Here is a 144179-nt window from a genome sequence, read left to right on the forward strand (position 1 = left end):
TAGAGATGGGTTTTTACTGCTTTCTTGGCAAAGGTTCAAGGTTGACTATTAATCTATAAATCAAAGTGCACAAACAGTTCCAAGAGCCTTGGCCATGAATGAAAGCTAAATTTTTCCACATGTGGTGAGGTAAGGATTGTCTATCACAGACAGTCTAGTGTAACCGGTGGCTTGGCTGCTCAGGTTCCGAACTTACACAGACCAAATCTAGTCTTGGATCTCAAAATCATAACTGGGAGCAGGGGGCGGGGTTTGTCCCCAACATCATCTGTGGGAAATCACTGGATATAGTTCATGTCTCATCCTCCACAAAGGGTCCTTAGATCCTATACAAACACTCCAGATAACAATACAAATTAGGTACAGGACAAACTTTATTCCACCCCAAAGAAAAATTCAAAAATCACACAAGGTCTTGGTATCTTGTAAAAAGTCCATAGATTCCTCTTCCTTCTTCAGTGAGCCTTCCCTTCCCACCAGCAACTTGTGAAGTCTTCTAGAATTTTAGTGTTACCTTGTGGTTTAGACTTTTGCCAGAAGGCAAATGGTGGGAATTTCAGCCCCTTTATTTTATATTGAGATCTATCCAGATAATACAATATTGTGTATGATCTTGAGGGCTTGGGCTACCTAGAAAGGAAATCATACTTGGAGTTCCTAGAGTGGCAATCCCCTCCCAACTCCATCTTGCCTGTAAGGTTCAAATAAGTCATAGAAACAGTGGGAAACAAATTCCAGGTTGTTTTCCTCTTCATGTTATGATTTTAGTTTTGTTACTCCTCCATTCAAAGAGGGTCATATGTGTGATCCTTCTTTCCAAGAAGCTGGTGCTACCTGGAAACTCCTTCTTCTCTCATGAGGCTGAATTCTAGATTCAAACTTGGGATTTTACATCATAAATCACAAAGCTGGCATAGTTCAGGAACTCTCTTTCCTACAAAAGGCTGGGATTATGGGACTGCCACTACTGTACCATGTTGTTCTTTCTTTCCTAAACCAATTCATCCTGTCAATCCATCTCCAAATAATGACATGTAATCAAAGCCTCCCCACTCTGTAAACTCATTAAGTTGACCAGGGAAGTTTCCTCATTCCCTGACCCACTTCCCCAATGGCTTTGAGTACCTTCTAATATAAGGGACAGCAATACATAACATTAAGAGAGCGTCATATTGCGAGGCAGAATCTGGCCTCAGATCCTGGGCCTGCCATTTTCCACGTAAGTATAGATAAATCCCTTAAACCCTATGTACTTCAGTTTCCTCTTCTATAAAATGAGGAGATTGAATTCATTTCTAAGGTTCCCTCCAAATCTAAACTGTGGTACAGCAGAAGGAACCTTGGCTTCAGAAGCAGAGGACCTTGGTTCAAATTCCAACTCCACCACTAACTGCATGACCTTGGGAAAGTTAACCTCACCTCTCTGGGCCTCACTTCCCCCATTTGTAAAATGAGGGGATTAGACTAAATGGTCAGTGCCTTCTAACTCTAAACCTGTAGCCCAGCCCTGAGTCTATGATCCCAACAAGTTATTACCAAGGGCTGGAATCTAGCTGAACTTCATACAGGTGGTATTGGGGAGATAAGCTGCCTTGCCTTCACTTATCCTCATACTGGGGGGCTAGGTGGTACTGAGGAGAGAGCAACGGGCCTCAAGTCAGGAAGACTCATCTTCCTGATTTCAAGTCTGGCCTCAGACACCCACTAGCTGCATGACCCCAGGAAAGTCAGTTAAGCTTGTGTGTCTCAGTTTCCTCATCTATAAAGAACATGACAAACCCCTCCAGTAGCATTGCCATGAAAATCCCAAATGGGGTCACGAAGAGTTGGGATGTGACTGAAAAATGACTGAACTGAAATCATTCGGGTGATGTTGGGGAAATAAGCTGCCTCGCCTGCACTTAACCTTCCTTTGAGAAAGAAGAGAGGAAGGAGGGAGAAAGAGGGAGGAGAGAGGCGAAAAGAGGGGAAAAATTTGTACAAGAGACAGTCTTTTCCCTAACAGAGCTCACAGTCTTATAGAAGAATACAACTACAGATAACTCTAATAAACAACGTTGTGTAAGTACACCGGAGTTAGGAGACAGCTTTCAGGAACGCACCAATCTTCAGGAACGCCACCCTTCTGTTTGGGCTGATCTTCTTCGAGGTCCCCAACCTTGCCGTGTTTATTCCCTGGTGAAATGGAGCAGCCACTGGCCTTGGAGTAGGAGGACCAAGGATGAAGACCAGGCTCCTTGCATGCCACAGGTCACTTCATGTCACAGGTGGTTGTGCTCAGCAAACCATACAACTCCATCTAATAGTAATTCACATTTATGTGCCCTGAAACTTGTTTGTATTTGTTCCTTCCTCACTCTTTCCATAATTCTTAAGTCTGTTCCACTTACTCAAGCCCAACCCCTCCTTCAAGGCTTGGCCCAAGACTGACCTCTTCTGCTGTGCTTGTCCATATCAATCTTCTCACATTCTTAGGACCCCTCTAGAACTGACACAACATGGGAGAATCAGATTCATTTTGATTCACATACACACTGTGCCTCCCTCCAAAAGATTTAAGCCTCAGATAATTCTCTTGAAAAGTAGCATGAGGTAAGGTAGTGACTCAGAGTAAACCTGGCTTCAAACACCACCTCTGGTGGCAGTGGTGTGACACAGGCAAGGCTCTTGACTTCTCAGCCTTGGTTTCCTCATCCGTAAAATGGAGGGTACAGTAATAGCTGTAGTGCCTATTTTACAGGGTCATTTACAGAGACAATGTAAATAACTCAAAACACTATGTAAATGTCCACTATTACTCTCTTTTGTTCCCCATATAGAGCAGTAGCTGTGGTGCAGCCTTTGAATCAGGATGACCTGGGTTCAAGTCGTGCTTTGGACACAAGCTGTCAATAAGATGCTCAGTAAGTCAATCAACTTCTCAGTGCCTCGGGCTTATTATAACTCTACTGATGTGGACCCCAAAAAACCCCTATATAGAAAGTTCCTCATTAATACTTACTTTTATACCCAGCTGGACAGTCTTTGATCCTTCCTCCAGGAGTGCACAGTGAAAACCCCCTTTTCATCCTGCTCTCATGGAGCTCACAATCTACAGGCGGGTGAGCTGCCATGACAAAGAATGCCATATGCAAGCCCAATGGGGGAAGATGGACAATTCAGGGCAAAATATTACAAAGTGGGGGAAATGGCCTTTGTACATGTGTTTATTTGCTATGTCTTTGCATACATTCTCCTGGCAGGTACCCCAAACTCATCAAAAGCTTCCCTCTGGTTCTTTTAACATTTTGTAGATCCCAGGGCTGTCTATCATTCCTGACTCTCACATAAGGAACTAATCAACTTTTCAAGACACATAGTTATTTTTATTTATTGACAAGTCATTTAAAGCTGGCTCCAGAATCTTCGGTAAACACTTCTTCTGTCCTACCTACTGCTTTTGTTATTGTTCAGCTGTTTCAGTCATGTCCAACTCTTCATGACCCCATTTGGGGTTTTCCTGGCAGAGAAAATGGGGTGGTTCGACATTTCCTTCTCCAGCTCATTTTTTCAGATGAGGAAACTGAGGCAAACAGGGTTAAGTGGCTTGACCACAGTCACACAGCTAGTGGGTGTCTGAAGCCAGATTTGAATTCAGGTCTTCCTGACTCTAGGCCCAGCACTCTATTCACTGGGCCACCTAGCTGTCCCATGATACTGCGTGAGCTGACTCTATAGTAGCCACTCAATGCTCTTACCATGTTCCACACAGACACAACCTGCTCAATAAAGTCTCATCACGAAGGAGCTGAAATCCAGCCTTTCCAATGGGGATCCCATCTTGCTGCTGAAAGGCTTGTGGAGGGTCAGGGACATTGAGGTGTAGTGGAAAGAGAATTGGAACCAAAGTCAGAAGGCTTACTTCATCACGTAAAGAGCTGCAACACCAGGGAGAAGTGACTTTGCTTTTCTGACCTTCATCTGTAAAGTCGGGGTAAGAATTGAGGTGTTATGTCACAGTGGCCAGGGTGCCGGATTTACAATCCGGCTACAAACACTCAGTGACTGGGTGACCCCAAGAAAGTTCCAGAATCCCTCTAAGCCTTGGCTCCTGATCTGGACTAGCTGACTTCTAGCCCCTTGAACTCTTATCCAAGAGACAATCTATAAACTGATGAAAAGCTTATTGAGTTGAATTAAATTTAATAACATCTGTGCTAACTACCTGCTCCATCAGGTTGTTGTGATGGGAATGTATACTTTGTCAAGGTCTATTCACTCATGAAAACAACAATATATGATGCATAAATTCAACACAAAACAGTCCAACTCGTGCTGGAAGAATATAGAAGTCATGAAGATAATTCTTGCCCTTGTGGAGTTTACAATCTATGGAAATGTGAGCTTTCATTAGAAAGAATGGCATAATACAAGTACGGAAAAAATCTAAGCAGAATTATACAAAATCAAACCTCTCCCCTCAAGAACTACAGTACATTTACATGGTCATGAGACTCCCAAAAGGTCATAATGAATTATTGATAAACCATTTGCATAAGTTGATTTTCATTTTAAACCTGATTAAATAAAAATAGCTAGGTGGCACAGAAGATAGAGTGCCATGACCAGAGTTAGGAAGAGGTGAGTTCAAATCTGGCCTCAGACACTTACAAGCTGTGTGACATTTTACCCTGCTTGCCTCAGTTTCCCTCATCTGTAAAATGAGCTGAAAAAGGAAATGGCAAACCACTCCAGTATCTTTGCCAAGAAAACTCCAAATGCAGTCATTAAGAGTTGGCCACAACTAAAACAAATGAACAACAAATACAAAATCAGCAAGTCAAAAATTTGGGAAGGTTCAGAGTTAACACCAATAGAATATTAATTCTCTAAGGCTATTGCTAGACCTCCAAATGAAGAAAGTAACTTCACAGTGTGGTTGTGATTTGCTTTCGAACCAAGAATGATCTTAAACCAAAGCATAGGGAAGATTTAGGTTAGATGGAACAACTCCTGAACAGGGTGAGGTGCTGGGCAAAGAGCCCAAGGCAGGTTGTCACTCTTATAAAAGGCATGAAGCAGTGGCAAGAAGGCTGTGCTTGGATTCAAAAGATCCAAGTACAAATGCTAGCTTTACCACTTGTGACACTGGGCAAATCACTTACCCTGGCTAGCTTTCAGTGACTTCATCCATAAAATAAGGGAGTTGGATTAGATATCAAAGATCCCCTACTAGCTCTAGCTCTATGATCCTACGGATCCTGTGGATCATCTGTAAAAGGCTTCCGAGGAGGAGAGCAATAGTAATACATGTGAGCAGTTATTCATATACTCACACATCAGAGAACACATATGCACTCATACATCAAATGACACATTTGCCAAGTACTAACACATAGCAGGTGCTGTAGAAATGCTGATTACTTATGCATCATATACAGCATATCATTAATAATAATGACACTTGCATAGTCCTTTATGATTTACAGAGTGCTTTATATATTTGCGGAAGGGATGTTGGTCAGGAGGGATCTTGACTGAGTCCTTTCAGTCTTTGCCAGACTTTGAGTGGCATATTTACATATGCCCAGTCAAAAACGCCCATGGAGAAGAAATGCTGATACACCTGGAGAGGGGCCCTGAAATGTCAGAAATGCAAGGTAGCCATCCACACATGTTCCTTGCATGCAGCCTCTTCATTTGAGATCTCTATACTTGCTCCCTCATCCTTCTGGTGGTACATATGTCCCCTAAGGGCCCTGGTCTGTCACCACAGGGCTGCTGATACACAAAGCTTCAGGCTGGGCATCAGTGAGGAAGCTAAAGCTTCTCACCAAGGCTATTCAATTTTCTGAGCCTGTTTAGAAACAGAAGGTTCAGTTCCTCAAGTTCTCTTCCTCTCTTCTACTTTTCCCAAACTCCTACAGTCTTACCTTCATTTCCTCACCTGCCACTCACTTCAATTCCTTACAATCTAGCATCCAACCTTACTGCTCTGTCTCCAATGGTGAATAATTTCTTAACTGCTAATGGTTTTCTTAGTTCTCATTCTACTTATTAAAAATAATAATCGTACCCACCTCCCAGGACAGCCATAAGAATAAAACGAGATAACATTTGTAAAGCACTTTGCAAACTTTAAGGCATTTTAATGCACTCTCTAAATCTGGCTGTTAACTATTACTTGACCTCTCTGTAGCCTTTGGTATAGTCAACTACTCAGCCCTCCTAGGTCCCCTTCTCTGTAGTCCCCTCACCCTTTCTTGGCAATTAGCTCCTGTGGGCTCAAAAATCGTATGTAACAAACTCCTAAATCTAAATACCCAGCCCTAATCTCTCTCCTAAATGCCATCCCCCATTACTGCCTGCTTTGTGATTCCCACCTGGAAGTCCTAAAGGCATCTAAAAATCAACACGTGGGGGGCGGGGGAGAACCTCACCATATTTCTCCCCCCTAATCCATCCAACCTCCAAACTTGCCATTTGTACAGATGACACCACCAGGATTCCTTCCACTCACCAGGGTTTATAATCTTAGAGGCTTTCCTTTCCCTGGTCACTCTACCCCATTCAATTATTTACCAAATTTTATCCTTTCTACTTCTACAATAATTCTGGCATCTGCCCCTTTCTCTCCACTTCTACAGCCTCTGACCAAGTTCAAGTTCTCATCACTTCTTGTCTGGATTACTGTGGTAGCCTCTTAATTAGGGTCCCCATATGCAGTTTCTCCCCCCTCCAAGCCATCCTCAACACAGCAGCCAAACTGACATTCCTAAAACTCACAAGTGAAGCCTTACTGGAAGAATCCCTTGCCTTCTTCAAGGCTCAAGTTCAGCTGCTATTTCCTAGAGAAAACCTTTCCAGCTACTTCTAGTTATGAGCACCCTCTCCCTCTTGAGATTACTTTGTATTTACCTGTATATATGTTGTATCCTCCTGGTAGAACGAAATCCAACGAATGCACGGTGAAAAGGAAGCCCTCTTAAGGGAAGGGGCACATATTTTTTTTTCCAGTTTTTACGTTGTCCCCCCCAACACCTTGAACATGGTAGAAACTTAAAATTGGCTGAAGGTAATTAAAATCACTTTTGGAAAAGCTTTCCTGGCCCCCACCTGGGACTGGGGTCCTCCTTATATTCACCAGCTACTGGAGGCAAGTTTTTATAAAATCAACAATGATTTTTAGCTCCCTCTACCTGATGAGATCATGATTTAGGATGTTTCAGCACAAGGAGGCTTCACTGGCTGGACTAGACTTAGGTCTATATGAGAAGAGAATTTACAAGAGAAAGAAGTTAGGAGTGAACAGGATTCCGGCAAGTTCCTAGGGCTTGCCCTGGCCCAAAAGAAATAAGACTTGGAGCTTGAAACTCACAGTCCAAGCAATTAATGACTTAAGCCAATTAGATTGGAAGATGTGGTCTTAAAACAAAAGGGATTTTAGTTCAAAGAAAAAGATTTCCCTGAGTGTAAGAATTATTACACTTCAGTCAGGCATCCAGAAAGCAGTTTGCAGAAATGGTTTCATGTTTCCCATCAGCAGCTTATGGATGCAGGGAGACATGGAAATAGAGGTCTAGAGAAGCCTTGCTCTAAACTTTTTGTCCCTGGAGATTTTTCTGAGCTAGAAAATCCTTACCTGTCCATGATGAATCATACACTACACTTCCTTGATGTATGAGAATGATGAAATGCCCTACAAGTGTCCAAACCTCCTCTTCCCAGTTAGGATAGAAGGCACCTAATTTCATCCTGTATAGCAGTATTCAACCAGGGAGGGAAATCTTATTTTTGATTCTCTGCTGCCCTCTACTGTTGCCTCAAAGAAGACATAAGCCATTGTTCTGTATGCCTGACCAACATCGCACACCAACATTCCCCTCTCAATATTGTGGGGATAGGAAAGGCGTTAAGGATTTGGGCAAGTTGCATCAGTGGTTATGATTCTCATGAGATCAAGGGACTGCCATCTGATTAGCCCAACCTGGGCACCCCTCTCATGGAAATGGAATTGAAAAAGACTGCAAAGGTCAACTAGTCTAACCTGTACTTGACCAATAACCCTCTCTACAAAATCTCTGACAGTGTCTCTGCCTGAAGGCATCTAATTACTATTTGCCAAGGCAGCACATTCCACTTTTGGATAGGAAATTTTTCTCTAAAACATATGAAAAATCTACCTCTCTGTGACTGTCACACCCATCTGCTGCCTGGGTTCAAACAGAACAAGTCTAATGCAAAACATTGTTATTGCATCTCCCCTAAGCTGCTGTAGGCCTTATGCAGGATCACAGCTCTAGGGCTGGAAGGTAATTCAGAGCCATCTTGTATTACAGATGAATAACTGAGGCTCAGCAAGGTCGAGTGGCTTGCCCACCAGCACACAAATAGCATCAGTGGGAATTTAAGTCACATCTTCTGTGCCTTTTTCTTCCATCCTCCTTCAGCAGTTTCTAATTGGCATAATTTCCAGGCCCCTCTACCCAGACAGAAATGCTTTGGTTTACCAAGGTCCCTCATGATGCAGCACCAAGACTTTTGGACACAATATTCCAGGTCCTCCGAGTAGGAGCAGGGTGCTACGCAACTCATAGGCACCCTCACCCTGGATACCTCTCTTAATGAAGCCCCTGTTGGATTAGCTTTTTTTTTTTTAAGGTCCAACCACAGTATTGGTTTATCTTAAGACTGTGGCAAAAAAAAAAAATGTCCCAAGGTCTTTTTCATGTAAACTGCTATTAAGCCACCACCTTGTAGTTATGCAATTCATTTTCTGTACCTAAATTCAGGACTTTCCCTTTATCTTGTTAAATTTCATCTTTTTGGTTTCAGTCCTTTCTTTTGGATTTCAAGTCTGTCCTCCACAAATTTGCTATAGTGTGGCACATAGAAGACATAGACCTTCACATATATGTCACTGAAAAAGATACTAACTACAGCAGGCCTTAGTACAGGGCTTAGAAAACACCCACCTCCCCTGCCTCTCACACCCTGACACATTTTTATAGTGGAGGTGCTGGACTTGGAGTACGAGGACCTATTTTTGACTTAATTCTGCTACCCACCATCCTCATAATGGGCAAATTCTGACATTCTATGATCATACACTCTGGTGTGGCTACAGCTAAGAATTTCCATTTTTTCCTCAAGTTTATCATGAATCTTGTGTCTTTAGTACTGATATGACCTATAAGTCTTAGCAGCCCAATCAACAAAGGAAATGGCGAGTTTGGAAATGGAATATTCTTAGCCAGCTTGAGCTTCTAAAGTTTTCAAGAGTCCCTTAACTCAAATGTATGCAACCTTTGAGGGAATAATACCTTAAATTTCAGCAAACACCATGGCCCCTTCTGATAGGCTTTGCAAGCCTGGAGAATCTGTCTGCTCTTGCATGCTCTAAATTACCTACAGAAGCCACCTTGCCTGTTCAGGCTAATACATTAGGGGCAACTGGGGTGGTGGGAGGGGGGGAGGTAGTGTGGAGAAGGGGAAAGAGGATCAGCCTGGCAGTCGGGTATCTACAATTAGCTATTTACCCGACCTTGGTCTTAGCCTCACTTTCCTGTAAAATGAAGGACATTAACATGCTAGAACCCAGGAAGGCATGGACTGGAAATCATGGCATAAGAATAAGTCGGAACAAATGGGGTTCACAGGGAATCACAGAATTCATGAATTAAAGGACCCTCAGCGGTCATCTAATCCAACCCATACACAAAAGGAATCCCCACTAACATACCTTTTAAATGGTCATCCAGCTTCTTTGAAGCCCTCCAAAGAGTTAACGCCCCTCTTGAAGCCACACATTATCCTTTAGGACAGCTCTCATTCTTCCTGTCATCAAGCCTAAATCTGCCCCTTGGCTACCTCTGCCTACTACTCTTCCATCTGCCCAGTGGAGCTGAACAGAATCAAATTCACCCCAACCAGAAACCCAACACCCACAGACATCATGCCTCAGTTTTCTTTTCCCCAGGCTAGACTAGAGGTCCTTTGTCATTCTAATGGCCCTCCTCAGCACATTCAGTGTTCTTAAACCATGGGGCCCAAAACTGAACATGATGCTGCAGATGAAATCTGAATAAAATAAAGCAGTACAATGGGACCATCACCTTCCAGTTCTTGGAAACTAGATCTCTCTTAATGCAGCTCAAAATTACATTAGCTTTTTTGGTTGCCACATCACACTGCTGACTCATAGTAAGACTGAAGTTCACTAAAACTCCCAGATCTTTTTCATGAGCACTGTCTCATCATGCTTCCCCCCAATCTTTCGAAATTGGTTTCTTGTATCCAAGTGTAAAACTTTATTGACATTCATCCCATTCAGCCTCTTGGCTGAACAAAAAGATTCCTTTTGAGATCCTCCCAGTTCAGTGTGTTAGCTATCCCTCCCAGTTTTTGTCATTTGCGAATCTGATGGGCTTTTATCTATACCTTTTTCTATGTTACTAATAAAAACGTTAAACAGCACAGGGCCAAGCACCCCTCTCTAGAGCACTCCCCTGGAGGCTTGTTGCCATGTTGCCAGTGAACCACAAACAAGCACTCTAAGCGTGGCCATCTGTCCAGTTCTAAGTCCTTTTGACCACACCATCTACACCATCTCTCTCCATCTTTACAAGATTATGACATACTTTATCAAACACTTTGCTAAAATCTAAGTGAACTATAGCCACACCATTTAATCAGATAAATTGGATGTTTAGCTCAGAAAAGAGAAAATCATAGGAGAGGGGTAATATGATACGCCTCCAAGCATCTGAAGTGTTGTTAAGTAAAAAGGATTTAGATTTTTTTTGCATATCAATCCCTGGAGGATAATATGACTTTAGGCAAATAGGATCAGTGAGTGGAAATTTCAGGCAGGAAACTTAAAAGCATAATATAAGGTGGGGAAAGGTTCTTAATTAAAGCTATCCAAAAGGGGAAAGGGAGGTGGTGGTACCCATCACTGCAGATCTTTAAGTAGATGATTCAACCCCTAGAAACTTTATGTGTGTGACTATCAAATCTATATATCCAGATTCATTTATCTTTTGAACCCCAGTACTGGGCCCAACCCTTCCCAAGTCCCACATTCCCAGCTTGCTGCTGTTTGGGACCTATCTATATACTGCAGAGATCTCTCCAGCTCAACACAGCCAAACTAAATTTTTTCCTCTAAAAAAAAAAACAAAACATGGCACCACCCTCCTTCTAAGTCACTCAGATATACAATACTGAAGTCAGTCTCAACCACCAGTAAGTGGTGCCAAGTATTGTCAAGTCTACCCCCAAACCTCTCCATTCACACAGCTATAACCTCCCCTAAAGGACACCTCAGGGCCTCCCTCCTGGTTGACTGCAATCAACAACTTCCTATTTTTAAAAGCACTGTTCTGACCATATCACTCCCTGGCTCAAGAAGTTCCAGTGACTCCCTCAAATTTAATCCCTTGAGTCTGGCTCCATTTCACGTAACTTCCGCCATGCTCCAGACAAATGGGACAATTTTCTGTTTGCTATACTATCTCCTGTCTTCATGATTTCACATAAGCGATATGTCCCCGTGGCTGTAACGCTCTCTCCTCACCTCCATCTCTTCTTGGAACTCCTGGCTGCGGTCGAGACTCAGCTCAAGAACGACATCCTACAGGATTCCTTTCCTGATCCCCCCTAGCATGTCCCGCTCCACTGCACATACTTTGCACATACTTTGTATTTACTTATCTGGGCACACATCTCCTCCCCCTTCTTGCAGGCAGAGGCCATTTTCATTTTTGTCTTTGTGTATATCCAGAACCTATCTATTACCTGGCAACACAGGAGAAGGGCTGGAATTTAAAAATACCTTAAAAGACCAAGCTACATCATTTAATGTATCTGGTCCTTCCACATAAAACAGGATGTTTTATTTCTTTCATTACTTGAAAATTCTTTAGGATGCTAAGAACACTGATAACAAAGATAAAAAATCTTAAGTATGTCGTATGTAACTCATATGATGTAGTATGAAGTCTAAGAAAAAAAATCCTAGGCCTTAGCAATTTTCAAATATCTAAAGATTTGATACACCTAACCTTTCTCAGGGAAAATGCTTGCTGAATTGGATTGAGAGAGGGGCTGCCAGAAACTGGGAGGTAGGGAAGGGAAGACCAGAAGTCTTTAATGAGGAGGTGATACTAGAACTGATCTTTAAAGCAAGGAAAGGCAGACAAAGAGTATATTCCAGATGGCAGGAGGGCATGGAGGGATGTGGCTGAAACTACAGTGAGACTCTAGACTGGTAGGAATGTAGACCCCACATGTGAACTTAGGCTGAAAAGGCCATTGAGAGCCAGCTTGCGGAAGGCCTTAAAATAACAGACTAAGAGGTTTGTATTTCAAACAGTAAGATGGAATAAGATGCCACAGAAAGCTTCTGAGCCAGAGTGATATGGTTTAGATGTATGCTTTGGGAAGATTTTTTTTTTGGCAGATTGGAGAGAAAAGAGACAGGAAGCAAGGTCAATTAGGAGGCCATTTTCAATAGTGTGAGCAGAAGGAGATGAAGGCCTAAACTAGGGTGATATATCTCCATGAGTGGCAAGAGGATAGGCAAGAGCAATACCATGGAAGTTGGACTGACAAGAACTGTCAACAAGCCTGGCTGTAGTTGAAGGAGATCAGTGAGTCAAGGGTGACTCCCTCAACTGAAAGAAAATTGTTAGTGGAAGAGACTATGAACCGTTTTGGTCATGTTTAATTTAAGGTGTCAATGGAAACTCCTGGTAAAGATGGGTGTCACCCTGGGGCTTGAGTTTAGAAAAGATTTATACAGATTCGGGAGTCATCTGTGCAGAGATGATAATTAAATTCACGGGCGTAGAGAGGAGGGGAGCCCGCAATGCAATCTTGAATGACGCTAACTGTTGGGATACAGAAAATGGCTTTCTCCTGTGAATCCCTAGTGTGAATGGAGGTGCTCTGGCCCATACTGCTCCAGTATGCACTTACTAATAGCTCGTAAGAGTTTACATGGTATTTACCACGTGGCAGGCACTGTGTTAACTGCTTTAATATTATCATCTCATTTAATCTTCACAATAACCCTGGAAGCAGGTGCTATTATTCCTAGTTTACAGATGAGGAAGTTGAAGCAAACAGAGGTTAAAAGACTTCTGCCCAGGATCAAAAAACCCTCATCTATAAGCAGTGCTAAGGACAATAAAAAGGCATTCCCCCTCCCCCTGCTCTGTTGGGGAAAAGAGAATCAAAAAATGGATAGAGCCACTATTCGGGTAGATGAAGGAAAGAAGGCAAAACTCTTTATTTTGTCTTGTTTTCATTTCCAAGAATATTCTTTGGACTGGAACAAAAATGTCAAGCATCGAGTTGCAACCCAATGTAGAGAGGGCTGTGTTTGAGAGGTGGAAGTCACCAAGTCCAGAGATGATCCACATCTTCAAGTACTGAAAAAACTGGCAGATATAATGTCTGGACCACTGAAGTGTAGCAAGATTGGGTGAATTTCTCCACTTTGAAAAATAAAAACAGGAGAATGAAGTTTGCAAATTTTCAGCCATAATATTGATTTCGATTCCTGGAAAAATCCTAGAATATATTTGAAAAGAATGGAGTCAGGAAAACTCATCTTCATGAGTTCAAATCTGGCCTCAGACCCTTACCATCGGTGTGACCCAGGGCAAGTCACTTCACCCTGTTTCCCTCAGTTCCTCATCTGTAAAATGAGCTGGAGAAGACTGGATGGAATTACTGGATGGAATGTGGGCTGAACATACTATGAAGAAACTGAATAGGGATAAATGTACAATCTTTAACTTTATGAGTACAAGGTGGGCTACATGAGACTAGACAGCAGTTTTTCTGTCTTTCAAGTTTTTGGTCTTCAATATAATCTCAACATGTCGAATTTGACATGGAACCTCAAACAAAGGCATGGTACTGCCCTAACCAGAACCATGGAGTTCAGTATCTGTTGTCCCTTCAACCTCAACCCCTGCCCTCAAATACCCTGGCCAGTCTCAAAATTCCCATGACCTAGAACTTCACTTTAGTCACTCATAGAGATCGTCACACCTTAAATTTTACCAACACCTAAATTTCCCACCTCCATTGCTTCTCCGATCATAACTGATCCTTCCACTTCTTGAGTTCCATCTGTGCCTCACTCCTCTCAAATTTTTTCGTATTTTCCAAAATCTCTAGTCTATCCCCCTCTACTGTGGGCTTACTTTCCTCTTCAGTCTTGGGCCTGTAACTAGTAAAGCTATACTCAACTCCCCTGTTCCCTTATTCTATTACTACCCATCATCTTACTTCTGTCCTCCCTAAACCCCTGCTGCTGAACACCCTTGGAAGTCGACCACTTCACCCACTGGGTCCACTACAAAATGTTATCCCAACTAGGTCCTCGTTGCTGCTTTCACTGTATCCCACTCCCCTCATTGGCTGTTCCAAAATTCTCCTCAGGTCATCAGTGGCTAGCTTAGTTATGTTCTCTCAACAGACTTGACTACTACTTTACTTTCTAAAAAAGAGGCTATCCATTTCGAGCTCTCTACCTTATTCCACACTTCAAAACCTCTCAATATCTTCACCTAACCCCCTCTTCTTCATCCATTGTCTCTTAGGAGCTAACTCTTGTTTTCGGTAATGCCAATCCTACTCCTTCCCATCACTTCCAGAGAGCTCAACCTATTTATCATTTCAAGTGCTTAGGGATAAGATATAAACACCCTCCAGCCGACACTGCCACCCCACTCTCTACCAAAAACAGTCTGAAAATTCCAACTGATATGGAGCAAAAGTAAATTGTACAGTGACTTACCTAGAATGTGCAATATTGGCATTTCTGCCAGAGCAAAATGACTATTTTCTGTGTTCCAAGGATAGGCTGACCTTGGAGCCAAGCAGGGAAGGGATCAAAGAATATATCCCCCTACTCCAGGTTGTTGGGGACAGCGTTCTTCAAAGAAACAAATGCAGTGGAAGAGAACTGGAAATTGCAGGGGTGTGCATCAATTGGTGAATTGTTTAACAAGTTGTGGTATATGATTGTGATGGGACACTACTATATTATAAGAAATAATGACCTCCATGACCTTAGAAGAACATGGATAGGGTTGTATAAAATAATGAAGAGCAAAATGAAGAGAACCAAGAGATTGTTGTATACAGTAAAAACAATATTGTTTTAAGAACAATTTTGAGTGACTAGTCATTTTGACTATTATACCCAAATCAACTACAAAGGAAGACACTATCTACGTCCAGAGAAGATATGATAAATAGATGTATAAAATGATTTTACATACATATACATATTTGTGTCTAGTGGTAGCCTTTCTAGGGTGGGAGGAAAGAAAAAAGAAATTTACATGATAATTTTATTATACATTTAAAAGGAATGGCAAGTTGTACACGATAGATTTTCACTTTCAGTGTGCAATCATCCTTTTTTTTATTATGCAATGTTATGGAAATGCTTGTTTTATTCTATAAATTAAAAATAATTATTTCTAAAATGCGGCAAAAGAAAAAACCCCAAAGAAACAGAAATGAAGCTTCAGTGGGCAAAGAGAAATAAGAGATGGAGGGGAACTTGAAAAGCATAACACAAAAAAGGGAAATGACAGCTGTACTATTAGAACTTGAAACAGATTTGCTGCTGTTCTTCTGAAGAGCTTTTAGAAGCTGCTTTTCTCCACCCTCCCCCCAAAAGACAACAAAATAGAATCACAGAAAGTAGCAGGGTTGGCAATTACCTGCTCAGAAGTACTAATATATCTATTTGTTAATTTAACAGCAATGACAGAGAAGTTGGTTGTCTTCAAGGGCAGGACATAACAGAGAACCTCTCAAGACTTATCAAAACGAATGACAATTTCTATACTTCTGATGATCCACTTGGGCACAAATAATGCTGGAAGAAACCTGTACTATCAATGAAGTATTGACACTGTGAGCTGAAGGCTGTGAGGGAAGGCTATGTTCTTCTCACTGGTATCTGGAAAGTAGTGTCTGAAAACGGGCTTTGGACTTCTGGCCCGTGGCTTAACAAATTCCTGGCCAAAGACACTTCACAAATGCGGACAGGGATACATGTTGAGGGTCTCATAAGTAATCAGAATTACTTTTACCTGAAAAGGATCAAGAAGAGAGCCTTCCCATGCTGCAAGTCAGGTACAAAGAATAGCAGAGACGTCCAATTCACAGAAGACAAAAGTCCAAAAATTCACTAGGCACTAGTAAAACCTTCGGATTCACATTTCTATACACAAATGCCCAAAGCATAAGGAACTAGCAAGAGTTTTAAATGAGGTAATTTGGCTCTTGCAAGTACCACTGAGAAATTAAAGAGCATTGAAGTGGAATGGGGTAGTGTATATGAAGAATTTAAGAAACAGATTAAAAGTCTGGCATAGAGATGTGATATAATAGGGATATGAAACTTCTATTATCCATCCCTCTCTCTTGGGAACTGTCTCTGCTAAAAGCTTTTTTGCCCTGCCTTGGTGGTCACTTTATCCTTCAAAGGAACAGCAATCAACAAGGGGGCGTTTTATTCTGGATTTTTAACTAACTGGTTGCTAGGGTGGGAATAATGGAAAGCCTCAGGCAAATGACCATTCTACTTCCTAGAGTTTGTGAAATTGGAGAGGAAATATGGATGCAGTGTGAAGCACTTCCTAGAATTTGAAAAAGTTTATTTCAAAAGGCTCCAAGAAGATCTAGGTCAGCTCCAATGGATTAAATAAAGGGAAAAAGTCAGCCCCAAATGCACAAGAATAAAATTCTTCAGACATAAAGAAAAGTATTCCAGTAATGAAAAATGGCAGATATGTCTATAGAAATAGATATAGATGCACAGGGAATTCATCAACCAACTCAGGATTTTAAGAATCACACAAAAAATGGAAGCAATGGCAGATGAGATGGTCAAAAAGACCATTGCACTAGTCCTACAGAAATATTTCAGGAATGCTAACATGCAAAAGAAGTTGTGAGAAAACTAAGGGCAACAAAAAGGATCATATTTCACTATACTAAGAGAAAATAAGGATCAAAGAAAGGATAGGACCCTTGCTTGGGGTAAGTGGTGACAATGGTCACTGACAGAGAAGGTAAAACTGCTTCTTAATTCGCTGTTACTTTTTCTGCCAAAGACAATGACACTTGCATTGGAAATGACCAAAATGCCACAACAGGGAGCTGATAAAATAAGGAAATGAGCTGCCATTGGTTAATTCAAACTCTGAAAAGAACAGGTAAGTGTGATTGAGCCTCTGATCTTTCATGTTTGAAAAATCATGGAAAACAGGAAAAGTTCCGTAAGACTGGAGAAGAACAAATATCTCAATTTTCAAAAAAGAAAAGTCTTCAAACATGACTTCACTTCATGGGAAAATTCTAAGACAGTTCATTAAAGGGAAGTTGGCAAAAATTTAGAAAGGGGATCAAAGAATCATCAAAAACAGATCTTGTCAGACTAACTTCATTTCCTAAACTAGTAGATGAGTGCTATGACTATAGTTTACCTAGACTTTTGCAAAGCTTTCCCCTCCCAATTTTAAAACATTTTTAAAGTTTTGAGCTCCAAATTCTAACCCTCCCTCCTCTCCTCCTTCCCTAAGACCGTAAGCAATCAGATGTTATACATGTTTAGCAAAGCTTTTGTTATTTCATACTGTTCTTGCTAAGATGGGAAAATGTAGACTAGATGGCACAACTAGATAGATAAAGATTGGTTATACAGTCATAAAGACTAGTTATTAAAATGTTTCCAAGTCAATGTGGCAGGTTATCTTCAGTAGAGTGCCCAGGGATCAGGACACCCTAATTTACAGACGACCCATCTAGAAAGGGCTTCAATTATTGGGCTAAATCTTGTAAGATGAAATTCAAGAGGGATGAAATGTTATCTTGTACTCGAGTACAAAAAACAAAAATCAACTTCATACATAAAAGCTGGGGAAGGCGCAGTTAGACAGTTGTTTTGAAAAATCTGGAGGTTTGTAGCGGACTGCACCTCACTGAGTCAGCAGTATAAGGCAACCAAGAAAACTAATGCACTCGGGCTGAATTAAGCAAGGTCTGACTTTCAGGAACAGAGTGATGGTCCCACTGTACTCTTTTTATCAAACCTCTGGAGTACTATATTCTATTCTGAATGCTAGTTTAAACAGAGAATTGAGTGTCCCAGGGAAAACCCAGGATATATAAGGATTAACTGAAGAAACTGAACAAGTTTTTATCCTTAAGATTTTGTCGGGGGGCAACTAGGTGGCAGAGTGAGCAGAGCACCAGTCCTGGAGTCAGGAGGACCCTTCAAATCCAACCAGACATTTGACACACTCACTGTGTGACTTTGGGCAAGTCACTTAACCCCAATTGCAATACCTACCCCCCCTCCAAAAAAAAATTGCTGGGTTGGAATGGGGAGGGTTGGAGTGGTCATGAAAGGATAGATCTTCAATTATTTGTGGGAAGGGTAACTTGTTCTATTAGTCCTGGAAGGCAGAACTATGAGATATGTTTTAGTTCTAAAAAGTAAACTCAAAGTTAGATGCCAAGAAAAACTTCCAACTAATTAGAGCTGTCCCAGAGTGGAACATGTTGCTGGGAAGGAGCTCATCCCTCTTGTTAGTATTCAAGCATATGCTGCATAACCACTTGTAGACTGTATTAAAATGCAGAATGTAAAGGTTCTTTTATGGGCATGGGTTGGACCAGATAGCCACCAAGGTATCTTTCAGCTATAAAATTCGAATTCTATGATATCAACTGTTAGATGTCCTAGTCCCTTGAAACTCAGTTTTGTGCTTCTTTCATCTCTTACTCTTCCCAAACTTCAGTCAGCCAAACCGGGTAACTTGCTGCCCTTTGGCCTCTGGCTGGATTTATTTCCCAGTACCTTTTCCTTTGCTGAAATATTACCCGAGCATTAAATACAAGCTCAATTGCCACTGCCCAGAAACCAAATGCTCCACATCACCCTAATTCATACTACTTGGTTTTCATATCTAACACACTTAATACAAAAAAAAATGTTCTCCTCCTATAGACTGTATTTTCCATGATGGAATGAGGCTGTAATCTAATCTTTTTTTCATATGCCTCAGGAACTGACAGGGAGAGAAGAGAACATATGAAATACACTTGTGGAGAAGTGAAATGGAGTTGCTCTTTTCTCAAGCATACCTATTAAAGTTCTTATGTCAGGCTCTTTGTCCTCTCCTGATTGGTAATATGCTAAATTGGTGTAGTGAAAAAAAAAAAAACAACCTTGTTTTGGAACTTAAATCTAACTTTTGTTGCTATAAAAACATGGCCAAGTCTATTTCCTCAGCTGTAAAATGAGGGTATTGGCCTTACTTACATGATGCCAACTTTTTCAAATCAGACAATAAACATTAAGCACCTATGTGTCATGCTAAGCACAGAAGTTCCAAAGAGAGTCCCCGCTCTCAAGTAAACTCAGTCTAAACGGGGAGACAACTATGTACAAAAAGTTATGTACAGGAAAAACTAGAAATAATCAACAGAAGGAAAACACTAGAATTACGGACTGAAAAAGGCATTGCTATAGGTGGATTTTAGAAGGGTAAAATTGACAAGCTTTGGCAACAAATTGGCTATGGAAAGTGAGGAGTTGAGCATGACAAGTTCTGAGCCCTGGTCAAATTCGGAGGATTTGGGGTGAAAGGATGATTGATTTTGAACATGTCGAGTTTAAAATGACTAAAGAAATCCAGTTTGAGATGACAATTATTAATAAGCAGTTGGAGATGTAAGATTGAAGGTCAGTGGACAGGCTAGGACTGGGTAAGCAGATCTGAGAATCAGCAGCAGAGAAGTGATTGAAACCATGGGTACTTACGAGATCAAGTGAATAAATACAGAGGGAGAGGACCACCCAAAGCAGACCTCTGGGGAACACCATGAGTTAGTGAACCTGAAGATCCAGCAAAGAAGACAGGAGCAGTTTCACAGAACCAGGAGATAAGGTTGTTTCAAAAAACCTAGAGATTATCAAAGAAAAGGGATCCATAGTGTCCAAAACTTCACAGAAATCAAGGAAGCCTACTAGGCCACTGATTTCCTTTGCTTTATGAGGCTAGAAGACATACTGTAGAGTGAAGAGGACAGGCCGTAAAGGCACCTAGAATAGGCCTTCTCAGAGTTTAGCCACTAAAGAAAGAGAGATCAAGAACTAGTTAGTAGGGATGAAGTGAAGGTTTTCTGAGTATTGGGGAACTGGGGGGAGAGAAGAAACAACAGGCATGTTTATAGATATTAGGCATGTTTATAAACAGTGAGGAAGGAGCCAGTAGACAGGAGGGACTGAAGCTAAGTGAGAGCAGGGATGACAACAGAGGCAATCTTAGAGAAAACAAGACTGGGAAGGAATGAGATCACATGCACACATGAGTTTAGCCTCGACAAGAAAGGTCACCCTTAATGTCAGATGAGTGGAGGAGATAAGTGGCAGAAGGCATCTGAGTGAAGCCATGGACGGTGTGAAGCACAAGGAAGCACAGCATTGAGTGGGATAGCAAGTAAAAGGATTGGCTGGCAATGGGGAGGGCCTAGAGAAGCTTATGCAACAGAGGCTAAGTCGGGATGGTTTCTAGCTCCATTCAGTCAAAGCAGTGGATGGTAAGATTGATCCAAGGCTTAGGCTACACTTAGCCAGGCAAGAACAGATTCAATAAAGAAGGAAATCTAAAAACCAGTGTAGCACTGAAATGGTTCAGGAGGGTGAGGAAAATTAGAGAAGCTAGTATAAGGGTGATACCTTTTTATTCATGTGCCTTTCTATGCTCCATTCCACAGGAATCTCGCCCTGCAGTCCTCAATTACTCTTTTAGCTTATTAGAATTTACTCCCATGGTCTTCTTATGTCTTGGTACAGCCAATTTGTATGAATCATTAATGCTCCAACGTGTTGATTCCTTAAATCAAACATTTTTTTATTCCCTCTATACTTCCCCTGTTTTAAAATGATTCTCCCCATGGCCTCCCCATGCCTCAGAGCTTCTAAAACCCTCCGTTACATACATTAAGCACCTACTATGTGCAAAAGCACTATGCTAGACACTATGGGAATTAAAAATTAAGAACCCCTACCCTCAAAGGGCTGACAATCTATTGGAAAGAAATACACAACTAAGTGCCTAAAATTATACACAAGTAAATTTGAAGGCAAGAGGCACCAGTAACTCAGAGAATCAAAATGGGCCTAGTACGGGAAGTGCAACTTGAGCTGAGGCCTTGAAACATGTTGGAATTCTGAAAGGGAGGACATTCCAGGTTTTGGAAATGGCAAAGGGAAAAAAAAATCAGAAAATGGCATAGTTCATTCAAGAAAGAGCAAATAGGCTTATTTGGCTAAATATGGAGTGTGGAGAGTAACATGTAATTAGCCTAGAAAGGGAGGCTAGATAATGAAGAGATTTAAATGCCCAACACTTGCAAGAGGGACTTACAAGAGAGTATCTACAATAAAGTGAATGACATGGTCAGACTTACAATTCAACAATATCACTTTAACAGTCACATCAATGATGGTAGGCAGAAACCAATTAGGAGCAGGACCAGTTACAGAAGAACAGATGAGGAGGGATGAGGGTCTGAACTAGTGTGGCGGCTATAAGGGGTCAAATTGCCAAGTGATTAGATATGGGGGAGGGGGGGGGGTGAGAAGGTGCACATTTTTGAGAAGAAAGGTTATAAACATGGGTGACCAGCAATGCGGAAATTATTAAGAGGGGACTGTTAGTTTGGTTATTAGATACCAGTCTGTTTGGATCCAGAACAGCTCTGGCTTTTCCTATACCTCACTCATTATCTACACTTTCTCATGAGGCATAAAAGAATGCAGTTTCTACCTTACTGTCCACTTTCATGTTGATTTAAATTCTCCTCATTAGTATATCCTATGAAAATCCAGGCAAACCAGTACTTTAGCCAGGGGACTCTCTCTTTATGCTACAGGCACCATTAGAGCTCTAGAGAAAAGAGAAGCCATCAAAAATCTGGATGTGTCCCCAGGAGTCTTGGCTGCTGCTGCTTCTTCCTTTCCAGAGCAGCTCTGCCGAGAAATTCATGTCGTCCCCCCCAGTCCCCCAACCCAACTCGTGAGTGCTGCTCAAGACAATTCTGAACATGAACGATGAGGTAGACAGGAAGCACTCCTACCAGATACAACTCAACCCCTTTCACTATGACACTGCCTCTCATTCTGTTCTGACTGCTGCTCCAGTGGCATGGGGACAAGTTTTGGTTTAGGAAGCCTATGGGCCTGCCTATGGAAGACAGGCTCTTACCTTCCAGGTTTTAAGGCAAGAGAAAAAAAAGGAAGGATGTGATAAAATTATGGGGTTATCATTACAGAATATGACTTGAGGAATTTGCCTAAGAAAAGTCAGTCATTTTGTCACTACGTTCCTCAAAGCCTCAACTCAGGTGGTACCTGCTAAAGGAAGAAAAGCCTTTCTGATGCCTTTAAGTTATTGAGGCTGTGAGAACACAGTACTCCTCCTCCTTAAGTATAAATATTGTTTGCTCTGTAATTTCATCCCCAGAGCAGAGGCTGGCACAGTGACAGGAAATCAATCAATAAGCACTTCCTACAATATGCTAATCACCTCACTAAATGCTAGGGATACAAAGAATAAAGTTATAAATAGTGGACCAACCTCAGGTAGAGTATAGAATTGAATTTGCATCCATCCTGAAAATTCTAACCCTATGTTCCAGAGCCTAACAGGAAATGGAATCTTCCTTACTTCCCAAATAATTCTGTGCATAAAGGTTCAAGCAAAAAAAATCAACTTAACTGCAAAAAAAAAAAAAGTTCCATCAAATACGAAAATGGACTCCCTTGATTCACTGACAATCATGGTGATTAGTCACTGGCAGGCTGTGAAGCTATCTGCCCCTGGAGACCCTGAACAGTATGAGTAACACCATTTTAAAATCTTTGCCAATTTTGTCTGGAGGCCAAGGGCTGAATCAACTAACAAGGACTCTTCTGGCTATTCAGAATCTTTCCACAAAAAAATCAGAGGATGAAAAAATTATGATCATGCTTAGTATGTAGAAGTCTCTTCTCTCTCAAACTTCTGCGCGGATCAGCTGTTTGTAGTTTATTCTTTATAATGAGACCCAAGTATGTAACACAAATAAAAAGTAACAATTTAGCAGCTTTTCCACTTCCCAGTGCTTGTTTCCCCCACCAAAAGAATGCAGTCCTTTTGCCTCCACTGATAAGGTAACCTTGCCATAGTCTTAACCACTTCAGTCACAAGTGCAACTTATCTAGGCAATAGGACCACTAAGATAGGCACAATGCCAGAATTCCTTGCCCCATGTGATTAATCCAAAACAAATAATTGGGAAACCAAAATCTGCTCCTCTCTTGGCCTCGAGGACTCCATCCTATGTCTAAGAACATTAAGGTGCACCCTAGTTAAGCAAACACAATACGTGGGGATCTGAATACAGAAATCATCATATAGATGCTTTAGATTGCTTTACATTTACATTTTGCATTTGCATTTTTTCAAAAGGTAGGCCCCCCAATTTAGAACCATTTTATTTAGACAACGTGTCAGGAAAACCTAGGGTCCACATGACTCCCTCAGGAGGTAAATGGATTTCGCCAATGGGAGCAAGAACCATATTGGAGAAGGATCCAGGTCATAAATTAATCCAGGCTGCTAGAGCCTCAACATTGCCCCTGCTCTTCTCCAAAAGCGCATGTGGGGCAGATAGCTAGTCTTGGATTCCAAAAGGTGGAATATCAGTAAATATCAGTATTTTATTCTACATTGTGCTCCTAGTAGTAGGGCAGAGACCTTGAGCACCTGGTGATTCACCTGCTCTGGAACTGTGTACAGAAGAGTGATTGTCATCATTGTGGCCTTAGGTGATAAATTCTCACTAAACATCTGAGTACGATAGGTGTACTAGGCCCCACCCAACTGTAATCACATTAAAATGTTTCTGTTTGTCAATGATGTCAATGATAACCAGAGGTCCAGGGCATAATGATGCTAAGGGGAGGGCCTTACCATATCCTGGTAGAAGTGACACTGTCACTGCCCACATGCACTTGAATAGCCTAGCATAGGGATGGGCACCTGAAAGCTTAGGGCTCTAAAATTGGAATCTCCAGGAGAACAAGTGGGCAGACCTCTGACAAATGCCATGTATTGGCATCAGGAGTGAATACAAATCACTTACCAGTCAGTTCAGCCTCCCCAAAGACTGGAGATTCAGGAATGCCGCGTGAAACCAGTCTTGTTTCCAAAGAAGTCTCCCAGCTTAATGACCGTACTCCAAGTCCCAATGAGTGCTAGGGGGGCACACAATATCCCATACAAGTACTGAGGAGTCAGGAGACCTAGGTATTAGCCCTGGCTGTGCCACCATCACTGATTAGCTGGGACAATGTACAAGAAAACCACCTTAAGTTCCTGATTCTTCATCTGTTAAAGAAACTGGACCAGGTTCATAGAACTGAAGCTAGAAGAGACTCCGAAGATCATTTAATTCAATGCTATTATTTTACAGATGAAGAATCTAGAGCCCTGAAAGAGAAAAGGATTGGCCCAGCATTTGAATGCAGGTCCAGTCAGCTGTCCTTTCTTGGGGCCCTTCTATGATCTAAGGTCCCTTCTACCTTTAAATTCTACGGGCAGAATTCTATTCTATAATGGTACCCTGTAAAGAGCAGCACCAACCCTATAGGCAGAGGACCTATTTCTGCTTCTGATGCTATGAGTGTGTTCTCGGTTAAGTCACCAAAAGGCCTTACTTTCCTCAACTGTAAAATGAGAGGGGGGGAGGGGGATGGTGGTTTGTCCAAGGTCCCCTTCAGCTCCAACACTGTGACCCTATGATTTTCTAAGGTGGTTTTTTGGATAGACTAACCTTAGCACTCCTGTGCACACTATCTAAAATAGATCCCAGATGGCTCCCAGCCCCAGTCTTCAAAAGCTTTCTTCTAAACACCCCTAGAAATTTCAGAGCTTCTGAAAGACAAAGTAAAACCCATGATTCTGGTTGCAGAATCCTATTGGTCCTGGTAGTAGGTGAATTCATTGGTGGCTGACACAATGACCAGAAGAGACATTTTCAGACCCTGGGAATGAGGGCCAAACCACATACTATTTTAGGTAGTGCTCTGTTGACCCGGTTCCTTCTACACCCAGGACCCCCACACAAGGAGAGACATCACAGGAACTGCATCAAAACTGCAGACAACTAAGAGTTGTTTATAACGAGATTTAATTATTTAAATTGCATAAGGGGGCTAGTACATTTAATCTCACTACATCACAAACTGCTAGGGTGTTTTTGTTTTTGTTTTTTAAAATCCCACTAGTTCTAACCCTCCCTTAGGTTGATGGCTGCAAAATGAGAAAAATGTTACCAAATGGACACAGAAAGGGAAGTAAGCAAGAGAGCTTTTCTGTTGGTCAGTGATCTCCACTGTAAAACAGAGCTCTTTAACAGGGGTGGGGGGGGGGGGGGGAGGGAAATGGTGATGAGAGGTACAGGAGCCTCCCTCCCCCCACCCACCCCCATCCCACCCCAGTAGTCAGAAATGAGAGTGGGGAGGAAAAAGAAATGGGAAGGCAGCTGCTCCCACCTTCTAAGTGCATAGCCCCATGGAAACTAAATTCTCCTTCAATGTTCACTTCTAGAGGCCCATCCGTGGGGCAGAAATCCCTTTGGAGTTCTTCCTGACCTCTTGTCCTTAAGATTTCAGTCACCTTCTTAGTTTTAGTAAATGCAAAGAAAGCATTTCATCAGATGGGACCAAGCTTGAGATCAGGCCCGATTGTCAACATTATGAGAAAGCCTATAAACAGAATGGCTTTCAAGGACAGATCCTCTTCCCTGTAGAGTAGGAGCCACCAAGGGAAGTGGGAGGGGTGGGGGGTGCAGCAATAGAGCAGAAGGAACGGCACAACACACTAGAAGAAACCCATCTCCAGCCCCTGCAGGTTGGGGCTTAATCTACAGCAGTCTAACTGGGCAGAAGCAAGGCAAGCTGAAGGAAGAAAAGGTTAAGAGAAGCTGCATTCTAAGGGCTCTGAATAACCAAGATTTACTATTATATCATAACCAAGGATTTATTCCACAATATAAACTGCAACATTTGATACAAGCTACCCCCTCCCCGAGGGAAAAAAAAGAGAAAGCAAAAATACAGCTGTGGCAATTACTTACAGAGCTGTCTCCCTTCTATATCGCTAGTCCATCAGTGACACTAGAACCTAAACGTCTGCATCCCATACATTAACCCAATGCTAAAGCACCACCACACTGTTCAGAACGTTTTTAATTCCAGCCACGGAAACCAGACATAGAAGTTATTGCTCAGATAAATAAACCTAATCTATGGGGAGGAGAAGGAAGGGGAAAGGCAGGAGGAGAGCAGAGCAAAACAAAAACAAAAACCCCAAAGTGGAAAACCAAAAGTTCCCCCAAAATGGTAACAGAGTAAACAGGAGAGATTCCTCAAAAGAGGATTTACTGGAATTTCTAGTGCCGCTCTGGGCACTGAAGCCAAGCTGGACTCTTAAGCCGGTAAATCCCAGAGAGAGGTATGACTTTAATGCTGTCCATGAAAAGGTGCCAGCTTCACTCCCTTCTAAAATGGTGGAAACCCCTGCAAAAAACAGTCAGCATTTCAGACCTCAACAACCACAAACAGCTCTTAAGGGAAAAATATAAAAAGTGTCAAAAAAAATTTTTTTGTTAGTTTTTTTCTTTTTTCTTTTTTTTTTTTCAAACAGTTCTGGAAAAATGATCCCATGAAGAATAGAAATAGCACCGTTTACAGGCTGGCTCTAATACCAGTCCTGCAGCTTTGCTGAGAAATCGCAGAAATCTTCTCGGAGTCCTGAATTACATAAGTGGGGGGGTTTGTTTTTGTATTGTTTTGTTTTTTACTTTCGGTTCGGTGCGTCCTTCACAGTACAGCGCACACAGATGTAGTCTTCTTTCTCTGCCATCTCTGGAGAAACACCAACACAGACCTGATGAAACCACTGATTGCAGCTGCCATCACACTGGACCCAGTCCACCTAGTTACAAAGAGCAGGGAGATGGGATTTTCAGAGGGGAAAATGAGTTTCAAAAATGGGCGGGCCAGCGGGCCAGGTTCAGTAGATCTAGACTGTTTCTAACTAACCCGCCAATATCCCACCACTGGGATCTCTGGCACAACAGTTAAGCCATATGTACCGTAGCTGGACCACTAGCCAGAACCAAGTCAAAGCCATTCTTCAAGTTGTGATTGCTTTGGGGTTAAAACAGTGCTTCCCTGTGGTGGGTAAGCATTAAAAGCAATACGACAGCATCCCTCCCACCTTCTGAGCACCTGGATGGTGAAAGCTGGAAGAGGAGGCAAGAAAAGGAAAAAGGGAAGAGCAAGAGTTCCTTGAGAAAAGGGAGGAGACCCAGTTACGATGGTTAAGAGCAGAGAAATCAGTAGGGGTAGGGAGGAGCCATCGACTTCGATCAGCTCCAAGCAGATAAGCAGAAGAGAGAGAGACCCAGCGAGGTCTAGCTTACAGGGTGTCTGAGTTAGGGGGTAGGTAGCACGTCCTCTATGGCCCAAACCTCACTGACCTCATCTCCTTCTGGCTGTAGGCAGCTCACGGCCGGGCAGATGGCATCTTCATCCTCAGAGTCCTCTTGTTCCGAGTATGATGTATCTGAGGGCAGGGACTGAGTTTCAGTGGGACGGGCCAATTCATAGCTCCGTTCTTTCTCTTGCTTGAGACTGTTCATGTCCTTGGAGTGGCTCAGTTTGATTTTCTTCTTTTTAGGGGTCCGCGTTTTTTTAACTCGCTCCCGTCGCTCAACAGACAAACCCTCTCTGTCCAGTCGCCTCTTCAGTTTTCTCTCGAGATTTCCAATTCCATCTCGCTTCCCCCGGCAGCAGTCATTCTGGAAAAATGTGAATTCAAGACTAGCTTTATGATTTCCTAAAATAAAGCTAACTATTATGGCTAGAAAGAACTGTATACTGGAACCCCACAAGTAAAAACCAAACATTTGGACCTCCTCCCTAATAAATCAGGGCAGTTTGAGTTACCTTCTCCTATCCCTAATTTTCTAATACCGCTAATCAACCTTACAGTAAAATCGAAGGAAAAAGAAGGTGTCAAAACAACGAACAGCTGGTTAAATAGTCTCTGAATAATCAAGAAATTGCTGTAAAAAATAATATAAAATGTAAAACACTAAAAAAACTGTAAATGCAAAACGTAAATGTAAAAAAATATAAAAAAAAGTCTTAAAATTACTTTATGTTTAAATATGCACCTATCTCATCTTGAGAATACAAATTTCTTACAACAAAAGTCTTTACTTCCTCCTAATTTAATGAACATAGAATTCATGGATAAACATTCTACCAAAACAGCTTGGCATCTTCAACTTATCATCTTAGAGAATTGCCTAAAGCCATAAGAGGTTAAGTAGTTGCAATCCAAAATTAAATCCCTTTGAAAAGATAAATATAACTATGTATGTAACCTCAATTACAACAGGTATTATTTTTAAAACAGATTTTAGGGAGAAATCTATATAATTAAACCAACATGGTAGATGCTACTTTTTAATACACACAGGCTCCTTTATGCTAGGTACAATCAGTAAATACTTGTTAATTTTTGCCTGGATCCCCAACCTACCTCCCCCCTAAAAAAAACACTCAGCTCCATCCCTATGGATCTCTTGAAATTGCCATACTAGTGTGCCCATTCCAACAGCATTCATTTTCTTGGAAGCTTCTTAAGGAACATTACTGACTACCAGAGTACTAGTAAAAGAAATAATAGAAAAATATTCTCTACAAAAGAACTGAAAGGAATGTCTCTTCTACAAAGCTATAGAGGGTACAATAGGCCAGCTCAATGGAATCAGCCCACTAGAACAAAGCCCAGGGGTTCTTAACCTGAGGCTAGATTTCACGGGGTCTGTGAACTTGGACCGGGAAAAAAAAAATCTTAATTTTCACTAAGCTCTAACTGAATTAAAGCATTTTCCTCAACTGCTTAAAATACTGCTCTGGGAAGGAGTCCCTGGGTGGTCACCAGATTTCCAAAAGAACCCCTAGTCTAACCTCAATTACAGATTCCAGATAAACTAGCAGAAAGAAAAACAAGTTTACACAACTATATCCAGCCACACACACCCCTTCTCCAAGTTGCATGACTTTGTGCCAAAGGCCCTTTTTAAGCTATACACATAAAAAAGGGGGGAGGGAAAGAGAGAAAGAGACAGAGACAAGCCAGGTCCAAAGATGTTAGAAGATGTATCCCAAGTCACAGGGTGAGTCAATGGTAGAAGCAGGGACTGAACCCCATAACTGATGCTGTATTCCTGGGTTGGCTTGAAATGCCATTCCTGGTCTTCACTTATGGCCCAACTCCCCATTCAGTGAAGTCCTTCTCCTGGTACTCGAGTATGATAGACCTGCTAGTTACAGAAAATGTGAATGACACAGAGCTTATCCCCCTCAAGCCTGATTCTTGCCTTCTCACTGGTGAGTCCAACAGGTGAACCTCGGTCAGGGTGCTGGGTCGGGCTTGGCTTGGTGAGTAAAGTCTGGTAGATTTCTTGAATCTCAGGCAGAGACACCTGGAGCAATTGGGCTTCTGTTAGCAGCTCATCCACATCAGGACTGATACCTATAAAAGATCAGAGAAAATAAATCTCATCTCGCCTATTCTTGACTTTTCCTCCAAAACTGACTGCTCCTTCCAAAAAGACTAGATTCTGTAACCTCACATTATTTCTTAATACATTGAGGCTGGCAGACCCAGATCTGCACAACCAGAACTAGTAAAGAATCCAAGCTATCACAAAATACCATAAAAGCCCAGTTTGTGGGTAAGGAACAGGATTCCACAAAGTGCTCCAGACATTTGGAAAATTAACGTATCATTTTGGAAAACGGAGATCATGAAGTTGTGAATCACCACTACAACATTCCAAAATGGAATTAATAAAAAGCTTTTTTACCCCAGAACTCCTTTGCATTTTAAGGGAACAATAAACTTCAGTTATGACTCTAAAATGAAACAAGTCAAAGCCTTTTAATTAGGCAACTGGTTAACAGCAGTAGAAACGTACGACAGGATTGCCTGTAATATCTCTAACCCGAAACCCCAAAATGAATGGGAGTATACAAACCATGGAGGGGGATGCAACTTCGTCCAGTTGAAAAGGGAGAGTGTAAGTAGGAGGTTCTGTTGTCCCAGTCATGGGGCAGAGAAAAGGACATTGCACCAATTGTCTGTGAAACCTAATAGGAGGAAAACATTTTGTAACAAGACTTTCCTAGCATGGAAATAATTTTTTACAGGCCCAGAGATGGAGCTGGATCAGGCTGTCAGACTGACAAGAGGGAAACACAATGACTTGGTTGCCCCAAACTGACTGTCTTTGGCACTTACGTCACTAAAGGGATTAGGCCTTTAATATTCCTGGCTTTAATGAAACCAGTTTCATATAACTACCCTGACAGTAGTTACACTGTCAAAACAAAGACTAACTTTTCTTTATGAGACAGATCCAAAGTAATCAACTCTTACAGTATACAAACTAAAGATGTCAATTAAAAATGCCAATTTACCACAGGAGTAGTTATATTTACTGATAAAAGATAATGTGCACATACTTTGACAAGACATTTTAAAAATTATTTAAGAGCCTTTATCCTAAAGTAGTCAAGCCAAGGGAGTGGGACAAAGGTTTGGCCACAAATAATTAAAACTTGAAGCCACCCCAGCTGCAATATTCGTTAATTGTAAAAAGCACAAATTCTTAGTATATTCCCAGGGAATTGATGAGAAATCCAGGGAACTAAGTGGTCAAGGGAAATCATCCTTGGGCAAAGGCACAAACTCAGCTACTATCAAAATGAACTTGGGGACAATCTGAAAGAGACTGAGGAAGTACAGTTTGGGGTTTCTTTTTATATCCATCGTCTATATAAAAGAAAAATCTTTCCTATCTCAAGTAAGTGCCATGGTTCTAGCAAAATGCCATCAGGAGCAGCAAACATTATGCTGGATCACCTCTGGCTCTCAGATAAATGGATAAGACAACAGCACGAATGTGTCTATTTTGTCTTTAAGGGATGGCTCCCTGGGAGGAGAAGAAAGTAGTGCTACAGAAAGAAATTGTGGAAATGCATAAAAACATATTTGAAAAAAGAAAGAATGGAGTATGGCAGGAGCTTCTTTCCATTCTACTTGAGGCTGGTTTGCATGGAAAGTATGAAGTTTTAAAAATTACTTTAAAATGAACAATATTGTATAAAGAGAAATACAGACTAATGGATTTCTGTGCAAACTGATGGGGAGCCATTTGAAAATTTACTATTCATTAGTGGAAAACTTGAGACTATTCTAAATGAACAAAGAAGAATGTCTACAGAAAACTGCCTCACAGAAGCAGATGAATTCATAGCCACATGGATAAGCATATGCCTCAGGAAACAGACAAAATAAATCCTCTAGAAGACATTTCTTTGAGAAGGGAAGGTGGCAGCAGCAGCAGCACATTAAGAACACACAACACACAAGTGATCCTGAAGATGATGCTCCAGTAGCTGGGGGAGCACCCCAGCAACATGTGTGGAAGTCATAAGGGCTTGCCAGATTCTGAAAACCAAAGTCTGAGCCTACCTTATTTGTCTCTGGCACCTGGCCTGCTGAGGCCTGCCATCTGCTGTATAACAGTCCTGACCCTGCTCGGTCTAGTACCAATTTTAGGCTCCCTGAAGAAAGCATCTGCTGTGCTCTATGCTGCCAGTTCACGGTTCTTTCAATCATATACCGAAGAGCATCTCCTTCAGGAAGGCGAACACGAATGCGTTGAAGGGAGGCCAAAAGGGGCAGAATTTTCTCTAATGGGGGTTTCTCAGATCTCCGACAATACGGACAGAGCCAGACGCGGGGACCTTGCAAGATGCTGGGCACAGCCACACAGCCTGTGTGGAAGGCATCTCGGCAGAGTTCACACTGAATCATAGGTGCAGCTGGGGATTTCTGACATAAACAGATTTTGATTTCTAAGTCTTGGTTGGATGACAGTAGTTTCCCTTCATTAGCTGCTCTCAGGGACTGCAAGGCTTCCATTTCCTTTAGCCGAGCTTCACCAAGTGTTGCCATCTGCAAGGAAGTTACCACTGAAGCTTTAATGTTGGGGCAGGAAGATTCCTGCTCCGCAACCCCACACACCTCCCAAGATCAGATGCTCCTGGAACACTTGTTTTATGTTACTTCTCACATATTAATCCCTACATTCGTTTCCTTTGCCTTCTCACCTTCTAAAAATCCCCAAATTCCACAACATAAATTCAGGTTCACTTCTATAAAATGCTGGTATTTACAAACACACAACTCCTAATTTGTTATAAAGTTTCATTCGTCCTATGTATCTGATTTAGAGAGATTTCCTAGAAGCTCGCTATCACTTGCTGTAAGAGTCTCTTAAAACACTAAGTTAAAAAAAAAAAAAACCAGTCCTTTCTCCCTTACAATTCAAAAGCAGTAAAAAAAAGAGGGAAGTTATTTTTATCTTGTTCAGCATAAATCAGCTTAGTTGCTACATAACTGTGTATTAATTTTTTTTTTAAATTGCCCATTCCAATCACAATGTTTCAATCCTCTCTTTATGAGAATCTCTTAAAGAGCTCCTAGACTACGGGAAAATCCTAACTATTACGAGTAAATCCATTCCACTGGTTAAAAAAAAAACCCACTAACTTTACATTACTGGCAGACATTTTTTTGAGCTCTTATTATAATATTATAAGCGATGATATGAAAACCAGGTTTTTGTATCTGCTTAATAGGAACAGTTAACTCGATCTTCCAACTAAGATTTAGTTGAATTTTTTTTAACTCTTCATTTCCAAAAAAAACTGAACATCTCACTCGAAAATAAAGATGGAGTTCATGGGATAAGTGAACCATTACCCCTCAAATGATTCCAATCCCTATACAAGTACCCATTATAGTATGAATCTGCACATTCAACAAGATTCCAATGACTGTAATAACCACTCCTGAGCCTAAAAACTATCCACTAAGTGGTCAGTGAATCTTCAGGCCAACGAACTGTAATTCAGTTCCTTTGTGGAATGAAAAAAGAGTGCAATGTGTCTGAAAGAGGTGATAGGTTGGAAATGAGAAGTTAACATTTAATACATCATTAGAGTCATAAAGCTAAAGTCCTCCAAACAAGAAATCCAGATCCAAGTCCAAACTGGTTTTTTTTTTAATATTAACAATAGAATCTAGAGACCATATCCATTAACATCGGTCTTCCAAAGCACTTTCCTCCCAATATTCATCCTGGAGAGAAAAGTCCTTTCATTGGAGAAGTGAGGAACTTTGGGTGTGAAATGTCATGTTAGGCTGTCAGTCATACTGTCTGGTCAGTTTGTTTTGCTCAAATATTTTTTTCTTTGCTACATGTTGGGTGGGGAGACATTCAGAAATGACTGTATAGAAAAACAAAGGTACTTTAGCAAAACTTCAAAAAAGGGGGGCAGCTAGGTGGTGCAGTGAGTAGAACACCAGCCCTGGAGTCAGGAGCACCTGATTTCAAATCTGCCCTCAGACACTTGACACATTTACTAGCTGTGTGACCTTGGGCAAGTCACTTAATCCCAATTGCCCTGCCTTCCTCCATCAAAAAAAAAAAACCCTTCAAAAAAAAAATCATAAATGGCAAAATGAAGAGAATGACATACCGCTGAAGCTGTCTCTTTACTTTCAGTCAAGGCTCTTTCAAGGTCACTCAGACTTTCCAGTCTTGTGCTTCTCTTCTTTCCACTCGGAGTAGGTTCTTTTAACTTTCTCTGCTTTCTCTTCAGCCCCATTGTACCCACATCACACCGGGGACAAAGAACCTGATATGAGTCCAAAGGAAAATGTTTCAAAATGCAACTGCCATCACGGAGACAGGAAATGAACAGAAGCAAAAACCTAAGTCTAGCCCTTGAGCTTTTAATCAGGGTCTATGATCCATCAAGGATCTATGGATAGATTTCAGGGAGGGTTGGTGAACTTGGAAAGTGGAAAAAAATATTACATGTTTATTTTCAATCACTTCTAACTAAAATTTAGCATCTCTTTCAATTACTTAAAAACATTATTCTGGAAAAGGGTCCAAAATAGGCTTCACCTAAGTGGAAGAGGAGGGCTCCATGATACAAGAAAAAAAGGTTAAGTGAGAGACTGGAAGCCCATGGGCAGAGCTAGATAATGTCTAAAAAGTGTATTTCTAATTTCCTTTCTAGATGAAGAGGTCTACAGCCAGAGTGCCCTGATTCATTAAATAAATGAGATTCATTAAAATAATTTTATTTTGATCCTTAATTAATCAATAAATAGTTACTCGGAAAAGGAAGTATACACTATATCTAAATGAGGTGACAGATCATTAAGATTACAAAACTAAAGCCTTCCTTGCCTCCCATGGCAATGCATCCCAAACCAAATCATCTTTAGTAGTAAGAGGGGCATGTCATGAGTGTGGTGCTACAAGGTCAACCACAAAGTCACGAACATGGAGAGTCCTGGGTATATGCCAACCGCTCAGTGACCCAGGTAACTGTCTGTGAGATTGTAGAAGCTAGCAAATAGTCTCCAGTTCAAAGAAGCAGATGGAATCTCCTCACCAAATGAAATCATAGATCTGGACAAAATCAATAAATAGCAAGAAAAGTACAAAAACTATGGCAATCTAGAGAAAATGATCTACAGGCATTCTGAGAAAACTGATTTTCTGGGGAAGATAGCTCAAGTATTAATAGAACAAGGTCAAACTGAAGATCTACTGACTAAAGGCCAGTTAGATTTACATGGGGAAATAGAGTATTTCCTTAGTCAAACTGGTATTCTAGACCTGGTCAGCAAGTACATTTTGTAAACTGTTCATCGTAAATTCTACATCTGTAGTAGGAAGAAGAAAAACAAACAACTCAGCATATAAGACACAAATCAATAATGCTGACTTTATATATTAATGGCAATACATTTTATTGAGCCAGGAGAAATACAAGTTGGCTGGCTTCAAGTTATCTTACCTCTAAGAGGGAGTATGGAGAATTTTCCATCAGAAAGGTATTGGCTGCACATTCTTTCCAAGACTGAACCTCAGCCACTAGCGACTCCAGTCTTGGCAAAGAATTCAGATGCACGGGGATAGATCGGCCTCGTGAAACAAGTTCCATTAGTGTGTCTAACACTGGTACTCGTCCTCCAGCCTAATACAATCAAGAAAATAGCTGATATTAAAAGATTTTTAAACAAGAGGTTCACTTTCTGTTTATTCTTCTGACTGAGAACAAACACGACCCTTAACAAAGTGAAATATACTAGTAGGAGGAGACAGAAGGAAAAAGACAGAATTGTGTAGTAATATGTCTTTGAGAGATAACCACCCCACAATCCTAGGGCACTTTGGGAAATGGCCTGCATTTTGTTCAACTCCAACCAATTTAGCAGCTCTCTTGTTGTGTTTCAGTCGTTTCAGTCATTTTCAACTCAGTGTGACCCCAGTTGGGGTTTTCTTGGCATAGATCTTGGAGAGGTTGGCCATTTCCTTCTTCAGCTCATTTCATACATGAGGAACCTGATGGTGATGTGAGTTGCTATGGGTCACACAGCTAGATCTGAACATAGGAAGATGAAGCCCAGGACTCTCTCTTTGAGCCACCTAGCTGCCTCAGAGCTCTTCTTACACACACATGAATAATACAAAGCGGTAGAGCAAAAAGATTTTTTTAATTCCAGAAAATTAAAGTATTTGTTCTAATCCTTCTTGTAAAAACAGCCCAGATGAAAATAAAAACCTAACTTTTACCGCTAAATGTTTGAGTCACAACCCTGAAAACAATGATTTAAGGGCAGTTTCCAATATCACCTGGAAATGTTTTTGCCTTTATCATACTTGGAGAAACTGCTGGTTCATACTTGCTCCAACTAGCCAAGATTCCTTTGAACTTGCCTGTGCTCCATAGAATCCTTAGCATACCTTCTGAAAATTACCATTTTGCAATTAAATCTTAACAGCCAGAAAGGTGATGTTAGCAAAATAATTCATACATATGCAGAGTAATCTCATGACAAACTGCATGTTTTCAGAATTTTTCATCGTACTTATCAGTTGTGCTGTGGAATTTTTCCTCTTCTTTTTTTTGTCTTTAGAAATATTGTTACATGGGGGGAGGAATACTGAGGACAATTATGATATAAAAAACAGAAGACAGCATTTTATAAAAAGCTTCATGAAATTATATGATCTTCATCATTCCCTCATTTGGCATCACATCCTCTTCTGTGAACATCTAAATAACAAATTCGACTCAGATGAACTCCATGGTTTCTTGTTTGTGTCACTCAAAAGCCTTCTAGATATGACCATGAATGAAATCAGTGGCCTTAGGAAAAAGATTGTATGCCATACACCTGGTCTGAGATCAGATTTTAACTTAGGAAGATGAATCCTGGGCCTCTATCTGCACTATCTAGCTGCCCGTAAAAAGAGAAACAAGGAGCCCAACTCGAGGATCAAAACCATGACCTTGGCACTACTGGCACCACACACTAACCAAATGAGCTAACAGGACACACTCTGGGGCCAAAAGTGTGTTTCCAAATGAAGGGCAGTTAACCGTAGCACTGGAATTTCCTTGGAAGGGGTTGAAGTTAGTAAAATGCACCTAGACAAAAACAAGTCACTCCGTATAAAGGTAGTCATGAGACATGGAAACAAATCTTAAAGAGTATCTAAGGTGGTCTATTAGCCAAGGATATCAGTGTTTTCAGAGGCCAAAATGGGGCAGATAACTATGAAATGATGAAACAGAGAGATCTAAAAATGAAACAATTTAAAAACTTTCCATTTTCAACATAACTGCCATAGTTCTGTTCCACTGTAGTATGACGATATCCACCCAAAGACAAATGTCTTGAAGACATCACACTAAATAAAGAGTGTGAACTACATATTCATGATGGCCATACTAATTGCCTATCTTTTAGTATTCTAGGCATTTTGTCTGTTGAGTTAAACTTACTAGCTTTATGCTCTTACAAGTTCTTTTTAAATAAAAGATTCAGAAAAACCTAAGGAATAAGCAATAAATTCAAAATTACTTGTCATAAATTAAATTCTGTTCTTTTACAAAGTCTTAAGATGCATTGTATATGTAATTTAATTTTAGTTTAGGCAAACCAATTTATCATAATCACTGTGTAATAATCAAAACAGAAATGCATCCTTTTCCATTTGCTAATGATGTTATTAGTGAATGGTCACAAACTTGTTTTCATACAAGTCTGACATTCAGAACTTGGAAGTTAAAGGCATCATGGAAATCTCAAATTTCTTTGCTTTCCTTTTTAGATACCGTCCTTTAGTTTTACGCCATCAACAGTCTGAGCTTGGTTTCATATAAGTATGAAAAAGACATGGGATAACCAAGTTGGTTGCCAGCTGAGGTCAAAAATATCTAGTCATACATATTCCTATGCAAAAGTGGCCATTCTGAAATCTATTTAGAAGGTCTTCATTCTCTTTCCCACTGCTAATTTCCCGTCAGCAAAGGACTTTTAGTGTGTTCATTGGGTTATTATCTTTAGAAACAGGTAATACTGCCTCTCTCGCTTAAATGTAATTCCTCAATATAGCTAGTAGACCTATTGGCTCACTTCTCCATTCAAATAAAATCAATCTCTACAAAGTTTCCATTCCTTCAATGATTGTATGCAATGATTAATAACTGACATGTATATGGCACTTCATGAAGTTTTGAAAATACATTCTTATGCCTATCGATTTCATCTGAGACTCACAAACAACCCTTGAGAGATACAGGCTACAGATATCACCCTTACTGTATAGATGAGGACACTAAGGCTTGAAGGGGGTAGAAGGCCTTGTCCATAGACTCAAAGCCACAAAGTGTCAAAAACTGGAAGTAAACAAAGATTCCTGATCTAGGCCACTGCTTAAGCTACACTCAAGCAAACTGCCTTTCCAATCTTTATACATGCACAGTAAATCCTTACATAGATGCAGTCCACACAAGGAGGGTCACTTAAGTAAAGCAAGCAAACCAAAGTGATTATTAGGATGAAAAAAGTTTACTATTTTTTCCCCTTTTTTCCCACAAGTTCAAAACAATCAGCTCAAGAGAGCCTGAGAAGAAAGGAGATTCAAAGAAATAAGCTCTCTGAATCTATAAGCTATAGGTAATAGTTGTCACAAGGGCTTAGGCAAAGTAAGGGTAAGGAAGAACGAGGCAGCATTTCTAATTAAGAAACTGAATGCTTTCATTGGATTTTTCCATCTTATTATGAAGTACATTTTTATTAACTTCCTCTCAAAGTCTGTCAGACGGAACTGGACTTGTCCGCATATTCAGAGATGAAGTTCAAGACAGAGAAGTTTAACAGTTTGCTTTGGGCTATACATTATTGAGGTCTTCAATCAGGTTTTCATAAATATAAAATTAATTTCTGATCACTAAAATTTATCTTAGGGCTCTCTATTATATTTTATGCACTACATCTTATCTTCTAACACAGAAGGAGTCCCTGAAAAAAAATGCACAGACCCCAAGACAACTCTGAAAGACTCATGACAAAAAATGCTCTCCATCCCTAAAGAACTAACAGAATCTGAATACAGATTGAAGCATACTTTTTAAACTTTATTTTGGAGGCGTTTTTCTGTCTATGTTTTCTTTTACAGGATGTTATATATACACATATATAACCTATATAGAATTGCTGGCCTTCTCAATGGAGGCAAGGGAGGAAGGGAGAGAATTTAAATGAATGGTGAAAATTGTTTTTAGATGTAACTGGGGGAAAATGAAATACCAATTTTTTTAAAAAAAAAATGCACAGATCCCACACAGGCAAATATTAACTCCTGCTTATCTCTACAATAGTGGAGCTTTTAGTAATACTATAGGGGGCAGGTCCTTGGGGAAAATGCCTTGCTATTCACTGACCTGAATTTAGGTGACAAGTTAATGGTGGACTCTGTGTTAACAAAATGCTGTGTTTCTTGCCTTTTCCAGGTCTTGATCCTGTTTCAGCCTATATTACAGTTCAGAGATAACACGAAAATTCTCCAAACCCCCACCTCTTCTACCATTAATGATCCAATTACTCAGACTATCAAAGTTAAAGAGAGGTTAATGGTATGACTATTACTGTGACCATGGCAATCAGATGCAATGAAAAGTTCACAGAGAGAAAACACCACAGTAACCGATGACACTGGCAGTAAGTTAAACTCTTTTCTTCCATAAAACTATTCACACCTATTAGATGTAGTACATCAGTCACATCATGTATTCTTTAGCTAGCAACTACTATCACAATGGTCCATAAAGAAAACTGTTATTGAAAAATGCAGTGTTTATGTTCTTCAAGTTTGATGCCATTCAAATCACCAAACCCACTTACCTGACTTCAAGTTCCTGATAATCTATGGGACTTCCAAACCACTCACTCTCTTCAACCCTTTGTTCTTTTATGTATCCTGTACTCCAGCAGCTTGTGATTATCACAGATTCAGTTGGCAAAAATACGGATGAAGTTTAACAGGAAACCTAACTGGGGGGGGGGGGGGGGGGGGGGGATAGAGAAGAGACGCAGGGGCAATAGGGTACTTGACCCAAGAAGCTAGCAAGAATTTTATGTGACCATTAATGTCCTCACCTTAACCCAAAACTGTACTATGCTGTATTCAAGCCTTCATAAGGGCCTCATCTTACTTAATGTAGAAGGAAACTGAAAAAAGTTACATGACAGATACACACAGGGAATGAGTAGAAAAGAAACCATAATTGGAGTTTTTCAAAGTTACACCAACCTGAAGGGCTTCCACTTCCTGAAGCCAATCTCTGGCTTTCTGTACAGCGTCTTTCAGAGCAAGGCCATTAGGGAGGTATGCTGGAATCTCCTCAATTTCCTTGACTGCTGCTGCAAGGCTGTTTAATGAGTGTCGTGGTCTGTGGAAATGAGATATACAATCCATTCAGCATCTGACGGCTCAAATTCATTTTACCCACTAAAGCAAACTTGGTATTACAAACAAAAATCTTGAGTCTCTTCTGTGGTATATGCTTACCAAAGTGTTGGCTGACAGTCTAAAGCAGACCTGCACAACTTGGCAGTAGGTAGGGGACAAAATTAAAATAGGCTAAAGCTCTTCAGGCCCCACATAGGTTAGGCTAGAGACAGACTGACCATGGCTAGTTGCCATAGGTCACATGACAAACAGGAGAGAGTACACAGGAACAACCTTACCTTTTTGCGGGCCAGAGGTTGTGCAGGCCTTGCCTAGAGGCTCAGATGTCTGCAAAGTCTATAAGGGAAGCTTTTTTTTTTTTTTTTGGGGGGGGGGGGGGTCCGGGCAGGGAGAAGAGAAGAAATGATACCTGGAACAGTGCCTGATTCTTAGCTGTATCATGATATTACTGAAAAGCTCCATTTAAAGAATAACTTTGTGATAATTCCTCCCATGCTAAAGTAAGGCACAGTCTATACAGAAAGGTACAGGCCAAGATAGGTCAAGTTAGATCTATTCTAAAGGACAACAGGGCAGTAGTGCTGTATCCCTCCCCTCCAACCTTGAATTTATATCCTGAGGAGGAGTTTATATTCACCCTCTAACCTCCAGACTTCAGAGAACAATTAAGAGATGCTTATAAGAGTACTGAGAAAAAAAAAAGTCAGACAATGATGACTTCTAAAATGCTTTAGGACACGGAGAAAACAGAAAATCAAGTGGGAAGTTTACATAAATCTACTGGTTAATCAAATGTAGGAAATACTGGTGGCTAGTGGGGGAGAAGCAGGATGTGAGGTTTACTCAGAGTGGTAGGGAGAAATAAAACAACCTGACGGCAAGGGAAAAACACTGGATTCAGAGTCAGAATGGATTTGAATTCTTATTCATTGACCACCTCTCTCAAAGTCATTTTCTCCCCTGTTAAATCAGAGGTTCAGACTGACTTTCATATCTCTTTCACCTCTAAATCCTATGAGACAATAACATGCATTCAATTTATCTGTACTTAAAATGTGATAAAGAAGCTGGTGAAATAGCAAAACTCTTGTACATGACTGTGAATGCTTTTAAGTTAAAAAAGAGCAGTCTGAAAATCAAGAAATGAGTTCAATTTCCAAGCACATTGGTATTTTTTGTTCTGTTCCATGGCCAGAAACGACACTAGCAAAATCAATCAGGCTGAAAAAGGGGACTAACTAACAGCAAGCATATGAACAATTACCTAATCTTAAAAAGCCATCACCATCTAATCCAAGTGGACTACCTAGTCCAATCTGAAATCTTCTGTGCAAACTTGGCAAGTTATCCTCTACAGATGATCGCTATAGATGAGAAGTAGCTTTTTCCATGTTTGGATAAGTCTAATTATTAGGTTCTTCCTTCCACACTTATTATCATATTCAATTTGTTATTCAAAAGTTGTAGCTTTAAGTTCGGTCACTTGCTACTTGCTCATCCTTCCACTCCCAAAGAGATGAACAGTAATCTGGAACAGTTGGATTTACATAATTTGGAGAGGATGCTAGAACAAAAATCACTTCAAACCCACTGTCAAGAGTCCACAAAGTATAACAACCAATAATGGATTCAAAAGCACCCCTTATCTTCGGGTTTCTTTCTAGATCACGTATGAAAACAGGATCCACCTCCCCCTACTCCATATGCCCTGCTTGCTCTAATACTGGCATATTAGATGAAAAAAACATGGATTTGTCATGGCCAAGTAGGTACTGATTCTGCCTGTTTTCAGAGATATTTTTTCCTCCAATTTAACCACTATCAAATGGAGAAAAGATGAAATTAGGTTTCACCTGGCCTTGATGAGGCTCTTGGCTTTGTCATCCCAATGTTCTGACACAGTAAGCAACTCCTGTAGCCTTGCCATGGCCTTCTCCACTGCTGGGTAGGGGGCCAATCCCACTCCCAAATCTATGAGACGTCTCATATCATCCAGGGTGAGGGAACCGGGGTCTAAGCAAGCTCGGTGAACTTCCTCTAGCCAGCGGGCCTGTTCCAGACGGATACGCATCTCAGAAAGTTGTGGAAGCTCAACATCAAATTCAAAGCTGACATCCAACAACTCCTGCAGCTCAGCAGCACTGGGCATCTCTTCTGATAACAATTTCTGGCTGTGCTGTTGAAAATCTTCCACCCTATTCAAGAGATCCTGGAAAATAGGAGATGGAGAATTGACTAAAATTGGTGAAGATCCTTTCTGACTCAAAATTGCTTCAAAACCATCAAGTGCCTATTTTAATAACCCAACTTCATCTTACTTCACACTCACTTAATAAGTATGTATATGGCTACCAAGATCCTGATAGAGAGGTGAGGAACTCAGGATGCCCACTGAGATAGCGATTTTGTAATACATGGCCAATGTAGCAATCTGTTTTGTTGAACTATATGTAATTTCTAACAGAGATGTATAACTTCCCCTCACCAACACTGGGAAAGGGAGAAAATAAATTGCACTTAAAAAAACTTTTAATTGTTTTTCCAGTTAAGTGCACAGGATGTAAGAACTTTACCCCTGATTTTACTGGTTTAAGAACTTGCAAATGAGGAACTCCCTCAGGCCTCCCAATGTAGGCCAGTCTTTTCAATCTAAGCCCAGAGAGGGGTTAAGTGCCTTTTCCAAGGAAGGTCACATTGGCAGTACCTGTCACAGGTGAGACTGGAGCCCAGATCTCTCTGGTTTTGAGGCCAGCCCTCTATTCACTATACTGTTCTAGATGCCTCTAAAGGACAGTAATGAGTACACATAATACACAATAACTACTCACACTTTATAGCACTTTAAAGTTTTACAAAGCACTTTTTCCACAGCCTTGATAGAGTGTGATTGTCCCTTATTTACAGATGGAGAAAATGCCCACAAATCTAGTACTTGAGGCAAGAACCCTCAGGTCTCCTGATTGTAAGAAGTATTCTTTACTCTTTCCAAAAGGCAAAGAGTATAGACTAAAATGGACGACCACTTGGGGCAGAATTCTTACAGAGGCTTAAAGCTGAAGTAGATGTAAATTCTTTTCAATCAGAAATTCAGGTAAACGTTATACCAAAATGGCCATTTCTTCAGAGGTCTGGCGAAATACTGTGCACCCAGTAGCAGACAAATGTTCCCACAAAAACGTTCCCAGACACAGTTAGCCTCCAAAGAGGAAATCTAACTCTATCACCCCAGTGAGCAAATTTATGAGAGAAAACCTGCTCTTCACTGCCCACACTTATTTCCCACCTTCAGCAGAGGCGTTTGACTGAGAATGCATGGAAGAGCATATAGCTGTTTTACAAACAGTCGGAGCTCATTGACTGTCAGCTGATTCTGGGATTTACCTCCACCAGAACGGTACCTGCAAAAATAAGCAAAAAGTCTCGTTAAAACAAACATCCAAGAGCCATGGGCTTCCAGAGTGTTAATTTGCGGTCAATCCCAAGGCAAACCTGTGTCCATACCTAGTCTGCCTTTTGCCATTGAGCAGCTGCTGTGCCACAGATGCACACTTATCAGCGTCCTGCGTGACTAAACGAAGGTGGCGCAAAAGATCATTGTCAGGAAACTTCTTTATTTCAGATTCTTCTATCAGAGCCTTAAAGTTAACAAGGCCTGGAGACAACATAAACATATAAACAAAGAGATTTTCTTAAATAATAATAAAAACATATGTGTAATACTAATATATAAGCTGTTACCCTGCCATTGGTGCCTATTTATCTTGCCCTACTACCTTTTATTTCCCCAAGTAAGTGCACAGAATGAGAGATACCATGTGTCTAACAGCACTTAGCAACATTGGATCTTATTTTATGTCAAGGGCTGATCTTCAATACATCATTTGAAATGCACACTTAAACTGTAGAATTAAAAAAATGTCCACCATAAAAGGCAGAAAATACAACCCTCTCTAGGGGCTCAACCGGCCTCCTTACATAGGAGACTTCAGTTAGCATTCTTTGTGCCTTTGTACCCACAATTCCCTTAAAGAGGGGAGAATTCTGGTGGACAGGACAAAAAAGGCCTGGTGTGGTGACACAGACCTAAGGAAAAAGTGGGAGAGGAGATGATCCAATTTCTTTCCAGAACAGCAAGTACAAGTACAGTAATAAAGACCTTGTTTTCAAGTAGTTCTACACAGCGATAAGACAGCATTTCATTCACTTACTCAAATGAAATGCTTCCCTCAGAGTATTAAATATAATTATCTCCAGTTCTGGTAAAATATGGACTAGTGCTTCCAGCTACTTTTCTAAGACCCAGTAGACAAATATAATACCCTTTACTCTTCAGACTAGAAGTTTTAGAATGTTTCATTCAGTTAAGGCAAAACAGTGATCAAAAGTAAACAATACTAAATATACAGGGTTTAGACAAAAATCAGGGTGATATCTACATTGTGCTTTATAAGTAACATAGATATAGGTACTTACAAAGACACCTGTGTCTGTAACCATGGACTCCTACCTTAAGAATACCATTAGTCTAAGATTTAGCTAGAAAGAGAACCTAGGAAAACAAGTCTACAAAGCTCAATTACTAATAATCATTATATTTTATTGCTTTGCTTTTCAGATGAACAAATAGCATCCCCTTTTGCTGTATCACGTACTTTTCTTATTATTGATCTTGGCCTCCAAAGCTTCATTAACATTCAATGCCCATTCATTATATGACTCTGCTCGGAGTTTAAGGGCATTCATCATAGGGTATAGATCATCCAGAGTATATCTGTACCTAGAAGAAAGAAAACCTACTTCAGTCTGACTTACACAGCTATCAGAAAAATAAAATAATGCAGTACAAAACATTTCCACCCCAAATATAAATGAGTTAAGGTAATTCATATGAAGACACACTCTCACAAAGACATGCTTAAGCATTATACCCTATTCTTTTTTTTTTAATATTTATTTTTAGTTTACAACAGACAGTTCTACATAATTTTGAGTTCCAGATTTTCTTCCCTTCCTTCTCCCTCCCTCCCCAAGACAGCATGGAATCTCATATAACTACCACGAATAACTTCACACTGAATTAATTTATACACTAGTCAAGTTGCGGACAAGAATTATGACCAATGGAATGAGTCACGAGAAAGAAGAAACAGAACCAAAACAAAACAAAAAAAGAAACCAACCCAAAAACAAAAACAAAAGAGAAGAGAAAAAGGCGAGCATGAAGTGTGCCTCAATCTGCATTCAAACTTCATACCCTATTCTTTTTAACATATGGCCCACAAAAGAAATAGTTCTTTCTACTTACCCTAACTTATACTTATAGGCAGGACAAGAACACAGGTCTTCTACATGATGGAGACACACCAGCAGCCCAGGTTTACAAGAACAGGACACCCCAGACATGAAACACGTCGTCTTGCATTTTATGCACTGGCGTTCATCATCTGGTAACAGTTCAAAATCCATTCGTTCTGAATCGATTACTCCCTACAAGAAAATTTGTCTTAGAAAGTTCCAAAAAGATTGTATAAACCACCAAGCAAAGAAAGAAAAATGTACTAAATTAGGAAACTTAGAGAGTTTGGGAGAGCAAAGGTATAATATGGTCAATTTAAACTATTCCATGAGCCTCTGAAATTGCTGCTGCCATAGGTGCACTTTGGGTATGAAAAACCAACACCATACAGGAAATCTGCATCATATAGGAGCTTCAAGAGAGGATGTTCATTCTACTTCACAGTGGTCAGGTCCATACTAGAATACTCCTAGTAGGCTCGGGGTATGCAGATGTTTAATACAGGGATTAAAAAAGTCAGAGTATTACAGAGAATTTATACACAGAATAGTTACCCAGAGAAGGTCAATAGAAATGAACCAAAGCCAGAAATTGGACTGAATAAAAGAAAGACCAAGAGAAATAGTAATTGTTTGGCTTGGAGTTCTAATCTTCTTTAAATAAAGGGTTATCAGAAGGGGACTTCATATTTTGCTGTTTCCACTAGAAGCAGAAAAATTTGCAATAAGCATACTGATTGAGACAGATAACAGAATGGGTCATGAAAAAGAATGGAAGAATTTCTTCCCTTCAGATCTTTAACAACATAAAATTGCAAGTATATTTTTATTTTTGTTTCCCCAGAACTTAAAAGGATATACTAGAAAATAAACATCTAGATAATCGTTCCGGGTAATATAAAAAGGTGGGCAAATGAATAGAACATTTGGTGTCAAGAAGACCTCAGTTCAAATCCCACCTCAGACGCTTACTAGCTGTGACCCTAGACCAGTCATTTTAGTCTCTGTCTGCCTCAATTTCCTTATGTATAAAATGGGAATAATAGCACCTTAACTCCTAGCAATGTTATGGGGATAAAATGGGCTAATATTTGTGTAGTGCTTTACAAATGCTAGCTATTGTTATTATTGCCTGCATGTGATTTTATGAAATATACATACTTCACAAAATTCACAAATTCAAACTGAAGTAGCTAATGAATCTGGACTAATGGTTTATTCAAGATATAATTACAAGGTCTATGGATCATCCATATCTTTTACAGGGAAATGGCACATATATTTTGACTATTTCAACAGAGCCTCCCCCAGAGAATGGATAAGGACGAAAACTCAAAAGTGGCTTGTTTGGTTTCCCATCAGAACTCTTCAAGGAGGCTCAGTTCAGTAGTCTTGCCCTTTCATATGTATGTATCCAGTTACCTAGAAACTCCGCGTCCCACATACTGATGTATAATTATAACACAAAATAAAATGAAACAGATTTCCAAAAGGCAAAAGTCACAATTAAACTGACTTTTACTGAGGAAGGGTTTATTTTTTTTTTTAAAGGAAGAAGGGGAAAGGACCACTGATTCTCTAATGAAACTTATTATGAATGACCTACGAAATACAATAAACTTCTAAATCCTGATACACAAAAAAAATTCTGAAATGAGAATACAAGCACGATAGTCAGAATACATAAACCTTACCAATTTACGGACAGTCTCCCTTAAGGTCTTTTCATCCTCAATCATAATGGCCATGTCTTTCTGAACAGTTGAAGCAACCACCACATCTAGTACATCAGCTTTGGAAGCCATTTTACAAATCATCTCATCATGAGAAAAAACACAATATCGATTCAGCAGCCGATAATGCTCCACACACTGACGGCCTAATGGCAGCTGTATCAAAAAACAAACATTACAATAAAAAAGCCAAGTTACATTAATGCCCCACCATAATGGAAATACAATATTCATTTTGTTAAAGTTGGATGATCCCATAATGTATCTGTTTTGTAAATCTGAATTTTTAAACTATACCCGCTCGTGTTACAGCAGGGTGATAAAGCAGGGTAATAAAACTGATTTAAAACTATTTCAAGAAAAGAAACTGACTCAAAGCAATTCAATGAAATAGCTTTATACACCGCTAAATCTTGTGGTCCTATTAGCAGGAAAATTTTTGCTGAAAATATTATAATATGCCAAAAACTTCGGATTACATAAGCAAAAAGGCTATTTGAGAGAACATTTAGGAAAAATTTTTTAAAAATTTTAGGGAAAACGTTTAGTTTTCAATCAATAGTCAAATATGTATTAAGCACCTAATAAGTGCCAAGCAACTGTTCTAAGGTTGAGTATACAAAAGGAGCAAAAGACAGTACGTGCCCTCAGAGAGCTTACAATCTAGCATTAATCTGAGTTCTGTCAGGTCCGAACAAACACTCCTCCAGTTCAACTGATTAATATTAAAAAGAAATAAGACATTTCAGTGGCAAAGTAACCATTAATATAATTAATCAAGCATAATTCAATGACCAGACCTGAAACTAGTGCTAACTAAAATGTACATTTTAAAGTTACTCTATGCGGCAATTTTAAAAACCCAACAGTTTAATTCAAACAAGCAACACAGTAAATCCAAAAATATTCAACATGTCTTAGTACATACCCAATCAACAGTGCAGAAATTAACTGCTTCAGCAAAATTGAAACCCTGGTTAAAACCACTATGGTAGGCTCTTGGAAAGGTAATCACAAACTCACCGGCACACTGATTAGTTCGGTAAACCTAACGAAAATAAAAAGAATACTTCTGAGGTGGATAAAATGTATATAGCACATGAAACTCATTAAAGATGATCAGGTCACTTTGACGTTTTCACAGTAATGATCCAATAGGTGCAGACATCAGGGAATGATACTGAATAAATCTTCAATAAGTGACTAAGATGGCTGACTTCTGGGGATGTCAGGGTTGCACAATTTACTTCTTATTTTAGCAACAAAGTGGCCACAAGGGACTCTGGACATCATTGCTGCATTTTCCTCCCCACTAAAATTTCACCTAAAATAACCTAAAAATTAGCCTATAATAGTTTTTTTGGTTTTTTTAGTGTTTTACAAAAGGGTTTGTATTTTTCCTTATAACATTATATAAATAAGATGATGATGATGATGATGATGATGATGATGATGCTGATGACGATGACAACCTACTGCAAATGTTGAGCTAAAATATAAAATTAAAGGAAATTCCAGCTGGATATCATGGGAGTCATTTAAGCAATCATCTAAATTTTAGGTCACACATAGGTTATTTGTAATCAAACAAAGGCTTCTGGTTACCCTTACTAGGGCAAAGAATAACATCATCATAGTCTTTTCTAATGTTGATGTTTCTAACGTTAAATCTCCACTAAAACCAAACCCTGATGCCTTGCTCTGGCATGGAGGAGACCCAGGCTTCTTGAAGACTAGAGTGCATAGACATGCAAGCCCAGAGAGAACCTATCAAGGTGACTTTGAAAGAATGTACATCTCAAGGCAAGCCTAGCCTATTTCAGAGAATTCTTCACCAGAAAACTGGCTTCTGAAAGTTGACAAATAAATTAAAGAGTCTACTGAGGCATGGAGATCTTGTTATAGAGGAAGGAGTACCCACAGTGTTTGGTGTTAGAAGCAATAGTATAAATTATTTTCCGCTCCAAAATATGGCGCTCAAAAAATTATGGAGTGCTGTCACTGAAGGGCATCCAACACACAAATAGCTAACACTCAAACAGCAAATTCAGACACAGTATCTCCACCACCCTACCTTGGAATAGGGTCTTTTGGATCATCTTTTAAACTAGACATTTAAACATTGTTAACTAAGGACTACCAAAAGAGCCAATTACTATGTAATACGTGCAATAAAAGATGATGTAGACATGACCTTATTCTGTAAGTAATATGAGTTAAGAACCACATGAGAAATCATGTGTAATCATGAATAATATTCACAGGAAAATTTCCAGACACTTAACTTTGGACTAATAATAATTTATACTGGCGTCAGAGTAAGGAATAAACTTATATTAAAGATCTAAAAATTTAAAGTGACTGCTAGAAACCACTGGAACAGGTCATAACTGATCAAGAATCTTCCTGTTACATACAACCACAAACATCCATCAAAGATCTTCAGCGTAGGAAAAGCCACTAACTCCCAGTATACCCGGTCCATTTTTTGAGGAGCTCTAAAACTGATAACAGCTAATATAGCTAGCATTTAAACAGTGCTTTACGGTTTGCAAAGAATTTTTTATATGTTAACTCATTTGATCTTCACAACAACCTGGCGAGATAGATATTATTACACCCATTTTACAGATGAAAAAAGTGAGGCAGAGAGGTTCCATGACTTGCCTAGGGTCAACAGAACTAGTAAATGATCTGCGGCTGGATTCAAACTCTCAAATCCATGGCATTACCCATGGCATTAAGTAGGTGACTAGAAAGTCTTTCCTTCTATCATACTACAACCTAGCTCTTTGCAACTTTCATGCACTGCTCCTGGTTTTGTCTTTTTGGGCAACCCAAGTAGAACAAAGCCAATTAATCTCTCTTTCCACAAAATAGCCCTACAAATACTCCAAGACCACCATCATTTTCCTAAAGCTTTTCACCTATGTTCATCTTGCAACGTAAACAACTCCTTCAACCACTGCTTCTATAGCATGTCCTCCAGGGCTCTCAAAACCCAGATCACTCTCTTCTAGATGTTCTAGCATGTCTCTCTTTCCTGAAATCTGGTGCCAGGACACTGAACTGAACACCAGAGTTGTGACGATGACAGGGTACATATGGAACTAGGAGTTCAATGGAAAAAGCAATGGCTTTGCAGTGAAGAGGTTCTACGTTAAATCTGACCTCTATCATTCATGCCTGTATGACCCCAGGTATTTCAGTCAACCTCTCAGCATCAATTTCCTCATTTGTAAAAGGAAGGTGTTGGACTAGATGTACCATGTCACTTTCCACTCTCAATCTATGATCCTTGACCTCCATATTTCTGCGAACTGTGTATTCCAAAGGGTGTATAAAGGCACCCTGAGGTGGCTGACCCAAAATAAAACAAAAAATGAGGTCTAGGATGACAAAGTGTTTCCCTTATTTATAACAGTGTTTCTGATTAATGACTGCACTCTGAATTGGCTTTTACATTATCTTAAAAATCCCACTGGCTTCATGGAGCATATGTTATTAAAATAAACCAAAAAGGAGTTTCTGCTATCAAAGTATGCTATGGGAAATTATAACTGAATCAATTTCACAAAAAAATAGTGAATATCAGTGTAAGGGAGAAGAAAAAATGTATCAAAGAAGGGTGGCACAATATGAGCCTAGAACATACAGGAACACCATGAGCCATTAGGGTGTTTGGGTTCATGATGGTGACAAGCTGGTGGAGGAGATCTGGCTGGGACACAAAGAGCTCTGGAGCCAGTTTCTTCATTACATCTTCCAGCTGCTCAGCTGCATACCCAGGGGCTCCATACCAGGTTTTTGGCTCCCCCCTACAAACAAATTAGAAAAAATAAACAAACATGGAACAGTCCCTTCCACCAGTCCTCCCCCTCCCGTATGATACCTTCATATTTTCAGGCCCTGCTTCAAATGAATGTATCACAAGGACATAGTCAAACAGTGAACAACTTGCAGATACATGATCTGCCTAAATGTAGGAACTACATTTTCTTCAAGTGTTAAGTAAAATAAAAAATAACTAGATAACTAAAGCGTATGCACATATGTGCACATGTACACATGTGCACCCCACCCCCCCCACCCCCTGAACCCCCATCAGATCAGTAGAATTCTAAGAATCCAAAGTCCAGGCTATGTGGTTGAAACTATTTTTTACACCAGATTTGGGTTGGAATTTGGGGTGAATGACGGATGGCAACACAATCTGTCCCTGCTCATTCAGACAAATGGAAAACTAATAAGACAATTAGCATTTCTATGGAGCTCAACTTTTTTAAAGCATTTTACACTCTTAAGCAATTAATCTGTGACATCCCCTAGGAAGTATGGTAAGTATCATCTTCCTCTACAGCTGGGAGCAATTGCCCAGGAAGGAAGGAAGGCAGAGCGGCTGCTCCACGTATACAGGCTGGCCAATGCCCTCTGTGCCTTACATAGGGATAAGAATAAGGGATGTATGGAAAAGAAAACCAGATGTGGGAGCAGCTTTATTTTTGAGGGATTCAGAAAGCAGTTAAGTAGGTACAACTTAGGGCCTACCTACACATTTGCACCACTAAGAAATAAGTAGCTGTACAATGACATGCCAAGAAGAAACCTGTAAGAATGGAAGATCAGTAAGCAACTATGATTATGACAAGCCAGAAACTAAAAAATGGCAAGAATGACCTAGTGTTACATTGCCACTAAAGGAAGATGAAAGATTTTTTGTTTTTCTTTTTAAAAGACATCCTACACTGATGACTAACCCAATAGTCCAAAGTACTACAAAGATATAGATCAAGCGACTGAAAAAGAGAATGGAGATACTATAGTAACATTTGTCTCTCCAAAAAGACATATAAGCTACCATGGGTCCATTTTCCTGGACTAAGTCAACAATCTATCAATAACTCTGCTATTATAACCCCAAAACACAAGTATTTTATTATAAAAGACCCCTTCTCCCACCACAAAACTCCATTTCGTCTCTCTCTCTCACCAGTGCAGGTAATTAATTGAGTAGCTCCAGTGGTCTTCAATATGCCAACAAAATGAAGAAAAACACATTCCCACATACAGCCAGGGCAGCTTCATGCCACATATATCAGCAGTAATGTGAGCAAGGACAGACTGCTCCATTACAGGCATGTTGTTCAAATTCCAGCCACTATCAAGATATTCCTAAAAATCAAAAAAAGACAAAAATTACAGCTTATATCACTTCATAAATGAATTTGCCTACAAAAAAAAATCACTAGTTAACATGACTTAATCATTGTAGCTAAATAAGGATCAGCACCCCAGATAAAGCTATCACTTTATGTCAGGCAGAGAATACTTCCTAAGAAGGTTAAGGAGTCATAAGTTTGGCACAGATTTTTTTAGCTTTCATTATGTTACTTTTGATGGTATCTTATTTTTGATCCTAACAATCACCTTCTGAGAGAAACACATCAATTTTCCTAATGAAGATCTAATAGCAGAAACACTTTTCAAAATCTCAACTTCTCATGAAGATTTGGTGAGCTCAGGAAAAGTACATTTTGTCCATGTGTCACTTTTAAGTTTAAAGCTCATAGGAGTTCAACATATGCAGTTCTGTACCACATATTTATTCAACATTTGAACGGATCTACTAAAATCATTTAATTGTCTGTACTCCAAGAAAGATTTTCCAGAAGTTGAAAAATGCTTTAGGCCAACTATATGGAAATTGTAAATAACAAAATTTAAATGATTTACAGCCTACACACGTGGGCCTCTACAATTCACTGTAATGATTGATGCAACACAATTTCATAAGGATGTCTGTTAAAGAATGATCCCTATTTCCACATCTCTATAGCAAGTTGTTTTCACATTCTGAAACATAAGTGTCTGATGTTCAGAACCTTACACCTTACCTCCTCCCCAGGGGAGAGCTTTATTTTTCCATCTCGCACAGGAAAGCCACTGCCAAATTCTTTCGATGCGATATCAGCACCATACTCCACTGTGACATCTTCCTCAATGGTGCTTACTAGACGCCAAAATTCTTTCTCCACCAGCTCTGTGGGAACCATCTGGAAATAAAACAAAAGGAGACAAGGAATGAATTCCCTCACCAAAATCTCCATTTCTCAAACTGCCCATGACCCAGTTCCAGTAGTACTGGAACTAAACAAGAAGCAAGGCAGTATTCTAAGAAAAATTATGTGCTCCTTCTATCAATGGCCCAAGGATCAAAACCAGTAACAAAATTCCACTTTCTAAATGCCATGTTGTAAATTACAATGGAATGCAGGGTCCCCTACCAACCAAAAAAAAAAAAAAAAGGGCAGGATTTTGTTTGGAAATCAGTAATGAAGATTTCCTTTCTCACATGAACTGATTTATTTTTACTATATGGTCAGCCTAGCCCTATTTTTGTAACATTTTGCATGGCTTGAAACTTTTTATATACATTATTTCACAATATTTGAAGGGAGATAGATATCGTTTTCTGTTTCACAGGTAAGGATATTGTCAAAGAAACACCAAGTGAACAAAGGGCTCTTGTTATGGTATGCTACTATACACACTGGGGGAAATGTGGATATAACTTGGGAAACATGAGGAATAATACAAATACAAGGGAAGATAATGCTAAAGGAATACAATGTACTAGAATTAATGCTAGGCCTTAAGGGCTAAAGTTCTAATAGTGACTTCTTGGAAACCCTTTAGCAAGTTCTTAATTGCCCATTACTTTGGTTTCACTGTCCGTCAACAAGACAAAAGAGCTGTCATGACAATAAAATGAAATCATACTCACAAAAATACTGAGAAATGTACATGACACTAAAAATATCAATGACTTGGAACAATAAATTCCACATTTATTCCGTATTAAAGCTAAGTTAGCTTATATGTAAAATTCAGGTTATTATTAAATATTACATGTATATATCATGATCAAGATTTCAAATTATTTTTAAATTAACAGGGATTCAAATTTCAAGCAATATACGTACGTGAACAGGCATGTTGAAATAGTCTGATTTGAATGCATCTGCCATTTCCCCAAAAGTACGGAGTGTGTAGTCCCTGGCTGCCTGTTCAAAACCAAATGCTTCCTGAGGCTTATTACACTCCTAAAACAACAGAAAAGCTAGTTATTTTCACTAAAGTAACATGCAAAAAAAGAGCAAATTTCTCTTCTCAAACCCCAAAATTTTAGGTAAGTGTTTCCCTCTCAATGTCTGTACTAGCCAATCAACCTCCCCAATTCCAACGGTTAAAAATCAAATGATATAGTGTATGAAATTTTCAAATAAAGGAGTAATAATCTAAACCTAGAAAAAAATCTAGCAGGATTCCCATTAGGATCAAACCACATACATACCAAATATCACGTGTCACATTTATTTAAAGAGGACATTTTCTGTATTTAGAAATTTACTTATTTAGATAAGGAGGTAATATCCTAATCTCGTCAAAAATTTTAACCAAATCAAAATTATGCTCATAAAACTGACAACCCATATTGCTTGACAACTTGCTACGTAAACCTTTGTGAAAACTCACATTGTCCAGGCTTCACATCTATCCTGAACCTCTCTGGTTTTGTCACCTGCTTCAATCATTATAACCCTTCTTGTCTGTTTCTAAAAGTTAAACACCTAATGTGGGAATGTGTTTTTCCTGACAATGCACAGCTGTTGTGAGTGTTTCCTTCTTTACTTGAAGAAATATTTAATTGAAAAGAATAAAATTTAATTTAAAAAATTCGATCTGTCTCACTATGTATCTTAAAAGTTCTAAATTCTTACCTGAGCCAAACATTTAGGGCACCTCCAGTCTCCCTTGGGAACATCATGAAGAGGTGGAATCAAGCAGAAAGTATGGTAGCTATCATCACAGCCATCACACAAAAGAAGGCGATCCTCATCATTGCCACTGCCACACAAGAGGCAGACATATAGATCCACCTGCAATCAGAAATTGTCTTCTGAACAGGGCAATGTGCACTCACATCTGATTTTATCAAATTCTAAGACTTCAGAGTTAAACTTATTCATCTCTCTCCTCATCCCAACTTCCTTAACTGTGCCTAAATCTTTTCAAGAAACCACTTGTCATTATAAGAGATAACCCTCTTTAGCAGTCAACTATTTTATGTTTAACCAAAACCAAAACAGGAATCAGTAAATGATTGGATCAGGTTGTTTCTATGGTGTCCCTATAATTAGGCTCTTAGCTGAGCCAAACACTTGAGATTTTTAACATTATATAAAAGAATAATCATTCACAGTCATTTTAAGTTGTGAGTTTATCCAACTTAATCAATAATGGCTGCACAAAGAGAGGTACCAAATGAAGGAAAGAAAAATTCCAATGTGGATAATTGATCTTTCCATTTCTTATTTAAAGCAACTACAAAATGGGAAACCTTTGTGGAAAAGCAACAACGCACTATGCTTTTTATCAGATATGGAACTAGAAAGATCTATGGTTCTCATATAGTTACTTCCTATACTTCCAAGCCAGAGAGAAGCACGGTTTGACTTATTCAACTATACTCACGGCCCAGGGCAACATGGTCTTTGGAATCTTGAACTTCAGGAAAAATCTCAGCAATTGGGCCACGGGGGGGGGGGGGGGGGGGGGGGGGGGGCAGAGGCGGGTGTTGTGGTACAGACACAGGCAGTAAAAGGGAGATCAACTTATAGTCTCATGTTCAAGTTGACTAATTGATAAAAGTTGTTGAGTAAGGTTGCTCAGTATAAGTAAATGCCCTCTTCTAATGTGGGCTGGAAACCTATATTCATGAAGACACCTCCTCTCTGAAATGCAGTGCTGCAATGATTCATGAAGCACAATCTGAAACCTATACACGGATATAATTCCATTAGTAAGCAGAGGCACACTTAAAATATGCCCTGATAATAACAGCTGATTCTCCAACTTTAACTCCTTTTACAATCCATAATTTTTTGAACTTAAGAGCCTATCACCCCATCTCACAAATATCCCTAGAAAAACACGGCAAACTGATCTCCTGGGCAAAGGCAATGTCTTCATCATCAAGCTAGGATAAGTAATGAAAAGGAAGATGACTCACAGCATTTGTGCTTTTCTTAGACCGACTCTTAGGTTTCTCCTTCTCAATTTCTCCAGCATGCTCCTTCTTCTCAATGGTATCTCGTTTTATTGTGCTCCGAAACTCTTTCTCTGTTGGAAACAACCCAAAAGAAACTAGATCATTCTATATTATACTTTCCCAACATGGCTATTATTTTTTATCTATGAACTTCTTCATTTCAGCTGTAACAAATGCCACTAAATACACACAGCACTAACAGAAGTGTTTTCCAGTGGTAAGCAAAAAAGTGTTATATGCCCTAGGTTTTAATATTGCAAAAAATATATACTACTAAAGTGTTTCTCTGGAACCTTCCAAAATATGTTTTAAGATGAGACTTATTTAAGACCTGACACACAAAGAATGACTTGGCCACACAGGTTACTCTCAATTTTAAAAGTTCATATTATATTGTTAATGTTTTGTATCACTTCTTCACCCAGTCATTTTTTTTTTAATTTCATGTTCAGTTATAAATTCCTTCCTGCACTGAAGAAAAGGGAAGGAAGGGTAGGATAGGATAGGATAGGGTAGGGAAGGGGATGGAATGAGGGGGGAAGGGAGGAGGAGAGCTGGGCTTCAATCTATACTTTGAGTGCATCACCTCTCTATGGAGAAGTTATATTTCATCATGAGTCCTTTGGAATTCTGGTTGGTCATTGTCTCAACCAGTCTTTTAAGAGTTAGTTCAAATTTCTTATTTCCAAAGACCCAAGGTTTTAAAGTTGGACCACTGTTTCTCAACGAGTTAACTAGATGGACTAAAACAAAAAGATGCATGGCCATATTTGTTTTTCTACCTATAAAATGAAGTAGTAAACTCTAAATCCAGTGAGACATATTTTAATAGCATTTACTATGCATGTAAAATGAACCTTAACTTAGAAAGAGGGCCTGACTATAAAATGTTGCCTTCAAAATAGTTCCAAAGCCTATATTTACACTCTAAAACAAAGGGTTAACATGAGGTCTCTGTGATCTACATCAAGGCTGTCCAACCTCAGGTTTTTATAGAAACAATAGACAATATATTTTGATTTGCCATTTTAGTGAGAGCTCTGTGGTAGCTCGGGTTCATTCACTAAAGCATTTATGTAAATTTCTATGCTTGTAGGTGGGCCACATAAATCCCACTGCATTTTGGACAGCCCTGATCTAGAACAATGGAGGATAGAGTAAGTATTAACCAGTAAATTCCAAAAACAACTTTCTTTCTACATCCAAAACCTGACCAGAGAAAAGTGTTTTCTTCATTCCCTGGTCCACTCACCTACATTAATGTGAAGCAATGACAGAAGGTCAAATCAGTTTCTGTATATAACCTAAGAAGTAGAAGACCATCCAAAACTTCCACTGGGATAAACAGCAATTAGCCACTGTTTGGAGAAGAATGCATTCACCTATACTGAGTTAAAGTAATTATTAGCCAAATGTTTTCTAAGCTATAGTTTTCAATAAATACTGAAAGAACTACTGAATTTTCCAGGGTACATCCAAAGCTAACATTTGGGAACTCAACTACATACATAACATATATTTGGTTTTGTTCTTTTTGCTTCTGAATTCTCTACTTATGACTTATTCTTACCATTTTCACACTTTGGAGCCGGACAGCCCATTCGGCGTCTAAGATTATGAGTTCTGGCTTCTGGAGCCTCTCCTGGTTCTGTTTTAATATTAGTGGCCTTTAAGAAGTAACACATTAGTATTTCATTAGATTAGTACATTCAAATATTATAAGTGAAAATTAAAGGTAATCAAGTACAATGAAATTGTAATTTAGCAACTTTTTTCCGAACATATGCTACCACCTTTAGAAAAATATCATTTAACTCACTTGGGGAGTCGATACAGAACTCCATATTATCAAGGAGAATGAACAACAGAGATGAGAAAATCAGGCATGAATTCTGAGAACTACTGTATAAGTGCCTTCAACTCTCTCCTCATGCCCTATCCCCAACATCTTAGTGCCACCTTCTTCCTTTACCTTCACAAGCAAAGGCCCCAGTTGTCATATAGATGGCATGTCAATATACTTTAATTTTAATTCCAAAAGTACAGAAAGTACACAAGAGACTCATATGCAGAACTAGTACCAAAAATGTCCACTGATGAAACTTCTAGGGCTCTCACCTCAGATCTCATACGTTTTGCACGGCGTGCTGGGGGACACGTTTCCACAGGCTGAACTGACTGTCTCTGGGGAATATCATGGGGTTTATATTCCTTGTCCTTTGTGTCTGTGGTTAGATTTGGCTTCTGCAGACACTGAAAACAATACAATTGGATTGGTGAGATTTCACTCCTTTTAAACACAGAAGAGGCCCACATATGATTCTGTAAGGTATGCTTCAAATCTATTGGTGAAGAACACGGAAGGTATACAAACAATGATGGCTACTTGATATTATACCTACTTAAATGGCATAATGCTAAATCTCCAATCAAATATACCTAACATAAGTACGATGATTTCAAGGTAAGATTTAATGTTGCTTTAATGTATTCACTTGATGATGAGGTTATTAACCAAGCCTATAATAATTCTGTACCAACCATTAATTGAAGATTCAAACTGCAAAGGCCAGGAAACAACTGTTTCTGAATGAGGTTGTAATATGGACATCCATTCAGAAAAGAGTTCAAAATTTAAGACAGGACCAACTGGGCATGCTTGCTAGATTTTAACAACCAACAACTTTTACACATGTCATAGCACATTGTCCTTACTGACTTCAAAATATGTCCATAAATTCCTTATTCTAAGTAACACAAAAGAAGCTAAGGTTGAAAGAACTGTTACAGAAGGAACTATTTAGAACTACATAAACACTTATAAAGTAGTATGCAAATCAAAGAAAAAAATCATTTTCATAAGCAGTGAACTGGCAATTCTATCTTTAATCTTGCTGAGGTTATGTCCTTGCCTCCTTTAAAAACCAAATCAATATTATTCTTATACACTACTTATTTCTGAATGTAAAGATAATTTTAATGCTTGTGCTAACAGGCACCAAAAGATAGTTCTTATTGATATCAGTGAGTCCCTCCTCCCCACAAAACATTGTTGAGAACAAAATCCAAGACTTGAAATCAAGAGTTTTAATTTGTTTATTATTGATCCATCACTACCATTATCACAAGGTGGTGTGTTTGTTAAAACAGGAATATTTAATCTGTTGATTAGAATGAGCTGAAATATGTACTCTCTGTAACAAGGGTTAAGTCACTTGAACAAGACACTTATAGAGAACCTTTCCATGTCTAAGATATGAATAACTTCTACTGCCATACAGATATATTATGAGAATTGAGTCCTTAAACTCTTAGGAGATTTGGATAAAATACTCTTGGATAAACAATTCTAGGACATAGAAAAAAAAAGAGCATACACAGCACTAAAAATTGAAATTTCAAGTCTCTCAATCTCCTGATAACAAATTTTCAGCTCCAAGAAAATCAGAACAATGCATCACAATCCTAGCAGTTAAAGAAATCAACCATCTCTGATTGAAATGTTGTAAACAGGTTAAATTTCCTAGAAAAATGGACTACGATGGCTATGAATTCTATGTGGCCAACACACTAAGGCTCATTAATCTATTTTTTTTTTCATTAATCTATTTTAAAAAAAGCTAAAAGCTCTTTAATCAGCTATATATGAGTTTTAGAATTCCAGGAAAGACCAGCTATTTTATAGGTCAATAAAAATTGGAGTCTAAATGCTGCTTTTGATTCTCCAAATGAAACTCAGAAAGCCATCAAGGTCATACAACAGCCCTAACCACTCAAATCTAAATTTCCCCTATTCTTTGCTATACTGAAGGTTTTAAAACACAACAAAAATAAATAAATAAACGCTCTAAACAAGTTAATTCCAATTTTAATAAGAGTAAGGGGAAAAGAGCTACTTAAATTTTTTCCCCCAATTTCATAACAAAGCTAGCTCTGGGACAAGATGTCAATCTGGGAGTGATTAAAAAAATTAATCCCACATGATATTATTGAAGTTTGGCACCACAAATGATGGACACAGAAGTTCAGGTACTAAACAGAGAGACTATCTCTATCTTTTGCCACAAAGTCTCTATGAACAGGAATTCTGTTTGGAGCCTACTTTGTTCCAGAGTAACAGGACTGTCCAAATATGAAGGTGAAAAAAAAGTCCACCACATATTTATTTCACTTCAAAATATTGCTTAAAAGCACTTTTATCTGTTTCGTACCTGATACCATCAAATGCTGAGTCTAATTTTAATTTTATTGGGGAAAGAGGACACAAGGGTGATAAGGTAAATAGATTCTCTCAAGGATGTCTCTTAGAGAACAAGCTATGGTTAGACAAGCTTGGTACACAATCCCCACATTATTTTTCTAGTGTAATCTCTGCCCCCACCCCTAGGCCCCCAATAAGTGTTAGCCCAGCAGTTCTCTACTACGGCAACTCCATCAGGCATAATTTTTTTAATCTATTTTTTAACTCCCCTTTTCCTATCAATCTAATGCATTGAAAGCTTCTACTCCACTCATTCTAATATTCCTTAAGAATACTTAAGCAATACAAATTTAAACCCAAAACACAGATTAAGACTGAGACCAAATACAATTTAAATAATTCCATTTCCCCAAGCCAGCAAGCATTCCTCCTTTTTGGGTGGGAAAATAACATGCTCGCAAGAGTTGGTGCCACCAAATTTGCAGGAAATTTTAGAAGGATGCTAAATACATGAACCATCCTGAGAAGAGAATAACTTGTCTTCTGAGTTTTTTCTTACTGCCCTTGTTCAGAGTGGCTAGAGACAATTTGGGAATTAATAATGTCAAAAGCTGTAACCCGGATCAATGAAGTTCTGGAAGGGCAAAAAGCCCCAGAGGCCTCACCCACCACACAAGTAAAGCCTATTTCAGCTACTAGATGAAAACAAAGTGACAGCAATCCACAGAAGGCCAATACCCTAACAAGAAAAGGGTGAGGAACTTGAAAAAAAATCCACCTATTTCCTTCCTCTGGTAGTTTTTTCTCTGATACCACTATAGATCCCCGTCAAACTTTAAGGGACTTGGCTGAGAGGAAGTTCACTTGTAGCCTGAAGTACTTTGCTGCTCTAGCCTGGAAAGAGAAGTTAAAAGCACACATATCCAAAAAAATCCAAAATCAACATCCTCCCCAAAAACAAAACCACCAAGGCCCCAGTCCTGGTTAAAGCAGCAAGGAAAATGAAAAACTGGAAACCAGCACAGGACCCACAGGACCTACCTGTGAGGCACTGCTGACTAGGGTGGACAGAGTATCAAAAGTCAAAGCAAAAGAAATAAACACGAAGCACTACAACACATACACAATGAAAGAGGAAAATAAACCACATTTGTTTGTTTAGAAAGCCAAATGAAGCCTGCACATCCGGCACATCAGAATGGGGGCAATGATAACAACAGTGCAGAAGAGACAGCTTTCAGGCACGGCAGATTTAAAACAAAAACAGCACAACAATAAAAAGGAAACGTACCTTTTCCAGAACGCCATGATCCACTAAACACATCAGTTTGGAACATATGTCAGGTGCCTATTGCAAGAGAGAGCTTGGAAAGTTACACTTAACAAAAAGTGGGGCCACAAAATCGAGGTTACAAGCAGCCCAAGTGTGTCTCCTGCCTTTGTTGCTGTTTCCTTCCACACTGACCAGGCTCTAAGTTGGGGCCTGACCCGATGGGTCAAGCAAGGGCCGCATCTCCACGTACTGGCTACCTGATTCATGAAGCACCGAGGTTTGATCCTATACTATCTGAGCCAGAGAGGTTCCTCAAACAACACAATCCTGCATAGAGTACAAGAGCCAACTCTTGAAAAATTAAAATCTATACAATTTTTAATTGTGTGAATTCACTGGTTCATACTGAGAAACTGGTATAAAGAAAAAGAATTAACATACAATTCTGCCCCATTTCATCCAATGTTTATTCTTACAAAACCACTGACATAACACATCTGAAACATTCAGACCTATCAGTTTATTATTCACTTACATTCTGTTGTTTCTGAAAATGAGATTGCTACATTAATTGGATCACGCTTTGTTGTTATATAAAGCACTCAAAACTGAGAACTTGCAAGACTCAAGCATTAAAGACTTAAATACTCATGTCCATATAAAGTCACCTTTCTTACCTTCTTCATAAGATTGACTTATTACCAAACCTTATTACTACATCCTTGAAAACACATAAAAGCAACTGTGGATAACAGAATTTCCACATTTCTTCTTAAATCAGAGACTTTTAAAAAGTTGTTCTGTTTTATAAAGCCTAAAATCTGCTCTCTTGATCAGGCTTTAAAATTATGATTAGGAGAATATAACAAACATCAACAGAAACAAAGCTTTTCCTCTCTTAAAATAAGTTACCTTGTCAAGAAAGACAACGTACTCAAGATAAAAAATATGAAGATCTTCCATCCTGCTACTGATCTCCACCTCCTGAAAAATCTCAAGAAAAGCCCATCTAACAAGAGAATGAGTGGGCAGGTATTTCTTAGGCTGTACTTCATGAAACGACAACCAGGAACACAAAAGTATAACAGGTTTGAGGTAAAAACCACAAGATGTCATTGAACAGCAAGTGTGAGACAAAAAGGCACATTGATTCAACAACTCATTTGGTGAAAGATGCTTCCCTTAGTTACTAACAAATTTCAACCTGACAACCTAAGATAACTATCCCAGATTTTGTACAGTCTAAAAGAGAAAATCATACATAATGCTATACTTAATCAAAGAAGTTCACTGCTGAAAATATAAAATATTGATATTCTGAACAAAATCTTTGAAAAAAACAGTTCAAAGCCATCTCTCTATTACCATCTCTTACCCTTCCTCCAAGGAAAACAACCAGGAACAAGGAAAACTAAAACCAGATTTCAACTACCAACCAATACTCACCAGCAGACTAGCTCCAGACTGGAATAGGTTGTAGGGATAAAGGATTCGCTCATAATGTGCTCGAATATGTGAGCCCACAGCTTTGCCTGGAGCAAATCCCATCTTGGTGGCAATTTTGGTCCATTTTCTCTCTTTGCAGACAACATCAAATCCACCTTCTTCTGCAACTAACTATTAAATAAAAAGAAATATATTCATCAGTCAAGTGTCAGATACCAAGAACAAAATGTTCTTAACATCTGGTAAATTTCTAAAAAGTACATTATCATGTCTGCATAAATCACCAAAATTTAAGAACTTAATTTTCATTTTCCATAGTATGGAAAATAAACCTTCCTTTCCACGCTATGTATTACAATGAATGTATAAGCATAAAACTAAGTAAGAGGTTTCCAAGGAATGTTTCCTTGTATCAGTTTAAACTGGTTGAAGTGGGTGCTTTCAACAAGGACCCACCTTGCCAATGAGAGAGAGTCCAGAAAGGGCTCTACATTAGCTCACAAGTTAGAACAGAGCTAGTTAGGAGAGTAAGGTGTGCTGGTCATTTACAGATGGATCTGGGCTTATCTAGGATAAGATTCCAGTGCTCTGTACTACAAAGTTTGCTATATTTAGCTTCCTTCCTTTTAGTGGCTAGTAAAGTTATTTTCAGAAAGCCTAATAGTTATCCTATGTGAACTAAGGGATAAGTAGTAACATCCAGGAGACTAGAGAATCTTGGTTAAGTGGAGTTAGTTCTCCCCAGTAGGTAATTATTACCATCAACATACTGAAAGACTAAAGAAAATTCCCAAGTAGTTCTGGGGACTTTGCAACCAGTCCTCTCCTACCTAGAGTTATTCCTCTTCATTTACTGAAAGCAGTAAAAGAAAAAAAAATTGACAGTGAGGTTGGAGAGGGGGAACAAAAGAGGACTCACAGCTCGAATTACCGATTCCATAACATTTATAAGGGCCTAGTAGGTATGATGAATGGGTCCCTGTTGACAAAGAGCATACATGTGTGTGTATCCTCTCCCTACTTAGGAACTGGCAATACAAAGAAAAGTAAGTAGGGTACACGTAGGAGAAGCTGCATCAGTACTGAAGAGCTAGCCCACAAGGACGGAACCAAAGCTGGGATAAGTCACAAAAAGACAAATTTTGGCTTGGTATCAGGAAAAATTTCCTAACACTTAGAGCTGTATAAAAGTAAAATTGGCTGCCTCAAAAATCGGTGGGTTCCTTGTCCATAGAAGTGTTCAAGAAGAAACTGGAAAACCATTTGTCAATTTTATTAAGAGTGGAGATTACTTCTGTCTATAAGTTAGACAAAATAACTTCTAAAGTCCCTCCCAACTCTCCTTTCCACCTATCCAAATGTCCTGATCTAATGCCTAAGACATCCTGCATTGAAATTAGCTCATTCGGAATAAAGCTATTTTCTTTTAAGAAGGTAAAAGACCCACAGGAAACACAATTTACCAGTACACTTCAGACTAAAAATAGAATACTACTCAATTAATTTTTAAAACATTTAAACAAACTCCCTTACCCTATTAAGCTGAAATAAATCCAATATCTTCCTTTCAACATGTGGAATTTTTAAAGTACATCCTTGGAGCTCCCAAAACTTTGCAATCTGGTCCAGAAAATTCAGTTTTACCCGAGTTTGAGCCTAGAAGACAAAGACAAAGAATTATGCTATAACTTAATTTGGCTCCAAAAATTAACCAAAGTTCATATACAGAAATAATTATGCTCCTTTCACTTACACCACACAGAGTTTCCAAATATTTTGAAAAATATACTTAAGTATTCACATATGGCTTACCATTTGTGAAAGTGGCTTGCAAGGAATAGAACTAGACTTTTATAGTATATACCTAAACCATACCATAGACAGCTTAAAGTAGGGTTGACCAAAATGACCACATGAGGCTGGCCTACAAGCATAGAAATTTACATATATGCTTTCGTAAACGAAGCCGAGCCACTGCAGAGCTCTCACTAAAACAGCAAATGAAAATATATTGTCTATTGTTTCAATAAAAACCTAAGGTTAGGCAGCCCTGGCTTAAATCATAGTATATCCTACATTATAGGTCAACAGGGAAAACTTTTTAAAACTATTATTTCTGTTCTATAAAGTGATAATTCACTTGAAAAATCCTATGCTATGAAAACAAGTGCTGAAGAGTTGTTTCGTTTAAAAGAAATATAAAATAGATGCTATCCAGAATAGGAGGTGATTTAAAGTTACTTCAGGAGGTTAAATTTTAGCCTTCCTAATGGCCTGATTTAGTTTTTCTCTTAAATTTAAATGTCAACATTAAACTTCCCCAGCTTGGGTCACCTTTCAACCAAGTATGTTAAAATCCTGCTCTCTGAAAGCAAATATTTACTGAGTTAACATTTATTAAGCTCCTATTGAAAAGAATACCATGACATGATCCTTGCCCTCAAGAAACTCACAAAACTAGCCGGGGTGATAGAACAAGCACAAAAATAAACCCATTGTGTGAAGAGGCCAGAAGTGTAAAACACTTTCAGAAGAGCTAATACAGTAGGAAGAAAGAACTGACTCCAGAATCAGAGATACTGGGTTCAAATCCCATGCTTACTACTGATGTTATTTTCATTTAAATCATGTTTTAAAATAGACAGCTGGCTTTTGGGGTCCCGTCCAGGTCTATGTCTATTATCCTTTGATTGTACGATCCTGTGCACTTATGTTTATTATGACTTTGGTTTTCAAAGCACCTATACATCCATTAATTCACTGCAGTCTTACAGTGAGGTAGGTAGGGCAGGGAGTATATTCCCATTTTCTTACTGGAGAAAAGCCTAAGAGAGAGAAATGCATTTGCTCAAGTTCACACAACGAAATTGGGACTCTTGAACCCAAGCCCAGTCTATGTTCTAAAACTTGGCTCTTTATAGCCTAGAAATCTTTCTCCCTAAGTGATACCCTAAGGCTGTGAAATTACTTAAAAAAAAAAAAAAAGGCTGAATTAGGGGCAGCTAGGTGGTGCAGTGAGTAGAGCACCGGCCCTGGAGTCAGGAGGACCTGAGGTCAAATCCGGCCTCAGACACTTGACACGTGTACTACCTGTGTAACCTTGGGCAAGTCACTTAACCCCAACTGCCCTGCCAAAAAACAAAAATTAAAAAAAAATCAAAAAGGCTGAATTATTTAAGAGTAGAGGGAAACTGAAGAGTTTTAGCCTTTTAACACACCACTTCCAACATCAAAACTTACACAACTTCTTAAAACCTATACTTGGTTTTAGATTCTAAATTCTTGTAATTCAATATAAAAATCAAATGTTCCTTGAAGTTAACTTCAACCATCCAAGTCAAGCTGTCCATCAGAAAGTCATTCTTAATTGCTAGCCCTGCCTACTCTGCTTTAGACTCCTGGTATCTTAGGTTCCCATGGATTTCCCAAAACTACCCTCATTCCGAAGTGATACAACATTTTTTTATTTGTAAATTTGTATATCTGGTAGAGCATTATTTCAATAGGCAATGGGAGATGTAAGACTGGATACTGAGGCAGGATGTGTAGCTCTGAGAGCCATCTGCACAAATTCATGAGTTGATGAGATTACCAAGAAAGAGTGCAGCAAGGAACACTTAACCTGTGGTCCATGAACTCCTTTTATATTTTGAATACTGTTATTTCAGTTAATTAGTTTTATGCATTTAAAAACATTATTCTGAGGAGTACACAGGTCTCAACAGACTGCCAAAGAGTACAATACATGCAAAAGAAGGTTAAAAATCCTTAGCATAGAGGAATCAGACTGTCTGGGCTAGAGCTCTGGGGAACAGCCAGAGGGACTGTGATAGAAGACTGGGGACAGAATAAACCAAGATAAAGTGTCTAGGAGGACAAAGGTGGTCAACAGTGTCAGTTGTGGCTGATATGCCAAGAAGGATTAAGAAATGAGCATCCAATTTAGCAGTAAGAGATCACTGTTTAACCTAGGAGAAAGCAATTTCAGTTGAGTGATGAAAAGAATGAGTGTAGAAAGCTTTTTCAAAGATGAAGCCTTTTTAAGACTTGGGGAGACTCAGGTATGTTTGAAAGCAGTAGGAAAGGCAGGAACAAGCTGAAGAGGAGAGAGGATGGAAAGATAAGAGAGACAGATGCAGAGAGAGGGAGACATGAAAAGGAAGGAGAGGTCATTTCTGCGAGATAGTGAGGGGGATGGAGTAGGAGTTGATGTCAAAGTGTTTTGAGATGAAGAAAATGGGAGGAAAGGAAGTTCACACATTGAATAGTCTCAATTTCCTCAGCAAAATAGAGACAAGGTCCTCAGCTGAGAGTGGAGGTAGAGATGTGGGAAGCTTGAGAAGGGAAGTCAAAGTTTGGGATCACCTCCATGGGAGGGAGAGATAGAGATCAATTAAAAAGGAATAAAGGACTCCCTGGTGGCAGTGAGGAAGTTGAGTTTGATTGATATAAATTTGTCATGTGACCCACCAGGACACTTGTGGGTCTTCCTCTAGACTGATTCAGTAGCTAATGAGTAGGAATGTAAGCAGTGGATAATGGGAGTAATCCACAGCTGATGCTTAGGGCAAGTACAGACTGATGAGAAGGGCCAGGGGACAAGGGATTCAAGAGCAGAGAACAAGGCATGGTTGAAATGGTTAACTGTTAGGTTAAGGCTGGAGGGGGAGGAATGTGAAGTCAGAGCTAGGGTAATAGTCTGAAAAAGTACAGAGGGGCAGTGATGAGAGGTCTCAATGAGAAAGAAAAACAGGTTAAGGAAGTAGTGCAAAATGGGGAGAGATGCAATCATACATTATGAAAAGACAGGAAAATGTCAGAATATTTCATTAGGGAAGTGAAATACTTATGGGCCAAGGTGAAATCTAGAGTGGCTGATGAAGCCGGGTCAATGGCATTTTGAGGAAGCTGAGGAATTAAGACATTAGGGAGTTTGAGAGAGCATCTAAGTAGATATTAAACTTCTCTAGTATAAGAACTAAAGTTAGGGAGGAGAGGAAGATGGTGAACAAGGTACTGAACTCCTTGAAAGGAGGGAAAAAATTGTTCAATGAAAAAATGCTCTAAATCACTTTTATTGTCGTGTTCAGTCACAGTGTCTGACTCTTGCTGACCTCATTTGGGATTTTCTTGGCAAAGATATTAGAGTACTTTATCATTCCCTTCTCCAGTTCATATTACAGATTGGGAAACTGAGGCAAACCAGATCACTAGAGAAATGTAAATTAAAATTCTGAGGTTCCAGCTCACATTCAACAAAATCGACGAAAAAGGAAAAGGATAAATATTGAAAGATACTGCAAGGAAACATGCACATTAATGTACTGTTGGTGGATCTGTGAATTGCTCTATCCACTCTGGAAGGCAATATGGAACTATGCCTTTAGGTCCTAAGTTGTGCATGCCCTTTAACGTATTGATACCCTACTGAGGAGACCAAAGAAAGAAGAAAAGGTACAATAGGTATAAAAATATTCATTGCAGCTCTTCTGGTAGTAGCAAAGAACTGGAAATTAAGGGGGTGTCATCAACTGTGGAACGGCCAAACAAATTTTGGCTTTGCATTTAAGTAAGAAATTAAGAAAGTTGCAGAGAAACCCCTAAGCCTTATATGGACCAGGCAGAGCGCAATGAGTAAAAACAGCAGAACTACGGATACTATACCATCAACATTGTAAAACTGGTGAAATACTTAACTCTGATCAATGCAATGACCAATCAAGATTCCAAAAGAATGATAATTGAAAGTGCTGCCCATCTGGACTTGATACAGAATGAGACACATTTTTAGAAAAGGCCAATGTACAGATTTGTTTTGCTTAATTTTGTAAGGGAATGAGGTGAAAAGTGTGGGAGGGAAGGGGAGAGAAAGTTGGGATGGAGAGAAAATGAAAAATGTTTAGAAAAAAATTAAAAGAAATATGGAGAGACCTATATGAAATGATGTAGAGGAAAAGAAAATAAATGCTTGTTAATTATGACAGATAGATACAGATAGATGAATGAAATGAAATTTTTAAGAAGAGAGAAAGGAGGGAAAATAATCTGGGGGTCAATACACTACGGCTCCCATAATTCAGATTGGGCAGAAACCTTTGATTAAGTGGGCTTCAAAAGAGAAGAGGTTGCTGAGTAAAGAAGATTAAGGCAGAGTCTGGAAGTAAAAATGGCAATCAAATATAATTCCAACTCCTCCTCTAGGACCAGAGTGTTGAGAGAGAAGGTGTATTTCCTGAGGAAGAAAAAACCTAGAGTTGGATGTCAGAGGACATCCAAGTCTCTATGAAGGCTGACAGAAGGGATGTTAGAGAAAAAGGTCCAGGATGAATCCCAGAAAGCACAGCAGAGGAGTTCTTAACAGAGTTAGGCGGAACCAGTTTGGGTAAGGAAAGAGAAGAGATACTAAAGAGTTCTTTTTTATCCCCCTAAAGGGTTGGTGATTAAGAACAGAGATAGGGAAAGAAGCAAGAAAAAGTCATGGGGTAGCAGTGGTAGAAGACTGCAAAGCAGGCTTGCTCTTTCAAACTAGGCTGCCAGTAGAAGGGGGTGGGGGATTGGGAGGGGAGAGCAATAGGATATGGTGAGTGTTGGGTCATCCCCTTGGAGGGCAGAGGTCTCTGGTCAACAGCCAAGTCAGAATCAAGGTTCAGATGGGGCCTACTGCATGTAGGTGCTCTTCTTCCTTCTTTGAGGTGGTTGATTTTATAAAATCAGGTTCAATACACAAGACTGATACTCAAACAACTCACACCATAATACTGTTTCTAGAAATTAATTCATATTCAACCAAAAGACCATAATGGTTACAAGTCTTGGAATAGTACAGGCAATTAGAATATAATAATATTCATGACCTCACCTCTAATTCATTCAGTCTCTGGATTCGAGGGGTAAAATGAAGTTTATCAACATCACATGCAAATGGTGGTTGCCAGGCCTAAAAGAGAAAAGAAAGCAATTAGAAGATGACAAGTCATCAAGCTGAATTTTCAAAAGTCACACCTAGCACAAAAAGGACTCTATAGAAAGGAGGGGGAGGGGAGGAAGAGACTGCCCATTCTTATTACAGCTATACAGCTATACAGTTAGCCCTTTCACATCGCTACTTTCCCCATAGAGTCAACCCAAAAAATTAAATGGGAATTTTTGGGAAGTTTCACAGAAGCCATAGATGATGCAGAAAAAAGTTTGGGAACTCAGAAATGCACAAGATGTATGTATAGTATCATATAATATCAAGAAAAAGGAGAAGAAAATCTGCAAAAGCAGAAGACTTCTTCTCTGGCATGAAGGGACAGACAAGCAATTTTAGGTATCCACAACACCTAAAGATAGGGATAAGGAAGGGATAACTATCTACAGAAGTTACATTTCTGGCAAGTGTACTGTAAACTGACTTTTGGATATTCTTTATTACCACTGACAGCATAAAGTTAAAAAGGAAAGTGTTTCCAAAAAATAAAAATCAACTTACAAATAAGGTAAATCTTAAAACACACTATATAACCACATACACCCCCAGCAAAAAAAAGCAAGCTTTCCCGAAAGACTACTGACACCACTCACGGAAGTCTGCGAAGCAAGAACATAAATTGGTAGGATTATTTCTTATTGGGCCCAGGAGTTGCAAAGAAAATCAGTGCAAGCCCAAGAAATCAGTAGGAACAGACTGACAAAAAAAAGAAAAATGCTGGAGGATTTATGGGGGAAAAAAAACAGGGACACTATTACACTGTTGGTGGAGCTGTGGACTGGTTTACCCATTCTGAAAAACAATCTATTACTATGCCCAAAAAGCTATTAAACTGTGCATATTTTGTGACCCAGCAATATAGCCATTAGTTCTATTACCCAAAAAGATCAAAGAGGAAAAGGACCCATGCATACAAAAATATCAGTATCAATTCTTTTTGTGGTGGCAAAGAAATGGAAGCTGGGGAGAAACCCATAAATTGGGGAATGGCTGAAAATTATGAGATGTAATACTATTATGTTGTAAGAAATAATAATAATCTGCTGCCTCCTACCCTTCCCTTCCAGTTTTACATCCCCTCTAGATGCTATACACTCACCACTCTTTTTACCTCTGCCCCCCACCCCACCCCAATTGGTACACATCTTTAAAATCCAACTCAAACATCATCTAAAAAATGAGGCCACCTACTACTGAGACCTTTCTCTAACCACACAGCGCAACACTCAACCTGCACTCCGTGAGCTTCAAGCATTCAAGGAACTATTTTCAAAATATTTCAAGGACAAAATAGCAAAAACAATGTGAAGTATCATGGACAGCATTTTAACCATAAACAGGAAACTGAAAAAGACATCATAGCACTACCAACCCACATCTCTGTTAAAAACATTCCCACTTTTATAGTCTATGCACAAGAGTAACCTAGATCAAAACATGAAAAGGCATTTCATGAGTAATTTTCTGAAGAGTATACCCTCATAGTCAAAGAAGTGACTAACAGGTGTATTGCATAAGACTCTACAGCTCTGATAATAAAAAATCATTTGAATCCCTACAGCAGTCTTTAAATGTCCTTCCCCAAGTGTCTCTCATTCAGATGGGGATCATACTATTTTTTTAAGAGTCTCAGGTCTCCCCCTCTTGGCCAGGCAGAAAGGCAGGGACTACTCAAGAGCTGATTTCATTATTGTTCAGCACAAGAGCTTTGACTTGGGCCAGTTTGAACATCCTCAGGCAATCTAATTATCCCCACCCTGCCAGCCACCCTGTGACTCCCTCCACTCACAGTGTTGATATATGTTACTGTAGACAGACACCCAATCAACTTAGCCCATTGCAGCTTAGAATACTTAAGTGCAAGAGATTTGCCCGCTTCAGTATCCCCCGAAACTGAGATTGCAGGCATGTGAGATCAAGCCAGGCTAGATCACATAAATTGTTATGATAAATAGATATAACTCTGCCTAGAGTTCCTCAGAATATAGACAACTGGAACCAAAACTGTTGACTGAGTCTTTCTGCACAAAGGTAGTCAGCTCTGTGAGATACTGCATGTCAGTTTCCAAGGACAGATGGACAGATGCTAAGCACTGCAGAAATACTTACAGAAGATTATCTTTCCAAAGATAAATCACAGCAAACTTTATCAACATTCCTCCTAATCAAGTGGGAGAGCAACAAGACAGTGGTCACTCAGTTTTAAGTTGCCCATTGACTGAAAAAATCCTTAAAGGCTACCACCTTAGGCTAAAGTAAAGGTGTTGTTGGCAGTTTGCTTTGGTGACACAGTGCCATGATTTCTGGATAATCAAGGGCTTCACAGTAGGGAAGACAAGACTCAAACTCTTACAACTGGAAAATTTGAACTGGAGAAAATAGTTCATAAATAACAGTCAAGTAGGAAGAAGTTAATATTTATATACATTTTTCAGGTTTCTCATTTGTAATCAACACAGTAATTCATAAAACACATGCACATCTAAAAGAGTTAACTTGAATACACATTAAGTATTCAACAATAACAGAAATTTCTAAGTTCCATGCAGCAAAACCAATCTCCCTAAATTAAGATGTTCATTAATTTCATGTTTTTAAAAAAATTTCCTTATATGAAAACTGACAGGATTAGTATGTGAATTCTTCAAGTCATGAGAATCAAAGTCCAGACTGATATTGTAATCTTCCTATAATTATATTTCAGCTGTTTTCAATATTTTGTTTTTAAAATGTTTAAAATAAAAGTTAGCACTTTATAATCTAAGAACCCAGCTGTTTTTCTCAACAAGTATATGTATTCCTTAGGAAAGCAATTAAGTAGGGAACTGGGACTTTAAAATCCTCCAGAGAGATTTGAACAATCAAGTAAATATTTTCTTCATGCCCAGCACTCCTGAAGTACATAGCAACAGCAACTTGCAAAATGAAAATGAGATTTAGAAAACAGTAGAAACTTAAAAATTGTTTCAGAAAATGATCACTTCTAAAGCAAATAATGTCAAGAAAACTAACTTTCAAAGTGATCCATCCAGGAAGCCACATACTTAATTACTTGGGCTAGAATTTGATACCATCATTCAAACCTCTGGCACCATCTAGACAGGCCAGCATGGAGGCATAGGTAATTTAACAGAGCCAAATTAAACTTAGTTTAAACCTGACACCCCCATCTTGCACATAATACTTTTCTAACTTTCTAATTATAGAGATCTGGTCATTATTTTAAGAAATTGATGAGAAGGAATTATCATCTTCTGAAGTGAGGACTCACTGACTCCCTACAGAGAGCGCCAATTAAAAAAACTATTGTCAAAAGGCAACTACTGCTTTGCCAAGAACATTAACCAAGATACAAGATCTCTTTATAAATTGAGGCTTATACTGAAATAAACCCAATCAGACATAATGGCAAAGTTCTCCCTAGAGTGAAGCCTAAGTTCTCCTAAATCAAAATTCTACTTACTTTTTTGAATGGGATGTCACCAAAATAGAAAGGGATAGAGACAACCACCCAACTCTAAAGAATTTCCTTTCTGGGTGTTAAGACAGATTATGCATAATAAAAGCTGTATTATCAATTCTGATTAAGTCTGAACAATATGCAGAGAACAGAGACACACACTCATGTTTAAGCGAATCTTTCCTTACTCCCTCTACCCCCCCAAAAAAAACCTAGGTGATGATATATGTAGGTAGTGCAAGCATTAGCCCCATTTTACAAATGAGGAGATGAAATCAAAGTTTTTAGTATGTAATTTGTCAATATCCAAAGAGATGAGACTCAGAAGAGATGACTCCAAGTCCCTAGCTTCCTCTAATGCAATAGAGAAAGCCCTCTAAAGAAGCTATCTCCCTTATAAATAATCTTGAGGCTAGTACTCACAGGAAAATAAAGAGAAATTTAAGTAGTCAAGCATCCTCTTCTAAACAAAAAAATAATGGTATTATCCCCATTTCTGGCCTTCCTTAGTGTGATAACCACCATCAGAGCAGCTCTGGGACTGTGGAACACCTGCAGTCCTGGTGGGAGGCATCCTGGGTCCAGAGTGTTTGCTCCTGAGTTTCCAAAACGCCTTGAAGGGTTTCATTTTGCTCCTCAGGGCCCATTATTCAGTTAATTCAAATAACCTAAAAGTTAAATTAGATATGATAACAAGCATGTATGCCGCCTTTCCTTTTAAAGTCTTGAACATGAAGGGGGGACTCCACCACATTTGTCCTGTCCAACAATGCTAACTCTTCACGATACACTCATTGTCTCCCAGTCATCAAGCTTAGGGTTTTAGTCTCCTGGTTTTCGAAACTGGCACCTTTTACCAAATTTTGAAAAATAGTGTTCTCACCTCTAGCCTCCCACCCAACAGATCCACTTTCCTTTCCCCAGAGTTCATTTCTTGGAAGCACCAATACCATCTTCTCCTTATATAGATGATGCATACACTTTTACTTCAGTAGAGTAGCAAGTTTGTACTTCAAAAGATTTAAATCCAATCAAATTTAAAGCAACCATGTCTCAAGTTGAAGCCAGATCCAGGATTGCTAATAAAATATGCAATTGGGCAGTGGTGTTGCATCAATACAATTACTGTAGTATTAAAATTAATAACACAGAAAATAGTCTGTTCCCTGACAGCCAAACTAAACATGCCATTTCCTCCTCTATGGTCAGAATCAAGACTTCCTCCTTGCACATCTCACATACCCTCAATGGTGCAAGAAAGCAAGTGAGGTAAACTGCTTATAAATGAACCTGACTCTCAAAAAACGAATTTAAACAACTAACCTATACAATAGTGTTCCGTAGAGCAAAGATCCAAAAATGTTTAACACTAATGAAGTGTGAAGTAAAAGGGGAAAAAAGCTTGTATTTTATTATTAATTGGTTATTAGCCCTTCTTCATTTCTTCTGCTCATTATGTCCTATTTTTTTTCAGTATTTAACAAGGTACTGAAATTTTGACAAATTCTAACTGGGAAAGTTATGGCTAGTAATGCAAAGGTCTCTGCCCGCCCACACACACACACACACACACACACACACACACACACACACACACTCTCACTCTCATAGATAAGTACTAAAAACTTAAATCACAAAGGAAATCTGCTATAACCAACCTGAGCCAAAGAAAAATGCCTATTTAAAATATACTTTGTGCACTGACTTAAATATGGATAGCTAAATTTTTTAAATTCAGACTTTTAATATAGAACACCCCTCTATTGGCTCCTTAAATTAATATAACTAACTTCCAGAGAGATTAGAAAGAGAATGATCAAGTGATTACCTTACGGTAATTAACCAATATCTCTTATAATTATATTTCATTTTACAAATTGTTCTGATTCTATGAAAACAAATTTGTGGAAGGCAAATGGGATTGTCACAAATATTTGATAATGCTTTGTTAAGACCTATGAAAAGCAAAGTTTAAAAACCAATAACAGTACCTTCAGAATAGCTGCTCAGAATGTTTAGTGTGCCCTCTACTGGCTCTGTATCAGCTCAGCTAGATGGAGAGTATGTGTACGCGAACAAAGTGTTGTTAACAGAACATGAATCATTCAGGAAGATCCCAGAAGAGAGTCTTTTGATAATACAATCTCTATCTTTACTTCAAATATTGGCTGGTATTCAAACCTTTGTAGAGTCAAGTTCCTCTATTATTATTAAGTTTATTCACTTTTGTTGTCATCATTCAGTTGTTTCAGTCATTTCCAAATCTTCATGGTGCCATCTAGGGTTTTCTTGGCAGAGACAATGAAGTGGCAAACCTTTCTCCATTTCTCCAGCCCCATTTTACAGATGAGGAACTGAGGCAAAGAGGGTTAAGTGATTTGTCCTGGGTCACATGGCCAGTAAGTATCTGAGGCCAGATGTAAGTGAGAGAGAGGAGTCTTCCTGACTTCAAGCCCAGCACAAATCCACTGCACCACCTAGCTCCTCATTAGAAGCTGGTCCACTAGCATCTTCTTTATTCTCCCAAAATAAGGATGTTTTTAGTTCTCTCTAAATATTGACTATTCATCTCATCTTCCATTTCAAGTAGGGCTCTTTCAAATATTTTTCATTCTGTTTTAACAATACTTGATAAGGAAATCAGTTTTTCAAATCAAGTCTTCCCACTTGATCCCACCACTAAGAAAGAACCCTAAAAAGCACCAACATGGCATACTCTGGCCGAACCTGCTCAATGCTAATGATTTATAATGAAGCATAGCTATTAACACCTGGCCTAAGTTTTTGTTGCTGAATTTAACTCCTACATGGATGGGACTGTCCATGATGGGTTCTTTCTACAGAACTTTAAAAGAATTCATGAGAGGCAAAAAAAAGAAAAAGCAGTGGCCTGTCTGTCAAACAACTTAACCTACCTCCAAAAAGTCATTTAAGTGTTATTTAAGTGCCAGTTCCATTACGTTTTTTATGACTTCCACATAACTAGGAAATTATTGCCAATTATCAAAAGTGACAATATTAAGGGTTGCACTACCAAACCCTAAATTTAAATTAAGAAGAATAAGTTAATCAAGCTACCAACTACCCAAACATCCTTGCTCTCTCCTTCCCCTTGATGTCAAATTTCTAAAAATAGGTTTGCTGCCTCAACCTACCCACTCATTCTTCAATCCTCTGAATATAATTTTCATGCTTGTTGAATTGCTGGATCCCAAAACTGTACTGCCCTAATTGCCAAATCCTATGACTTTTTCCTTAGTTTTCATTCACATTGACCTTCCTGTAGTATTTAGCATAGTTCTATCTCCCAAACTCTCCTTTTCTTAAATTTTTTCCTTAACAACCCTGACACTATTCTTCTCTTGGTTCTCCCTTCATACCTGTTTTACCTCCTTTACAATTCATTACTATCTCTTGCTGATAATGAAACAAAGCCCAGGACCTTCAGTTTGGTCTTGAACTTTTATTCCTCCCTTGGAGATCTCATCCACTCCTATGACTATACTATACTATTTAGCTAGCCTCAATGTATCCTGAGCTCTAGTTCCAAATTTCCCATTTGCCTGCTGGATGTCATTAAAATATCCTGCATGTCTCTCCAAGTCAACAGGCAGAAAGACCTTTCTAATCCTATCTTTCCCAAAACCTACCCCTCATCCCAAGTTCCCTATTCCTGTTAAGACACAACCATTTTTGCAGACATGAAGGGACAGCCTGCAGAAAAGGTAAAAATGTGATCTAACAGTAGTCTAGTTTGGCTAGAACCTAGAGTGTCTAAAATGAAGCAGTGACAAATAAGACTAGAAAGGTAGCTGTGTACACAAGACACAGTAGTCAGTGACCACAGTAAGAACTCACTATTCAACAAAAACTGCTAGGAAAAGTGGAAAATGCTATGGCAGAAACTGGGCATAGACCAATGTCTGATACTGTATACCAAATGAAAGTCAAAATGGACACATGATTTGGATATAAAGGCTAATACTATAAACAAACTGGGAGAGCAAGGAATAGTTTATGTATCAGATTTATGGAGAACAGAAGAATTTATGACCAAACAAGAGACAGAGAACATTATGAAATACAAAATGAATAATTTTGGTTACATTAAATTGAAAAGTTTTTGTACAAAGCCAACGCAACCAAGATTAGGAGGGAAGCAGAAAACTGGGAAAGAATTTTTACAACCAATGTAAAGGCCTCATTTCTAAAATATATAGAGAACTGAGTCAAATTTATAAGAATACAAGTCATTCCCCAATTGATTAGTATCAATTATTAGTATCAATTGATATCAACAGGCAGTTTTCAGATGAAGAAATTAAAGTTATCTATAGTCTTATGAAAAAACAGTCTAAATCACTATTGATTAGAGAAATGCAAATCAAAATAACTCTTAGGTACCACATCATACCTATCAGATTGACTAACATGACAAAACAGGAAAATTATAAATGCTAGAAGATGTAGGAAAATTGGAACACTAATGCATTGTTGGTGCAGTTGTAAACTGATCCAACCATTCTGGAGAGCAATTTGGAACCATGCCAAGGGCTATAAAAATGTGCATACCCTTTGACTCAGCAATACCACTTCTAGGGCTATATCCCAAAGAGATCATAAAAATGGAGAAAAGACTCACATGCACAAAAATATTTATAACAACTTTTTTTGTGATGGGAAAGAATTGGAAATTGAGGGGATACCCATCAATTGGGGAATAGCTGAACAAGTTGTGTTATATGAATGTAATAGAATTGCATGGTTATATGAATATATATTATATTGTCTATATACTAATATATAGTTTATTATATATTATAATATATATTATCAACATAAATTATATGAAAGTAATGGAATACTATTGTGCTATAAGAAATGATGAGCAGGTGGACTTCAGAAAAATCTGGCTTATGTGAACTGAGTGAGGTGAGTAGAACCATGAGAACACTGTACACAGTTACAGCCACATCGTGTGATGACTAACTTTGATAAACTTAGCTCTTCTCAGCCATGCACGGTTCTAATACAACTCCGAAAGGTTCATGATGGAAACTGCTATCCACATTCAGAGAAAGAACTACGGAGTCTGAATGCAGATCAAAGCATACTACTTGCTCTATTTTTTTTGTTTTATTTTGTTTCTTCTTTTCTCGTGGTTCATCCCATTGGTTCTAATTCTTCACAAAATGTGAAAATATGTTTAATATGAATGTACATGTAGAGTCTATATATATCAGATTGCAAGGTGTCTTGGGGACGAGGGACTGGAGGAAGGCAAAGAAAACTTAAAACTCAAAAGGTTGGGAAAGTGAATGTTGAAAACTAAAAACTGATTTGAAAAATCGTGTAGCACCATAATTATCAGACTACGGAGTTTTTTATTTTATGCCATGGGCAATGAAAGCTACTGTTGGGGGGAACAGGATCACTCAGAAAATTATTTTGCCATTATTTTGTGTTAACAATGGAATGGAGAAAATGAGAAACTGGAAGCTGGCACGACAATTAGGAGGCTACTGTAAATAGTCCAAGCAGGAGGTGATGACGTTGAAGACTCAGGTAGTGGCAAAATGATTAGAGAGGAGATGACTAATGGCTCCAAGATTCTGGTGAATTGATAAAACTAATAATCGGGTTGAATGTACAATATGAGACAAGGAACAAGACAAATAGGACACTTTAGTTTTGAGTCTAGATGGGTGACAAATGGAAAAATGAACTCCCTACACTAAATTACCATCTGTTGAAATATATCTCTCCCCACTTCAAGATGCAGTACCAAGTGCTAGCTTATCTATCCATGAATCCTTTACTGATTTCCAGTGATCTCTCCTTTGCCCTTATATCCTACCTAGTATCAAATTTAAGTGTTTAAATGTTTCCTTTACCTTTCTCCCTCCTCATTAGAATGAGCTCTAGAGAAAAGAAGTTTTTTCATCTTTGTATCCCAGGGTTAGCATTGCCATACACAAAAGGGATATTCATATGTCTGCTGAACTATATTTGGGGAAGAGTTTAAGTATAGTTCTAACTAAAGTAAATAGGCTGGAGGATTAAACTAAAAGACTAGCAAGTCTTTCCAAAGTTGTATGAGTTTAAGATGGGTCTTCAAAAAGCAAGGTGGATTCAAGCATTTCATTAACATCTACATGAACATATGGAGACACAGTACCAGGAATGTGTGGTAATGTTAACAATAAGGGACAGGATAAGGACTCTGTCATTTCATTGGTATAGGCTACTCCCTCTACCACTGCAGACCCGTCAGCACTGCCTAAGCAATTCAAGGTTAAGTGACTGGTTCAAAGTCGCATAATCAGTATGCGACCCCAAGTCTTCCTAGATTCAACACCAGCTTTCAAATACACACTATGGCTGCCTCTCAATATATATATTATAAGTAATTTCTACAAAAAATTGAAATTCACCTTCATTTTAGATATTCCCTTATTAAGAATCGTTACTTCAGCACTCTCCCTTATGCTTGGTTAAACCCACTGTTAATTCAAAGAGAAAGTTCTCAAAAGCACCCCAAAGTGGACTTGGACTTCAGAAATGAAATTCTCCTGGCTATGATTTGTAAAGCTCTTTAGAATATATCCTAAAAGGAAAACACACACACACACGTAAATTTCATTCAACAGGGAAATAGGAGGGAAGAGTCCTAAGAAAAACAAATTCTAATGCAAAATCATTTGTAGCTCTTGAAGTAGCAAGGAATGGGAATCAGAGGAAGTATCCATAAATTGGGAAATTAGTTGCAGTGTATAAATGTTATGGAATCCTACTGTATTCTAGGAAACGATGGAGAAGAGAAACCTATATGATCTAATAATCTAAAACCAGGAGAACAATGATAACCAATACAGTAAAGGCAAATAGCTTTGAAAGAATTAGAAACTTTATCAGCATAATGACCAACCATGATTCCAGGGGACTAATGATTAAACATGATACTCAATTCTTGATAGAAAGATGAAGAACAAGAGTGCAGAATGAGACAAATGGGGTTTTTTGGAACATGGCCAACATGGAAGTTTGTTTTGATCTACTATATATGTTTGTAATGGGAGTGTGTTTCTCCAATTCAAATGATGGGAAGGGAGGCTGGGTGGGAACATGAAAAGGCAGATTTTTGCTGACTAAAAAAATATTAATTTTAAAAAACAGAATATATCCTGGGAAGTTTACTAGAGCTGTGAGTGGCAGTATGGTTAGTGTAACTATCTCTTCAAATCCAACAAGGTTTCTTTTAAAAAGGAAACAGTGTTCTTTACTGAACAATTATAGTATATCTTCATTTGAATGTTAGAGTTAACATCATAAATTTGAATTAACTATTAAGTGATTTCCTTGAAATCAAGCATTAACATAAGCATAAAATGAATCAGAAAATTATTAGTTTGATCACACAATCCAAATCCCCCATTTCACAAACAAAACCAAAACCAGAGTAGCTATTAGCACCCCAAGGGCACAGTTTGCCAATGAAAGGAGACAGCAATGATTTCTGATCATCTGACACATAGATCAGCTTGGCACTGAGAGTTGTCATCCAATAATGGTGCTACATTTTTTACAGGGATTTTAATTTGTTTAAAAAGTTTTATACTGTATTTTCTAAGTATCTAACTCTAGGTTTGTTGGGAAAAGACAATCTATACAGAAAAACATGATAGGACAAAGATAAAGAGACAGCAACCATTCATTTAGTTAGAATGTATGCTCCTTGGAAAGTACAAAATAAATGCTTCATTCTTTGTACCTGTATCCTCATCTCTTAGCACAGTACCTGGCATCAACAAATACATAAATGTTTGTGGAGTGATTTCTGAAAGACTCCAAAGAAAATCAACTCTGCTAGCACATATTTTTCAGCACAGTACCCAAAACTACCTGAAGAATTAAACCAAGAAAAATTCAACCCTTTGACCTAGCAATACCACATCTAGCTCTGTATCCCAAAGAGATCATAAAAATGGGAAATATTCATAGCAACTCTTTCTGTGGTGGCAAAGAATTAGAAATAGAGGGGATGCCCATCAATTGGGGAATGGCTGAACAAGCTGTGGTATAAGAATGTAATGGAACACTGTTGTGATATAAGAAATGATGAGCAGGTGAATTTCAGAAAAACCTGGAAAAACTTATATGAACTAATGCTAAGTGAAGTGGGCAAAACCAGAAGAACACTGTACAAAATAACAGCCACACTGTATGATGACTAACTTTGATAGACTTATCTCTGCTTAGCAATGCAAGGAGCTCCAAAAGACTCATGAAGGAAAATGCTATCCACATCCAGAAAAAGAACTACGGAGTCGGAATGCAGATCAAAGCATATTATTTGCTCTCTTTTGTTTCTTCATTCTGGTGCTTTCTCCCATTGGTTCTAATTCTTCTTTACAAGATGACTAATGTGAAAACAGGTTAATACGAATGTATCTGTAGAGCCTATATCAAATTACATGCCCTCTCAGGGTGGGGGTAAAGGAGAGATGAGGAGAAAATTTAGAACTCAAAATCTTAACAGGAGTGAAGGTTGAAAACTAAAAATAAATAAATATTTTTTAAAAAGAAAAATTCAACACTCTGAAGGATCATTGGGCCGTGAGCTCACTGAGGTAAGGAGGCAAATACAACCACTTTATTTTATTAGCTCTGTAAACACCTGTCAGGCCTATAAGCAGGAGACTGATAAGACTACAGAAATCTAGTCACTTCTTATAGACATTCCAAATCAGGGCAAGGGCAAAAGGGATTCTGTATTAGTTCAGTAAGTGGGATTCAACTCCATGTCAGTTAATGCAACCAGATTAAAAACTGCTATGGGAATCTCAGCCTAAGCATCACGGGCTGAATGAAATTTGCTGAATCATGATCTATTTAGCATTCTTTTTTTTCAAACAAGCAAGTAATAGCTGTTGAACTGGAAAAAAAAAATAACATGTATTTCTACTAACCTTCAGAAAGCAACTTTAATGGCCATTCATTTACCCTGCATCCATACCAAAAATAAACCATTCCATAAATTGTCATGGATGTTTGGAGCTGAGATTAATGTTTCAGACAACGTTAGATCTGAAGTAGCAACTCTTGGGTTCTATGATTCTATCACTATTACAAAGATAATCTTTAATATCATAATTTCAAAAAGACATTGATAGTATTTTACCTACAGTGATAATAAAATGGAAATATGTGTCTAAAGTTCAAACCTGAAATGCTACTACAGAACTCAGTCTATCATTGCCAAATCATCTAATCATTTATCATGGACAAACAGGCCAGTCAAGTCCACTTGATACTTCATAATTTTAACCAAGAGTCTTAAGTCCTCCAGTTTGAATAAAGCAGTTATGAGATGACAGATTAAAAGATGATCAATAATGGATTTAAGTTTAACTCAACCTAATGACATGTTTGAAGTCTCTGTAGTGTTGCATGCCTTTTCTATACTTATTAATTACTCTATAACGCATGCTGGACCTATCTTATTCTCAAACTAACTCCATGATCAACAACTACAAAAAAGAACATATCTGGCTCATAGGATGACACCTACCACTTTAACAGTGTCTCAGATTTAAAGACAACAATTCAAGATTACAGTTATCTCCTGGATTTTAAAATGAAGGTCATATAGCTCATGTTTAAATGAACTAGGAAATCATTACCATGATTTACAGCAAGGTATAGCCAAATACAATCAGTTCAAGAAAAGAGAATACTTTACCTGAGGCTTAAGTCAAAACTAAACTGAACTGGAAGCAAATGCCTGGTGTAGCTGTCTAATCTACATACACTAATACCTCAATTTCCTCTTACTATTTAATTAGTAATAGCTCCAATATTGCAAAGACCATAGTAGAATTCTGAACCAAATATGCAAAATACTTATTTCTCCCACCCAAAGAGTAAGTGCTCAAGATTTTATGGTACACCAAATTTAATTCAACATACATGTTTAAAGCACCATACCAGGTAAGATACAAAAAAATACAGTTCCTATCTTGAAGGACCTAGTGAGGAATACACAAATAAATAGGCATTTCATAAGTGTTGAAGTAAGGAAAAGGCAGAAAAGAAGGATGAGTGAGCCAGAATCACAGCTGCTACTGATCCAAACACAACTAAGAAAACATCCTCCTCCCCCTTCCCCATGTCTATTCATCCCTTCATGTACCCACTGCCCCTCATTGGACCAAGTAAGTGTATCTCAATGAAAAGTGACCTCAACTTAAATCCTCCAACAATTCTGTTTGAAACACCAGAATATCAGCAGGACCAGCCTTTAGGCATCACAGTCAAACTGCACAACAGAAATAATTTTTCATTGTCACTGGCCAAACACATACTACATGACTATTATGTGCAAGGTACTCTACTAGGTACTGGGGGTATAAAGACAAACAGCTCCTAACCTTAAGGAGATCATCCTTTACTGGACAGAATACATTATCTACACAAAATAATGCACACATGACAGAAAAATTGAGTTAGGACAGACAGAGCCCCAACAGCATAGAGGTTCCAGGAAAGCTTCTCATAGAGGACACCCTGAAGGATCATTGGGTCTTGAGCTCACTGAGGTAAGGAGGCAAATAAATTTCAAGCATATGGGAAAACCTGTGAAAAGGCAAGGAGGCAAAAGATAGAATAAACAACAACAAAAAAAAACCAGCAAGTCAAGTACTTCGGCTAGCAGGCGGGCTATGTGAAGGGAAATAAGTATCAGTTCTGAAAAAGTTCACCAAGTGTTAGTGTACCACACAAGCGGTCAAAGAGGGGCTGCCAGCTTGAGTTGGTTTGAGAAGCATTGATAGCCCCTTTGTATTCTATCCTTGTCAGACTTCAATTGGAGGATCATATAGAGCTCTGGGTTTAAGAAGGTCACAGATAAGCTAGAGAGTTGTCCAGAGAATGGTGAACAGAACAAAATGGTGAAGGGCACTGAGACCAGGTCATGAGATCTGACTGAAAGAACCACAGATGTTTAACCTGAATAAAAGACTGAGGTCATGAAGACCGATAGCTATTTTCAATCAAGTAGCTTCATAGTCATCACATAGTGGAGGAAGTGGACTTAGTCTGGTTGGTCCCAGAGCGTAGAACCACTAACAATGACTGAAAATTGCAGAGGCAAATTTAAATTGAATGTCAGGGGGAAAAAAAACTTCCTAATAATTAGAATCTTAGATCTAGCGGGGCAGCTAGGTGGCGCAGTCAGTAGAGCACAGGCCCTGGAGTCAGGAAGACCTGAGTTCAAATCCCACCTCAGACACTTGACACACGTACTAGCTGTGTGACTTTGGGCAAGTCACTTAACCCCGATTGCCCTGCCAAAAAGCAAAAAAAAAATAAAAAAGAATCTTAGATCTAGAAATGGAGAGAACTGCTGAAGTCATCTATAATCCAATACCCTCATTTTACAGATGATAAAACTGAGAACCAGGGAGGTTAAGAGACTTGCCCAAAGTCACAGTTGTAACAAATATCTGAGCTGAGATTTGAGCCCAAGTTCCCCAGACTCCAGGGCTAAAAAATGCCACTTTATCTCGCTGCCTCTATACACAAAACACCATAATGCTGCATATTAAAGAGCACAAAGTACTTGAGATAATGCTTCAAAATACCTTGGTCAAATAGAGTGGCAAGCATTTTTTTTCTAACTTTTTTAAACCTATGGGCACACAACAAAAGAAAAGTTGCGAACAGAAACCTGGGTTCAGTTGCCTGGTCTTGACTAAAGCACGTTATGCTGCAGGAGTACAAAAAAATTCCCAGTGTTATTAGTGATTAAGGTATGTATAAAAAGGTGTTTTTCTAATTCAAGTACTTCCATTAATTTACAGGGGAAAAAAACTCACACTAATGTCAAATATTCCAGAAGGGATGTCCTGTGGATTACAAAGCTCAGAGAAAGGGAGATTTGGGCTCAAAAAAAAAAAAAAAACCACGAGCCAAGTGAACTGGCCTTGCTTTCAGTAGTAGTGGATTCCCCCTAACTAAAGGTATTTCCTAGAGATCACATCTATCACCAGCTGCCTACTAGATACCTCTCTACCTAGATGTCACATAGGTAAAGAAGGGAACAGTATTTATACAGCACCTACTGTGTGCCAGGCACTGTGCTATTTAAATGCTTTACAAATATCTCATTTAATCCTCACAACAACCCTGTGAGGTAGAAGCTGTAATTATACTCATTTTAAAGTTGAGGCAAACAGAGGTTAAGTGACTGGCTTAGAGTCACAGAGATAAAAATAAATATCTGGGCGGCATTTAAACTCAGGTCTTCCTGACTCTCGGCCCAACACTATCCCCTCTGTCACCTAGCTGACTCAGTGGAATTGCTCTTTCTCCTCCTGTAAGTCACCAAAGTTCACAGTAGTCAGACTCTTTCTTCTCCCTCTGTATCCAATCAGTTACCAAGTAAAGTTGATGCTGCTTCTCTCCATTCACATGGCCATCAGCCTTGTTCAAGTATTTGCAACTTCTCGCCTAGCCTCCAAATCAATTGTAAATAATCATTTATTAATCGCCTACCATGTTGCCAAGGACTGTGCTAAGCGGAGGCTACAAAAAGGCAAAAGACAGTGCCTGCTCTCCAGGAGCTCACAATCTCCCAAATGGTCCCCCTGCAAATCCATCTTCCCCCAGCTGAAACATTCCTAAAGCATAGGTCACGGAGCTTCAGTCACTGGCAGCCTCCAACTTATCTTTCCAGCCTGACTTGAGTACAGGCACAATTTCCATTATGTCCTGTATCCTCAATACTCAGCAACAAAGTCCTTAATAAATGGTTAACAGGATTTAAAGATCATTCAGTCCAACACTCTGTGCCAGGCTCCGGGCTAAGGCTGAGGACAAAAGAAAGCAAAACTGTGCCGAGCCTCTAGGAGCTCACAGTCTAATGAGGAAGACAACATGCAAACACCTGTGTACAAACAAGCTATCGACAGAAGATAGGGAAGAGAAAGAATCTCAAAGGAAAGGTAATAATCCTTTTGGGGACTTCTGCCTTCACTTTAGAAGGGACAGGTTCACTTGCCTAAAATCACATCACTAGTTGTACATAAGAGTTGAAATTTGAGCCAGTCTTTTTACTCGAAGTTCAGGGCTCTTCAAACTCTGCTTATCAAGTCTACAGAGGTTCTATCCTATGAGATACTGAGCTGAAAATGTAGAGATTCAAATTTGCTCAGGTCAACTTTTTAGTGGCTATGCAAAAGTCTTTACCAGATATTCAAAATGGAGATATGGACAAGAATACAAAGTGTATTTACTGAATTCCGCTAAGTAGTTTTTCAAGGCATACAAATTTTAGAACTTTTGCATCAAACATGATCTTGCCTGCTTTCTACAAAGCTTATCCATATTAGGCTAAGCACAAAAAATCATTTAAGAACACCTAGTACACAACCGCTACCCAAAATCTTTCACTAGACATGAACAATCCCCCCCCAAAAAACTGTAAAGTTGATAGAAAAACTCTACCTAAACTTATCCTGTTGCATTCTTCTACTTTCCAGGTAAAACTATTGCCCTTCCCTCAATCCTTGTGTGTTCCAGGTGTAGAACTTTTTGTGTGTTTGTGAAGAAAATGATTCATCTTTTAAGAGCCCTAGAACTGGTTGGTGTACCTCAGCTCAAAAAGCATTCTCTACCACATCACACCTATCAGATTGGCTAACATGACGAAACAGGAAAATTATAAACGATAGATTAGATGTGAGAAAATTGGAACACTAACGTAATGTTGGTGGAGTTGTGAACTGATCCAACCATTGTGGAGAGCAATTTGGAACCATGTCCAAAGGGCTATAGAAATGTGCATACCCTTTGACCCAGCATTTCCAGTTTCTAAGGCTGTATCTCAAAGATATAGTAAAAATGGGAAAAAGACCCACATGTACAAAAATACTTATAGCAACACTTTTTGTGGTGGATTGGAAATTAAGGGGATACCCATTAACTGGGCAATGCCTGAACAAGTTGCGGCATATGAATGTAATGGAATACTATTGTGCTATAAGAAATTATGAGCAGGTGGACTTCAGAAAAATCTGGAAAGACTCATATGAACTGATGCTGAGTGGAATGAGCAAAACCCAGTACACAGTACCAGTCATACTGTGCTATGACATGATAGACTTAGTTCTTCTCAGCAATGCAAGGATCTCAGGCAACTCCAAAAGACTCATGATGGAAAATGCTATCCACATCCAGAGAAAGAAATATGGAGTCTGAATGCAGATGGAAGCAGATGCTCTTTTTTTTTCTGTTTTTTTCTTTCTGGTGGTTTCTCCCATTGGTTCTAATTCTTTAGAACACAACTAATGTGAAAATACGTTTTTAAGAAAGTATATGTAGAGCTGTCTAGGGAAGGTGGGAGGGGAGGAAGGTGGAGAAAATTTAAAACTCAAAAGCTTAAGGAAGTGAACGTTAAACTAAAATTAATTAAAGGAAAAAAAAGCATTCACAAACTACCATAAACTTTCAAGAATGCACAAGTCAGTCTTTGGATCTTAATCCCTTTCCCATCACCAATTAATTAATCTAGACAGCAGCCCCAGTTGGTGCCTGATCCTCATTTGCAGATGAAGGAAGCTTGATCCAAGGTAAAGCTGGAATTAACAGGAAAAAACAAAACCCTCATCTGCTTTTAAAAACCTGGCATTCCCCACTCACACTAACTAGCTATGGCTTCCTCAATTCTTGGAAGTATAGGTTGTTTTAAACCACTGGTTTATGAAATTAAAATTATGAAACAAAATGTTCCAATACAACAAAAGCAACAAGGGCAAGGAATAACATAAAATCAAGCGACTAAAAAACAACAACAACAAAAAAATCAAGTGACTTCAAGAGTCTGTAATTCCAACACAATCATTAAAGAGCCTCATATGTCTAAAGGTTTCCCATCCATAAAATGGTAACAGTCTCTAATCACAGTAGTAGAGAACTGGGTTCAAATCTCAACTCATCTACTAAATCCATGTGGCCTCAGGCAAGTCATTTAACCTGTTTAGGTATCAGTTAAAACGAAGGCTGGACTAAGATGATCTTAAAGTTTACTTCCAATTCAAAATTCTATTAATTCTAAATAGAATCTTTTAAGTAGTGAAAATAAATTATCCTAACGAATTATAATTATTCTGCATATGAACCATATCAAGTCTAAAAAGAATTTCTACTAATACTGAAACCTGCAACAAATAAGTAAGTATAGCCTATACTGTATGCACATTCATCGGGAAAAAAAAAAAGAGGAAGGGGAACGCACTAAAACTCAAATGCTGTCCAAAAAGCAATGAAGAATCATGTACATTTCTTTAAAAAGATTATTTCCAGGTAGATCAACAAATATTTTTTTAATCACCTACCATGTGCCAGGAACCAGGGATACAAAGATAAAAATGAAAAGTCCCTGTCCTCAAGGAGCTCACAATCTTTAGGAGAGCAAGTTAAGTATATACAGTTCTCTTTGGGAGGGAGGGCACTAGAAGAAGGGGGGAGGAATCAACATCGGCTTCATGTAGAAGAAGGGCGTGCTTCAGCTGAATCTTAAAAGAAAACTAGGGATTTTAAGAGACAGAAATGCTATAGTTCAGGCATGGAGAACACCAATGCAAAAACACTAGACATAGGAGATGGACAGTCATGTGTAAGAAAGAAGCCAGTTGAAAGACCTGCATGAACTGATGCTGATTGAAGTGAGCAGAACTAGGAAAACACTGTACACAGTAAGAGCAACACTGTGCTGATGACCAACTTTGAAAGACTTAGCTCTTCTCAGCAATGCAATGATCTAAGACAATTCCAAAAGACTCATGATGGAAAATGCTATCCACATACAGAGATGTAGAATATGAATACAGATCGAAGCATACTATTTTTCCTTTTTTTTTGTTTCTTCTTTGTCATGGTTTTTCCCTTTGGTTCTAATTCTTCTTTACAATCTGACGAATGTGAAAATATGTTTAATATGATTGTACATGTAAGGCCTATATCAGATTCCACGCCGTCCTGGACAGGGGAACAGGGAAGGAGAGGGAGAAAATTTAAAACTAAAAATCTTATAAAGGTGAATGTTCAAAACTAAGAATAAATATTTTTTAGAAATTAAGAAGCCAGTTTTTGCTGGACCACTGAGCGTCAAAAAGGGAATGATGACTGGGAATCAAGGCTGGGAAGGTAGGGCCGGGTTGTGAAAGGCTTTGAACGCCAAACAGGGGAGTTTATATTTTATCCTAGAGGCAAGAGGGAGCCACTGGAGTTTACTGAAGTGGAATGCCATGGTCAGACCTGTGTTTTAGGATAGTCACCTGACTATGCATCTTCAGTGGGAATCCTCCATACTCAGAATATTCTTCCCTTATGACTCTAGCTTTCTTCAAATTTCAGCTGAAGTCCCACTTTGTGCAAGAAACCCTTCCTAATCCTCCCAATCTTAATGCATTCCCTCTAAAATTACCTCCATTTCATCTCATATATACACATATATGCATATATATACACGTGTGTGTATGTGTAGATATAGATATCTTTTTTGTACATGGTTGTTTGCATGCTGTCTCCTCCATTAGTCTAGTCTGTAAATTCCTTTTTCTTTTGCCTTTATTTGTATCCCTAGCACTTTGCACAGTGCCTCATACATAGCAGGCTGTTTTGACTTGATAGAATGTGTAGGAGAAAGTCTTAAGGCAGGGAGCACTATTAAAGACGCTACCAAAATAGTCCAAGAAAGGTGTCTAGGAACTGAATTAAGATGGCATAGCCCAATCAAAGATAAGTCAACAACAGGGAATCTTTTGAGTATTTCAGTATTATTTTTAACATAAAGCTCCACTTAAATTAGCACTCTAGTCTGTAGGTTGTCCTGGATAGTAGTTGTCAAAAGAACACTCCTAGGAAAGAGAAGCCCGGATAATCTCAAAGATAAAAGGGGAGGAACAGGAGAGAACCATGTCAATTTTCATTATGAGAATTTCCCTCCACTCAGAGTGGCATGCTACCTACAATAATTAGCTGATTACAACACCCAACAACTGTTCTAAACATTCAGACCTTTCTCCAAAGATAAAGACAATGGATAGTAGACACAAAAGTAAAGCACTTCCTCCCCATCCCTAATCCAAGTGTTCTTCACCCACTAGACACGTAAGACTCAAGCCTCAATTCCTAAATCTTCTCTTTATACACTATACAGAAGCTAGGTGGCAAAGTGGATAGACTGTGCTGGGCCTGGAATCAGAAGCCTCATCTTCCTGGGTTCAAAACTGGCCTTAGACACACTAGCTGTGTGACCCTGGGCAAGTCACTTCACCCTATTTGCCTCAGTTCTTCAAATGTAAAATAAGCTGAAGAAGGAAATGGCAAGCCACTCCAGTATCTTTGCCAAGAAAACCCCAAATGGGGTCACAGAGGAGTCTGACATGACTTAACAATGACAAGAGAGAAGCAAATCCAGTTAACTATCAGGCTCTTTCTTGCATGTAATTACATTTGGCACCAAAAGGCCATCTGCCCACCCCAATACTGCCTTCCTCCCTCCTACCCCTACGTTGGCAGGAAGTAAATGGAGCAAGTTTCCAGTCAGATTCCTTCCCCCTCTAGTTCCCTTCTATTAAATCTCAATGCTTCCAATTTCAAGAAGAAATTCAAAGCACCAAACCATCTCTAAAAATGTTCCTCCCTCTGCAGAAATGAAAAGAACCTATTTTCCTCCAGTCGGGAAATCCACTCACCAAAAGAAAAAAAAATCTTGATACAAGGGAGTACCATTAGGCAATTTACGGACTTAAATGGTGATGTTTCTTGAAGAAAAACTGAACTGCAACTTGGGGTGTGAAAGATTTTTAAAACCTACATAGATGCACTTAGTCAAATCCCTGTTCATTTTTGGCTCTAAACACTCCACAATCAATTCTTACTCTCAGTCCAGCAACTTAAGCTGTATAGAACAAGCTATCAACCTAACCTTTACATGGCTACTAATAGAGGAAAAAAAATTTGTTAGGGAAAAGGCAAAATTTGAGTCATAGGATCTAGTCATCAAACATTAAACTTCTAATAAATTCAAGACTGTGCTAGACAGAACCATTCCTTGCTCTCAAGGAGCTTAAAAGCTGTAAATTGTAAATCATGGGATTTAGAGATGGAAGAGACTTGAGAACATCTAGTTCAATCCCTTAACTCTTATTACACATAAGGAAACGTAAACCTAGAGGGGTTAAGCAACTCATCCAGGGTCAAACAAATAGGAGCCAGGAGAAGCCCCTAATTGGGGCTCTCCAAATTATAGGTAATATCCTTAACAAGTCTTTCTTTGGTCAAGGCACATAGTAGGCACTAAATTAAAGGCACTTGGTTAAACTAAAATGACTTTAGTTTGTATTTAGTTCTGTCATGATAATCATTATTTCTCATCAGCAAGATTTTTTTAAAACACAGAAATTTCAACCAATACAAAAATCATTCCATAAGTTAGATACCAAAAATTATGCAAGCAGCCCAAAGGAGTTTTCCAAAAAAGAACAGTAATGTCAAATGCTTTCAATGAGGATGAACATGGCATCAAGGTCAGCTACTGCACTGATGGTAAATTCTTCAACTTGAAAAGGCTACTACAAGCAAAGACCAAAGTGGAGTGTTGGTGCATGATTTTCTGTTTACAAATGATTGCGCACTCAATGCAGCCTGTAAAGCTGAGATACAACCAAGTATAGATCATTTCTCTGCTGTTTGTGCTAATTTTGGCCTAACAATTAACACCAAGAAAACACAGGTGCTCCACCAGCCACCACCACACACCATACCATCCATACATGGAACCATCAGTTACAGCAAATGGAGAAGTTCTGAATGCTGTGGACAAGTTCACTTACCTTGGCAGTGTACTTTCCAGGGATGTACACATTGATAATTAGGTTAAGATACGCATTGCCAGAGCTAGCTCAGTGTTTGGGAGCTCCGAAGGAAAGTATGGGAGAGAAGAGGTATCAGACAGATTACCAAACTGAAGGTCTACAGAGCCTTGGGGTTGACCTCATTGTTGTATGCCTGTGAAACCTGGACAGTCTACCAGCGCCATGGCAGGAAACTGAATCACTTCCACTTGAATCATCTTAGGAAGATTCTGAAGATCACCTGGCAGGATAAGGTACCAGACACTGAGGTCCTTACTCAAACTAAACTGCCCAGCATTCAAACTCTGCTTCGGAGAGCGCAATTCCGATGGGCTGGCCACGTTGTTCAAATGCAAAACGACAATTGCCAAAGACTATTTCATGGAGAACTCACAGAGGGCAAGTGTTCACATGATGGTCAGAAGAAGTGATACAAGGACACTGTCAAGGTCTCTCTCGAGAACTTTGGAATTGATTGTGTGACATGGGAGACACTGGCACAGGACTGTCCAACATGGTGTGCCCCCATCAGAGAAGGTGCTATGTTCTATGAGCAAAGCAGAATTGAAAACAGCTCAAAGGAAACAAAGGATGCGCAAGTTTGGAGTATCCACCCCAAATGTTCACATGGACTATTTGTGCCCAACCTGTGGTAGAGCATTCTGGGTTCGTATTGGTCTAACCAGCCACAGTTGGACACACTGAAACTTGACTCTAGCATAGTGATGTCATTTTGGTCCTCTCTGAGGCGGGGGCTCCAAGAATTAATTCTAACTGGGAACCAGGAAATGAGTCCAAGGTAGAGCACTAATGTTTAAGCTGTGTCCAAAGCCAGGAGTAACTCCAGAACTGAATTAACACTATCATTTGGCAAGATGAAATGTCAAATAATGAAATAATTTTTAAAATTCAGGTGTCTTCAGAATTTGAGTTTAGTATATCACCTACTTGGACACGGGGACTTAAAAAAAGCTAGCCTAGTTAGGCTAGCGTAGGGCCACACTCTATGGGCTTCCTTTGTGATAGCTTTTTATCTCATCTCCAGGGAAGAAAAATTGCATTCAATTACCATGTTATCATAAACCAAGCAGGTCTACCGGACAAAAAGAATGAACCAGGACCCCATGTCCTATACTTACGCAAATGCAAATCCCAACTTTTTCTCATCCAACTCAGAGTGGTTTTGCAGCCAATCTTTTAGATGGCATTTGGTAGGCTGACTACAGGAACCACAATATAAGGAACCCAATTAGCACTTTCATTTTCGTGGCTCTGCCTCTCCCAACATTTCTTATCTTGAGACAACCTTAAAGTGGTCTAATTAAGAGGACAATCAAAGGTTGCAAGGTCTGCAAAAGATCTCATTATAGGAAATGAGTCAAGTTCAATTTAAAGAAATTAGTTTATAGTAAATACATTTTTTGCCCTTTTTAAAGTTTTATGAGTAGCAAATTTGTGTAATATTAAGTCTGGAAAATTCCATATTTAATGGCCTCAAAAACCATCAATAGAGATGGCAGGATTTGAGGAATTAAATCAGCCACTCAACTGGAAGTACTCAGCTTCTACTGAACAAAAAGAAAGTACTTTAAACCTAATTAAGAAACAAGGAACAAGTGATGCAAAGGGTTAATAATTTTCTGTAATTTTTTTTTAATCAGTTAAGTAAGTCCTACATTGGTGTCTAAAACAAAGAAGCAATTCAAAAACCCTGGCTGTAACATGGAGGCACTCTATTAAATAGGTTTGCAAATTTAGATCTAGTTATTTGACCAATATGCTGGTTCACATAGCATGTTTTATCAACAAATCACCTAAATATATATATGAAAGGATAGCTCTTTCTCAGGAGGTTAAGCAGGATAAATCTCTTAACTCCACTCAAGTTACTAGGTCCTCATTGTCAATCTTCAGTAATTTACTAACAGTTCTAATGGACCTAATTGTGACTCAAAGACCAATAATCATGAAAGTCAAATATAGCCAAATGTAAATTCAGTGATTTAAATGAAATTCTTGAACGATAGGTCACTTCTCCCAATCATGCAATAAGACATATACTAAAACAAACGATTCAGGCCCCTGCCTTGAGGCCAAAAAAAAAAAAAAAACCGCCAGTTTCTCTGCCTAGTTACTTGGGTACAGGAGTATTCCAAGACCTCTTTCCCATAGGTTCTATGTGAAGCTGCAATAAGCACATTCTAAGAGGAAGGGTGACTCCAGTACAAGAACATTTATACAAAGACAGCCAGAAACTAATGGCCAAATACAAATGATGCAGTAGCAAAGATTTTAAGCCAAAGAACTCAGAAGATTCGGAGGTTAAAAGCACAAAACACCGTAAGCCTGGACGCTAGGCAAAATCCATTCAACTAGGCACTTACAATCAACCCCATCATAAAAGGTCACAAAATTGGGCTTCTCTTCCCCTTGCCCTTCCTTTTAGAAAATTGGGGAGAATGGTCCACATACATGCAAAATAATGCCTTGAAAAGCAAAGTAAAATGTAAGCTAAAGTCTACACAAGTTAAAATGACAAGTCTATAAATAATGGCATTCCACTCCCTTCAATGATCCAATCTCACATATACTTACACATGTTTGCTATACAGAGCTTAATCAAATTAGAAACACAGGATACAAGTTTGAGGGAAAATTGTGACATCTTGGATTTTGGTACAAAGTTAGATTCTCATATAAATTGATAGCTTTTCTCCCTTGCTTCACAGGGAGTGGGGGAATATAAGGCGGGGTGTCATCTAGTCCAAAAGCTATGTTCACTAGATAAAATATCTGGCTATGTAGTCAAAATATCCAATGTGAAGGTACAAGAGAATTTAAAGTACCTTTGGCTGATTGAGTTTAAACATCAATAAACTTTGGTGTGCCAGTAATACTCAATCATGCATTATTTAGTATTATACAGCTTAGTTAACAGAAAATCTACAAATACAAACATGACACTGAAAATGATTGGAAAATCTACAAATACAAACATGACACTGAAAATGATTGGATCCTTAATGTAAGAAAACTAGAGAGGCAATAGATATACAATTTTCTCCTTTTATAAAACAATTTGAATCTAATACACTAAGAGCTGAAAATAAAGTTGGTTATTTCACACTATGTTGTTTGAATTAAAAGCTAATTTATTTTTTTTTTAACTTCGACATCTAGACTTGGGCACATATATTAAAAACCAGTACTAGTTCCCACCAAATCTATGCAGCCTATTTTCATATGAACTTCAGAATAACAACCCAGTGATAACTGAAAAAACCTTACCACTACGAAGTTCCCAGGAATACAGCTCAAACTCTTTCATGCCAGTTCGTGGTAATTGATAATACAATCCTAATGATTTGAGGTACAAAGGTAACAATATAAAAAATCATATAAATGCTTTTTATTCTACTCTTATCCTCCCCCATCCCTCCCAAAAGATGTAAATAACTATAACTCTCACATCCCACCCTTTCAATGTATCTACTTTTTTCTCCAAAAGAACTCAATATTTAAAAATACTGACGTCTACTACAAATGTATTTATCTCCTACTGAAATGTGTAAAACAGATTTTATTTGCTATTTCAACTATATGAAACCACTTGTTCACAGTTATGCTTTTCTAATGAAACACTTCTTTCCCTAAAACAAAGACTGTTAACATTTCTCAAGAAACCTTTGTTCCAACAAGACCCCTCTTGAAGAACAACTTCTGGATATATTCTCTTCCTGTGGTTAGATTAACAAATTAACAACAAATACCAAGTTTCAATTTGGCACTGGACTTTTTTAAACAAAGTGGGAAGCATGGAGATGGATTCCAAAAGAGAGGATTGGTTTACATTTATAAATTATTTGTGCCTCCTTACACCCTTCCTCAGGCTGTATCCCTCTCTATACAAAATGGTGGCCATCATGTCTGTCTAACATTAAGGGTAGGAAAAGACTACATTATTTTGCTAAACTTTCCATTTACATGTGACCCAAGTTAGGGAAAGAAGTAGCCAGACAAAACTGAAGCAACCCAGTCTTTCAGATTCAGGGACCCTAAAAAGACCAGAAGAGAAAGGCAAAAATAAAGGGCTTTCCCCCAGCCATAGTACACCACAATGCCAACATGGAGGACAACACCCAGGAATCCAGCCTCCTCTCATGAGGTCTCTCCTCTGCCTCTCACCACTAGCCACTCACATATCTGGGCCCCCAAGAACTTGCCCAAGTTAGTAGCTTTCAAACTATTAAAAGAACTGCACAATTTATATTCTCCCTTTCTATTCCAGTTTCTGATAGTATAAGAAAACTAAAATAGCAATGAACCACTGTTTATTTTCTCCTCAGGAATTAAAACAATGACTTCAACAAGATGGGTTTTTGTGGGCTTTGGCAGGACTAGAGGTTTAAAAGAAAGCGCTTCCCTTCAGACACCAGAGCCCTCCTCGTCCACGCCACTACAGCTTTATTTCTGCACGATCTCCACAACTCAAACGGACTAGCCTGAAATGGGGGGGAGGGGGGGCACACAGGACGACAGGTATTTCAACTTCGTTTTAAAACTTGGCCAAGTGCAACTCTTTAAAATGTGGTGGCGACTTTATTGGGGGTGTGGGGGCGGGGGATCGTGACGGATTTTTCACGTCCTGGACTGCATCAATGACCACCAATTTCCCACCCACCCCCTTTTCTAATAAACATCTTTTCAAAGCCGAGTACCAGGCAGAAAGAGGGAGGGATCAAGAAGGGGAGAGAGGAGAGACCCTCCTGCTCAAAGACGTCATTACAAAGAGCTGAGCTTTGGTTGGGAAGGGGCTGGGAGGGTGGAGGATGGGTGGGGGTGAGAAATAAACAAAACAAAGCAGATTCTCCCTCATCCTCCAATTTGGGATCGGCTGGTCCGGGGAAGGGACGAGGGGGGGGATGGGAGAGGGCCCTCTCTCCACAACCGCAAGAAGGGCAGTTGGTCTCCCTCCCCCAACGGTCCCAGCCCCTCCAACCGCCGCTCCTGGATAACTTTGTCCAGCCCCCCCCCCCCGCCAGGGGGGAGGGGGACGGCCTCCGGGGGGAGGGGTGCGCCCCGCTCTTTCGGGGGCTCCAGGTTGGCTTCACTGGACGTTGCAGCCGTTAGGCCCCGTGTTTGGGTCTCCCTCCCACTCCAACAGTCAGGGCGGGGTCCCCCTCTGATTTAGGAGCCCCCCCTTCCCCGGAGTGGGGGGCTGAATTTAGAGAAGGATCCTCCGCTCTGATGTAGTCATAAACTGGGTCCCTAGAAAATAAAGGGGGTGCCCCGGCCCCAGGGGCCCAACCCTGAGGGGATAAGGGCTGGGGGCTCAGGCGCCCCCACCCACCCAAACATACACACGTACACACGCGCACACACATACACACACGCACGCACACGCGAGCCGGGACCCCTCCCCGGGCCGCGGGGTCCCCGGGCAGCACCGGGCTCGGGCGGGGGGCCGGGGGCCCGGGGCGGGGTGGGGCGCCCAGGTGAGGGCCGCCCCGGGACCGCCGCCGCCGCCGCCGCCGCCACACAAAGGACCAGGGGCTCCCGCCGCCATATTGAAAACTTTCCTCCTCGCCCCGACTCCTCACAAGTGCGCCCCCCGACCCGCCCCTGCCCCTGCCCCGCCGCTCACACTCCCCAGCACACGCGCGCACACGCACACCCCCCGCCGCGCCCCGCAGGGCGGCCGTCAGCCCCACGCTCTCCCTCGGCCAGCCCCGGGCTGTCGGCGGGGCCCCGGCGGCCGCCGCCGCCTCCGCGCAGCCCTCCCGGGCCCGCCCTCGCGCAGCCTCGGGTCACTCACCGGGGGCGGCCGCACCTTGCAGATGCCAGTCTGCTCGGCGATGGGCCGGATCTTGTGGATGAAGGCGAACGGGTCGGCGAACTCCTCCCAGCTAGGCTCGAACACCGGGCACTCGGGCGGAGGCAAGAACTCGCCCAGCGGGCCCGGGCCGGTGGCGACGACGCCGGGAAGCGCCGGGCGGGGGCCCGCCGGGGGCAGCGCCAGGGCCGACTCCATCGGCGGGGGCGGCGCGGGGCCGGGGGCGGCGGGGCGCAGGGGCCCAGGAGCCGTGGGCAGAGCGCAGCCGAGACGGCAGCGACTGGCGCGACCGCCTGCGAGCGCGACACCTCGAGCAGCAGCAGCAGCGACAGCGACAGCGACACCACCGACGCCGAACCCAGCGAGCAGAAGCAGCAGCACCTCCGGCCCGGCTAAGGCTGCCTCCGACGCCGCCGACGACTACGACGACGACGCCACACCGCCGCCGCCGCTGCCGTCGTCGCCGGTTCTGCCTCTAACCGCCGTGCGCTTCCGCCGCCACGGAGAGAGAGAAAGGAGTCCCACGGCATCCCCACCTCCCCCAATGAGCTGAGCGACCCCGCCCCCTTCCGTCCCCAGAAGGGCGGGGCCAAGGAAGGATGGAGTGGGTGGCTTCTGCTGGGGGCCGTGACTGTCATCCCACCCGTACTGGGGTTGCGTCCCCACGAAAGGGATGGGAAGGAGGAGGAGGGGACAGGATGACTGGGGTACCCATCCCCTCTTTCTGCGAGGAGCAGCCAAGGTCCCCTTGGGATGTGGCGGCTTTCTAGGGCCCTCCCGGGGTGGGTAGTAGGAAGCTGGTCCAGATCCACTTTAGGCAAAGGAGAAGCCACGCTTCCCGCAGTGGCATGACTGGTTCTTAAACTGGATTTATGTAGCTCTTTAAGGTTCACCACGCACTTTACTCTGCAGCCTCCTGACAGAGGCACATCAAGTGGTATTGCCCACGTTTTACAGGTGTGCAAGCGACTCAGAGACCTCAATAGCCGATATATCCCATACAGCTGTTATAGAGACTGCAGCCTGGGACCTTTGTACATCTTGAGCACAAGCCGCTTACCCTTTCTGGGCCTTAGCTTCCTCACAAGTCAAATGGGAGGATTAGATTAGATGGCCTCTGAGGTCCTGTCCATCCTTTCAATCTGTGACCCTGTGATATCTCATGTGCTGTGAGGGCTTGGGCTGCTCATCCACCTTTGGCGTCCACCTTCACCCAATTCTCATCTGTAGCTCCAAGGACAGCATGTACAGCTGCCGCACCTCAGCAGAGGGGCTAAACCAGGCTGAGGATAGCTGACAGGCCTCAAACCCAGGTGAGTTAGGGGAATGTCTCCCCCAAGTATGTGAAGCCTTCATCTGGTGAAATGGACAAATGAGAACAGTTTGTTCTAAAGGCCATGAAGGCAGCTGGAGCAGGCACTGAGGACTACTTAGAGCTTGGTCAGACGTCTCAGAAGCCAAGGTCATCCACTGAACTGCAGGCCATCGCCAGTCATCCTGACTTTTGTCCTGCCACTGGACTTTGATGACCCTGAAAGAGAGAGAGTGAGGCAAATGAGTTTGTGCAACACCGCCTCCCTTGAATTCAATTCAGAACAAGTTAAGAAATCACCCTTGGGTTGTCATTGGTCCTCTGGCAAAATGAAATACAAACAACATCAAAACATGCTGCCTCAAGTGCAACCCCCAGGAAGCCCACTCCCTGCCCCCCTACCCTTCCACTTCAAATCTCACATACCACTTTGATCTCACTTCTCAGGTGCTGGTTGTGCATTTCATGCCATATAGCCCTATGATATTGTGAACTCCATGGAAACAGGCATTTCTAAATCTAAATAGTGACAACCCTTCACCTTTCTCCCCTTCACTTTGCTTTCACTGAGTTTGAATTTTTCGTTTTAATCCAAAGGTGGGATTTATGTTAGGAAGAAGTTTTGTGATGTACCAGGTTCTCCTTCTACAGGCTTTCTGCAGAGGAAACTGGCACCCTGCCCTGTTTATAGAGTAACTTGAGGGGGGGGAGTCTTTTTTCTCACTATCTCCCTGAAGGGTGATGGCCAATAACAAGAAGAGACAAAGACCTTTTCCCAGGTAAGGAGGGCTTAAGTGTGGTTAAGTGAAGGAGCAGCTCGGGAGTGGAGTACCCACTCTTACTTATCCTGAGCAGAATGTGTGCCCATCTCTGAAGCTGAATTCTGCATTTTCATTATGCCCCTGCCTTGCATCTTGGAGTGGCCCCAGACCTTTTTCCATGTCAATCAGTACCCCCTTCCTTCTTAATGTATAAAATTGTTTCAACACAATGTGTTGAAAAAAGAAAAAATACAATTCAGTAATGCTGTTAGATGAATTTGAATTTTATTAACCGTATCTATATGCATTTGAAAATTTCTAATACACAGACATGAAAACATTAATTCACTCCAAAAAAGACTGGTTTGTTCATTCAAAGATTCAAATATGGATTCTAGCACCCAAACAGTAACCCTATACTGGAGGCCCCAAGGCCCATTGCTTGGGTGGTCCCACAAATCTTCCAGATACACATTTTCATGGCTGAGATTAATGTAATTTTTGCTTTTAGATTTCTCCTATGGACAATGGGCACAAGAAAGATGGGCCCACAAGCATTTAGGAAAATCATGGCCCTTCTCTCCCTCATCTCTTGGCCTCCAGCTCCCCAAACCCCCTTGCCACCTTGATGGGGAGGGTAACCCCAAACCATGGAATTCTATTCGCGAAGGACCGGGGCAGCTGTGGCCTAGAACAGTCTGAGAGAGGTTTGGTGGGGGCACTGAGGCCTGAGGTGGCTCTATGAGAAGTGGGCAAAGCTAGCAGACCCCTCCCCCTTCCAAAGAAGGGTTCCCTTTGCCCTTTATGATGTGTGTTTACATGTGCGGAGGGATCCTTCTACAGCTGACAGCCACACCACGCCCGGATCTTCTTTTTTTAAAGAGCCTAGCGGCTGGCAGTGATTGGCAGAGGCCGGGGTCGCATCAGCCTTCGGGGGGCGGGGCGCAGGCCGCATTGTCTCGGCCGAGGCCAGCGGGGCGCCCCGGGGGTCGGACCGCACTGCCGCTGGGGTGGGGGCTCCGAGGTGGGAAAGGTTGGGGGACGGGAGCAAGGCCTGGACTGTCTAGACTGGGTTACTGGTGGCGTCGGCACGGGGTGGCTGAGGCTCCAGCGAACCCCCGATCGTCGTGCCACGTCTCCGGGACCCCCCTCCTTTCAACTTGTAGCCCCACCCTGGCCTTCATCCCACCGCCCAAGGCCATGGTCGTCCCTTCTGTGGCAGGGTGCCCCGTATCTCCCGTAGAATCTCCGTGTGCCCCAAGCCCCAGGTTCAGCCAGGGTCACCCAATTTTAAAGGGCCAGCCACTGTCATCATGATAGACGTAACCTGCGCCAGACCCCTTGGACATGTAGCAGTCCCTGCACTACTGCCCCCCACCCCCACCTCGCTCGGCCACTGTGACAGCACCCTCCCTTTTATTCTTTTCATGCAGAGCGGGTGATAAATCAGGGCCGATGGGAAAGACTTCCAGATCCCAAATTTGGGGTGGCTCTCTCCCTAAACAACTTCCTGTTCTCGGGTACCCGTAGTCGTCCGCGTCCCTGGGAAAGAAGAGAGCAGGCCTGTCTCCACTACTAGGGGAGGGGGCGGTGGCCGGCTCTGCACGTAGCGCACGTGTGCGCCTGGGCTCCTCCCACCTTCCTGCTCGGCTGCCTCCTCCTCCTCCTCCTCCCTCCTCCAGCTCCGCGTTCTCCTCCTTCCCGGTACTAGTCCCTGTCCCTGCTACCCTCCTCCTTCTTCTCCTCCACCTGAATCTCCAGCCATCAGACCCGCGTTGTGCTCTGACCTTCAGTGTCCACCCCTGGCCCTTTCTCATCCCCCCTTCCCGTCTACGCTCCCCACCTTGCCTCGATCTTCCCGGTCTCCCTTCCATCTTTGACGCTCAATCCGGTCTCCCTTCCATCTTTGACACTCAATCCACGCAGAAACATTTCTTAAGCATTTATTTCTAGGCCCCTGATCTTACATCCACAGAAATTAGATTGGAAGGGGACCTCAGGTCTATCAGCTTGCGTTTTATTATTGGGCGCCCCCCTTGTGCCACACACTGTGCTAAGGCACCCGAATACAAGCACGATAAATGAAACCATTCCCCACTCTCAAGATTACATTCTTTTACAGGAGAGACAAGGACGCATATGACATATAAAGAAAAATATATCAAAACAATCAATACAAATCAATACAGAACAAAGTGGTTAAAGGCAAGGGAGCTTAAAAGGGAGGGCCCTCGAAGTTTAGGGGAGGGGAGGATCAGGAAACCCTTCTATAGAAGGTGGTTGTTTGACCTTCCACTTGAAGAGAGGGCTTTTTATAAGGCTAGCAGGGTGAGGAGTGGGGCCTACCCTGAATGGCAGGGGATGGGGGGGAGGGAAGGGAAGCAGATGCAAAGGCACCAACTAACGTGGGAGATGGAGTGTCCAGTGTCAGGAACAAAGACACCTGTTTGTCCAGATCTCAAGGTGCCTAAGAGGAACTGATGTACAGTGACTTTGGGTTGGGATAAGGTTATGAAAGCCTTTAAGAGCTTATCAGAAGAGCTCATTCTAATGGCAATGGGAAGTTATGATCTAATGACTAGATTCTAGTCCACAATCTCATTTACAGATGGAGAAACTGAAGGACGGCTTCTGTCCAGTCCTGGCCCTTTTCTTGCCCTCCTTTCCACAGTCAGAGCCTTAGATGGACAACTTAGGTTTCCCCACCACCCACCCCCACCGTGGGTGCATTAAAATTAGTGATGTGAAGTATAGTTACTATGATAACCAATTCCCTCTTCCCAACTCAACTGAATTTTGCTTAATGCATCTTAGCCTGCTCCAGGCCATGCCTTCTCTGCTGCCGGTGCCTTCTCTACTAGGACCATCAACCTCTTCCTCCAGGCCACCTATACAACTTGGACTCTGCCAAAGTCTCCGGCTAGAAGTGAGCTTTTGATGTATCTTGCCCAGGCTTCTGTTCCACTTCCAAATGTGCTACCTCTGCCCCCACTCACAGTGCCCTAGGCTACTCTCTGAATTAAGAGATGCAGAATTTCCCTTCTGCATTGACGGAGGGAATGGGAGGGGGGGTGGGGGGGAAACAGTTCCATGCTAAGGAAATCACAGGTGAAGGCAAAAACTAATAACCAAATGATCTCTGTCTCCTACTTTAAATCCCAAGGTCCATTCTAGGCCCCCTTGTTCACACACTCGGGCAAAACACTAAACTAGAGCCTGAACTAATACCTAGCTCAGAAACTAATGACAAAGAGTGTGCCACATAAATCAGCTTTGCAATTCAAGAAGTGAAAATGGTAGGGGAAGTGATTAAGATAGTTACTAAAGTCATTCACAGATGGGCACTATTAACAATGTGGATCTCTAGTAGCTTCCTATTTTAATTATTTTTGGTAACTAGGTGCTAAACTCAGTTGTTTCCTGTAGGTTTCCTGCCCACCCCTAGTTAAGGCTGCAACCCTCAATTCAAGCATTGACCCTAAGAGCAAAGCCTCCCTCTTAATCACTCTACCACTTCCTGAAGTCCTTCTGGCCCCAAATATGACTACTTCTCATGGTTAGCCCTGAACCCACAGCTGTGAGAGATGCCACGAATGTGGTACAGGACTACGTGCTTTGGGATCCATTTTCTTTTGACCAATTCAAGATCAATTTACACATACTGTAAAGCTGGGTCTGAGTCCCAATTGAAAGAGCTTCCCTAAGCTGGGTTCCAAGAAGAAGACATTCTATCTCTCTGCTCCAGGAATATTCTCTGGTTGTCCTACCCACCCCACCCCACCCCAGAATTCTCTCCATCTCCACTTCCTGGCTTCTCCTGCTTCCTTCAAGTCCCAGATAAAATCCCACCTATCAGGAAGCCTTTCCCAGTCCCTCTTAATTCTATGCCTTCCCTCTGTTGAGTGTTTTCTGTTTATCCTGTATATCATCTGTTTGTACATGCTGGTTTGCTTGGTGTCCCCCCAATTAGATTGTGAGTTCCCTGAGGGCAGGACTATCTTTTGCTTTTCTTTCTAGCACTTAGCACCATGCCAGGCACATAGTAGGTACTTTTGTTGTTGTTTAGTGAATTGCCCAGGGTCACAGCTAGTAAGTATCTGAGGCCTGATATGAGCTCAAGGTGACTCTTCCTAACTCCAGGTCTCTATCCACTGAGCTACCTAGCTGTTCCTACTATTAAGTATATACTAATAAATACTTGTTAACTATTTGACTGACTGACCCCAAATGGACCAAAAGGGACAACAAAAACAGTTCAATAAACTTATTAAGAAGAACCTATTATGTGCAAAATATTGCTATTATAGTTCCATAAACTTAATTAACAACTACCTACTATGTGCAAAATATTTTTATAATTCAACAAACTTTTTAAGGACCACCTACTATGTGCAGATATTGCTATTATGGTTCAATAAACTTATTAAGAACCACCTACTATGTGCAAAAAATACTGCTATCATGGGAATAGAGAGCTATGACACAGACCTTGTTCTCATTTACAATCTAAGGAAGAGAGGTATACACAAATAAGTGCAATATATAGGAGACAAGTGATAAGTACAAAGGAAAATCCCAGGCAAAGTGCTATGAGGAGTTTACGGTGAGAAAGATAACTTCCAGGTAAAGGGATTTAGAGTGACTGTGTTCATTGAGATTTCTAGAGCCTTGAGTAGCCCTCCTTCCTCCCTCTCCAAGCTGCTTGCAGGAGCCTAAAAATCTGACAGTCCAGACAAAGCATGTGTCCAAAGGGGTGAAAACCATAGAAGCAGTAAAGGGACAGATCTAACCCTGCCAGGGCATAAGATGAGGTTCTTCCATTCCAGTCAGGCCACCTGCATAGCCCAGGGAACCCAGAAAAGTCTTGTTTATCAGAGGAATATGAAACATCAAGGGAAAGCTCTTTGTTCCCCATTCCTCCTCTGGGCCAGCTACCATACAGTTGCTATGATCTTCCTACATTTTGGATCATCGAAATACACAAAATTCCCTCTACTTAGAATGGAGTAACTCCCAACATGATGGAAACTGTTCTAAGAAGGCTGATGACAGTGGACAAGGGAGAGAGAAAGCCCACCCTCATTCCCCTAACCTGCTAAGATGGCCATTGTGCTCTCTGTATCTGAGATCCTATTTATTGTTTTGTGAATTGCCCAGAAGAATCATTTGGGACCATAATTCACTTTCCCCAACCTTAAACTATCCAAATTTGAAATTCTAGAAGTCCTCACTCCTCTGTGACATGACCCTCCAAGAGGATTTTTTACATGTGAGAAATGAAAACAATTTTCTCTCAAGTCTGGAGTTTACCATTTATTATTCAATTATCAGGAAACTGCTCTTCTCAACTCTTTCTTACCCCACCCCCACCCCTTGAGCCACTCCTCCCCCATGATCTTCCTTGTGTCTCACTTCCTTTGGTCTTCACAGGATCACACAGGCTGTTTATTCCTTCATATATATAATTATGTTACCTTTTTCCTATCTATCATTATCTGGACCTCTTAGCCTTCAAGTGTGCTCAAGTCCTCAATGGGGCAAGACAGAACTCAGGAGCTAGAATGACAGAATGGTTCTACCATCTTCCTCTATATAATATGCATATGCTAATTCTATGTATGTCCTTTGTAGACTGTATTTCCCATTTTTCCATAACTCTGGGAGTAAAATCCTGAAGTAAGGAGTAGAAACAGCCTCCCTATTCAAGAGAAACAATGGTTGTCAAGGGAATGTCACCTGGGAGAAATGATGACAGATATGCCTGTTTGGGATCAGAGGAATCACTGCCATCTGGTTATGTCCACTCCAATTCCTGCTCTGTAGATTTCCAGGTTCTTCTCCAGAATTTGGGGAAGGGTTCTGGTTCCTTATAAAAATCCTAGGCTCTGTCTCTGGAACACCCAATAGATAAAGGCAGTAATACACAGACAAAGGGATTCTTATGAACCTAGATCATCAAAGGTATTGTGGGGACTGAGGTATCTGCGTTTTTCTTTTCTCTTTTTTTCCTTCCACCTCCTTTGACTGTTGCCTCTTCCAGTACTCTCATCTAGAAAACTGGAAATGAGAGTGGGGAAGAAAGGAAGATGAAGGTGTGTGGTAAGCAGAGGGGTGGCCAAGATTGGGGAAGATCCCATAGAATGCCCTTTGTGAAAAAATATCAGGAGAGAACTCCCAGAGATGATCCTTCCTTCCCAAAGGGGAAGACGGAGTGGTCACCTAGAGGAAAAGGAGATGGGTCTGAGTTCTAAGGAAAGGAAGAGCAGTTTGGGTATTTGTGGGAGAAAAGGAGAGACCATCTTTGGTTCCCTATAAATCAAAACCTGTTCCTCCTGGTAGGCCAACTCACTACCAACACCACCCCAAAGATTCTGCTAAGTATACTACACAAGAGGGAGTGGTCAGTGGTTCTCTGGAGAGAAAACATTACATTTTAGCACAGCTATTATTAAGGAAACCTACAGAAAGATGTATAATCCTTTTTTTTTTTTTTCAGCAGAAAGCAGTTTGTAGCGGAAGTAAATTGTTATGGAAACCCACTGAGAAGAACTTAATCTGCAAAGTCCTCCCTATGACACGTAAATTTAAGTTTATAAAACCTGCAAGTCCAGAAGCCAAAAACCTAAGGTGGGTGAAGAGATAAATACTCTAACAGGTTCTTAGGAGGGATTCTTGCTATATAGGACATCTCTTACAAACTTTCATGAAATCAAACAAGGCTGCTTTGATCTGTGTGGGAAAATGACAGAAGATGAAAAAACTTTGACTAGGAAGAAGGTTTTCAAGTGAATTTTACCTGGCTCCATTAAGCCCAAAGCTTGGGAAAAGGATTTGAATCAAAGTTTATCAAAGCAGACTGAGTTACAAATACCAGGGACTGTATCAGTAAGAGACTTCTTTGATTTTACTTAGGTGATCATTTTCTTACAATGTTTTCTAGGTGTTATCATCTTTTAAATATAGTCTCTAATAAATACATTGTTACCTTAATAACAAGCTTTTTTAAGTAATAAAAAAGAGATAAAGGAGAAAATTCATGTTTAGCACTGTCTTGGGTAAGCCATTCTTAGCAGAAAGTCTGTGGTTCAGGGCCCATGGAATCACTAAAACCTCTCACCATCACTGCCTACTTCTGCAGGCTTAGTTTAGTTCTTTGAAATGATTTCTTAGAATCTTCTCTAAGTTGAATCTGCACACTTAATCTTGCAAAGTGTGATGGCAAATATCACAAGGATCTCTTTCTTTCTTTAGGCAATAGCCCAAGTCCGTATCCATTCCAGTGCCCAATTTAGGGTAGTGGGGTGGGAGTATGAGCAGCCAGCAGCAGGCTCAGAAAATGGTCTGTTAGGGATCACTAGAAAGAGGAATAGAAAAGGAACTATGAGGAGAACTTCTAAGGCAGGGGAGGATTGTTCTGCACCTACTTTGTAATCCATCTTTTCAGGTTATATATTCTGAACCTAAGACCCTCGTGTTCTTCTCTGCAGGGAAACATCCTATGGTAGGCATCATGCGCTGGTCCTTCAAACGCTACACCGCCATTTTAGCTGGCTCAGGCCTCCTGTGGTTCTTCATCACTTTGGGAACCCCAAAGATAAATGAAGACATCTATTTTCTGGTGAGTGTCAAAAGCAAAGTGGCTCCCTCAGATCTCAGTCTAAGAATAGGGCAGTGTGGTTGGCTTGATACAAATATGCCAGTTGTCAGCCCAATGAGTTTACCTCCTCCCTGTACCTCTCCCCTAGAGAACAAGAAGAGGGGGAGTGTGGGGAATCTTAGGAACGACACTCTGTCCAACGGCCTGGTATCCTTGGAACAGTTTCTACCTTGGTGCCCCGAAGGCTGAAATTTGTGTCATCCCCAGGAAACAAAGCAGTCCTTGGGCCAGAACTTCAGCTCCAAGAGTGAGAAATACCTGCGGGATAACTCATATAATGTCCTAAGCAGAGTCTCCCATTTCACCTACCAATACCTGGCTGGAGCCCGGCCCCTAGAAAAAAGTGAGTGCGTGAGTGTCATATTATCCCAAGATGAGATGTAAGGGTCTTGGGGAAGGACACTAGCATCAAGAGGAGAGACTAGGGGAACTGAGAGAAACAGTAGAGGGGAAAGAAAGAAGGAAGGGATGGAAGAGGGAAGAGGATACTGAAAACTCCCAGCTATGCAGAGATATTTGAACCTGTAGCTAATGATATTCCTGAGTCTGGACATTTATAGAAAAGTCTCAGCTTAAACCAATAATATCCAATCTCTTCCACCCCACCCCAAGCATATACCTTTCCCATAGAGAAGTTCAGTATAAGAAGTTTCAGGGCTCTGAAAAACAGAAGAGAGGAAAAGGAAAGATGAGATAGGAGGGGAGCAGGAAGAACTATGGTTAGGGGAAAGGTGATTAAAGGGAGAATGAATAGATTCTATACAATGTCCTAGGTTTTTAGAATCCTTTGATAGAAAAAAAGATCATCTTAGCCATCCCTTTGTGTTGAGAAGACTACAGGAAATGCCAACCTCTACCTAGGGGAAAAGACTTTCTTTTTGCCCTGCTAAATATGCCCCTTACTTCTTCCCCAGAGATTCTTACTGTGGGGCTGTCCTCAATGCAGAGTCCTTCAGGAAGATACCTTGTGAGTACTTTAAGGTCTGTGTTCAGAGTTTCTTCCAGGAATGAATTGAGGCACATCACAGTGCTTGTCCACCTAGCTGATTCTGACCCTAATTGGCTCAATGAGACAGTCGCTATCATTGTAAGCCACTTCACCCCACAGATACTTCAAGGGCGGTTGCTTGTGATCCATGCCCCATCTGCTGCATACCAGCACTTGTGGCACCAGCCACACACAGTCTTTAATTTCTCTGACATAAAGACCTTCCAGTCTAAGCAGATGTTGGATTATGCCTTTCTCATGAGCTTCGCTGCCAATCTCTCTGACTACTTCCTCATGATCGAGGACAACATCCAAAGTACCCACCACTTTGTCACTACTATCCAGCAGGAACTAGAAGCCAGAAAAAATGAACCATGGGTAATCATGGAGTCCACCAACCATGGCTTAGTTGGCAAGCTCTGCCATTCCAAGGATCTCCCCAAGCTGGCAGGTTTCCTCCTGCTTTTCTACCGGGATGAGTCCCCTGATTTGCTTCTCTTCCATTTCCGAATCCTTCAGGGCCAGCAGGATCCCATCCACATAAGCCCCTTCCTCTTTAACCATTTTGGCCCCTCTTCTTTCTCTCCTCATGACTTACACACACGTGAAGAGCCAGACAGAGAGAAGTTTCAAGAGGATAGCTTTGATATTCCAGATAACCCTCCTGCAGTCATCTACACAGATATGCAGATCCTTCAGAACCATTTGCCCCAAAATGTCTATAGCCTGGATGAAACATTCTTTTTGACCCCAAATGTTCTACCTGGACAGCAACTGACTGTAATCCTGGATAAGGGGGCTAATGTGATTCGGGTGCAGGTGCTGACTGGTACAGCTATAGAGAAGCTGCAGAGTTTGGAGGAAGGAAAAGTGGAGTTGGGTTTTAATCCCACTGGGAAATCAAAACATTGTACCAAGTATACCTTTCTGGGACAGCTGTGGGATGGACGGTTGGACTGCAGGGTGAAACACAGACAAACAGGACACAATGTGAGCTGTGTGCGACTCGTAGTGACCAACCCTAAGGATAACTCATGGGTCATGATCAGACACATCAACATCTGGGTCAATCATGAGGACTACTTAGAGATGGAAGGAACCCAGCCTGGAAATTGAGTTGACATAGGTAACAGAGAATTAAAATCTTGAAACCAGCCAGGGGCATTTATTTGGGTACCTGTCCAAGCTATTGAATGGGACATACAAGCAGATAAGAGGCAGAAAAGGACCTATTTCTCTCCTAAATTGTCTTTTCCTGAGAGCCAACACTCTCTAGCCTAGTGGGATGGTTTTGAAAACAGGAGCTCACGGTCCCCACTCAGTCCCAATATATAGACCTAGGCTTTCCTCAGTCCTAGAGTCAAGTAAACCTGAAACAGGCCTAGCTTCTACACTCAACCCAAGAACCCAGTTGACTATATGAGGCTTCAGGGAATCTAGAAGTCCTAGAAAAAAGCTCCAGAAGAGAAGCCAGTAGAGACTAAATATTCTCCCTACCCAGTAGTAGAGAAACAAGTATACCAAAAATTTCTATTTGTTCTGCTACTCTCTCAAGACTGTCTTTTCTGTCTCCTTCCTCTGACTTCTAAACATTCTCCACCCCTCCCTAATCCTCCAACAGTCTACGCATTGGTTGGGCAAATCTCAGGCATCAGGTTGCCACCATCTATGGATATTTTATCCTGTATTTTCAACCACAATTATTTTATTGTAAAATGTGACTATCTAGAGGTGAGTTTCTGTATTAAATCATTACATGACATTCTTATTGGATAGGCAAACTGCCATATTGTCTCTAGCATCTGCTGAAGACAAAAGGCAATGTCCCTCAACTCCTTGGACTTTGCCTTTACTTTCCAGGCCCAGTGCTCTATCCACTGAGCCAACTAGCTAACTTTAAGGGGGAAGCTCCTTTCTCAAACTTTATCAGATCTAGTACAGTCCATAGAGTTCTCTCCCTCTTCAAATTTCCTGTTAAGTACGTAGATGGAGTGACTAGGATTAACCTGGCCAAAGTTAATTTAATTAATAAGAACTTTGGACATGGAAGAAGTTTCCTCAGACATGGTGTTAACATCCTCATGGATACTCATTTGAGACCTGGTTCCAGTGAAGAAGAGATCTTCTTGATGGTGAACTCTATAGACCTGGGTACCTTCGTGCACACTACCTTAACTGCACACTACCCTAACAATGATTGATTATTTCACAGCCAACTTTTGAGTATTAGGCTTTTGAAAAGAGGAGCTAGAGAGCCTGAGATTACTGGAGCCATGTCATTCCTCCTACTAAATAAACTCCAGTGGCTTCCTATTACCTCCAGGATCAAATATAAAATCATCTGTTTGACTTACAAAGCCCTTCGAACCTGGCCCCTTCATCTCTTTCCAGTCTTCTTAGACTTTACTCCCATCCATATATTCTATGATCCAGTGACACTGGTATCTTTGCTATTCCTCACACCTTAAACTCCATATCCTGACTCTGTACTTTAGACCTTTCTATATTCCATGCCTAGAATACTCTCCCTCCCGGTCTCTGTAATGGGAATTTTTAATTTTCTTTTATTCCTCCTGCAACTTTTAGTTAACTGAGAGCCTGTTTCCTGTTAATATTAACCTCGTTTGACCAAAATCTGTCCCATGGAATGCGAAAATTTACTTAAAGCCTTAATCATTCCTTATATAAGAAGTCAGAGGAAGAATCTCAACTGTCTTTGATAACCTGATGACAAAGTAAATCTTCTCCCTCAATTAGCCTATTGGTGAATCCTCTAAATGTAGTTCAATCTGTAACCTTACTTAGTTTACCTACAGAGTTTGTTTGACAAGGTTTGTCTACATAGAAATTATGAGATTATGACTATTTAAATTTGTTCAACTTTTATGACATTGAAAGAAGTATGTAACTATGAATCTGTCATTTCTTTAACTTTTATGGCCTAAGAAGAACATACAAGATTGCAATATGTAAAAAAATTATTTCTCTATCACTCAGATGTAATTTTGCTTATAAGAGAACTTGTTAAAACCCTAACGGTTGTTCTGATTTATTTCTTTCTCTGAGGCCTGAACCTGTGCTTGAGCATAATAATAGGACATAGGTTTTTACCTTCATCATTTCTGTGTGGGGGTAGATATATTTTGGCAGCTGTTATCTACCACATGGAATAAGAGAGGAGATATTTCTCCCTTAATACTCCCCACTACTAATTTCCCTAACTTTCTTCAAAACTCATCTCCAAACCCATCTTCAGGCCTTTCTCAGTCATTGCTTACTACCCACCCACCCAACACTACTACTCTCTCTTCTAGCTGAAATTATACTATACAAATTGTACATATACACACACATACGTGTGTGTACATGTGCAAATGCATACATATTGTTCAGTCATTTCAACTGTGTCTGACTCTTCATGACCCCATTTGTGGTTTCCTTGGCAAAGATACTTTAGTGGTCTGCCACTTCCTTCTCTAGCTCATTTTACAGGTGAGGAACTGAGGCAAACAAGGTTAAGTGACTTGCCCGGGGTCACACAGCTAGTAAATGTCTGAGGCCAGATTTGAACTCAAGAAGATGAGTCTTCCTGACTGCGGGCCTGGAACTCTATCCATTGTTCCCTTTAGCTGCTACATACATACATACATATACACATACATACACACACATACACATAGTGTATATGTATGCATATATGTCTACATCTAAAACATATATGTATCTTATGTGGATGTACATATAAGTATGTATACAAAAATCAAGATATAGGGTGTGTATATGTATGTGCATGTATCTATATATCTATACAGATATAGATATCTTGTAGAAGGACCCAGGTTGGCCATCTCTCATTTTCTCTTCTTGCTCTTCTGACTCTCCCAGCTTCTTCTCCACCTTGCCTCAGATTAGGAAATACCTTCTCCCTCTCCCCTTTCCAAGTCCCCCTAATGTGTTATCTTCCTCCAGTAGAATGTAAGCTCCTTGAGGGCAGAAACTTTCTTTTTTGCTACTACAATATTTTACATCCCCAGTGCTTAGCACAGTGTATGGTACATACTGTAGTAGGCCCTGAATAAATACTTCTTGACTTACATGTACATAGTTATATGTGTATATGTATATGTTACTTTCCTTATTAAATTGTGAACTTCTTGTGAACTCTTGTTTTTGCCTTTCTCTATGTCTCTAGCACTTGGCACACTTCTTGACACATAGTAAGCACTTTAAAAAATTAACTTTTTATTTGCGGCATTAAAAAATTTAGTATTAAACATTTTAAAATTAGAATTTCCATATACATGGCAAAAATATAAAATGATCAAAATATAATGAATATACAACTAAATATAATAAAATAGATTAAGTCATAAATCTATTTCATAGCACTCAATTTTTTTTAAAGTTTATAATAAATTTTATACATTACTTTCAAAGCTATCTTGCTAGTCTATACTTTCTTCTGAAATCCTTTCTGTTCTCTTCTATACATTTAAAAAAATGTTTTCATGACCCTCTTTACTCACCTGTCCTCCCAATAACCCTTTCAATTAAAAACTCAGAGAAAAAAGCATAACCAACAAAAATTAAAATCTACTTAACAAAAAAAACAGTAGTTTTTTAGAGTTTATGAGTGTTCTTTAATTCTGTGTCTACAATCTGAATTGCTTCTAGTGCATCAAAATTTGAATCAGAATCATTTCAAAGAGGATGAAAATAGAGAAAAAGGGAGAAAGAAACCCCACCCCAAATTTCACACATCTTATCCCTTAACCTGCAGAGATGACATCAGTGTTCACCTTCTAACCCTTTAAGATTCTCCTGTTTTGACAGATTTCCACTAGAATCAATCACGACCCTGATCTTCTTCAACATTACTCCATCCAAACTTGAAACCCTTTCTCAGTCCCCAATATTTCAAAAGAACTTTCCACATGCAAAATGTAAAAATTGGACTTTTCTTAAATTTGGGCTTGAGAGTGAAGATTCAATTCTCAGATAACTTTAGAAGTCTCCTTCTGGCCTTCCCTGTTAAAAGCTCTTGGAGTTCATTTGACCTACCACCTCATCTCAGCAACAATAACAAAGATTTATTAATGCTCTGTCACTACTGTCACTGATAATAGGAAAAAGAGGCACAAAGTTCAGATAAAGCAATAATCCTTGCTTTCTGTGAGTTTACAATCTAGTAGGGGGATAAGGTTGAGCAACCAGTGTCCCAGGAGATAGAGTGCCAGGTACTTATCTCTATGAGTTCAGATCTGGCCCCAGACTCTAACTAGCTGTGTGACCCTGGACAAATCACTTAACCCTGTTTGCCTCAGTTTCCTCATCTGTAAAATGAGCTGGAGAAGGAAATGGCAAACCACTCCAATATCTTTGCCAAGAAAACTCCAAATGGGGTCATGAAGAGTTGGACACAACTGAACCACAACAACAGGGGGATAAGGCACAAACAGAAAAGTCTATTAAGAGAGTTGCAAAATAAAGCCCTACCAGAAGTCTGAGGGGAAAGGTTATGACCTTATGTTATCAAAAAAGGCTTCAAGGAGGAAATTGAATAATGGATAGGAATCTAGCAGGCCATATTGAGTAAATGAATGAATGAAAAAAAAATACTTTTAAGCATTTACTGTGTGCCAAGCACTATGTTTATCATTTGAGGCATAAATTCAATAAAGAGCATTAACATATATAGGGAGTGGTGACCAAGGTCAGTGTTTTCATGTGAAAAACCACAGGGATGGAGAGCAGAGTTAAAGTGGGGTTGACTGATATATGCTTTCCAGGAGCAGTGGGAATATTAAATTGATGGTTCTTGAGTTAGAAAGGGGGTTGGGAGGATGGAATTTGATAAGAACTGTTAAAATAAAAACCCCCTGTGAACTGTTAAAATGGAAAAAACCTCAGGTTTGAAAGGGGAACCTGGAATAAACCCAAGTCTGATCGCAATTTGCAAAGATTATAAATGCATTCATTGCCTGAGAAGGAACTTGCCAAGGAGGAGCAGTGAGACAAGGTTCACATCTGCTCAAGGCGGAGTTAGAAAAAAATGAAGTATTTATACAAGTCAGGCCAGAAGTGGGGGTCTAGGGAGAAGATATCTGTAAATACAATAAAACAGAAAGCAGAATATTTGCCACTTTTAAGATCATTCAGGAACCAAGAGGTTTGCTTTTCTCTCTGAGCTGGTCAAGGTTGGTTTTAGCAGTTGTGGTTATCTCTGAGTTCAGCTGAAGTTTACTTTGCAAAGGATCTCTGGTATGTCAAGCAGCCCTGAGCATCAGAAGTCCTCCTGATTGGCTAATTGTCATGATACTCCAATGTCTTTTTCCCCTGTGAAAAAGGGAAGCTCTAGCATATTTAATTGGTTGGTACAAGCATTACAGAGACCATGTTCACAGAAGATAACCAGGGTGGAATATGAATCATAACTGGGGCCAGGAGATATAGTAGGGAGTATGATTAACTCACCTGCCAGGATAGTCTAGGACTAGACTGCCAGGACAAGAGTTCCAGAGCTCAGAGTATTAAAGTCCCATAGGAGGATGGCAAGGTCCAATAATCAGGTCAAACAGGCAAAATGCCCAAGGCATTGAAGTCTTGCAACAGGAACAGGGCCCAAACCAGATTAAAATGTAATTGGGAAGTATTTGACAAAATGAAACACAATAGAATACAGGTAAGGTCAGTACATGTGGGGCCACAAGGATCCTTCTATAAGGTTTGGTGACTCCCATTTCTATGTGAGTTTGATAGCATTAGAAGGCGTAGAATGGGAAAAAAGGGAATTTCAGACAGAGGGAGCAGTGTGAACAAAAGCATAGAAGAATGGGAACACAAATATATGTTTTGAGGGAGGAAATTCAATTTGGCTGAAGTATAGAATGCACGAAAGGTATGAAATAAGAGTGCACAAGTAAAAATCTATTAAAATGTGAAAGGGGTAAGGAAAGCAGGTATTATTTGAATTGGTCAAGGAAGATAGAGCAAAATCCATACTTACACAAACAGTTTAAAAGATAGAAATGCTGAAGATAGCAATAAGACAAGAAAAAGAACTTGAGAGAATAAACATAAGCAAAGAAGAAACAAAATGATCACCTTTTCAGATATGACAGTGTATTTAAAACATCCTAGAGTCAGCTAAGAATGAATTGAAGTGACTTCATCTAAATTGAAAGAGACAAAATAAATCCGTATAAATAAATATAATAAATAGTATACAGAAAAAATTCTGTATACTACACAGCAGAAAGAGATAGAGAAATGTCATTTAAAATAACCACAGAATGTATAAAACACTTTGGAGTATACCTACCAAGCTACACATACACACAGGAACTACAGGAATGCAATCACAAAAAGATTCTTTACAGATATAAAGACATACGCTTAAATTGTTAGAGAGATATTAATTGTTTATGGGCAGGTGAAAAAAATGTAATTAATAAAAATGGCTACCTAAGTTAATTTACTTATTCAGTGGCTTACCAATAAAGCAACCAGAAGTTTACTTTATAGAGCTAGGAATAAATAATAATGAAATGCAAATGGAAAAACAAAAAGATCTCAAGGGGAATAGTGAAAAAAAAAAGAGGGCCTAGCAGCACAAGATTTCAAACTATACTACAAAGCAGTAATCAGCAAATAAATTGGTAATGGTTTAAAACAGAGGCTGACCAATGTAACAGATTAGGTATACAACATATAGATACCGACAAACAAGTCCTGTAGTTAATAAACTGAAAGACCCTAGCTACTTGGGTAAGGACTCACTATTGTACAAAAACCGCTAAGAAAACTGGGCAGCAGTCTGGCAGAAATTAGGTTTAGTCCAACACTTCACAACATATGCCTGAGAGAAATGATTATTTTTCTCTTATATTAATAACCAATTACTATTGAGGAGATCCAGGATTTTTTCCCTTTCTATTTCCTCATTCTCTACTAGGTCAAGTCAGCGCCTGAAGAATAGGGCTGATAATGAGATTGGATTTAACTTTCTCCTCAATCTTGTTCAGACCCCATCCAACTGGGAAAGTACATTGTGATCTACTCAGGCTTGGGGGTGGGGGGATGACTGAGATCCTTTGACTAGATTGCCTATGGCTAGGGGTGGTCTGAGAGTAAGAGTGATATACTCATTAGAATAGGTCTCATTAATTGTTACCCAATCAAAATTGAAATTGCCTCCTGTCGGGGAACACCCACTTTTCCAAGGACGTATAGTTGTTGAGAGGTTGCCATGATCTGTCTTTGGTTTAGAGAGAAGGCCAAACGACCATCCTTTTACTAATTATTTGCTAGCCATAATTAATGAAATGATCCTTTACCCAGAAATAATGTCTCTTGAACTTTTTATATGTCACATACCAATATAAGTTTCAAAATGGATATACGACCTAGATTTAAAAGGTCACATTATCAACAAATTAGAGGAACAAAAAAGAAATTACCTTTCAGATTTATGGACAAAGGAAGAGTTCATGACCAAACAAAGGATAGAGGAGATGAAAAAAGATAAAATAGACATTTTTGATTGCATAAAACATAAAGTTTTTGCACAAATACAATATAGCTAATAAGGAAAAGAGTTAAATGGGAGAAATCTTTATAGCAAGTTTCTTGGATAAAGATCTCATTTCCAAGATATATAAGGAACTGATTCAAATAAAAGAATAAGAGCCATTCCCCAATTGACCAAAGTATATGAAAAGGCTGTTCTCAGAGGAAAAAATCCAAGCTCCCAGTAGTCATATGAAAATACTCCAAATCACTAATAATTAGAGAAATGGGAATTAAAACAACTCTAAGGTTCTGTTGCCTACCCATCAAATTGGCAAAGGTGACCAAAAAAGAGAAAATGACAAATACTGGAGGGTCTATGGGTAAATAGACACACTGATGCATTATTGGGGGAGCTGTGAATTTGTCTAGACATTCTGAACAATAATCTGCAACCAAGTTGTCACTTCACTGTGCATATGCTTTGACCCATTGATACCACTACTAGGCCTATACGCAAAAGAGATCAAATAACAAGGAAAAGGTCCTATAATGACAAAAACATTTATTGCAGCTCTCTTTCTAGTTAGTGGTAAAGAACTGGAAACTATGAGAGTACCCATCAATTGGGGAACAACTGAAAAATTTTGGCGTATGAATGAAACAGAATACTATTGTGCCTTACAAAATGAGGGAAGGCATGGTTTCAGAGAAACCTGGGAAAATTTGAATGAACTAATGTAGAATAAAGTCAACAGAACCAGGAGATCAATTTTTGTTTATATGTTATAGTTACTGTAAAATGAAGAATTCTGAAAGACTAAATAACTGATTGTGATTCCAGAGGAATGATGATAAAGAGGGCTACTCACCTTGTAACAGAGAGGTGATACATGCAGAATGAGAAACACATTTTTGGACAGGGTCAACGTGTGAATTTGTCTTGCTTGACTATGCTTAATTGTACATAATTTTGTACTCCTTTTGTCAGGGGTGGCGGGGAGTAGGAGGAAGGGAAAAATGCTTGATAATTGAATAAAAATGTTTAATGAAATAAATTATGTTACTTCCTGGTTTTGGAGAAATGCTTTTTGATTATATTAAGTTTCTTTTATTCTTTTGCTTTAATTGCTTTTATTTAAGCAAATATTGTATTTGATTAAGGACTTTTCATAAGATTATGGGATCATAGACATCAAGCTGGAAGGGCCTTTAGAAGGCATCTAGTGCAATTCCTTCATCTTACAGATGAGGAAACTAAGACTCAGAAGGGTTGACTGGTTTGCCTACCCAACAGGGATCAAAGGAGAGATACAAACCCAGGTCTTCCCAACTCCAAGGCCAGTAGTCTATCCATTACACTGTGCTACTGCTCACTTATTTTCTTCCTTTATAGATATAATTTTGTATTTTGTTTTTAAATGATTTATTTTGTGAATTATTTTCCTAAAGGTTGAACCATCCTTATATTCATGATATTAATATAACTTGATTATAATAAATACTTTTTAGGCTATATTTCTATAATCTCCTAGTCAATATTTTAATATTTTACATTAATATTCCTTGGCAGTATTGGTCTAAATTTCTTGTCTCTGCTTTATACTTCCCTGGTTTAGAAATCAGGATAATGGTCTCATACAAAGAATTTGCCATTTCTTCTGACATTTATTTATCTCATAGGAAGATTTCAGTTGCATGCCTTCTTTTGCTATTTTTGAAAAGTTTGTGTAACATAGGAATTATTTGTTCCTTAAACGTTGTTTAGAATTAATTTAGACATCTGCCTGGACATGGAATTTTATCTCATAGGAAGATTTCGGTTGCATGCCTTCTTTTGCTATTTTTGAAAAGTTTGTGTAACATAGGAATTATTTGTTCCTTAAATGTTGTTTAGAATTCATTTAGACATCTGCCTGGACGTGGAATTTTTTCTCATGGAAGTTCAATTGATTTTTTCTTCCTGATATTGAATTATATACGATATTTGTTTTCTAGTTTGCTATTTTGTGTATCTTAAATTTTTGGAGACAATCATCCATTTTGCTTGGGTTTTCAGGTGTGTTGGCATATAATTTTAATAATTTATTTACTTTTCATTTGTTGTAAATCCCCCCCCTTCCCATTTCATCTTTGATTTGATTTGGTTTTGTTATCTTTTTTTAAAAAATCTAATTAATGTTTTATCAAGTTACTATTTTTTTTTAAAAAAACTAGCTCTTCTTTGTTTATTAATTCAGTCATCTAAAATTTTTCCTCTGTATGTTGGCTTTAGTTTTCAAAAACTTCTCTTTTTTGACTGTTTCATGATTATATTTATGCTTCTTTTCTAGGTTTTTAAAAACTGCATGCTCAGTTTATCTCTTTGTATTTTGTTAACATAAGTGTTCAAGGGTATAAATTGTCTTATAAGGACTCTTAATGAATAAAATTAAATGAATGAAAAAGCATTGAATGCTTATTATGTGCTAAGCATTGCACTGAGTACTGGGTACAAATTTAAAAAAAGATATAACTACCATCAAAAAGGAGGAGACAAAATGTTCAAGGGAATGATGGTGTGCATCCATTACTTAAATATTGACCTTGGAATATTTTAGTTTGGAAAGTTTCTAAGGTGTGAGTAGAACTATAGAGAAATAAATTTTCACACCCTTTCTAGTAGCAATGGTAGAACTGAGTTAATATATGGTTCCAAAATTAGAAAGTGGGGGGGGGAGGGGGAAGATGGAGAAAGAAAGGGCAGAAGGTTTGTTCCCCTTGGTCAGTAGGTGGAAAGAATATAACTGGAGAATAAAGTAAAACATGGTTGGGACTAACCAAATATGATGAGCTATGGAAGGCATTCACTAATCAATACAGCAGGGCACCTAGAATGAGAGATTTAGTTGCATCCCATGTTATTTGGCATGTTGTTTTGTTATTATAATTCTCTGTGGTATTTTTGATAGTTTATGTGATTTGGTATTTACTTTAACCCATTGTTTAAGATGTCATCTTTAGGCTGTATTTAGGTCTAACTTTTGTTCATATTTCTTTTCTTGCTTATAATTCTTATCGTGTTACAACCTATAAAAGCTGTATTTGAAAGTTCCATTTTTCAGCATTTATGTGTTATTTGTGCCCTAGTAAGTCCTAAAGAAGTCTAAGAATGTGCATATTCTCTAAGATTCCCATTCAGAAGTATCCATAGGTTTATCAAATCTAGTCTTTCCAAAATTTTATTCAATGGTATAATTTCCTTCTTATTTGTTTTTCTGTTATATTTGTCAGATTCAGACAGAACAACATTAAAATTGCTTTTAATTAGTGACTTATTATCTAACCAGCTAGGTGACAGAGTGGATCGGTTATTGACCTTGGAGTTAGAAAGACCTGAGGTCAAATTTTGCCTCCAACACTTACTTGTTGTAATCCTGGGCAGATCAGGTGATCTTGTTCAGCGTGTTTCCTCACCTGTAAAATGGGTATAATAATAGCACCTGCTTCACAGGTTATTGTAAGGATCAAATGAGATAATATATGTAGAGTACTTTGGAAAATTTAAAGTGCTGTGCTATTTCTATTAAAATTATCTAATAATTTAAGATTTTTCATTTAGCTTTTTCTTTAGGAATTGGGTTACTATGCCATTTAATGCATACTATTTAGTAATGTTTTATTATTTATTCTGCTCTTATCAATAATTATTTCCCTCTTCTTTCTCTTAATGACGTCTATGTTTTCTATTGCCTTATCTTAAATCACGATTGCAACTCCTATTTGGGGGAATTCAGCTGAAGCAAATTCATTCACTTTGAATCAAAATAAATCCTTGTGTCCTACATCTGTTTCTCATAAGCAGCAAGTTACTGAATTTTGTTTCCTAATCCATTTTGCATTTAGGTATCTTTTTATTGGAGGATTCGGGTAACTCTCAAATTTGTAAGTGTAAGGTTTAGCTTTCCTTGTATCATATTCTGTTAATATTAGTTGGTTTTTTTTATTCCATTAATATTCCAAATGAGATAATGAGGGAGATAATGAGGCCAAAATACAAACTCCACTGATTGGCATTTAAAACCCTTCAAAAATGTTTCTAGCTTATTTTTCCAGACACTATACATCATACAACCTCAAACATTCTACTTTCTAATCAAACTGTTGTACTTGTTATTCCCTACACAGGACATCCCATCATCCACCTCCCTGCCTTTGAACGAGCCGTCTCTCCTGCCTATAACATGCTGTCTCTCTCTACACCTGGACTTCTTAGAATCTCTAGCTTCCTTCAAAGCTCAGTTCAGGGTTACTTCCTATATGAAGCCTTTCCTCATTCCGCAGTTGTTAATTGTCTTCCTCCCTATATTTACTTTATCAGTATACGTGTTGTATCTTCCCCCTCATCCCAAATGAAGCCTAATTAAGCTCCTTGCAGCCAGGGAATATTTAATTTTTAATCTTTGTATCTCTTGCACCTACCGCAGTGTATGACGCACAGTAGGCATTCCATAAATATTTGCTGAATTGAATTGAATTGATTTGTAATGATAAGGTTGTCTAGTTTTTAGTTTTAACATTTATTTTTATTGTTTCTCATTTTTCTATTTCTGCACTTTTTTTTTGTTGTGCTCGAGCATTGCCTTTCTCAAGGAGTCAATTACTCCAAGATTTTCTTTCCTATGTTACCAATTCTATTGTTTATTTTTTTTGAATTTTTTTCTTCAGCAATCTTATTTCCAGTCTTATAGATGTCTAATCATCCTGTCTGTCTCTTATTGTGATTCTAAAGCCCTCTGCAGGTTCTTCAGTGTGTCTATTCACTCTTCTTCAGCTATAGGAATTTCCATTGCAGCCCTCTACTTTTTAGAGATTTCTCTTCAGTTTATCTTACCTTTAGTATTTATTAATTTTTTTGTTCACTCATTTCTTCATTCTTCCGTGGTTTTCCTTTGCAGACTTTTTTTTTTCTTCCCCCCCACCCCAACTCCTTTCTGGTATGTTTTTTGTTTTGTTTTGTTTTTTTATTTGGTGCATTTGTCTTAGCTATGACTTTTTACTTACCATCTTGCTAGAAGTCCTTGAACCAATCTTTTCAGTAAAATATGGGAATAGTTCATCTGTTCCAAATGGAAAGGAGAGAATGTAGTTGGAAGTAAAAGAAAAGAAGGGGTAGAACAGTTATGCAGTCACCATGTACATGAAACACAGAACCACTACAGATGGCTTATCAAGCCCTAATGAGGAATTGCTGAAGTTATGTATTATAAGTCTGTATGATACGATTTCATGACTTTTTCCTTGCTTAATTTTGTTGCTTTCTCTACCAACATTCAGCAAACCTGGGCCACAAATGGAAAAATGGGATGGTGGGATTTACCTAGGGATGAGGATTCAGAGATCAGTAATGGAATAAGGTGAGAGACCAAAGCTAGGGAAATATATAACAAAATTTAAACTCAAAATAAGGTGTTGAGGAGGTTGAATAATTAAAATGGTGGACCATAGGGCAAGGGCAAAAGTCAATGAAGGCAAGGTGGGGCAGATGGTACTAAAAGAATAGGTGTGGGTCAAAGGACTAGAGGCGGTTGAGAAGAGTATACTATAAGTAGGAGAGTGGGAGAGGTGGAATGCTAGGATGTTGTCAAAGAATAGAATTTCAAAGTTTCAGATCCTGCAGGTAATAGAATTCCAAGAGACAGGGAAGTTTAAGGGATAACCATGCTAGTGTGTAGCTAAAGTGGGATAGGGAAGGAGGTCATTGTAACTCAGGAGTTTGGGTCAAAGGATATGAAGGCGCTTTTCAGAGGATGAAATCCAAGCTGTCAATTGCCGAGTAAAAAATGCTCTAAATCACTAATAATTAGAGAAATGGTTTCACCCCACAACCGCTTAGACTAACAAAGTTGACAAAAAAGAAAAATGACAAGAGAAACTATGGAGAAACTATGGAAAAACAGGTATGTTAATATACTATTGGTGGAACTGTGGAACTGTTGGGGTTTAAGGGTGCTAGGACCCCAAAATAGTGACATGCAGATCCTGCCCAAATGAATTTAACCCAAGCCTTCTTTCAACCAAAGAAAAACAAGGTTTATTAAAAATCTACCATATTGGCCAGACTCTTAAGAAATCTGAGCATTTGTGACACTTGTATTGGCAGGCAGGCCAGATTGAATCTGAGCACCTTCATGGAGGCAAAGATGGATCTTATATACAGAAAGACTGTGGGAGGGATCTAGGGTTGGCTAAGTAGTCTGGGGTGACTAGAGGAGGGGTTTAGGGAGGGTCTTGATGGGAGTGTCCAGTAAACTAGGGTGGCTAGAGTTAGGAAGCTAGGAACTAAGAGAATGAGGTTTTAGATAGAATCAAGAGTGGGAAGAGCCAAAGGCACCCAAAGAGAACAGACAATGGAGGGCTAGGTTAGATTAAGGGTAACAGAAAAGTGGGCATAGTCATAATGAAAGGCTTATAGGCTCGGGCCAAGGCCAGGTCAAGTGGGAAGATTCAAGGAGAATTCAAGGGAGTTCCCAGAGACTGTACCCAGTCAGAACTATGCATTGAACTATGCATATGTGTATGTCCCTCATCTCAGAAATACCACTATCAGATCTGTACCCCAAAAGAGAACAGAGAAAGAGGAAAATAAGCCATTTGTACAAAAATATTTATAGCTGTTCTTTTTTTGTGACAGCAAAGAATTGGAAACTGAAAGGGTGACCATAAATTGGAGAGTTGCTGAACAAGTTATTGTATGTGAATGGGATAGAATACCATTTTGCTAGAAGACATGATGAAGGAGATGGTTTCAGGAAAACTTGGGAAAACTTGTAGGAACTGACGCAAACTGAAGTGAGCAGAACCTGGAGAACAATTAGTAAATAAAACAATAGTAAAGCCATTGAAAAATAAACAACTTTAAAACACTTAGAAATTCTGATTAACACAACGACCAACCACAATCCTGAAGGATTCTCACCTCCTTACGGAGCAGTGACTCAGAGTGAAGATTGAGACCTTTTTTTTTTTGACATGATTAATTTAGGAATTTATTTTGCTTGACTATACATGTTTTTAACAGGTTTTGTTTTTCCTGCTTCCTCAGTAGAAGGGGGTGACAAGGTGCTTGGGTGCCTGTGCTTGGACCCCAGTTCCAAAATCACACCTCTCACTAGCCTCAAAACACTGTCCCTAGCAGTTTCTCTCTAGCAAAACAGGACAGCATGCCCTAGCAAAATGTTTATCGCTCTTCCTTATACAGTGGTCAGCTGTGCCTACAGAATTTATTAGTTCGAACCAACTGTGTACGTGCCGAACTGGCTGTGTGTACTGGGCCATAGAGATATTCACTACTCACTGACCTATCATATGCATGCTAGACCTAGATATATGTATACTCCCTTACATTTATCTTGTCTAATAAGACATTGATGGAAGCAGTATTTCTCAGTCAGCCCTGACCATTAGTTGACTTAGTGACATTTCAGGCTTAAAACTACAACTCCATGTAGCCCCCCTTTGGGCTATTTCCCTGTTTCTGGGGAAGATACCTGTGCAGTAGATACAAAAAGTGCATATTCCTTTAAGAACTGACCACCCCTTAACTACTCCCTAATTCTGCCCTGAATCACCTAATTAACATATTTGACACATGTTTTACTAAGGTTTAACCTATATAAACTTTATCTGTACCCCTGTAAGGTTGCAGGTTCCCTAAGAACTCTTGCCCACTGAAAAGTGTAATAAATCTTTGCCACCTTGACTTAAAGAATGCTTACGATTGTGAATTCATTCCAGATGGCCCTGACCCTCTCCAGTACTCTGGTCCTTGAGGGGTACCCCCATCTCAATGACCCTGTTTGGAAACTCCAGTTTTGGGATTCCTGGATTTCATCTCACCCTCAACAAGGCGGGGGGGGGGGCGGGCGTTGAAGGAATAGAATGAAAACCTTGAAATATAATGCAATTGAATTTTTAAAAAGAATTAGGCATTTGAGCAAATGGGTGTTCAGGTCATTTGAGAGGTCATCAACATAAATAATGAAATCTCTAAGGATGATGTTAGAGTATTGGGTCTAGAAGGAGATCATGAGCCTAACTAAATTTATTGAGAAAGATGAGTGTAGATTGAGTAGATAGCACTGATAGGGTGCTTGGGTGCTTGTGCTTGGACCCCAATTCCAAGATCACATTTCTCCCTACCTGCAAAACACTATCCCTAGCAGTTTTCTCCACAGCCCGAGGACACTATGCCTAGCAGTCTCATGAGTGGGCCCCAGTAAGACAAACTATCTTTTCCTATCACAAGAACAAGGTAATGTCTGAAGAAATTCTCTTATAAAAACAGGACTATCTTATAACCACAGAATTATCATGTATTGATTCCCAAAGTTATCATTTTCAATCCAGAGGTCAAGCAATAGGCTACAGATGTAACAGACCAAAAATACACCCCTGAAAAACCCCTTCCCCTGGTTTCCAGAAGCCTGTGACCAAGGTTGTAAGTTATCACTTAATTAGCATATTTGCCACATAATCCATGGTTTTTCCTACGTAAGCTTTAGCATTATTCCTGTTAGGTTGCAGGTTTCTTAAGAACTCTTGCCCGCTGAAGAGCATAACAATAAATCTTTGCCATCTTGACTTAGAGAATGCTTGAGTCTGTGAAATCATTCCAGGCAATGCTATCCAGTACTCTGGTCCCTGAATCTCTCAAACCTCTTCAGCACCAAGTCTGCGAAGACAGTAGAAGGAAGGAAGGAAGGAAGAGAGAGAGGAAGGAAGGAAGGAAGGGAGGAAGGAAGGCAGGGAGGAAGAAAGGAAGGAAGGAAGGGGGAAGAGAGGAAGGAAGGAAGAGAAGAAGAGAGGAAGGAAGGAAGACAGGCTGTAGAATAATAGCTGCAACAGGACAGTGTGGAGCAGAGTGTGTCTGTGCCTCCAGTACGCAGAGAGAGTGGGGATGAATGATGTTAGAAGGAATAACTACCAGTGGAAAGGATAGCAAGGGATGTGGTTTCCTCAAGGGAAAGCCAAGTTCATTTGGGCTCCCAACTAGTTAAGACCTGTCACCTTGTCTAACTCATGCCCTGAAGTCCTTTCCAGGTTCTGAATCCAACTGGGAGGCCAAGAGCTGAATCTCTTAAAAACTAGACTCCTCCCACCCCAGCCCCTCCCTACACAGTGGGAACTGGGAAAACAATAATTGTCATGGGGGAGGAGTGATGACAGATATGGCCTGTCTGGGACTAGCTTAGTCAAACTTCGGACCCTTGTGTCTGGTTCAACTTTGCTTATGGGGTCTTCTAGATTCTTCTTTTGGATTTTGGGAGAAAGTGCTAGTTCCTTAGGAAAGACTCAGATTCTGTCTCCAGGACATCCAAGAAGCAATACATAGACAAAGTAGCTTTGATGAACCTAGTTTGGCAAGAGAGGTGTTTAAAATTTTATTTTCTTTTTTTTTCTCCTTCCTTTGGGAAGCTGGGGTAGAGGGCAGAGTTGAAGCTAGTATATATCCCTGGTAGGGGATGGGGAAAGATCCAAGAAGTCTCTACAAAAGGAGTAGCCTAAGAAAAAGACTCCAATAGAGAAATATAGGATGGATATATAAAGGAAGGAGAGAAAGACATGCAGGGTAAACAGTTCTGGAAGCTTTGGTCCAAGAAGGGGGATTGTCCTTTGGTTCTCTGTGACTCACACTTTATTTCTCCAGTCAGGCTCTCTCTCTCTCTCAACCACCAAAGCCCTAGGCTTTGGTAAGAGGTTAAAGATAATGTATTTTGCCTCATTTTCTCTAGAAATGCCACAGGGCACATTAGTATGGTTCCAAAGAGCTTGCTTTGTCTGTGGCAAAGACACTGTAGTGGTTTGCCATTTCCTTCTCCAGCTCATTTTATAGATGAGGAAACTGAGGCAAATAAGGTTAAGTGACTTGCCCAAGGTCACACAACTAGTAAGTGTCTGAGGCTAGATTTGAACTCAGGAAGATGATTCCATGTCTGGCGCTCTGTTCCACATGGCTGCCCAATTAGAGCTCTTCAAAAGTTGAAGGACCACCTCCTGATATAGTAGGTTTCCCATTCCTAGAGTAGAGGTCTTTAAATGGAAGCTGGATGTCAAGTATGAATTGAACAAGGTGATTTCTGATGTCCCTGCCAAGTTTGAGATTGTGTGATTCAAAAGTATGTGTGAACACATATAGGTATTGAACACACAAAGATATTATGTGTTCAAAGGTATGAACACTAGTTAGGCAAATATTACAAAGGCCTATATCAGAAATTTTTAATTTTTTTTTGTACATTTCATGGATCCCTTTGGCAGTTGGGGGAAGCCTAGGGATCCCTTCTCAGAATAATATTTTTGAATGTATAAAATAAAATATATATAACTACAAAGAAAACCGATCATATTGAAATGCAATATATATTATCATAATATTTTTAAAAACGAGGTCATGGACCTTGAGTATTTGCAATGGGAATAGAAAAGAGAATATTATTGCAAGAGATATCTAAAGAAAAATTCGTAGCATCTGGCAATTGGTAGGATATGAGTGGTAAAGAAAAGGAAAGAGTCAAAGAAGACTCTGAGGTTATGGGTCAGGGTGACTAGGAGAATGGAAGTACAATCATCAGAAATAGAGAAGGTAGGGAAGGGAGCGGGTTTGGGGTGAAAGATGAGTTCAGCTTCCTACCTGTAGTATTTGCAAGACTGCAGGTCTGGGCTGAAGTTGGGGTTTGAGATGCTGAATTAGGGTTCATCTACATGGAGGTGATCATTAAAGTCATGGAAGTGGATAAGATGACTAAAAGAAAGAGTTTAGAGAGAGAAGACAGACACTTAGAACAGACACTTCAGGGATAGAAGGAGAATGAGGAGTCAACAAAGAAGACTGAAAAGGAGTGTTCAGAGACATAAGCAAGCCATAAGGGCATGATGCCATGTGAACCAGCAGGGCATGGGTATCAAGAAAGAGAAAATTATCAGGACTGTCAAATACTTGAAAGGGGTCAAGAAAGATGAGGACTGAAAAAAAGGTCATTGGATTTGGTGGTAAGGAGGTCACTGGAGTATAAAGGGTAGGAACCCAGATACTATCCTGGGTCCTCATGGCTCCCCTACCTACAAGAGGCCTCAGTTCTGTCACTGAAGATGCTTTCCTATACCATATTCTAAACATCTCCATTAACATTTCACCTGAGGATGATCAGTCCATTGCTAAGCATAAACCTGAGCTGATACTTAGACTTGGCTTTTAATAGGGAAAGAACCAAGGCTGAGAGTTAGAGAGGAGAGGTCTACACAGAGACTTGGGCTCAACTCCTAGGGTACAGACAGGGAAAAATGAGACATATTTTAGGCAATACCCTAAGACTGAACCCAGTCTGTGTGAATCCTGACTTTATTTCTAGACTACAGGTTACACTAAAAAAAAAAAAACCCTCTGTTCCAGAAAATCAATAAAGATGGAAGCCATTTTGCCAGGCCAGAGTGGTGAGAAAGTACAGCAACAGATATAAGCTACTCTTTCTCAAAGTTTGTCAGTGAGCAGGAAGGGAAGATGTAAATTTGTTGAGGAACCAAGGTCAAGGGAATTTTATATATATATATATATTTTTTTTTAAATGGGAAAACCTGGGTATGTTTATAGCCCAAGAGGAAGAAGATGGGGAGATTGAAGATTTGTTTTATTCGGAACACAGAGGCTGTTTGCCATGAGCTCCCTCTTCTAACCTATACTACATTTTGAAGCCTTTTGATGTTATCCGCACTTCTCCTGTCCTTTACCCTGATAAAGAAAGGGCCTATTCCTGGCTCACCTTGAAATCCGCTCATTTCCTCCAGCAGATTGCCCCTGCAATCATCTCCTTTCTTTTCTTTACTCTTCAATCTCTTCCTATCTAATGGCTCCTTGCCTACACACATTCACAGAACTCACCCACTCACTTATTTTTAAATAAATTTGTATTTTATATTTTGTTTTTACATCACCTATACTTCCCATTGTATCCTTGCCCCTCACTAGAGTGTATAACAAAGGATAAAACTCCTTTAACAAAAAAATAAAAAGAGAAATTAAAAGTTTAGAAAAATCAACATGTCAAAGAGTCTGACATAGGTAGTGTTATATTCCCATAGTCTACAATCTCTTTAAAGAAGGGCTCCCCCCCATCTCCCTCATTCTTAAAAAACCTTCACTTGATCCTATCATTCCCCCCAAGCTATAATCCTATATCTACTGAAAGAGGTAGTTTAGCATAATAAGATTAATATTATACCATGAGTTCCTTGAGAACAAAGACTATTTTTTTTGCCTTTCTTTCAATGGGGGTGACAATAGGAAAAATTATCTACAAATAAGGCATAGACAAAATAAATTGGAGATAAGCAACTGAGGGAAGACACCATCATTAAGGAGGATCAGAAGAGTCTTCTTCTAGGGTGGAATTTTAGCTGGATTTGAAGGAAGCCAAGATGCAGAAATGAGGAAGGAGAGAATTCCAGGAATGGGGGACAGCTGGTGAAAATGCACAGAGTTGTAAGATACCAAAATGACGAAGTATCTTGTGGAGGTACAACAAAGAGACCAGTATCACCAGATTACAGAGTGACTGGGAATAAGTAAGGTTTAAGACTATAAAGGTAGGAGGAAACAAGGTTACAAAAGGCATTGAATGCCTAATGATTTTCTATTTTACCCAGAGAGTACTAAGGAGCCACCACTGGAATTTATTGAGTTGGGGGATGAGTGACATGGTCACTCACTCACTCACTCACTCACTCACTCACTCACTCACTCACTCACTCAGCTGAGGGGAGAATAGACTGGAGTGGGGAGAAACTTGAGGCAGGCAGACCAACCAGCAGGCCATTGTAATAGTCCAGATGTGAGGGGAAGAGGGCTTACACCAGGGTAGTGACTAGTTTTAGAGGGGAGAAGATGACATTTACAAAAGATGGAATGAAGTTCAAATTGACAGGACTTAGAAACAGGTTGGATATGGAGGGGTCAAATAGGATAAGAAGTCAAATAGACACCTAAGTTGTGAGCCTAGTTGCTGGGAAGATGGGTGTACTTTTAACAGTAATAAAGCAGTTCAGAAGGTTTTGGAGGAGAAAGATACTGACTTAAATTTTGGACTGATTGAGTTTAAGATATCTTTGGGACATCTAGTTTGATTTGCCCAATAGGCAATTAGCAATGCTGAATAAATAGGGCTGGATAATTTCATCTGAGAATTATCAATATAGAGATGGTAATTGACACCGTAAGAGCTAATGAGATCACCAAGTAAAAGAGTACAGAGAGAAAAAAGAAGAGGACCTAGGACAAAGGCCTGTGGACACCCAACATCAGTGGACATGACTCAGATGAAGATACAGCAAAGGATACTGAGAGGGAGTGGTCAGATAGGAAGAAGGATGACCAGGTTAGCGCTGTGTTACAAAACCCTAGTGAGAAGAGTGTATGAAGGAGAAGAGAGTTACTGTGTCAACAACTACAGAGAAGGAGGAGGACTGAGAAAAAAGCCATTAGATTTGTTAGTTTAGAGAGGGCCATTTCAGTTGAGTAATGAAGTTGGAAACCAGCCTGTAGAGAATTAAGAAGAGAGTGAGAGGAAAGGAAGGGGAAGCACCATTTATAGACAGTTTTCTCAAAGAGTTTAGCCACAAAAGGAGGAGAGATATGGGATACTCTCTAGTGGAGGTGGATGGATTAAGAGACTTTTTTTTTTTTTGAGGATGGAGGAGACATGGACATATTCATAAGATAACAAGCTAACAGTCAGGGAGCCATTGACGAGTAATGAAAGAATGGAGATGATAAAGGGGGTAATCCGTTGGAGAAAACAGGGTGGAATAGGATCACTTGTCCATGTAGAGGGGTTTGCTATGGCAAGGAGAAGGACTTCTTCATGTGACACAGGAGTGAAGGAAGAGATAGTGGAAGAAGGGTTTGGATGATATGAAGTGGGGTGGGGAAGGAAAAAAGAGTGAGCTCTTAGAAAATGTCTGTAATTTTTAAAGTGAAATATGAGGTTAAGTTCTCAGTTGAGAAAGGGAAGCTGTAAGAGGTTTAAGGAGGGTTGAAAAAGTTTGGAAAAGCCACTTTGGTGAGTGGAATAGTGACTCAATGTAAAAGAGCTGCTTCACTTCAGTGAGGGTCCAGTTGAATTTCTCGATTGAGAAAAACAGGCACCCTGTCACTCCCTCTTCCTGCTCCACACTTACTTCTGGGTCAGGGCTGTCCAAAATGTGTCCGCCTACAAGCATAGAAATTTACATAAATGCTTTAGTAAAGGAAATCGAGCTACTGCAGACCTCTCACTAAAATGGCAAATCAAAATTGTCTATTGTTTCAATAAAAACCTAAGGTTGGACAGCCCTGATCTAGGATAATAGATCTCAAACATTTTGGTCTCAAGGCCCTCTAACACCCTTAACAATTGAGGATCCCTCAAGGAACTTTTTGTTTATATGAATTATGTATTTCAATATATGCTGCATTAGAAATTAAAACATCAGTATTATGAAAAATTTTGACCTCAAAACCCCCCTGAAAGAAGATTTGGGACTCATAGGGATCCCTGAATCACACTTTAAGAACTGCTGCCCTATGATATAATACAAACTCCTTTGGTATTGGAAACCCTTCCCACACTGGTTCTAGACCTCCTTTTCAGGCTTATCAGACATTGCCACACCTTCACATACTCTATAGTTCAGTCAAATTGTCCTGTTAGCAATTTCTCACTTACAACATTGGCATGTGTCCTTATCACTTTAACGGCCATGTCTCCTACTGCTCCCTTAACATTTCTCCTCAACATAGCTTCTTAAAATCTCTAGCTTCCTTTAATGCTCAGTTGAAGTACCATCTTCAGGAAAACTTCACTGATTCTCAGCTAGAATAGCTGCCTCTTCTCTTCCCTCAATTACCTTATACTGATTTGGTTCATATTTTATATTTGTGCATATGTACATTTTCTGCCTAAAAGATTGAAGGGTCCATGAGGGCAGGAATTTTTTTCATTTTTGTTTCTGTATCTCCAATACCTGGATCCCCAGTCTCTGTATCCATAATAATAGTGACTTAAAGCCTAATAATAGTGACTTAAATGCTTTTTTGATTGATAAAATGACCAATGCATTGCTATCACCATATGGGAGCTGACCCTAATTTAAAGGTTAGTTCTTTAAAGAGGTAAAAACTTCAAAGTTGAATCTGTACACTTACCCTTATAAAGCATGAGAGCAAACATCTCAGTGACCTTCTTCCTTCCCCAGGCCAGAACAAAGTCTATGTTCTATCTAGGCCCTTCCAGATGGAGGAAACAGCAGACACATGGAGTAAACTCTAATGCTAGCAGTGGAATGGAGCACTCTAGAAGAAGGAAAGGCAGCTCTGAACTTATTTGGGAACAGTACTCTTTCAAGTCATACATTTGAATTTCAAGCCGCATTCACTTTTCTCTAAGGGGAAACATACCACCTTGGTTGTCAAGTGATTATTTTCTCTATTCATCATGGCCTTAGTCATCTCAGGATTCCTGTGGTTACTTCTCAGCCCAGCAGCTCCCAAGCTTATCAAAGACCATTTTCTGGTGACTATGATAGACCAATAAGTACTCTTCCCACCCGTCTTCCCCCCACCAAGTTTAGCCTCTAATGGAAGATGTGTGGTAGGGTCCAGCAAGGACAAGCAACCAAACTTGAGCCTACCTCTTTCCTGTACTTCTTTCCAGAGAATAAAAAGTTACTTCCTCAGAGACGATCAGGCATGAGACCATAGCCCTTGAAATAATGTTTTCTTGAATTGGGGGAGGGAGCAGCAGTACCCTGAGCCCTAGACTCTGTCACCAAAGAGCCTGGAATCCTACAAATGTCGTAAGCTTCTTGAGGGCAAGGACTGCCTTTTGCCTATTGTTGTATCCCCAGTGCTTAGCACTGGTGTCTGGCACATAATAGGTGCTTGATAACTATTGACTGATTGATTGGTTGACATATCTGCCCTGCTGAATGGACACATTCACCTACAACTATCCCTTGGAAATCTTGGAACATGCCCCTGAGGGTTGAAACTTGTCTTTCCTCAGGAAACAAGGCCAAGTTCAGTCCAGAACAGCTCTAAGAATGAGGGGTGCCTGCAGAAGAGTACAGGGGTGCTTCATGAGCTCAATTATCAATACTTGACTGTAACAGCAACCACACTGGCACACCCAGGATGGCTGCTGGCACAGGTTCTTTTATCTACTTTACTAGGAAAGACTGCTCAAAACAATGTCAATAATCTCTTAATTACATAAAATGCAAACAGAGAAAATACCGAGAAGAGAAATTAAGACCAACAGACAAGGCTCTACTGCCTGAATCAAAGCAATACTGCTATGTACTTTACATCCACCCCTGAATTGAGAGAGCATTTACTTCTGAGCAGTCAGGGGGTCTGAACATACAGTCACTCAGCATCACAACCACGGAATCACAAAATCCTTCTCATAAGCAAGTCCCCAAAGCAAAAGCTCACCTCTCAGAATATATACTCTTTCAGCTAATAGGCTAAGAGCCAGAAGACATCACAATCCTCCTGACTCAGTGCCTAATTAGCAAAAGGTGTGTAAGCCTTTCTATAAGCAAAAAAGCTTCCCTTGATGGGTTCCACATGACGCCTACTAGTGGGCAGGGAAGATCTTATTCCCCATTAACCTTACACTGACAGGAGCCCTACCCCGGGAGAAAAGTAAGTTTCCAAGAAGGTAATGCCCAAGAAGGGTTCAAGGCATCTACTGAAAAGACCTGAGGAAGGAAAAGAAGGAAAGAGGAGGGGAGGGATCAAAATAAAGAGAGAAAGAAAAAGAACTAAAGGAAGAGGAAATGGATATTATGAGAGTTATTTCATAGTATCCCTATACCCCCCAGATCCCTAGGGATTTCTAGAGGCAATATAATTTATTATATCCCATTTATTCTACTCATCTGTATGTACATATTTCTATTCAGGTTGCCTCTCCTGTAGAATGTGAGCTCCTTGAGGGTGAGAATTGTATTTATGATGCATGGTACATAGTAAGCATTTAATAAATGGTTATTTGCTGATTTGCAGTCTATCCTCAGTCATAAAGTAATAATAGGAATAAAAGAAGTAGGGAAAAAGAGGAAACAAGATGATCCCAGAGAGATCTCAGTCCTTAGTCCTGCAAACTGCCTTGCCATTTCTCTCCAATGCTAATGGTATTCCTTACTCACTCCCCACAGCTGCTGACTGTAGGCCTATGTTCAGTCCATTGCTTGAAAGGAAACTACCTCCTAAATACCCTGGAGTCTGTTTTCAAGTCTGTCTCCAAATCTGAGCAGAGATACAGCACTGTGCAGATCCACTTCGCTTCTCCTAGTTCTGTCTGGTTCAACCAGACCATTGCCAAAATTGTGACTCTCTTCACCCCACAGATGCAGGCCAGGAAGCTAATACACCTGCCACTTTTCCTTCCTTAAGAGTCTCCAATAACTTTAGTAACTCCTCTGACTTGAAGGCCTTCCAACAGAAGCGGACCTTGCACTACACCTTCCTCAGGAGCTTCAATGCCAATCTTTCTGACTACTTCCTCATGATTGAGGATGATATCTACTGTGCCCAACACTTTGTCACTTTCATCAAAGAGGCACTAGAGGTCTGGAAGGACAGACCCTGGGCAGTCCTGGAGTTCTTCATTCTGGGCTTCATTGACAAATTTCAAAAAAAATTTTTCTAGGGACCTCCCCAACCCAGCCTGATTCCTGCTTTTTTCTACCACAAAATGCCTCCTGACTTGTTCCTCTCCCATTTCCAAAAGCTAGTGGGGCAAAAGGAATCCATTCACATAAGCCCTCTCCCCCATGTGGGGGTCTGCTCTTCCTTTCATGGTTCTTACAATGACCTAATGGACCAGTTCCAAGAAAACTACTATGGCCTTCCTCATAACCCCCAAGCATTTGTTCATACTGACATGCAGCTTCTTTCAGACCGTCTCCCCTAGAATGCCTATAAGGTAAGGAAAGATTACTTTGAAACACTGGAGCCCAGGCCCAGCAACCATCTGACTGATTCTGACAGAGCCAGTGGAAGTGATTCAAGTGCAGGTGTTAAGGTAGAGGCACTACCAGTTACAGGAAGTTACTTAGAATTGGGTTTCCAACCCTCTGGGGAGCCCAAACAGTGCAGCCAATACACAATAATAGGTTCACTATTTGATGGGCATTTCGACCTGAAGCTTCAGAAAACTGTGACTGGGCCCAGAGTGAGCTGCCCGAGGATTGTGGTGACTGCCTTCTCAGGATGAGACCTGGTTCATCAGCAGACAAATCTTGACATGATCTAAGTAGATCATGAGGAATAATGGGAGAGGCTGGGGCCACACTCCCAAGAGACAAGGAATTAAAACTTCAAAATCAACTTCAGATATCTACTGGGGATCTGTCCAGGTTTCTGTATCCTGTGCTTGCGAGTTACAGACTGATGAGGGACCTCTCCACTACTGGGGAGTTACATGACAATAAGAAATAATCAGCTAGGCAGCTCAGTGCATGGAGTGCCAGACCTGGAGTCAGGAAGACTCATCTCTGTGAGTTCAAATCTGGCCTCAGATACTCACTAGTTGTGTGACCCTGGGCAAGTCACTTAACCCTGTTTGCCTCAGTTTCCTCATCTGTAAAATGAGCTGGAGAAGGAAATGGCAAACCACTCCAGTGTCTTTGCCAAGAAAACCCCAAATGGAGTGAGTCATGAAGACTTGGACATGACTGAACAACAAGAAGGAAGACATGCTGTACCCTTCCCTTTCTTTCAAACCTCTCCCCTTCTAAGCTTCCTTTCACAGGAGGTCAATGCTATTCACACTGGCAGGGAAAATGAGCCTGAAAACAGGAATTTAAGGACCTCCCCTCCTTCCCCAAATCAATCTCGGTAGAGTTCAGTTCTAGGGAGCTCTATAGCCAAACTTAACTCATTAGATAGCGTGCAGCTCAAAGACAGCGACTGTCTTTTGCCTTTCTTTTTATCCCCAGCCTTAGTTCAGTGGCTGGCACAGAGCAGGCACTTAATAAATGTGTATAGACTGATAAACAATAGCCATGTACTAAAAGATACAAAGGGAAAAAGAGAAAATCCCTGCTTTTGAAGAGTTGATGTTCTAAGGGGGTGGAGGGAGAAGGGTGAGAGAAAGAGCATAGCTGTATTAAGTACCATGGAGCTGCGTAACAAAGCCCAGGCAATCCTCATGTAGCATGGGTACAGAGTTGCAACTGGACTGTCCAATTCTACATCTCCACCTTTGTGGTGAGCAGGAGAATGGCCATGGAGCAGTGATCAGTCTCTTGCTTTCCTATCTTCAAGAAAGGTATTACTGAGCTTTGGAAAATATCTATTAATTAATTAAAATATCTATTAGTTACATACCAGCTATTTGTAGTGTAGGGGTATGATTCTTTTGGGGGTTCAAGATAAAAGTCATTTTCCCTGGTTGTTGGGGAAGAGAGTAGGGGGAACACCCAGACCTGGAGGGTAAATTACTTCAATCTTGGACAGTTTAGCTTTCTTCCCATTAAATACTTAATTTGTTGTTTGTTCAGTGGTGTCCGGCTCTTCATAAACACATTTGGGAAATTGGGAGAAAATCTTTACAACTAGTGTCTCTGATAAAGGCCTCCTCTCTAAAATATACAGGGAACTGAGCCAAATTTATAGAATACAAGTCATTCCCCAATTGAGAAATGGTCAAAGCATATGAACAGGCAGTTTTCAGAGGAAGAAATTAAAGATATCTATAGTCATATGAAAAAATGCTCTAAATCACTACTGATTAGAGAAATGCAAATCAAAACAACTCTTAGGTACCAGATCTCTCTTGTCAGATTGGATAACATGACAAAACAGAAAAATGATAAATGCTGGAGAGGATGTGGGAAAATTGGAACACTGTTACACTGCTGGTGGAGTTGTGAACTGATCCAGCCATTTTGGAGAACAATTTGGAACTATGCCCAAAGGGCTAAAAAATGTTCATACCCCTTGACCCAGCAATACTACTTCTAGGGCTGTGTCCCAAAGAGATCACACAAGTGGGAAAAGGACCCATATGTACAAAAATATTTATAGCGGCTCTTTCTGCAGTAGCAAAGAATTGGAAATCAAGGGGATGCCCATCAATTGGGGAATGGCTGAACAAGTTGTGGTATATGAATGTAATGGAATACTACTGTGCTATAAAAAATGGGGAACATACGGACCTCATAATAACCTGGAAAAACCTACATGATATAATGCTGAGTGAGCGAGCAGATCCAGGAGAACATTATACACAACCACAGATATATGGACTCTGTGATGACTAACCTTGATAGCCTTTGCTCTTCTCAGCAATACAAGGTGCAAAGACAACTCCAAAGGACTCATGTTGGAGACAGCTATCTACATCCAGAGAGAGAACTATGGAGTCTCAATGCAGATTGAGGCACACCGTTTGCTCTCCTTTTTTTTCTCCTTTGTTTTTTTTTTCTGGTTTCTTTTGTTTGTTTTGTCTCTTCTTTCTCATAATTCATTCCATTGGTCATAATTCTTCATTACCACTTGACTATTGTGTAAATAAGTTTAATGCGAAGTTATATGTAGAAGATATATCGGATTCCATGCTGTCTTGGGGAGGGAGAGAAGAGGGGATGAAGAAAATCTGGAACACAAAATCATGCGGAACTGAGTGTTGTAAACCAAAAAATAAAAAAATCTTAATTTAAAAATAAAATAAACACATTTGGGATTTCCTTGGCAAAGACACTGGAGTGGTTTGCCATTTCCTTCTCCAGCTCATTTTACAGATGAGGAAACTGAGGCAAACAGAGTTAAGTGACTTGTCCAGGGTCTCACGGCTAGTTAGTGTCAGAGGCAAGATTTGAACCCAGGAACATGAATGAGTCTTACCAGCCCTAGGCTGGCCACTCTATCCACTAGGCTACCTAGCTGCCTTTAAACCCTTGTTTTACATAAAGGACAATCACGAATGTGTGTCATCTTGGGGTAAGGGGCTGGGGAGAGATGGGGAGAAAATTTGGAACTCAAAATCTTGTGGAAATGAATGTTGAAAACTAAAAATAAATTAATTAATTAAAATAAAAAAAATCACAGATATCAGCAAACATTTATCAAAGCTAGCAATAAAACAATAATGGGAAAGTCCTATAAAGATTCCTTAAGGTGTTAAGACACTCAAGGAGCAGCAGCCCTTTGACCTGGAAGTGAGATAAAATCTCAGGTCAGCTAGGGAGAGATTGTTTGCCTTAGGATCAGGAAGATTCCAAGAGAGGTAAAGCTATGACATTAGAGATTTGAGGGTCAAAGGACCATAGATAGAAGAAGGCCCAGAAGAGACCGGTGAAGGCAGTCAAGTCCAATTTCCTCATTTTACTGATGGGGAAACTAAGGCCTGGGAAGAGTAAGTGATATCAATCAACGAATAGCATTTATCACAACCCTATTATGTATCAGGCTTTATATTAAATTCTGAGATTACAAAGGCAAAAAAAAAAAAAAGAAGGAAAAACAAGACAATCACTGCCTTCTGTGAGGAGATTGTCCTGAAGGGCCACAGAGGGTATCAGAGCAGGGATTCCAACCCAGAGAGTCAGGGCTGTCTCCATTGTCAGGTTCTTCTAGCTAGGGATTAGGGCAAGTCTTATATAACCTCTTGCAGCCTCCATTTCCTCATCTGTAAAATGCAGATGATAATAGTAGCGTCTACCCAGATGGCGGCTGGAAAGCAGGGACTTGTGTGAGCTACCCCCCAGGTCCCTCCAAAAACCTATAAAAATGGCTCTGAACAAATTCTAGAGCTGCAGAACCCACAGAATAACAGAGGGAAGCAGGGCTCCAGCCCAGGAAAGACTGGATGGTCGCAGGGAAGGGTCTATCACCCATAGCTGGGAGTGGAACAGAGTAGAGCCCAGCGTGGGCTGTGCCAGGAACAACCAGACTGGGAGCCGGGCGGAACAGGCCCTAGTGCCCTGAATCAGTGAGATGTGACAGTTATCAGACTTCTCAACCCACAAACACCAAAGACAACAGAGAAGGTTAGTGGGAAAAGCTGCTGGACCAGAATGAAAGGAGTTCGCAGTTTGGCCACCGCCTGGGGGCGAAGGCGGGGCTGGGAGGGGCAGCGGAGGTGGTGCAGCTCTGAGGACAAAACTACAGCTGTATTTGCTTCCAGCCCCAGGCCCACCTGGTGGGAGGAATTAAGTGGCAGATCAGAGCAAGAGTACAGAGCCTGCTTAAGATCTGAGTCAGGTCCTGGTTCTTGGGGGAGGAGGAGCACTGGTGTGGCAGAGCTTGCTGTGTAGAAATACCTCTGAAAACAACAGTGCAGCCCCTCAAGCTTGGGTCAAAGTACTCTCTACTCTACAAGCAGTCATACCCCCACAAAAAACTCAGGGGTCAAGTAGTTGGCTGGGAACATGGCCAGGCAGCAAAAATGGACTAAGATTCAGACTCAGACTTAGACTTGGGAATCTTTCTTTGCTGACAAAGAAGACAAAAACATACAGCCAGAAGAAGTCAACAAAGTCAAAGAGCCTACATTAAAAGCCTCCAAGAAAAACATGAACTGGTCTCAAGCCATGGAAGAGCTCTAAAAGGATTTAGAAAAGCAAGTTAGAGAAGTAGAGGAAAAATTGGGAAGAGAAATGAGAGTGATGCAAGAAAACCATGAAAAACAAGTCAATTACTTGCTAAAGGAGACCCAAACAAAAAAAAATACTGAAGAAAATAACACCTTAAAAAATAGACTAACTCAAATGGCAAAAGAACTCCAAAAAGCCAATGAGGAGAAGAATGCCTTGAAAGGCAGAATTAGCCAAATGGAAAAGGAGGTATAAAAGACCACTGAAGAAAATGCTACCTTAAAAATTAGACTGGAGCAAGTAGAAGCTAGTGACTTTATGAGAAATCAAGATATTATAAAACAGAACCAAAGGAATGAAAAAATAGAAGACAATGTGAAATATTTCATTGGAAAAACCACTAATGTGGAGAATAGATCCAGGAGAGATAATTTAAAAATTTTTGGACCACCTGAAAGCCATGATCAAACAAAGAGCCTAGACATCATTTTTCAATAAATTATCAAGGAGAACTGCCCTGATATTCTAGAACCAGAGGGTAAAATGGAAATAGAAAGAATCCACCCATCTCCTCTTGAAAAAGATCCCAAAAAGAAAACTCCTAGGAATATTATCACCAAATTCCAGAGTTCCCAGGTCAAGGAGAAAATACTGCAAGCAGCCAAAAAGAAACAATTTGAGTATTGTGGAAAAATAATCAGGATAACAGAGGATCTAGCAGCTTCCACATTAAGGGACTGAAGGGCTTGGAATGTGATATTCCGGAGGTCAATGGAGCTAGGATTAAAACCAAGAATCACCTACGAGCAAAACTGAATATAATGCTCCAAGGCAAAATATGGATTTTCAATAAAATAGAGGACTTTCAAGCTTTCTCAGTGAAAAGACCAGAGCTGAATAGAAAATTTGACTTTCAAACACAAGAATCAAGAGAAGCATGAAAAGGTAAACAAGAAAGAGAAATCATAAAGGACTTACTAAAGTTGAACTGTTTTGTTTACATTCCTACATGGAAAGATGATGTGTATAATTCATGAGACCTCAGTATTAGGGTAGGTAAAGGGAATATACATACATATATACAAACACATATAGACAGAGGGCACAGGGTGAGTTTAATATGAAAGGATGATATCTAAAAAAAAAATCAAATTAAGGGATGAGAGAGGAATATATTGAGAGAGGGAGAAAGGGAGAGATAGAATGGGGTAAATCATCTCACATAAAAGTGGCAAGAAAAAGCAGTTCTGTAGGAAGGGAAGACAGGGCAGGTGAGGGGGAATGAGTGAATCTTGCTCTCATCAGATTTGACCTGAGGAGGGAATACCATACACACTCGATTGGGTATCTTACCCCACAGGAAATAAGGAGGAAGGAGATAAAAAAGGGGGGATGATAGAAGGGAGGGCAGATAGGGGGAGGAGGTAATCAAAAGCAAACACTTTTGAAAAGGGACAGGGTCAAGGGAGAAAATTGGATAAAGGGGGATAGGATAGGAAGGAGCAAAATACAGTTAGTCTTTCACAACGTGAGTATTGTGGAAGGGTTTTGCATAATGATACACATGTGGCCTATGTTGAATTGCTTGCCTTCTTAGGGAGGGTGGGTGGAAAGGGAAGAGGTGAGAGAATTTGGAACTCAAAGTTTTAAAGGCAGATGTTCAAAAAAAAAGTTTTTGCATGCAACTAGGCAATAAGATATACAGGCAATGGGGCATAGAAATCTATCTTGCCCTACAAGAAAGTAAGGGAAAAGGGGATGGGGGGAATTGGGGTGACAGAAGGCAGGGTTGACTGGGGAATGGGGCAATCAGAATATATGCCATCTTGGAGTGGGGAGGAGGGTAGAAATGGGGAGAAAATTTGTAATACAAACTCATGTAGAAATCAATGCTGAAAACTAAAAATATTAAATAAATAAATAATGATTTAAAAAAAATAATAGCATCTACCTCCCAGAGTTGTTGGGTCAAATGAGATGGGATCTGTGAAGCGCTTTGCAAACCTTGAAGGACTAGATAACGGCTAGGTATTACTATGACCATTGTCATTACTGTTATCAAGGAGAGTTTCATGCATTAGGTGCCTTTGAATAAGAGTCCATCTTGGTGAAGGAAAGGATTTCAATAGTCCAGAATGTGGGGAGGGAGTCCATTCCAGGAACAAGGAATACCGTGTTCAAATATACACAGAGGCGGGAGACGGCAGAATGAGATGGGAGGATGGTAAATAGCCCAGTCTGGTTGAAACTAGAGTATGTGGAGCAGAATTGTTTGAAATGAGGTCATCTGTTGGAACCAGATTATGGAGGACTTTGAATACCTGTAGGATAAGGAGTTGGCGTTTTATCCTGTAGGCAATAAGGAGCTGCTGAAAGTTTTTGAGTGAAGCAACTTGGCATTGATCTGTGGATTAGTAAGATTATTTTGGCAGCAAAGCAAAGGACGAATTAGAAGAGGAAGAAATTGGAGGCAGAAAGACCAGTTGGAAGCCAAGGCAATATTTTAGGATAGAACCAGGGCGGTAGTCTAACAGGAGGGGAAGGGACGTAAGAGGATATATGTAGAGCCGGAAGGGACCGCAGAGGTCATCTAGTCCAACCCCCTGATTTTATAGGTGAGGAAAGTGAGGCCCAGAGAGGATAAGAGACTTAGCTAAGATTATACAGGTTGTAATGATAATAGCTAGCATGGAGAGGGTGCTTTAATGTTTGAAAAGCGCTTTATAAATAATATCTCATTCTGTCTTCACAACAATCTTGGGAGAGAGGTGCCATTATGTGGGGGGGTGGGGGTGGAGAAAGAATAAACATTTTTAAGTGTCTACTGCATACAGGGCACTGGCTAGGTGCTTTATAAATCGTATCTTATTTGATCCTGACTACAACTCTGTGAGGTAGCTCCTCGTATGATGCCCGTTTTACAGTTGAAGAAATGGAGGTGGACAAAGGTTAAGTGAATTGCCCTGGGTCACACAGCTAATAAGTGTCCAGGGGCACATTTGAACTCAGGTCTTCCTGACGCTAGGCTGCTGCACCACCTAGTTAATATATCATATATTAGATCAAACAAGATAGTATTTGTAAAGTGCTCAACACAGTGGCTGGTACATGGTAGGTGCTGAACAAACGCTAGTTCTTTGCTCCTGAGGAAACTGAGGAAAAAAGAGGTTAAATGACTTGCCTAGGGCCCTACAGCTAATATGTGTCTAACGCAGGATTCAGACTCTAATCTTCTTGACTCTGGACCAGCATTCTATCTACTGGGGATGCTAGCTGCTATAGGGAAAGGAGACCAGGAAGCCAGGAAGTCAAGGCCAGCAGGGAGAGCTTTCCAGGAATTTGGGTCAAGCCATGAAAAGGCACCGAGTGGGGAAGCTGGAAAATGTCATGTTGTGGAGGAAGGGAGGATATTGTCATCAGAGGGGTGAATTTATTTACTTGTAATTTTTTGCCATTTTTCTTAGCTTCTGCCATTGGACCCCTTATGGAATTAACCTTCAAGAGGTTCTTTCAAATGCCTCAATTACCACTGTCTTGCTCCTGCAAGGAAATTCCATTTTCTCCTCTCTAGCACTTGGAGAGATAGAGACAGAGACAGAGAGAGGGAGTGGGGAAAGAGGAAGGGGGAGAGAGAGAGACACGGTGGTGGGGGGGGGGGGGAAGAGACAGAGACAGTGACAGAGAGACAGAGAGAGAGACAGAGACAGACAGAGAGAGAGAAAGAGAGAGGGAGAGAGAGAGAGGGAGAGAGAGAGAGGGAGACAGAGAGAGAAGGAGAGAGGAAGGGGAAGAAATGGGAGGGAGGAAGAAGACAGATAGACAGACACAGAGGCAGACAGAGACAAAGAGGAAGATAGACAGAGATTGTGGAGGTAACATACATGGAGGATTTATAAAATGGTAATTAGGCAAAGTGATGCCAGACAAAATCTGCCTCATGGCCACCTGCATTGCTCCCCATGTGGATGGGCAATAGGAGTCTGTATCCAATCTCACCTGGGTGTAACAGAAGGGGC

General features: G+C 40.0%; 2 protein-coding genes across 10 annotated transcripts; one reads left to right on the forward strand and one right to left on the reverse strand.

Moving 5' to 3' along the window:
• Positions 1-26098: 26098 nt before the first annotated feature.
• Positions 26099-98515, reverse strand: KDM5B (lysine demethylase 5B). 2 transcript variants are annotated; one of them, XM_036754546.1, is made up of 28 exons: positions 98300-98515; positions 69991-70068; positions 64665-64787; positions 63132-63302; positions 61704-61760; positions 58330-58464; positions 57782-57878; positions 56173-56282; positions 54881-55039; positions 54083-54202; positions 52994-53152; positions 52090-52271; positions 50755-50917; positions 48028-48147; positions 47061-47255; positions 45377-45558; positions 44724-44848; positions 43573-43723; positions 43355-43469; positions 41925-42280; positions 39913-40051; positions 35105-35284; positions 33767-33925; positions 31692-32177; positions 30193-30304; positions 29533-29687; positions 27619-27939; positions 26099-27071 (listed from the first exon to the last, which is right to left on the reverse strand). In XM_036754546.1, the coding sequence occupies exons 1-28, from the start codon at positions 98513-98515 to the stop codon at positions 26934-26936; spliced, it is 4704 nt and encodes a 1567-aa protein (XP_036610441.1). In that variant the 3' UTR covers positions 26099-26933. The 2 variants fall into 2 exon arrangements, with proteins under 2 accessions (XP_036610441.1, XP_036610442.1); XM_036754547.1 differs by lacking the exon at positions 61704-61760.
• A 2782-nt stretch (positions 98516-101297) lies between these two features.
• On the forward strand, positions 101298-124450 carry LOC118845569 (alpha-1,3-mannosyl-glycoprotein 4-beta-N-acetylglucosaminyltransferase-like protein MGAT4E). Of its 8 annotated transcripts, XR_005010122.1 has the most exons (7): positions 106173-106351; positions 106887-107017; positions 107878-108008; positions 108255-108390; positions 108962-110161; positions 122860-122939; positions 124217-124450. XR_005010122.1 is itself a non-coding variant. In XM_036753541.1 (6 exons), the coding sequence occupies exons 4-6, from the start codon at positions 107889-107891 to the stop codon at positions 110149-110151; spliced, it is 1446 nt and encodes a 481-aa protein (XP_036609436.1). In that variant the 5' UTR covers positions 101298-101414; positions 103205-103316; positions 106887-107017; positions 107878-107888; the 3' UTR covers positions 110152-110190. The 8 variants fall into 8 exon arrangements, 7 of the variants coding, with proteins under 7 accessions (XP_036609436.1, XP_036609437.1, XP_036609435.1 ...); XM_036753541.1 differs by lacking the exons at positions 106173-106351; positions 122860-122939; positions 124217-124450 and adding exons at positions 101298-101414; positions 103205-103316 and having other exon boundaries at positions 108962-110190; XM_036753540.1 differs by lacking the exons at positions 106173-106351; positions 122860-122939; positions 124217-124450 and adding exons at positions 101356-102094; positions 103205-103316 and having other exon boundaries at positions 108962-110190.
• The last annotated feature ends 19729 nt before the right edge of the window (positions 124451-144179 follow it).

This window comes from Trichosurus vulpecula, chromosome 4, assembly GCF_011100635.1.
Source record: "Trichosurus vulpecula isolate mTriVul1 chromosome 4, mTriVul1.pri, whole genome shotgun sequence".
Lineage (NCBI taxonomy): Eukaryota > Metazoa > Chordata > Mammalia > Diprotodontia > Phalangeridae > Trichosurus > Trichosurus vulpecula.

Coding starts and splice junctions, on each gene's coding strand:
- LOC118845569 (XM_036753541.1), top strand. CDS start 107,889: ATGGTAGGCATCATGCGCTGGTCCTTCAAACGCTACACCGCCATTTTA. Junction 108,009..108,254: donor ATGAAGACATCTATTTTCTG/GTGAGTGTCAAA, acceptor TGTCATCCCCAG/GAAACAAAGCAGTCCTTGGG. Junction 108,391..108,961: donor AGCCCGGCCCCTAGAAAAAA/GTGAGTGCGTGA, acceptor CTTCTTCCCCAG/AGATTCTTACTGTGGGGCTG.
- KDM5B (XM_036754546.1), bottom strand. CDS start 98,515: ATGGAGTCGGCCCTGGCGCTGCCCCCGGCGGGCCCCCGCCCGGCGCTT. Junction 58,465..61,703: donor ATCATGGCGTTCTGGAAAAG/GTACGTTTCCTT, acceptor TATTGTTTTCAG/TGTCTGCAGAAGCCAAATCT. Junction 27,072..27,618: donor TACAGCCAGAAGGAGATGAG/GTCAGTGAGGTT, acceptor CTTTGTAACTAG/GTGGACTGGGTCCAGTGTGA.